Source organism: Hemitrygon akajei, chromosome 19 (assembly GCF_048418815.1).
Source record: "Hemitrygon akajei chromosome 19, sHemAka1.3, whole genome shotgun sequence".
NCBI lineage: Eukaryota > Metazoa > Chordata > Chondrichthyes > Myliobatiformes > Dasyatidae > Hemitrygon > Hemitrygon akajei.
This window is the reverse complement of record NC_133142.1, coordinates 1,210,861-1,341,363: the sequence shown is the minus strand read 5'-3', so window position 1 is coordinate 1,341,363 and position 130,503 is coordinate 1,210,861. Positions and strand designations below refer to the sequence as shown.

The 130,503-nt window shown below is 46.6% G+C and overlaps 2 protein-coding genes across 2 annotated transcripts; both read left to right on the top strand.

The window, feature by feature from the left end:
* Window positions 1-2,135: 2,135 nt before the first annotated feature.
* On the top strand, window positions 2,136-45,439 carry LOC140741687 (G-protein coupled receptor 22-like). Its single transcript, XM_073071965.1, is given in 5 exon segments — window positions 2,136-2,423; window positions 18,286-18,360; window positions 36,633-36,774; window positions 37,688-38,581; window positions 38,583-45,439. Coding segments are annotated over 2 exon segments (1,305 nt in total). The 5' UTR covers window positions 2,136-2,423; window positions 18,286-18,360; window positions 36,633-36,774; window positions 37,688-37,735; the 3' UTR covers window positions 39,042-45,439.
* Window positions 45,440-59,820: 14,381 nt separating this feature from the next.
* qars1 (glutaminyl-tRNA synthetase 1) lies at window positions 59,821-129,487 on the top strand. The gene is made up of 24 exons (XM_073071964.1): window positions 59,821-59,953; window positions 61,538-61,685; window positions 66,832-66,941; window positions 72,445-72,520; window positions 73,654-73,718; window positions 74,606-74,659; window positions 77,287-77,347; window positions 81,067-81,138; window positions 81,977-82,062; window positions 83,559-83,645; window positions 84,315-84,414; window positions 86,205-86,283; window positions 91,450-91,558; window positions 103,400-103,530; window positions 103,789-103,881; window positions 105,686-105,823; window positions 108,521-108,608; window positions 109,034-109,177; window positions 114,341-114,445; window positions 114,838-114,930; window positions 117,158-117,285; window positions 125,145-125,211; window positions 127,135-127,260; window positions 128,815-129,487. Exons 1-24 carry the CDS (start codon window positions 59,843-59,845, stop codon window positions 128,863-128,865), a joined length of 2,322 nt encoding a protein of 773 aa, XP_072928065.1. The 5' UTR covers window positions 59,821-59,842; the 3' UTR covers window positions 128,866-129,487.
* The last annotated feature ends 1,016 nt before the right edge of the window (window positions 129,488-130,503 follow it).

Genomic DNA, 130,503 nt, shown 5'->3' with positions numbered 1-130,503 from the left:
CGGTCGTTAACAGAAACAACACATATGTTTCGATGTACCTGTGATAAATCTGAATCTTAACCTATTAAATGGTTTAGAAAGAGGTACATTTCACAAAGTGGACGTGGAGAGGATATTTCCTACAGTGGGGGAATCTAAGACCAGAGGGCACAACCTCAGAATAGAGGGGTGTCCATTTAGAACAGAGATATGGAGGAATTTCATTAGCTAGAGGGTGGTGAACCTGGAGATTTCATTGCCACAGACAGCTGTGGAGGCCAAATCATTGGGTATATTTAAAGCAGAAGTTAATAGATTCTTGATTAGTCAGGGTGTCAAAGATTATTGGGAGAAGGCAGGAGAATGGGGTTGAGAGGAATAACAAACCAGCCATGATGGAATGGCAGATCAGACTCGATGGGCTGAATGGCCTGATTCTGCTCTAATGTCCTATGAATCTGAATATGGATCGTGTACATTGAGCCCAGAAGCAGCTGAAGCTATTAGCATTTCTCTACCCAGCTGAAAATTCAGCCTCATAGAATTGGCAAGGAGTCAGTGGGAAATCTCACTTGAAGCAGGGGTCCAGATGGCCACGAAGTTTTGGGAAGGTCCCAAAGCTGCACACAGACATACACACAGGTCACAAACAGGAAATGGAAAGTCATGGGAAAGGAGACCAGGTCAGCTGAGTGACACCGCAGAAGGTTCGGGAGGGACCAAGGAAGGCCGTGCAGAAGATGTGGTGACCAACTGCCTGCAGGGACTCACTACATAGCAGAATGTTATATACCCAAGCAGAGCATATTTAAAGCAGAGGTTGATACGGCCTTGATTAGTAAGGGTGCCAGGTTACAGGGAGAAGGAAGGAGAATGGTAGAGCAGACTCGATAGGCCAAAAGGCCTAATTCTGCTCCTACATCCTATGGTCCAAACCAACTGTTGAAGGAAGATGTGGCTGAGATTTCGGTAAATCTCTGGGATCTGGGAGAGTCCCAGAGGATGACACATCCTCTAACAAGATAGGACCATAACACTTAGCAGCAGAATTAGGACAAGGGACCCTAGTTGGGGTGAGTGTGTGTCTCAGAATGGGATGTATTGTGGGTGGGGGGTCCCAGTACAGGGTGTATTGTGGGTGGGGGGTCCCAGTCTGAGGTGTATTGTGGGTGGGGGGGTCCCAGTACAGGGTGTATTGTGGGTGGGGGTCCCAGTGCAGGGTCCATTGTGGGTGGGGGGGTCCCAGTGCAGGGTGTATTGTGGGTGTGTCCCAGTACAGGGTGTATTGTGGGTGGGGGTCCCAGTCTGAGGTGTATTGTGGGTGGGGGGTTCCCAGTACAGGGTGTATTGTGGGTGGGGGGTCCCAGTACAGGGTGTATTGTGGGTGGGGGGTCCCAGTCTGAGGTGTATTGTGGGTGGGGGGGGTTCCAGTACAGGGTGTATTGTGGGTGGGGGTCCCAGTCTGAGGTGTATTGTGGGTGGGGGGGGTCCCAGTACAGGGTGTATTGTGGGTGGGGGGTCCCAGTCTGAGGTGTATTGTGGGTGGGGGGTCCCAGAACAGGGTGTATTGTGGGTGGGGGTCCCAGTCTGAGGTGTATTGTGGGTGGGGGGTCCCAGTACGGGGTGTATTGTGAGTGGGGGTCCCAGTACAGGGTGTATTGTGGGTGAGGGGGTCCCAGTACGGGATGTATTGTGGGTGGGGGGGGGGTCCCAGTACAGGGTGTATTGTGGGTGGGGGGGGGTCCCAGTACGGGGTGTATTGTGGGTGGGGGGGTCCCAGTACGGGATGTATTGTGGGTGTGTGCCCCAGTACGGGGTGTATTGTGGGTGGGGGGGGGGTCCCAGTACGGGGTGTATTGTGGGTGGGGGGGTCCTAGTACGGGGTGTATTGTGGATGGGGGTCCCAGTACGGGGTGTATTGTGGGTGTGTGTCCCAGTACTGGGTGTATTGTGGGTGTGAGTCCCAGTCTGAGGTGTATTGTGTATTATAAGAGTGACCCCAGTACTTCCTCCCACTTGCACACAGTGTGTCTTCCCTCCCTCTCCTTACACACGCTCACTCACATAAACTCCCTTCCCTCCCCCACACTCACTGTCTCTTTCTCATGCACACATAGCCACCCTCCCACAACACACCGTATCTTCCTTCTCTCCTCTCTCTCCCCCACACACACACACCCGCCGCCCTCCCCTCCCACATACTCAGTGTTCTCCCCTTGCCACACACAGTTTTTCCCCGTCCTCCCCTCTCACACACACTCGGTCTCTCTTTCCCACACTGGCACAGAGTGGCGGTGGCTGTGCGGTAACAACGCCGAGGAAAGTGCTTTATCCCCCGGGACCGCTCCGCCTCCACCGCGCTGTTGCGGCCGGCGGTCGGGTCCAGCCTCCAGCTGCAGCGGGCGGGAGGCGGCAGGTCTGCGGAACCGACCGGCTGGACTGCGGTGAGTGCCGGAGGTGGTGGGGATGATTTGAACGAGACCCGTGCGCTGCCACGGCCGGGGCTCGGCGTCACAGCAAGGCAGCGCCGGTGGGGAAGGGGGACGGTTGTGGATGGGAGGTGGGAGAAACGACCTAGAACCGGCCGGGCCGCCCTTTCCCAGGAATCCGCAGCCTCCTACAGCGCAAAACGAGATTACTCGGCCCGTCGATGCCGTGCCAGCCCATCCAGTCTCCCCTATCCCGCTTCCCTGTTGAATCCGCTCTAGTGGGTCGAAGGACAACGAATTCCCTCGCTGAGGGAGCGCCGCACGATGCGAGTAACTTGTGTTGAGGCAACGGCGCAGGCTGCGGGGCATTACTGAAGAGCCGCGCCGTGGGAGGGGCAGTACTGAGGGGGCGTCGTGCTGTGTGATGGTCGGTACTGAGGGAGGGTCACACTGTGGGAGGGGTGGTACTGAGGGAGAGTCACACCGTGGGAGGGGTAGATGAAGTAGGGTGTTTGCTGTTGTACTGAGGGATTATCATGCACTCAAAGGGGTGGTGAGGGAGTTCTGCCTTTTCTAGTTTTGCAATGGGAATTGATTTCACAGACATCCCTAGGTCAGGGAAGGGCTGCACTTCAAAAGCGCCTTCCATGTCCCCTTCATCCCCTTGCAAACGTTTCCCAGCCAGTCAGGGAGTTTGTGAAGTCTTTGTTGCAGTGTGTACCCAGTTGGTTTTAGTCTGGTGAATAATAGTGTGTGTTAAACTGAGAGAGATTGAAATGTGTTTGTGTTTGGGAGGTGTCTACCTGAATCACGCCCAGGTGAGCAAGGTGAAGATTTTCCTTCTGTAGCAGTTGTAGTTTTCTGCTTCATTTCTGTAGCCCTGGAATATGGTGGGACTGTCTAGTCTCCCTGCCGAAGGAAGGGGATGGGTGCAGGGAAATGCTGGGAGGTTGGGATGTCAATGTGGACTGAATGTGTCTAACTCCATCGACCAATGAGCAGTGATTTCACTCAAGTAATCTTGCAGGACATAGAACAGTACAGGCCCTCCAACCCACAATGTTATGCTGACCTTTTAACCTACTCCAAGATCGATCGAATCCTTCCCTTCCACATAACACATCCTGTGTGGAATGAGCTTCCTGTAGAAGTAGTAGAGGCCAGTTCAGTTGTGTCATTTAAGGTAAAATTGGATAGGTATATGGACAGGAAAGGAGTGGAGGGTTATGGGCTGAGTGCGGGTAGGTGGGACTAGGTGAGATTAAGAGTTCGGCACGGACTAGGAGGGCCGGAATGGCCTGTTTCCGTGCTGTGATTGTTATATGGTTATAACCCTCCAAAAGGTGACATCCATCACTAAGGACCCCATCTCCCAAGACATGCCCGCTTTTCATTGTTACCATCAAGGAGAAGGTACAGATGCCTGAAGGCACACACTCAATGATTCAGGAACAGCTTCTTCCCTTCTGCCATCCAATTTCTGAATGGACATTGAACCCATGAACACTACTTCACTACTTTTATTTGCACTACTTGTTTAATTTAACTATTTAATATAAATAAATGAATTTAATAGAGTGTAATTCACAGTTTTTATTATGTGTTGTAATATACTGCTGCTGCAAAAGCAAGAAATGTCATGACCTATGCCGGTAATATTAAACCTGATTCTGATGTTTCTATCATCCACATCTAACTAAGAGTTTTTTTTTTAACTGTCCCTAATGTATCTGCCCTGGTAGAATGTTCCACACACCCACCACTCTACGTAAAGAACTTACCACTGACATCCCCCTCTACTTTCTTCCAATCACTTTAACATTTTGTCACCTTTGTATTGGCCATTTCTGCCCTGGGAAATGTCTCTGGCTGTCCACTCGATATGTGCCTCTTATCCTCCTGTACACCTCTATCGAGTCACCTCTCATCCTCCTCCACTGCAAAGAGAAAAGCCCGAGCTCACTCAGCCTTTGCTCATTAGACATGCTCTCTAATCCGGGCAGCATCCTGGTAAATGTTAAATCAGGACGGCCTGATTCTGTGCTGTACAAATCCCTGGTGAATGTTTCCCTGATGGTCTGCCTAAAACCAAACATCACAGGTTCAGAACCAAGGCTGGGCTGTCCAAGACAGAGATGAGGAGACGGTGAGTAGGTGGGTGGGAATGTCATCCCGTCGGGCAAAGGTTAGAAGGTTTCTGGATGTTAATGAAATCAGGATGAGGGTGTTTGATGTAGAGCAACGGGCTGAGACAGAACAGGGAAAGTGGTCATTACAACCTCTGTTGCTGTGCCTATGTCTCTGTGCAGGAGTGTGTGCTGTGAGAGAGGGATGGCAGTGTGTGTGGGGCTGTGTGTATGTGGGAAGACCATACAGAACAGAAACTGTGTGTGTGGGGGGGGGGGGTTACAGAGGGTGTGTATGTGAGAGGGTCGTACAGAAGGTGCCTGTGTGGGGGGTGTTACAGAGGGTGTGTATATCTGTGTGAATGTGGGAGGGCCGTACAGAACAGAATTTGTGTGAGTGTGTGTGTGCGCGCGCGTATAGAGGGGGGTTTACAGAGGGTGTGTATGTGAGAGGGTCGTACAGAAGGTGCCTGTGTGGGGGGTGTTACAGAGGGTGTGTATGTCTGTGTGAATGTGGGAGGGCCGTAAAGAGGGTGTGTGTGTGTGTGTGTGTGTGTGTGTGTGTGTGTGTGTGTGTGTGTGTGTGTGTGTGTGTGTGTGTGTGTGTGTGTGTGTGTGTGTGTGTGTGTGCGCGCACCAGGTTTGTACAAGGCTATGTGTCAAACTGTCTGTACCAGCTGAAGGTGACAGCTCTCTGAACTAAAGCCACTTCCGCTCCACCCACCCGATTCCGGTTCTCTCCCAACAAACTCCATCTGACCTGTTCCTTAACCCCTGCACTGGGAACTGCCTTTCTCCCAGTGTGTGAATGTGGAGCTATTTGTCCCCTGGAGGGGCAGTTAGTGGTGATACTAACTCACCATTCACCCCCCTCACTCCCCACTCCACCCCAGGGACGGCTCACTCCAGGTGTGAGTCCAACAGGGACAGTCAGGCTGATGTCCTGGATTTTCTGGGCCACCAGTGAAGCATGTCAGGGTAACGGTCAGGGGGTGGGGGAGGGAGGTGGGCACTTGGCTGGTATATTGGAGGGTTAAAGGAGAAGGAACTTTGATACAGGGACAGGGGCAGGGGTTGGGTGAGGTCGAGTAGGAGGGTCTCAGCCTGAAAGGTGGAATGTGTGAGGGGGAAGGGAATGATTTGAGAAGCAGTATTTAGTAAGGAGACAGAAATATCAAACTTCTCCCTCTGTTTCCCCCCACTTTGTTTCTCTTATACCTCTGGCCCTATACCCCTTCTGTTTCCTCTCCACTGCCCTCACAACCTATCCCCCTCTGGTTCCCCACCTCCTTCCCTTTCTCCCATGGTCCACTCTCCTCTCCTATCATTTTACTTCAGCCCTTGACCTCTTTCACCTACCACCTACCCCCCTCCACCCACCCACCTTCTCATGTCTAACATTTCCATGTCTGCCAAGGTTGAAAGTTTGAGTAGTGTCAAGTTCACAGAAACTGAGATGAGACAGGACCAGATAGATGTGTGTTTTAATGGAGGTTTGTAAAGTGATGGGCCCTACATCACAGAATTGGTCTGGTCCAGAAATGAGCTGCCAGTGGAAGTGGTGGATGAGGGTTTGGTTAAACATTGAAGAGAAGTTTGGGTAAGTATGTGGGTGGGAGGGGTGTGGAGGGCAGTGGTCCAGGTGCAGGTTGAATAACAGTTTGGCATAGCCTAGATGGACTGAATGGCCTGTTTCTGTAGTGCAGAACTCTATAACAATAGAGGGACATAGACCAAATGTGGGGAAATGAACAAATTTAGACAGACATTTTATTTTATATTTGTTTATTTAGAGACAGCACAGAACAGTCCCTCTGACACACCAAGCCACACAGCCCAGCAATCCACCTACTTAACACTAGCCTAATCACTGGTGGGCTCCCTCCCTCAAGAATACATGTAGCTTCAGCCTCAGCCTCAGCCGACCCCATTCTGCATCAACAGTTTAGCTGGTGGAGACCAAATACAACATTTCCATGTCGGCCGAGGTTGAAACTACTAACCCACACTTCATTGGACTGTGCAAGGAAACCAGCATACATGCGGGAAAATGCACAAACTGGGCTGAAAAATGGCAGGTGGGATATAATGCACACGAGTGTGAGGTGTTGCACTTTGGGAGGACAAACCAGGGTAGGATTCGTACAGTGAGTCTTAGAGCACCGAGGAGTGTGGTGGAACAGGGGGATCCATAACACAAATCCATAATTCTTTGACAATGACATCATAGATAGAGAGCAGAAAGAAAGCTTTTGGCACATTGGCCTTTATAAATCAATGCATTGAGTACAGGAGATGGGATGTTATGTAGTAAGGCCTCATTTGGAGTATTGTGTCCAATGCTGGTCACCTACAAGAAAAAATATCAAAAAGATTGAAAGAGGTCAGCAAAATTATGGAATGAAATCAGCGAAATGAAGAAAAACTTCACACAGAGAGTGGTGAATCTGTGGAATTCTCTGCCACAGGAAACAGTTGAGCCCGGTTCATTGGCTATATTTAAGAGGAAGTTAGATATGGCCCTTGTGGCTAAAGGGATCAGGGGGTATGGAGAGAAAGCAGGTACAGGGTTCGGAGTTGGATGATCAGCCATGATCATACTGAATGGCGGTACAGGCTTGAAGGGCCGAATGGCCTACTCCTGCGCCTATTTTCTATGTTTCTATGAAAATTTACAAGGATGTTATTGGGCTGGGAGGACATGAGTTATAGGGAAAGGTTGAAGAGGTCAGGACTTTAATCCCTAGAGTGAAGGGAAATGGGGAGATTTAATAGAGGTATATAAAAATTATGACGCAAATAGATTGAGTAAATGGAAGTGGGCTTTGTCCGTTGAGGTTGGGTGAGACTCAAACTGGAGATAGTGGTTTAAGGGTGAAAGGTGAAATGGTTAGGGGAACATGAGGGAGCACTTCTTCACTCAGAGGGTGTTGAGAGTGTGGAAAGCAGTGCCAGTGGAGGTGGTGGGTGCAGGTTCTATTTCAACACTGAAGAGAAGTTTGGATAAGCCAGAGAGTGGTGAATCTGTGGAATGCTGTGCCACCAACTGCGTTGGAGGCCAAGTCTATGGGTATATTCAGGGCAGAAGTTGATCGTTTAGAACATAGAATAGTACAGCACAGTACAGGCCCTTCAGCCCACAATGTTGTGCTGACCCTTAAACCCTGCCTCCCATATATCCCACCACCTTAAATTCCTCCATATACCTGTTTAGTAGTCTCTTAAATTTCACTAGTGTATCTGCCTCCACCACTGACTCAGGCAGTGCATTCCACGCACCAACCACTCTCTGAGTAAAAAACCTTCCTCTAATATCCCCCTTGAACTTCCCTCCCCTTACCTTAAAGCCATGTCCTCTTGTATTGAGCAGTGGTGCCCTGGGGAAGAGGCGCTGGCTGTCCACTCTGTCTATTCCTCTTAATATCTTGTACACCTCTATCATGTCTCCTCTCATCCTCCTCCTCTCCAAAGAGTAAAGCCCTAGCTCCCTTAATCTCTGATCATAATCCATACTCTCTAAACCAGGCAGCATCCTGGTAAATCTCCTCTGTACCCTTTCCAATGCTTCCACATCCTTCCTACAGTGAGGCGACCAGAACTGGACACAGTACTCCAAGTGTGGCCTAACTAGAGTTTTATAGAGCTGCATCATTACCTCTTAAACTCTGTCCCTTGACTTATGAAAGCTAACACCCAACGAGCTTTGTTAACTGTCCTATCTACCTGTGAGGCAACTTTCAGGGATCTGTGGACATGTACCCCCAGATCCCTCTGCTCCTTCACACTACCAAGTATCCTGCCATTTACTTTGTACTCTGCCTTGGAGTTTATCCTTCCAAAGTGTACCACCTCACACTTCTCCGGGTTGAACTCCATCTGCCACTTCTCAGCCCACTTCTGCATCCTATCAATGTCTCTCTGCAACCTTTGACAATCCTCTACACAACACCACCAACCTTTGTGTCATCTGCAAACTTGCCAACCCACCCTTCAAGCCCCACATCCAGGTCATTAATTAAAGTCACGAAAAGTAGGGGTCCCAGAACTGATCTTTGTGGGACACCACTAGTCACAACCCTCCAATATGAATGTACTCCCTCCACCACGACCCTCTGCCTTCTGCAGGCAAGCCAATTCTGAATCCACCTGGCCAAACTTCCCTGGATCCTATGCCTTCTGACTTTCTGAATAAGCCTACCATGTGGAACCTTGTCAAATGCCTTACTAAACTCCATGTAAATCACATCCACTGCACTACCCTCATCTATATGCCTGGTCACCTCCTCAAAAAACTCTAACAGGCTTGTTAGACATGATCTGCCCTTCACAAAGCCATGCTGACTGTCCCTGATCAGACCATGATTCTCTAAATGCCCATAAATCCTATCTCTAAGAATCTTTTCCAACAGCTTTCCCACCACAGACATAAGGCTCACTGGACTATAAATACCCGGACTATCCCTACTACCTTTTTTGAACAAGGGGACAACATTTGCCTCCCTCCAATCTACCGGTACCATTCCTGTGGACAACGAGGACATAAAGATCCTAGCCAGAGGTTCAGCAATCTCTTCTCTCACCTCGTGGAGCAGCCTGGGGAATATTCCGTCAGGCCCTGGGGACTTATCCGTCCTAATGTATTTTAACAACTCCAACACCTCCTCTCCCTTAATATCAACATGCTCCAGAACATCAACCTCACTCATATTGTCCTCACCGTCATCAAGTTCCCTCTCAGTGGTGAATACCGAAGAGAAGTATTCATTGAGGACCTCGCTCACTTCCACAGCCTCCAGGCACATCTTCCCACTTTATTTCTAATTGGTCCTACCTTTACTCCTGTCATCCTTTTGGTCTTCACATAATTGAAGAATACCTTTGGGTTTTCCTTTACCCTATTTGCCAAGGCCTTCTCATGCCCCCTTCTTGCTCTCCTCAGCCCCTTCTTAAGTTCCTTTCTTGCTACCCTATATTCCTCAATAGCCCCATCTGATCCTTGCTTCCTAAACCTCATGTATGCTGCCTTCTTCCACCTGACTAGATTTTCCATCTCACTTGTCACCCATGGTTCCTTCACCCTACCATTCTTTATCTTCTCCACTGGGACAAATTTATCCCTAACATCCTGCAAGAGATCCCTAAACATCGACCACATGTCCATAGTACATTTCCCTACAAAAACATCATCCCAATTCACACCTGCAAGTTCTAGCCTTATAGCCTCATAATTTGCCCTTCCCCAATTAAAAATGTTCCTGTCCTCTCTGATTCTATCCTTTTCCATGATAATGTTAAAGGCCAGGGAGCAGTGGTCACTGTCCCCCAGATGCTCACCCACTGAGAGATCTGTGACCTGACCCAGTTCGTTACCTAATATTAGATCTAGTATAGTATTCCCCCTAGTCGGCCTGTCAACATACTGTGACAGGAATCCATCCTGGACACATTTAACAAACTCTGCCCCGTCTAAACCATTGGAACTAATCAGGTGCCAATCAATATTAGGGAAGTTAAAGTCACCCATGATATCAACCCTGTTATTTTTGCACCTTTCCAAAATCTGCCTCCCAATCTGCTCCTCGGTATCTCTGCTGCTACCAGGGGGCCTATAGAATACCCCCAGTAGAGTAACTGCTCCCTTCCTGTTCCTGACTTCCACCCGTACTGACTCAAAAGAGGATCCTGCTACAGCTACCTTTCTGTAGCTGTAATAGTATCCCTGACCAGTAATGACACCCTCCTACCCCTTTTCCCCCCTCTCTATGCCTTTTAAAGCACTGAAATACAGGAATATTGAGAATCCATTCCTGCCCTGGTGCCAACCAAGTCTCTGTAATGGCCACTACATCATAATTCCATGTATGTATCCAAACTCATCACCTTTGTTCCTGATGCTTCTTGCATTGCCCTTCTACCTTACTACCTTTACACCCTTTATTCTGCTTCTCTTTCCTCAAAGCCTCTTTATATGTTAGATCTGGCTTTACTCCATGCACTATACTTGTAGTTCTCGCATGATCTTTATCCTCCTCCACCTCACTATCTGCTCTAACACTCTGGTTCCCCTCCCCCTGCAAATCTAGTTTAAACCCCCCCCCCCCCCCGCCCCCAGAGCAGAACTAGCAAACCTTCCTGCAAGGATGTTAGTCCCCCTCCAGTTTAGGTGCAACCCATCCCGTCGGAACAGGTCCCACCTTCCCTGGAACAAGGCCCAATTGTCCAGAAACATGAAGCCCTCCTTCCTGCACCAACTTCTTAGCCATGTATTTAGCTGCATTATCTTCCTATTTCTAGCCTCACTAGCACGTGGCACGGGTAGCAATCCTGAGATTGCAACCCTGGAGGTCCTGTCCTTCAACTTTGCACCTAACTCCCTAAACTCTCTTTACAGGATCTCCTCCTTCTTCCTATCCACGTCATTGGCCCCTACGTGGGCCACGACATCTGGCTGCTCACCCTCCCTCTTGAGAATACTGAGAACTTGATCCGAGATATTGCAGACCCTGGCACCAGGGAGGCAACAGACCATCCAAGATTTTCAATCTCTCCCACAGAACCTCTTATCTGTCCTCCTAACTATTGAATCCCCTATCACTACTGCTCTCCTCTTTTCCCTCCTTCCCTTCTGAGCTGAGGGTCCAGTCTCGGTGCCAGAGATGTGACCACTGCAACTTGCCCCTGGTAGGTCGTCCCCACCAATAGTATCCAAAATGATATACTTATTGTTGATGGGAACGGCCACAGGGGTGCTCTGCTCTTCCTGTCTATTCCCCTTCCCTCTCCTGACAGTCACCCAGCTACCTGCCTCCTGACCTCCTGACTTTTAGGGGTGACTATCTCCCTGAAACTCCTGTCTATTTCTGTCTCTGTCTCCCGAATGATTGGAACTTCATCCAGCTCCAGTTCCCTAACTCAGTTTGTCAGGAGCTGCAGTTGGATGCACCTTTTACAGGTGTAGCCATCAGGGACAATTGTTCTCGCCCTGACTTCCCACATCCTGCATACAGAGCACTCAACTGCCCTAACTGCTGCCTCCATTACCTTCTTCTCAGTTAATTAGATTAGTTAAAGGAGCTTACCCGGCCTTACCTGACTGGGAGCAAGTTCATCCTCAGCCTCTGCTCGCCAAATCCTTCCTACTCTGTGTCACACTACTCCGTCGCCCACTCTGTTAATCTGCTCGCTTTTTAAACTCTCCCGCTGTCTCAGAGACTGACCTTCACGCACTTGCGCAGTTGTGCCCCGTTCAAACTGCCAAATAAATGACGTTTCCTGATCGGTCAGGGATCAAAGGATGTAACAGGAAGGCAGGTGTATGGAGTTCAGTGGGATCTTATGGTACAAGTATGGGAGGGGGTATAAGACCATAAGATAAATGAGCAGAATTAGGCCATTTGGCCAGTTGAGTCTTCTCTGATATTACATCACGAATGATCAATTTTTCCTCTCAGCCCCAATCTCCTGCCTTCTCCCCGTATCCCTTCATACCCAGACCAATCAAGAATCTGTCAACCTCTGCCTTAAATATACATAAAGACTTGGCCTCCACAGCTGCCTGTGTCAACAAATTCCACAGATTCACTACTCTCCACCTAAAGAAATTCCTCCTCATCTACGTTCTAAAAGGACGTGACTCTTTTTTGAACTGTGTCCTTTGGTCTTAAACTCTTCCACAATAGGAAGCATTCTCTCCACATCCACTCTGTCGAGGCCTTTCACCATTCAATGGGTTTCAATGAGGTCGCCCTTCATTCTTCTGAATTCCAGTAAATACAAGCCCACAGCCGTCAAACGCCTTTCATATGACAAGCCATTCAACCCTGTAATCATTTTCGTGAACTTTCTTTGAACCCTCTCCAGTTTCATCACATCCTTTCTAAGATAAGGGGACCAGATCTGTTCACAATTCTCCAAGTGAGGCCTCACCAGTGCTTTATAAAGTCTCAACATTACATCCTTGCTTTTATATTCTAGTCCTCTTGAAATGAATGCTAACATTGCAATTACCTTCCTCACCACAGACTCAGCCTGCAAGTTAACTTTCAGGGAATCTTGCACGAGGACTCTCCAAGTCCCTTTGCACCTCAGTTTTTTGTATTTTCTCTCCATTCAGAAAATAGTCAACCCTTTTGTTTCTTCTCCCAAAATGCATGACCATAAACTTCCCAACTCTATTCCACCTGCCACTTCTTTGCCCATCTTCCTAATCTGTCTGTCCTTCTGTAGCCTCCCTATATCCTCAAACCTATCTGCCCCTCCACCTATCTTCATATCACTTTGCAACAAAACCATCAATACCATTATCCAAATCATTAACATGTAACATAAAAAGAATTGGTCCCCAACACAGACCCCAGTTGAACACCATTAGTCACCAGCAGCCAACCAGAAAAGGTCCCTTTATTCCCGCTCTTTGCCTCCTGCCAATCAGCCACTGCTTTATCCATGCTAGAAACTTCCCTGTAATACCATGGGCTCATAGCTTGTTAAGCAGCCTCATGTGTGGCACCTTGTCAAAGACCTTCTGAAAATCCAAATACACATCAATTGATTCTCCTTTGTCTCTCCTGCTTGTTATTTCCTCAAAGAATTTTTGATTGGAGAAAGGCTAACTTTGAGGAGATGCGCAGGGATTTAGAGAGAGTGGATTGGGTCAAGTTGTTTTATGGGAAGGATGTAATAGAGAAATGGAGGTCATTTAAGGGTGAAATTATGAGGGTACAGAATCTTTATGTTCCTGTTTGGTTGAAAGGAAAGGTTAAAGGTTTGAAAGCGCCATGGTTTTCAAGGGATATTAGAAACTTGGTTCGAAAAAAGAGGGATGTCTACAATAGATATAGGCAGCATGGAGTAAAGGAATTGCTCGAGGAATATAAAGAATGTAAAAGGAAACTTAAGAAAGAGATTAGAAAAGCTAAAAGAAGTTTGGTTTGGCAAATAAGGTGGAAGTAAATCCGAAAGGCTTCTACAGTTATATTAAAAGCAAGAGGATAGTGAGGGATAAAATTGGTCCCTTAGAGAATCAGGGTGGTCAGCTATGTGTGGAGCCGAGGGAGATGGGAGAGATTTTGAACGATTTCTTCTCTTCGGTATTCACTAAGGAGAAGGATATTGAATGGTGTAAGGTGTGGGAAACAAGTAAGGAAGTTATGGAACCTATGACAATTAAAGAGGTGGAAGTACTGGCGCTTTTAAGAAATTTAAAAGTGGATAAATCTCTGGGTCCTGACAGGATATTCCCCAGGACCTTGAGGGAAGTTTGTGTAGAGATAGCAGGAGCTCTGACGGAGATCTTTCAGATGTCATTAGAAACGGGGATTGTGCCGGAGGATTGGCGTATTGCTCATGTGGTTCCATTGTTTAAAAAGGGTTCTAGAAGTAAGCCTGGCAATTATAGACCTGTCAGTTTGACATCAGTGGTGGGTAAATTAATGGAAAGTATTCTTAGAGATAGTATTTATAATTATCTGGATAGACAGGATCTGATTAGGAGTAGCCAGCATGGATTTGTGCGTGGAAGGTCATGTTTGACAAACCTTATTGAATTTTTTGAAGTAGTTACGAGGAATGTTGACGAGGGTAAGGCAGTGGATGTAGTCTATATGGACTTCAGCAAGGCCTTTGACAAAGTTCCACATGGAAGGTTAGTTAAGAAGGTTCAGTCGTTAGGTATTAATGCTGGAGTAATAAAATGGATTCAACAGTGGCTAGATGGGAGATGCCAGAGAGTAGTGGTGGATAATTGTTTATCGGGATGGAGGCCGGTGACTAGCGGGGTGCCTCAGGGATCTGTTTTGGGCCCAATGTTGTTTGTAATATACATAAATGATCTGGATGATGGGGTGGTAAATTGGATTAGTAAGTATGCCGATGATACTAAGGTAGGAGGTGTTGTGGATAATGAGGTGGGTTTTCAAAGCTTGTAGGGAGATTTATGCCGGTTAGAAGAATGGGCTGAATGTTGGCAGATGGAGTTTAATGCTGAGAAGTGTGAGGTTCTACATTTTGGCAGGAATAATCCAAATAGAACATACAGGGTAAATGGTAGGGCATTGAGGAATGCAGTGGAACAGAGAGATCTAGGAATAACAGTGCATAGTTCCCTGAAGGTGGAGTCTCATGTAGATAGGGTGGTGAAGAAGGCTTTTGGAATGCTGGCCTTTATAAATCAGAGCATTGAGTACAGAAGTTGGGATGTAATGTTAAAATTGTACAAGGCATTGGTAAGGCCAAATTTGGAATATTGTGTACAGTTCTGGTCACCGAATTATAGGAAAGATATCAATAAATTAGAGAGAGTGCAGAGACGATTTACTAGGATGTTACCTGGGTTTCAGCACTTAAGTTACAGAGAAAGGTTGAACAAGTTAGGTCTCTATTCATTGGAGCGTAGAAGGTTGAGGGGGGATTTGATCGAGGTATTTAAAATTTTGAGAGGGATAGATAGAGTTGACGTGAATAGGCTGTTTCCATTGAGAGTAGGGGAGATTCAAACGAGAGGACATAATTTGAGAGCTAGGGGGCAAAAGTTTAAAGGAAACACGAGGGGGTATTTCTTTACTCAGAGAGTGATAGCTGTGTGGAATGAGCTTCCTGTAGAAGTAGTAGAGGCCAGTTCAGTTGTGTCATTTAAGGTAAAATTGGATAGGTATATGGACAGGAAAGGAGTGGAGGGTAATGGGCTGAGTGCGGGTAGGTGGGACTAGGTGAGATTAAGAGTTCGGCACGGACTAGGAGGGCCGGAATGGCCTGTTTCTGTGCTGTGATTGTTATATGGTTATATGAATTCCAGCAGATCTGTCAAGCAAGATTTTCCCTTGAGGAAACCATGCTAACTACAGCCTATTTTATCATATGCCTCCAAGTACCCTGAAACCTCATCCTTAATAATCGACTCCAACATCTTCCCAATCACTGAGATCAGACTATCTGGCCTATAATTTCCTTTCTTCTGCTTCTCTCCCTTCTTGAAGAGTGGAGAAACATTTGCAATTTTCTTGTCTTCCAGAACCATTCCAAAATCTAGTGATTCTTGAAAGATCATTACTAATGCCTCCACAACCTCTTCAGCCGTCTCTTTCAGAACTCTAGGACGCACATTATCTGGTCCAGGAGACTTATCTACCTTCAGACTTTTCAGTCTCCCAATAACTTTCTCCTTAGAAATGGTGAATTCACACACTTCATGACCCCTGACATCTGGAACTTCTACCATACTGTCATTGTCTTCCACAGTGAAAAGTGATGCTAAATACTTACTCAGTTCATCCGCTATTTCCTTGTCCCCCATTACTACCTCTCCAGCATAATTTTTCAGTGGTCCAATATCCACTCTTGCCTCTCTTTTACTCCTTATGTATCTGAAGAAACTTACTTTCATATTCCATCTTTACGTTAATGACTTCTGTATTTGCCTTCTGGTGGCACTTGAAAGCTTCCCAATCCTCTAGCTTCCCACTTCTATTTGCTCCATTGTATGCCCTCTCTTTGGCTTTTATGTTGGCTTTGATTTCTCTTGTTAGCCATGTTGTGACATCTTTCCTTTAAAATATTTCTTCTTCTTTGGGATGTATATATCCTGTGCCTTCCGAATTGGTTCCAGAAATTCCAGCCATTGCTGTCCTGCCATCATCCCTGCCAGTGTTCCCTTCCAATCAATTCTGGCCAGTTCCTCTCATGCCTCTGTAATTCCCTTTACTCCATTGTACTACTGATATATTTGACTTCAGTTTCTCTTTCTCAAATTTCAGGGTGAATTCAATCATACTATGATGACTTTCACCTAAGCATTCTTTTACCTTAAGCTCTCTAATCATTTCTGGATCATTGCACAGTACCCAGTTCAGAATAGCTGATCCTCTAATGGGCTTAACCATGAGCTGCTCTAAAATGCCCTGTTGCACTCACTCTAGAAACTCACCCTCATGGAATCCAACACTAACCTGATTTTCCCCAATCTACCCTCATGTTGAAATCCTCCATGACTATTGTAACATTGTCCTTTTGACATGCATTTTCTATCTCCCATTGTAACTTGTAGACCACATCCTTACTCCTGTTTAGGGGGTCTGTAAATAACCTTCATCAGGATATTTTACACTTGCAGTTCCTTAGCTCGGTCCATAATGATTCAACAGCTTCCAAACCTCCGTCACCTCTTTCTCACGTATTGATTTTATTTTTTTACCAAATGAGCAAAGCCACCTCCTCTGCCTTCCTACCTGTCCTTTTGATACAATGTGTATCCTTTGAACATTAAGCTCCCAGCTCTAATCTTCTTTCAGCCATGTTTCAGTGATGCCTACAACATCATACCTGCCAATCTGTAACTGTGCTGCAAGTTCATCGATCTTATTCCATACACCGCACGCATCCAAATACAACACCTTCAGTCCTGTATTCACTCTTTACGTTGGAACTCATCCTGTTTACTGTAATTTTACCCCATCATCAGCCTGTCCTTGCTATGAGTCTCAGTACATACTGCCTCTGTTTGTAAACCAGTGAGCTCACCCTCAGTACCATAACTCCGGTTCCCATCTCCCTGCCAAATTAGTTTAAGCCCTCCTGAACAATTCTAGCAAGCCTGCCCACAAGGATATTGGACCCCTCGGGTTCAGGTGTAACCTGTCCCTTTTGTACAGGTCATACCTTCCCCAGAAGAGATCCCAATGATCTGTAAATCTGCCCCCTGTACCAGTTCCTCAGCCACACATTCCGCTGTCAAATCATTCTATTCCTACCCTCTCCGGCCCTGTATCTCTGCCCCAGCTATTGGAGGCCTATCTCCCGAACACCTTCTTCATCTGCCTCTACTGCCTCCTTCAGGGTACCTTGGACTTGGTCACCAAGCTCTCTCTGTACTTCACTATTCCCATGGACCCTACCATTCCATGTGAATAGCGAGCCATAATTGGTCTTACCGCAGTGCATCACCCGGAAGACTCCAGATTAAATTCCACCTGTCTTACCCAGCAATCACTATTGTCTCCATTTGATTTTCAGAGGGATCCTGGTGTTGTACACAAGCCTTTGGGAGCCAATATATAGTCGCAGCAGGCAATGAGGGATACTGGCCTCTATTTGCAGGAAGTTTGAACCACTGAAGACTTTTTGCTTCAATAAAACAGGCCAGTTGTGATTACACCTAGAGTATTATGCATATTAATAGAAACAAGAGATTCTGTAGATGCTGGAAATCCAGAGTAACACACACAAAATGCCGGAGGAATTCAACAGGTCAGGCAGCATCTATGGAGGGGAATAAACAGTTGATGTTTCAGGTAAAGAACCATTATCAGGAGTGGAGAGGAAGGGGACAGAAGCCAGAATTAGAAGATGGGAAGGAAAGGAGTACAGGTTGGCAGGTGATAGGTGAGGGGGAAGGTGGGCAGGTGGAATGAAGTAAGGAGATGGGAGCTGATAGGTGGGAAAGGTAAAGGGCTGGAGAAGAAAGGGTCTGACAAGAGAGGAGAGTGGATCATGGGAAAAGGGGAAGAAGGAGAGGCACTGGAGGAGGTGATGGACAGGTACCTATCCAAAATCAAACTCATATCTATGACTTCTGTTGGCAACTCGTTCCACGTTCTCACTACCCTGAGTGGAGAAGTTATTGCTCAGGTCCCCTCCTGAACAGTCCCGAGGTAACCAGCAATATGGCTTTGCTGGTGATGCAGAAAGCTGGTTTGGACTATGTCTGGCTCAAGATGTTCTTGGAGTTCTGCTGTGACCTGTCTCTTTCCTCCCCCCAGGGTTTGGGCATCCAACGCCCTCCGTCCTTATGCCCAGTGTCACTGAAGAGGCAAGATCCTCCTCTTCTGCTGAAGGTCAGTTTCTATGTGGTTCTGATCACTGATACCCACTTCACCCTGCCACCAGCCGCAGGCACCCTGTAAATGCTGGCTTACAGTGGGAACGGGGGCTAGTTACTCCCACTGAGAGGGGTTGGGGGGGAGCCGCAGCAATATTACAACACAGAGCAAGTGAGCTCAGATGCTGCTGTTCAGGGGTTGGGCAGCCCCTCAATGATGAGTCAGCTGAGGCAGGGAGTGTGGAACATAGGAGGGGAGGTTGTTTGAAGTGGGGGAGGGGGAGCACAAGACAAAGGGGAAGGTGGGACGCAGGACGAAGGAGAGAGGGGTTGTTTGAGTTGGGGGGAGGGAGTGCATGGGATGGAGGAGGGAGAGGGAGTGTGGGATGGAATAGGAGTTATTTGAGGTGGGGAGGGGGAGTGTGGGACAGAGGAGGGAGGTTAGTGTGAGATTTAGGAGGGAGGGGGAGTGTGGGACAAAGGAAGAGTTGTTTGAGGAGGAGAGAGTGTGTGTTTGTGCTGTTGGGAACAGACAGGAAACCTATGGAACGTGCCTATGCCTGTTTGGGGGTTTTGGCGCTGTGCATGTTGCTGCCTTGCACCCTTGGTCTGTTCCAGCTGCTTGGATCGTGCTGTGCAGTCATACAGCTGTTTGCAGCTGGACGTGGCAGATCCAGGAAGGGGTGGGGGGGCTGCTCCTCTCTCTCTGGATGTAACTGAGGGAGAGTTAGCTGGCCTACAGTTCCCAGAGTGAATCTGTAAGGAGAGAGTTATTGATCACAGCGGGTGGCCGTCTCAGCCCCTCCCCGCCCTCCAGCAGGGTAAGATTCTATCAACAGGCAAGGTGCGTGATGTCAGTGTAAGCACCGTCCTCTCACCCCCATCCCCTCCCTCAGCAGAATATGGATGAACCTCTGGGCTCAGTGGGATTAACTCCCACCTCACAGTAGCCAGTCGTGTCTCCTTACAGGCAGTGGGGGGAATTGAACCCAGGTTGCGGAAGACAGAGAATCCTGAATAAGCAGAGAGCTGGCACAAGCAGGTAGGACCAAGTGGCAGCCGCCCTGTGGTTGGTGACCAGCCAGTCAGCAGCGTGAGGCTCCTCAATCTTCTGAATGAGTCCAGGGTCCATAACCCACCGACCATCATTCAAATCGAGTAATTAACTGTACTGTGGAGAACAGTAGGGCTCTACAACGAGTAGTCAAAATTGCCCAGTGCATCACCAGTATCAGCCTCTGCCATCGAGGGCTTTCAGTATTCCCAGAAAGGTGCAGAAAAGTGCCAGTAACATCCTGAAGGTTCCCACCCACCATGCTCATGGATTGTCTGTCCCACTGCCTTTGGGGGGGGGGGGGGGGGGAGACTACGTAACAGGCACACCAAGACCACCAGACTCAAAAACAGTTATGTTCCCCAAGTGGTGAGGCTGATCAACACCTCCACACCCCCAACCACCACTACTTTATCATTTCCTTCAGTCACCTTGTGTATAGACACAACTGTGCCTCGTGTCACTTTATGAACATGCAATCAGTCTATGTGTATAAGCTATCTTATGTATTTATACTTACTGTGTTTTTTTTAATTCTTATTTTGTTCTTTATCTTATTGTGGGTTTTTTTGTGCTGAATTGAACCCGAAGAAACAATTATTTTGTTTCCGTTTACACTTGTCTACTGGATATAAGAGTAAACTATCTTGAATCATGAGATAGACTTCAACTCAGATTATTGGCTAGGTGAAGAAGGTGGAATTGGTGGCTGGTGGTAAATTCCAGCCCCCACCCCCCATTTGTATAGTTCAGGACAATGCCAGTAAGTCACTGGTTGTCCAAACCCATCCTGGGAGAGTGTAAAGGAAACCGAGCCCACCCTGGGAGTGTAACAGGAAACCGAGCCCACCCTGGGAGTGTAACAGGAAACCGAACCCACCCTGGGAGAGTGTAACAGGAAACCGAACCCACCCTGGGAGAGTGTAACAGGAAACCGAACCCACCCTGGGAGTGTAACAGAAAACCGAACCCATGCTGGGAGCGTAACAGGAAACCGAACCCACCTGGGAGAGTGTAACAGGAAACCGAACCCACCCTGGGAGAGTGTAGCTGGAAACCGAACCCACCCTGGGAGTGTAACAGGAAACCGAACCCACCCTGGGAGAGTGTAACAGGAAACCGAACCCATCCTGGGAGTGTAAGAGGAAACCGAACCCACCCTGGGAGAGTGTAGCTGGAAACCGAACCCACCCTGGGAGTGTAACAGGAAACCGAACCCACCCTGGGAGAGTGTAGCTGGAAACCGAACCCAACCCTGGGAGAGTGTAACAGGAAACCGAACCCATCCTGGGAGAGTGTAACAGGAAACTGAACCCACCCTGGGAGTGTAACAGGAAACCGAACCCACCCTAGGAGAGTGTAGCTGGAAACCAAACCCACCCTGGGAGAGTGTAACAGGAAACCGAACCCACCCTGAGAGTGTAACAGGAAACCGAACCCACCCTGGGAGAGCGTAACAGGAAACCGAGCCCACCCTGGGAGAGTGTAACAGGAAACCGAACCCACCCTGGGAGAGTGTAGCTGGAAACCGAACCCACCCTGGGAGTGTAACAGGAAACCAAACCCACCCTGGGAGAATGTAGCTGGAAACCGAACCCACCCTGGGAGTGTAACAGGAAACCGAACCCACCCTGGGAGAGTGTAGCTGGAAACCGAACCCACCCTGGGAGTGTAACAGGAAACCGAACCCACCCTGGGAGAGTGTAACAGGAAACCGAACCCACCCTGGGAGAATAACAGGAAACCGAACCCACCCTGGGAGAGTGTAGCAGGAAACCGAACCCACCCTGGGAGTGTAACAGGAAACCAAACCCATCCTGGGAGAGTGTAGCTGGAAACCGAACCCACCCTGGGAGTGTAACAGGAAACCGAACCCACCCTAGGAGTGTAACAGGAAACCGAACCCACCCTGGGAGAGTGTAGCTGGAAACCGAACCCACCCTGGGAGTGTAACAGGAAACCGAACCCACCCTGGGAGAGTGTAACAGGAAACCGAACCCATGCTGGGAGAGTGTAGCTGGAAACCGAACCCACCCTGGGAGAATGTAACAGGAAACCGAACCCACCCTGGGAGAGTGTAACAGGAAACCGAACCCACCCTGGGAGTGTAACAGGAAACCGAACCCACCCTGGGAGAGTGTAACAGGAAACCGAACCCACCCTGGGAGAGTGTAGCTGGAAACCGAACCCACCCTGGGAGTGTAACAGGAAACCGAACCCACCCTTGGAGAGTGTAGCTGGAAACCGAACCCACCCTGGGAGTGTAACAGGAAACCGAACCCACCCTGGGAGAGTGTAGCTGGAAACCGAACCCACCCTGGGAGTGTAACAGGAAACCGAACCCACCCTGGGAGAGTGTAACAGGAAACCGAACCCACCCTGGGAGAGTAACAGGAAACCGAACCCACCCTGGGAGTGTGTAGCAGGAAACCGAACCCACCCTGGGAGAGTGTAGCAGGAAACCGAACCCACCCTGGGAGTGTAACAGGAAACCGAACCCACCCTGGGAGAGTGTAACAGGAAACCGAACCCACCCTGGGAGAGTGTAGCAGGAAACCGAACCCACCCTGGGAGTGTAACAGGAAACCGAACCCACCCTGGGAGAGTGTAACAGGAAACCGAACCCACCCTGGGAGCGTAACAGGAAACCGAACCCACCCTGGGAGCGTAACAGGAAACCGAACCCACCCTGGGAGAGTGTAACAGGAAACCGAACACACCCTGGGAGAGTAACAGGAAACCGAACCCACCCTGGGAGTGTGTAGCAGGAAACCGAACCCACCCTGGGAGAGTGTAGCAGGAAACCGAACCCACCCTGGGAGTGTAACAGGAAACCGAACCCACCCTGGGAGAGTGTAGCTGGAAACCGAACCCACCCCTGGGAGAGTGTAACAGGAAACCGAACCCACCCTGGGAGAGTGTAACAGGAAACCGAACCCACCCTGGGAGCGTAACAGGAAACCGAACCCACCCTGGGAGCGTAACAGGAAACCGAACCCACCCTGGGAGAGTGTAACAGGAAACCGAACCCACCCTGGGAGAGTAACAGGAAACCGAACCCACCCTGGGAGTGTGTAGCAGGAAACCGAACCCACCCTGGGAGAGTGTAGCAGGAAACCGAACCCACCCTGGGAGTGTAACAGGAAACCGAACCCACCCTGGGAGAGTGTAACAGGAAACCGAACCCACCCTGGGAGCGTAACAGGAAACCGAACCCACCCTGGGAGCGTAACAGGAAACCGAACCCACCCTGGGAGAGTGTAACAGGAAACCGAACCCACCCTGGGAGAGTAACAGGAAACCGAACCCACCCTGGGAGTGTGTAGCAGGAAACCGAACCCACCCTGGGAGAGTGTAGCAGGAAACCGAACCCACCCTGGGAGTGTAACAGGAAACCGAACCCACCCTGGGAGAGTGTAACAGGAAACCGAACCCACCCTGGGAGAGTGTAGCAGGAAACCGAACCCACCCTGGGAGTGTAACAGGAAACCGAACCCACCCTGGGAGAGTGTAACAGGAAACCGAACCCACCCTGGGAGCGTAACAGGAAACCGAACCCACCCTGGGAGCGTAACAGGAAACCGAACCCACCCTGGGAGAGTGTAACAGGAAACCGAACACACCCTGGGAGAGTAACAGGAAACCGAACCCACCCTGGGAGTGTGTAGCAGGAAACCGAACCCACCCTGGGAGAGTGTAGCAGGAAACCGAACCCACCCTGGGAGTGTAACAGGAAACCGAACCCACCCTGGGAGAGTGTAGCTGGAAACCGAACCCACCCCTGGGAGAGTGTAACAGGAAACCGAACCCATCCTGGGAGAGTGTAACAGGAAACTGAACCCACCCTGGGAGTGTAACAGGAAACCGAACCCACCCTAGGAGAGTGTAGCTGGAAACCAAACCCACCCTGGGAGAGTGTAACAGGAAACCGAACCCACCCTGAGAGTGTAACAGGAAACCGAACCCACCCTGGGAGAGCGTAACAGGAAACCGAGCCCACCCTGGGAGAGTGTAACAGGAAACCGAACCCACCCTGGGAGAGTGTAGCTGGAAACCGAACCCACCCTGGGAGTGTAACAGGAAACCAAACCCACCCTGGGAGAATGTAGCTGGAAACCGAACCCACCCTGGGAGTGTAACAGGAAACCGAACCCACCCTGGGAGAGTGTAGCTGGAAACCGAACCCACCCTGGGAGTGTAACAGGAAACCGAACCCACCCTGGGAGAGTGTAACAGGAAACCGAACCCACCCTGGGAGAATAACAGGAAACCGAACCCACCCTGGGAGAGTGTAGCAGGAAACCGAACCCACCCTGGGAGTGTAACAGGAAACCAAACCCATCCTGGGAGAGTGTAGCTGGAAACCGAACCCACCCTGGGAGTGTAACAGGAAACCGAACCCACCCTAGGAGTGTAACAGGAAACCGAACCCACCCTGGGAGAGTGTAGCTGGAAACCGAACCCACCCTGGGAGTGTAACAGGAAACCGAACCCACCCTGGGAGAGTGTAACAGGAAACCGAACCCATGCTGGGAGAGTGTAGCTGGAAACCGAACCCACCCTGGGAGAGTGTAACAGGAAACCGAACCCACCCTGGGAGAGTGTAACAGGAAACCGAACCCACCCTGGGAGTGTAACAGGAAACCGAACCCACCCTGGGAGAGTGTAACAGGAAACCGAACCCACCCTGGGAGAGTGTAGCTGGAAACCGAACCCACCCTGGGAGTGTAACAGGAAACCGAACCCACCCTTGGAGAGTGTAGCTGGAAACCGAACCCACCCTGGGAGTGTAACAGGAAACCGAACCCACCCTGGGAGAGTGTAGCTGGAAACCGAACCCACCCTGGGAGTGTAACAGGAAACCGAACCCACCCTGGGAGAGTGTAACAGGAAACCGAACCCACCCTGGGAGAGTAACAGGAAACCGAACCCACCCTGGGAGTGTGTAGCAGGAAACCGAACCCACCCTGGGAGAGTGTAGCAGGAAACCGAACCCACCCTGGGAGTGTAACAGGAAACCGAACCCACCCTGGGAGAGTGTAACAGGAAACCGAAACCACCCTGGGAGAGTAACAGGAAACCGAACCCACCCTGGGAGTGTGTAGCAGGAAACCGAACCCACCCTGGGAGAGTGTAGCAGGAAACCGAACCCACCCTGGGAGTGTAACAGGAAACCGAACCCACCCTGGGAGAGTGTAACAGGAAACCGAACCCACCCTGGGAGAGTAACAGGAAACCGAACCCACCCTGGGAGTGTGTAGCAGGAAACCGAACCCACCCTGGGAGAGTGTAGCAGGAAACCGAACCCACCCTGGGAGTGTAACAGGAAACCGAACCCACCCTGGGAGAGTGTAACAGGAAACCGAACCCACCCTGGGAGAGTGTAGCAGGAAACCGAACCCACCCTGGGAGTGTAACAGGAAACCGAACCCACCCTGGGAGAGTGTAACAGGAAACCGAACCCACCCTGGGAGAGTGTAACAGGAAACCGAACCCACCCTGGGAGAGTAACAGGAAACCGAACCCACCCTGGGAGTGTGTAGCAGGAAACCGAACCCACCCTGGGAGAGTGTAGCAGGAAACCGAACCCACCCTGGGAGTGTAACAGGAAACCGAACCCACCCTGGGAGAGTGTAGCTGGAAACCGAACCCACCCCTGGGAGAGTGTAACAGGAAACCGAACCCATCCTGGGAGAGTGTAACAGGAAACTGAACCCACCCTGGGAGTGTAACAGGAAACCGAACCCACCCTAGGAGAGTGTAGCTGGAAACCAAACCCACCCTGGGAGAGTGTAACAGGAAACCGAACCCACCCTGAGAGTGTAACAGGAAACCGAACCCACCCTGGGAGAGCGTAACAGGAAACCGAGCCCACCCTGGGAGAGTGTAACAGGAAACCGAACCCACCCTGGGAGAGTGTAGCTGGAAACCGAACCCACCCTGGGAGTGTAACAGGAAACCAAACCCACCCTGGGAGAATGTAGCTGGAAACCGAACCCACCCTGGGAGTGTAACAGGAAACCGAACCCACCCTGGGAGAGTGTAGCTGGAAACCGAACCCACCCTGGGAGTGTAACAGGAAACCGAACCCACCCTGGGAGAGTGTAACAGGAAACCGAACCCACCCTGGGAGAATAACAGGAAACCGAACCCACCCTGGGAGAGTGTAGCAGGAAACCGAACCCACCCTGGGAGTGTAACAGGAAACCAAACCCATCCTGGGAGAGTGTAGCTGGAAACCGAACCCACCCTGGGAGTGTAACAGGAAACCGAACCCACCCTAGGAGTGTAACAGGAAACCGAACCCACCCTGGGAGAGTGTAGCTGGAAACCGAACCCACCCTGGGAGTGTAACAGGAAACCGAACCCACCCTGGGAGAGTGTAACAGGAAACCGAACCCATGCTGGGAGAGTGTAGCTGGAAACCGAACCCACCCTGGGAGTGTGTAACAGGAAACCGAACCCACCCTGGGAGAGTGTAACAGGAAACCGAACCCACCCTGGGAGTGTAACAGGAAACCGAACCCACCCTGGGAGAGTGTAACAGGAAACCGAACCCACCCTGGGAGAGTGTAGCTGGAAACCGAACCCACCCTGGGAGTGTAACAGGAAACCGAACCCACCCTTGGAGAGTGTAGCTGGAAACCGAACCCACCCTGGGAGTGTAACAGGAAACCGAACCCACCCTGGGAGAGTGTAGCTGGAAACCGAACCCACCCTGGGAGTGTAACAGGAAACCGAACCCACCCTGGGAGAGTGTAACAGGAAACCGAACCCACCCTGGGAGAGTAACAGGAAACCGAACCCACCCTGGGAGTGTGTAGCAGGAAACCGAACCCACCCTGGGAGAGTGTAGCAGGAAACCGAACCCACCCTGGGAGTGTAACAGGAAACCGAACCCACCCTGGGAGAGTGTAACAGGAAACCGAACCCACCCTGGGAGAGTGTAGCAGGAAACCGAACCCACCCTGGGAGTGTAACAGGAAACCGAACCCACCCTGGGAGAGTGTAACAGGAAACCGAACCCACCCTGGGAGCGTAACAGGAAACCGAACCCACCCTGGGAGCGTAACAGGAAACCGAACCCACCCTGGGAGAGTGTAACAGGAAACCGAACCCACCCTGGGAGAGTAACAGGAAACCGAACCCACCCTGGGAGTGTGTAGCAGGAAACCGAACCCACCCTGGGAGAGTGTAGCAGGAAACCGAACCCACCCTGGGAGTGTAACAGGAAACCGAACCCACCCTGGGAGAGTGTAACAGGAAACCGAACCCACCCTGGGAGCGTAACAGGAAACCGAACCCACCCTGGGAGCGTAACAGGAAACCGAACCCACCCTGGGAGAGTGTAACAGGAAACCGAACCCACCCTGGGAGAGTAACAGGAAACCGAACCCACCCTGGGAGTGTGTAGCAGGAAACCGAACCCACCCTGGGAGAGTGTAGCAGGAAACCGAACCCACCCTGGGAGTGTAACAGGAAACCGAACCCACCCTGGGAGAGTGTAACAGGAAACCGAACCCACCCTGGGAGAGTGTAGCAGGAAACCGAACCCACCCTGGGAGTGTAACAGGAAACCGAACCCACCCTGGGAGAGTGTAACAGGAAACCGAACCCACCCTGGGAGCGTAACAGGAAACCGAACCCACCCTGGGAGCGTAACAGGAAACCGAACCCACCCTGGGAGAGTAACAGGAAACCGAACCCACCCTGGGAGAGTGTAGCTGGAAACCGAACCCACCCTGGGAGAGTGTAGCTGGAAACCGAACCCACCCTGGGAGAGTGTAACAGGAAACCGAACCCACCCTGGGAGAGTGTAGCAGGAAACCGAACCCACCCTGGGAGAGCGTAACAGGAAACCGAACCCACCCTGGGAGAGCGTAACAGGAAACCGAACCCACCCTGGGAGAGCGTAGCTGGAAACCGAACCCACCCTGGGAGAGTGTAACAGGAAACCGAACCCACCCTGGGAGTGTAACAGGAAACCGAACCCACCCTGGGAGAGTGTAACAGGAAACCGAACCCACCCTGGGAGAGTGTAGCTGGAAACCGAACCCACCCTGGGAGTGTAACAGTTAACCGAACCCACCCTGGGAGAGTGTAGCAGGAAACCGAACCCACCCTGGGAGAGTGTAGCAGGAAACCGAGCCCACCCTGGGAGAGTGTAACAGAACAGGAAACCACAAAGTCAGCTGGCTTTACATTTGTTGTTGGAAAACTTTCAAAACTGTTATAAAAGTAACCAGGTAAAGTCAACATGGCTTTGTCAAAGGAAAGTCATGTTTGAGCAATTTATAGGAAGGCACAAGGGTAAGGGACCTGGTGGGTTTCTGGACTTGGGATTAGAGAAGGTACTTGCTAAGTTGCAGAAAATGAAACTTTGTCGTTTATGAGGTGATTTTGTTGAGAGATACAGAACAGTAATACATCCTTCTGGCCCAGTTACACCCATGTGACCAATTCACCTACTAACCCTGTGTGCTCGGAATGTGGGGGGAACCGGAGTACCTGGAAGGAATCCATGTGGTCAAAGGGAGAACAATCAAACTCTTACAGACGGCAGCGGGAATTGAACCTGGGTCACTGACAATTTAGTAGTGTTATGCTAACTGCTTGGCTACCGTGCTGTACTAGTGTCAGTAGGGGGAGTGTAACAGGCAGGAAATGGGGTAGATGGGGTACACTCACTTTCATCGGTCTAAAACTGAACAGCTGCCCCAATGTTCATCACTCTAGCATCCAGTCACATCCCTGCCAAATGCCTTGAGGGTACACAGAGTGTGGGGATCTGAGCCAATTCCATCTCCAAGGGGATAGGCGCCTGATACACTGGTCACCACATCAGTGCGGAGGGACCAGGAGAAGTTGCTGCTGAGGAATCTCAGCTGGCAATCATCTCTCCAGGGCTAAGGGCGAGGTTGTGTTCACCACACATCTTCCTGAAGTCAACAGTCAGCTCTTTCATAGAACATACAGCACAGTACAGGCCCTTTAGCCCATTATGTGGTTCTGATGTTTTAACGTAATGTAAGATCAATCTAACCCTTCCCTCCTACACAGCCTCCATTTTACTGTCATCCATGTGCCTGTCTAAGAGTCTCTTAAATGTCCCTAATGTATCTGCCTCTACACCAGCCCAGCGGGATGTTCCACACACCCACCACTCTCTGTATAAAAACCTACCTCTGACATCCCCCGATACTTTCCTCCATTCACTTTAAGATTATGCCCCCCCCATGTGAACCGTTATTTTGCTGACATTAGGGGCTGCGTTAATGTTCTGACACCGTGACCACTGAGATTCTCTTAAAGGTCCCTAATGTATGTTAATGTATAAAGTGGAGGTTGATAGGTTCTTCATTAGTCAGGGAGTCAAAGGTTATAGGGAGAAGGAAGGAGAATGGGATTAGAGTCAGAGAGTCATAGAACTACTGCACAGAAACAGACATTCTTTTTTTTTAAATTTTTTATTAGTTTTTTTATACATTTTCTACATCGCTACAGATAAAAGAAACCCCAGATCGAAATGAAGAACATTCATACAGTGCAAAAATAAACATACAATAATAATATAATACAAAAGAAGATAATTGAGAAAGCACCCAAATTGAAGATATGTAAAATTAGTATCCTCCCCAAGCCCCGCAACAAAAAAGAACTCCAGACCAACCACAACACAATCTAGAGAGTATACATCAGGACATTCAAACCCCCAAAACTGTAAATACACTTAGCAACAGAAGATATTAATGCCTACTACCAACAAAAAAGGAGCTGAAAGCAAGGGACCAAAAAAAAATCTTAGTTAAGAGGAAGGTTATGAAAATACTCAATAAAAGGTCCCCAGACCTTATGGAACTTTGTATCCGAATTAAGAACTGAATAATGAATTTTTTCAAGGTCTAAGCAGGACATAATATCATTAAGCCATTGAGCATGCGTGGGCGGGGCAACATCTCTCCATCTAAGGAGGATTAAATGTCTAGCCAGGAGAGAAGCAAAAGATAATATTCGACACTTGGTCGAACTCAGACGTAAATCTGTCTCACCCAAAAAACCGAACAAAGCAATTAAAGGGTTAGGTTCTAGGTGGTGATTCAGAATACAAGATAACGTTATGAAGACATCTTTCCAAAATTTCTCCAAGCTAGGACAAAACCAGTACATATGAATGAGAGAGGCCTCGCCCCTTTTACATTTATCACAGAGAGGACTAATGTTAGGGTAAAATCGAGATAGTTTAGATTTAGACATATGGGCTCTATGAACAATCTTAAACTGTAAAAAGCAATGGTGAGCACAAAGAGAGGTTGAATTAACCGATTTGAGAATCGAATCCCAAGTCTCATCAGATAAGGAGATATTTAAATCATGCTCCCAAGCCATTCTAATTTTATCCACAGGGGCACGCCGTAAGGATGCTAATTTATCACGAATAAATGATATTAAACCTTTACCTAGTGGATTAATAGAAAGAAAGAAATCCATAACATTTTTCTCAGGCATTTCAGGAAGTTAGGAATTAAAGGATTAATAAAGTGTCTAATTTGGAGATATCTAAAAAAATAAGCATTGGGCAGATTGAACTTAGCAGAGAGCTATTGAAAAGATGCAAAGTGATTATCAATAAAAAGATCTTCAAAATGTCTAATGCCCTTCCTATACCAATCATAGAATGCTGAATCATACGTAGTAGGTAAAAAAAAAGGTGATTATGTAAGATAGGGCTAGAAAAGGAAAAACCATGGAAACCATAAAACTTCCTAAACTGAGACCATATATGCAAAGTGTGTCTAACAAGAGGATTAACAATTAATCTGGACAAACTACTAGGGAGTACAGAGCCTAGAAGTGCAGAGATAGATAAATCTTTAGCGGAACTCAACTCCATTGCCACCCAATTAGGGCACTCGGATTGGCCATGGAAAAAAGACCAAAAGGTAGCACAACGTATATTGGCTGCCCAATAATATAAATGAAAGTTAGGTAAAGCCATGCCACCCTCTTTTTTAGATTTTTGGAGATAAACTTTATTAATTCTAGAGTGCTTATTCTTCCACAGATATGACAAAATAATAGTCTAAGGAATCAAAAAAAGATTTAGGAATAAAAATTGGGATTGATTGAAATAAATATAAAAGTTTAGGGAGAACATACATTTTAACAACATTGATGCGACCTACCAAAGACATAGATAGAGGTGACCATTGTAACAGACTCTGTTTTATAGTATATGAAAGATTGGCAAAATTTTCACGTAAGAGATCTTTAAACTTCCTTGTGACTGTAATCCCAAGATAAGTAAATTGATTATGAACTACTTTAAAAGGGAGATCACAAAATGTTAATTCTTGTGCTTCTTTATTAATTGGGAAAAGTTCGCTCTTATGTAAATTAAGTTTATAGGCAGAGAACTGGCTAAACTGATCAAGAAGAGAAAACATTGGAGGTAAGGATGGAGACGGATTTGAAAGGAAAAGTAATAAGTCATCAGCATAAAGAGAAACTCTATGCTCAACACCCCCTCTCCAAATCCCAGTCAATTCAGGACAATTTTGAAATGCTATCGCCAAAGGTTCTATAGCCAAATCAAAGAGAAAGGGACTTAAAGGGCATCCCTGACGAGTGCCACGTTTGAGGTTAAATAACTGGGATTTCTGAAAATTAGTCAAAACAGAGGCAGTAGGACACAAATACAGCAATTTGATCCAAGAGATAGAACTTTGACCGGTCAAATTTTTCTAAAACTGCAAAAAGGTAGTTCCACTCTATACAATCAAATGCTTTCTCCACATCGAGGGAAATAACACATTCAGGAATCCCAGTTGAAAGTGAATATAAAATGTTAAATAAACGCTGAATGTTGAAAAAAGGAAGACGATTTTTAATAAAACCACTTTGATCATCAGAAATAATAGAGGGGATAACAGTTTCTAATCTATAAGCCAAAACTTTGGCCAAGATTTTAACATCAACATTGAGCAAAGAAATCGGCCTATACGAGGAACACTCTGTTGGGTCTTTACCCTTTTTTAGAAACAGACATTCTGAGGTCTCTCTGTGCCCCACTGTTCATCATGTAAGAGCTACGCTGGTTTGTCTATCTGTGACGCCACTTTCAAAGGATGATGTATCTGTATTCCCGGATCCCTCAGTTCTACCACACTCCTCAATGCCCTACCGTTCACTGTGTAAGACCTACCCTGGTTGGTCCTCCAAAGCGCAACACCTCACACTTGCCTGTGTTAAACTCCATTTGCCATTTTCCAGCTGGTCCAGATCCTGCTACAAGCTGTGATAGTCTCCTCGCTGTCCATAACACCCCCAACCTCGGTGAGATCAGCAAATTTGCTGATCCACTTTCAGAGGAATAATGATGGCAGAGTAATCGATGGGCTGAATAGCCTAATTCTGTTCCTCTGTCTCATGGTCTTATAATGTAGGTGCCTTTGTGCCGGGGTTTATTCTGAGGGGCTTAACGGGAGATTTACCATCACGGTCCTGAGCACAGCAGAAGCCACTGAACTCAGTGTTAAATGGCTGACATTGAAACGCTGGTTAGAGGCAACGCTGGTGCAGATGGTGTGAAACCGATGCCCTCTGTCTCCTTGACTCGGGGATGCTGATGAGCATTAGCAGGTTCCTGATGCAGATACTGGTCTCTTCTCGGCAGGCCAGGGGAATTAAAGCCAGAAGATCAAAGTGCCCGCTTGGCAGCCACTTATCTTCAGGAAACGCGACTTTCCAGGAACCTCATTAAAAGATGTAATAATTCTTTGTGAAGCTCTTGTGTGAGCTGGCAGGCAGCCAGCATGAGAATCAATCCTCTCTGCTCATTAAATCACAACCTCCAGCCTGAAACAGTCACAACTAATTGTGCGCCTCTATTAGACCATTCAGTCCATCGTCTTCTCCACACTTCCATCATGGCTAACCCCCTGTAAATACTGACACGCTCCCCTGGGACCCCCTGTAAATACCGACACACTCCCCCGGGACCCCCTGTAAATACTGACACGCTCCCCTGGGACCCCCTGTAAATACCGACACACTCCCCGGGACCCCCTGTAAATACCGACACACTCCCCGGGACCCCCTGTAAATAGTGACACACTCCCCCGGGACCCCCTGTAAATACCGACACACTCCCCCGGGACCCCCTGTAAATACCGACACACTCCCCGGGACCCCCTGTAAATAGTGACACACTCCCCCGGGACCCCCTGTAAATACCGACACACTCCCCGGGACCCCCTGTGAATACTGACACACTCCCCCGGGACCCCCTGTGAATACCGACACACTCCCCGGGACCCCCTGTAAATACCGACACACTCCCCCGGGACCCCCTGTAAATACCGACACACTCCCCGGGACCCCCTGTAAATACCGACACACTCCCCCGGGACCCCCTGTAAATAGTGACACACTCCCCCGGGACCCCCTGTAAATACCGACACACTCCCCCGGGACCCCCTGTAAATAGTGACACACTCCCCCGGGACCCCCTGTAAATACCGACACACTCCCCCGGGACCCCCTGTAAATACCGACACACTCCCCCGGGACCCCCTGTAAATAGTGACACACTCCCCCGGGACCCCCTGTAAATACCGACACACTCCCCGGTACCCCCTGTAAATACCGACACACTCCCCCGGGACCCCCTGTAAATACCGACACACTCCCCCGGGACCCCCTGTAAATAGTGACACACTCCCCCGGGACCCCCTGTAAATACCGACACACTCCCCCGGGACCCCCTGTAAATACCGACACACTCCCCGGTACCCCCTGTAAATACCGACACACTCCCCCGGGACCCCCTGTAAATACCGACACACTCCCCCGGGACCCCCTGTAAATAGTGACACACTCCCCCGGGACCCCCTGTAAATACCGACACACTCCCCCGGGACCCCCTGTAAATACCGACACACTCCCCCGGGACCCCCTGTAAATACCGACACACTCCCCCGGGACCCCCTGTAAATAGTGACACACTCCCCCGGGACCCCCTGTAAATTCCGACACACTCCCCGGTACCCCCTGTAAATACCGACACACTCCCCCGGGACCCCCTGTAAATACCGACACACTCCCCCGGGACCCCCTGTAAATAGTGACACACTCCCCCGGGACCCCCTGTAAATACTGACACACTCCCCCGGGACCCCCTGTAAATACCGACACACTCCCCGGGACCCCCTGTAAATACTGACACACTCCCCGGTACCCCCTGTAAATACTGACACACTCCCCGGGAACCCCTTTAAATACTGACACACTCCCTGGGACCCCCTGTAAATAGTGACACACTCCCCCGGGACCCCCTGTAAATACCGACACACTCCCCGGTACCCCCTGTAAATACCGACACACTCCCCCGGGACCCCCTGTAAATACCGACACACTCCCCCGGGACCCCCTGTAAATAGTGACACACTCCCCCGGGACCCCCTGTAAATACTGACACACTCCCCCGGGACCCCCTGTAAATACCGACACACTCCCCGGGACCCCCTGTAAATACTGACACACTCCCCGGTACCCCCTGTAAATACTGACACACTCCCCGGGAACCCCTTTAAATACTGACACACTCCCTGGGACCCCCTGTAAATAGTGACACACACCCCCGGGACCCCCTGTAAATAGTGACACACTCCCCGGGACCCCCTGTAAATAGTGACACACTCCCCGGGACCCCCTGTAAATACCGACACACTCCCCGGGACCCCCTGTAAATACCGACACACTCCCCCGGGACCCCCTGTAAATAGTGACACACTCCCCCGGGACCCCCTGTAAATACCGACACACTCCCCCGGGACCCCCTGTAAATACCGACACACTCCCCGGTACCCCCTGTAAATACTGACACACTCCCCGGGAACCCCTTTAAATACTGACACACTCCCCGGGACCCCCTGTAAATAGTGACACACACCCCCGGGACCCCCTGTAAATAGTGACACACTCCCTGGGACCCCCTGTAAATAGTGACACACTCCCCCGGGACCCCCTGTAAATACCGACACACTTCCCGGGACCCCCTGTAAATACCGACACACTCCCCCGGGACCCCCTGCAAATAGTGACACACTCCCCCGGGACCCCCTGTAAATACCGACACACTCCCCCGGGACCCCCTGTAAATACCGACACACTCCCCAGGACCCCCTGTAAATAGTGACACACACCCCTCGGACATCCCTCACACAATATGGAGACCAAAATTGTACAGAATATTCAATATGTGGCCTCACAAACGCATAATACAGCTTAAGGAGAACGTCCCTCCACTGAACACGTTATATAGCCCAACGATCTATTAGCATTCCTATTCTAGGTGTGAAAAGTCTACCAAGATACCCAAATCCCTCTCATATAGCACTTTTTCTAACTCAAGACCCCCTACTGTATAGTTACAGCTAATATTTCTACTCCCCATATGTAATATTTTACATTTACTTCCATTAAATTTTATCTGCCATTTATCTAACACACACAAAATGCTGGTGGAACACAGCAGGCCAGGCAGCATCTATAAGGAGAAGCACTGTCAACGTTTCGGGCTGAGACCCTTCGTCTCGGCCCAAAATGTCGACAGTGCTTCTCCTATAGATGATGCCTGGCCTGCTGTGTTCCACCAGCATTTTGTGTGTGTTGCTTGAATTTGCAGCATCTGCAGATTTCCTCGTGTCTGCCATTTATCTGCCCACATCTGGATTTTGCTTAGATCTAACTGTACTGATTCTACTGCCCGAATGTTATCAGACAATCCCCCTAATTTTGTGTCATCGGCAAACTTTACTAGTTTATTTGTTTTGTGCTTATCCAAATCATTAATGTAAATTGAAAACAGCAGTGGCCCCAAAACTGATCCCCACATCGAGGTGTAGAAGCTGTCCGTGAGAGGATAGAATAGGGGAGATCTGAGAGAGGGGTAGAAGCTGTCCGTGAGAGGATAGAATAGGGGAGATCTGAGAGAGGGGTAGAAGCTGTCCGTGAGAGGACAGAATAGGGGAGATCTAAGAGAGGGGTAGAAGCTGTCTGTGAGAGGACAGAATAGGAGAGATCTGAGAGAGGGGTAGAAGCTGTCTGTGAGAGGACAGAATAGGGGAGATCTGAGAGAGGGGTAGAAGCTGTCTGTGAGAGGACAGAATAGGAGAGATCTGAGAGAGGGGTAGAAGCTGTCTGTGAGAGGACAGAATAGGGGAGATCTGAGAGAGGGGTAGAAGCTGTCCATGACAGGACAGAATAGGAGAGATCTGAGAGAGGGGTAGAAGCTGTCTGTGAGAGGACAGAATAGGAGAGATCTGAGAGAGGGGTAGAAGCTGTCCATGACAGGACAGAATAGGAGAGATCTGAGAGAGGGGTAGAAGCTGTCTGTGAGAGGACAGAATAGGAGAGATCTGAGAGAGGGGTAGAAGCTGTCCGTGAGAGGACAGAATAGGGGAGATCTGAGAGAGGGGTAGAAGCTGTCCATGACAGGACAGCATATGAGAGGTCTGAGAGAGGGGAAGAAACTGTCCGTGAGCTTCTGGTACACGCCCTCAGGGTCTTGTATCTTCTGCAGGATTGGAGAGGAAAGAAGAGAGAATGCCCGGGTGGAGTTTATGTATGCTGGCTGCTTTCTTGTCACCATGTCAGTGGAGTGGAGACTGGTCTGCATGTGCTGGACCGAGCTGTGCTCGCGGGCAGAGCAGATGCTATATCAGGCTGTGATGCTTCCAGCCAGACAACAGGCCCCACATGAGAGACTGGTGTGGAAGGTAAGGATCCCAGTGAAGCTGGCCATCTGAAACCAGCTCCTGATGGCACACTGGAGCGGTCCTGTGGAAGATCTGGCACCCTGATCCAGACCAACCAAGAGAGGAACCAGGTGTAGCACGGACTCTCACCAAGATGCTGTCCTGTCCTTTTGTGGTGAAGATGCCAAACTAGGGAAGTATGAGTGATGGCTAGTCACTCTCACACTGCCTCTTAGGCCTGGATAGACGGTGCGATACGGTTAGTGCAGAAGCTGGGAGATTCGGTCGCATCTGGACACCACAAAATGCTGAAAGGACTCAGCAGGGGAATAAATAGTTAACGCTTCAGGCCAACAGAGGTCTCAAATGCACATCCTCAGACGGTGTTTTTCATTGACAGAAACAACTCATTTCACTCTATATTTCTATGTTTTGTTGTACATATAATAAATAAAATTAATCTTTATCTTTGAACAGAAAGCTGTCCACGGGGCTGACATCCGCTTGTCTCCAATGTACCGGTGCTGGAGCACTGGACACTATGAGAGCCGTGGCCAGAGTACACCACCCAACTCTGCTGCCCAGGAGTACTGCTGTGTGTCCACAAGAGAGGGCACAGGTAGGTACAGACTCCGAGGGACACTGTTCCACAGCTGTCTCCCAAACCCCAGCAAATCCTCCCCTCTCCACTGTCCCTTCCCCATAACACCCTCTCTCCATCCCCTAATCTTCTCTTCATCTCCATTACCCTTAACCCCGTCCACTCCATTCCCCAATTCCCCTCTGTCTCCCATCCCCATCCCCCTCCCTCTTCCTCCTTTTCCTCTGTCTCCCATCTCCTAACCTCCTTCCAGTCCACATCCCCATCTCCTTATCCCCTTCCAGTCCACATCCCCATCTCCTTATCCCCTTCTGGTCCACATCCCCATCTCCTTATCCCCTTCTGGTCCACATCCCCATCTCCGTATCCCCTTCCAGTCCACATTCCCATCTCCTAACCTCCTTCCAGTCCACATCCCCATCTCCTTATCCCCTTCTGGTCCACATCCCCATCTCCTTATCCCCTTCCAGTCCACATCCCCATCTCCTAACCTCCTTCCAGTCCACATCCCCATCTCCTTATCCCCTTCTGGTCCACATCCCCATCTCCTTATCCCCTTCCGGTCCACATCCCCATCTCCTTATCCCCTTCTGGTCCACATCCCCATCTCCTTATCCCCTTCCGGTCCACATCCCCATCTCCTTATCCCCTTCTGGTCCACATCCCCATCTCCTTATCCCCTTCCGGTCCACATCCCCATCTCCTTATCCCCTTCTGGTCCACATCCCCATCTCCTTATCCCCTTCCGGTCCACATCCCCATCTCCTTATCCCCTTCTGGTCCACATCCCCATCTCCTTATCCCCTTCTGGTCCACATCCCCACCTCTCCAATCTCCCCCTCCCCTCCCCTGTCCCCCCCGCCGCACGGATAGCTGAGGAGGGGTTGCAATCCATGTGCACGTGGTCACGGTGTGATTGTGTTTGTTCTAGGTACCGTGAGGGTGTTTGCCATTCCCGGGACTATGCTGAGAGGCCAGGATGGACACAGCCATGGAATTGGATAATTTCCAGACAGTGCCCGAGGCCATGGACAAGTCATCCGTAAAGCAGGGCTGGTATGTCTCCTACCCAGTCAGCTTCCAGGTGTCGCTGACCAGCTTTCTGACGCTGGAGATTGTGCTGGCATTCGGCAGCAACCTGACGGTGCTGGTCCTGTACTGTGTGCAGAGCGGCTTGGTAGACTCGGTCAGTAATGTGGTGACCATGAACCTGCATGTGCTGGACCTCATCATCTGCCTGGTGTGTGTCCCCCTGACCGTCACCGTGGTGCTGACCCCGCTCGACGGTGATGTGGCACTCCTATGTTGTTTCCACGAGGCATGTGTCACCTTTGCCAGCGTGGCCACTGCCGTCAACGTGCTGGTGATCAGCCTGGACAGGTACGACATCTCGGTGCGGCCAGCCAACAGGCTGCTGACGCCCGGCCGGGCGGTGCTTCTGCTGGCCGCCGTCTGGCTCCTCTCGCTGCTGGTCTTTTTCACGCCCTTTGTCGAGGCCGAGTTCTTCAGGGCTCCGCTGCAGAGCCCCGCCTGGCAGAACCGGAGCCTGCTGTGCATCGGCACCGGAGAGTACCGGCGCCGGCCTGCCGTCTACGGCCATCTCTTCCTGCAGATCCCCTGCTTCTGCTTGGCTGCTGCGGGCATGCTGGCTGCCTACTCCCGCATTCTAAAGGCACTCGACATCCGCGTCGGCAACCACTTCGGCCGCGGGCAGAAGCACAAGAGTAGGAGGCGGCGGCGGCGAAAGAGGAAGGGCACGGGGGCAGGGGCGGCCTCGCTCGGCACTCAGTACGAGAGCAGGAGGCCGGCCCCTGCCGCGGGAGGACCACCCCCCCCCACTGGGCGTCCACGCCTCAGTGTCAGTGATCATCGCACTGCGGCGGGCAGTCAGGCGGCACCGCGACCGACGGCAGAGGCAGAGGCGGGTGTTCCGGATGTCACTCATCACCGTCTGCACCTTCCTGCTGTGCTGGGCTCCTGTCTCCGTGGTGAACGTGCTGCTGCTGAGTCTGGGGCCCAGTGACCGGCTGATCCGTCTGCGCCTCTGCGGCCTAGCGCTCGCCTACGCCACCACTGTCTTCCACCCACTGCTGTATGCCTTTGCCCGACACAAGTTCCGTCAGGTCCTCAAGAGCAAGGTGAAGAAGCGGGTAGTGTCCGTGCTGCAAGTTGATCCTGCGCCCAGTGCCACCGTCATCCACAATTCCTGGGTGGAGACTGGCAAGGCTCAGCAGGCGGGGGCAGCTGGGGCTCGCTCCCAGCCCCTGGCCCACGTCCAGGCCTGATCCTCCACACCACAGCACAGGCCCACTTCAGTACTTGGCCCCAATCCCACCCTCAATCACTCCATTCCCCCAATCCCATCCTCAACCACTTCATTCCCCAATCCCATTCTCAATCACCCCCATTTCCCAATCCCATCCTCAATCACCCACATCCCCAATAACACCCTCAATTACCCCATTCCCCAATAACACCTTCAATCACCCCCATTCCTGCAATCCCACCCCACCCTCAATCACACCCATTCCTCTATCTCATCCTCAATTACCCCCATTCCCCAATTTCACTCTCAATCACCCCTTTCCTCCCTCAAACTCCCAATCCTACCTTCAATTCTCCTATTTTCGATCTCGCTCGCCCACCTTCCCCAAGCCCCTTCCTCGATCCCACCCTCAAATACCACCATCCTTCCCTCTTCCACCCTGTCCCAACCTCAAACACCAGCATTCCTCCATCTTCCCCAAACTCCACCCTTAATCTCACCTATTCTCAAACTTGCCCTCCCTTCTTCCATCTCCCCATCCCACCCTCATTCCCCCCTTTCCATCTCTTCCTCCCTCCCAGAACCAAAGGCACCAAGGTCCTACCCCTAGAGCACCCAGCAAGACCCTTCAGCACCGAAGCCCTGTCCCTACTCTTGACAGCACCCAGTGGAACACAGCAGTGCATAGGTTAAACCAGTCCCAGAACCATAGCCAGCAGAGGGGTCCACCAACAACCCCCTCACCTAGGCCCCACATCCCTCCCACCCTCACCTCTTTTGTACTGGAGGCTCCAAGCTGCCTCTGGAGAGAAGGTAAAGGCCAGTTTCAGTGCCAGTGTTGGGAGGCAGGAGCGGTGTCCCACCAGGAGATGGAGGTTACTGCAACATGCAAGCTGCCAGAAGAACCCAGTGCTCCACTGGATTCAAAACTCCAGGAGTTCATGCCGACACGGACTCAACTGGACAGACAGATACTGTGCCCCAGACCAGATCAGAAGCTGGGTATCCTGTGGGTTGTGACTCATCTCCTGACACACCGGGCTCTTTGCACCACCTAGCAGGCACAGGTCGGGAGTGTGATTGAACTCTTTCCACTGGCCTGGGTGAGCACAGCTCTCGAGAAGTTCAACACTGTCCAGAACAAAGAACCCGCTGGATCTGCCCTGCCCACCTCACGAAACAGACACCCTGTCCCTCCAGTACTGGCACACTGAGGCTGCAGAATTCACTCCTCCCAGAACAGTGACTCTACCTCCAAGAACAAAGGCAGTGGGTGCAGAGAGACACCACCACCCTGGCTTGGAAATGTCTCGCTGTTCCTTCCCTGTCATTGGGTCTAAACCCTGAACTCCCTCCCCACCAGCACCGTGGTGAACACCTTCACCAGAAGGACTGCAAAGAGCACCTCAGCCCCTCCTTTTCGAGGGCAATTAGGGGTGGGGGCAATAAACACTGACTGACTAACAGGAGGAGTTTTATTCTTTCAGAACCTTATAAACCCTCGGAGTGCAGAGGTAGGGCCGACTAGTGTGTCAGCAGGGAGGTGGTGCCTAGTGTCAGTGAGGAGATGGACCCACAGTGCAGTGATAGGGCCCTCAGATCACAGAGTGTGGAGGGGGGGTCAACAAATGAGTCAGTGTGGTGAAAGGACAGAGCACGAGGTGGGACCCTCAGAAGGTAGAGGGGGACCTTCAGAGCACAGAGCATTGTAGTGGGGTCAACAAATGAGTCAACCTGGACATGGGACCCTCAGAGCACGGAGCACGGAGTTGGGACCCTCAGAGGGCGGAGGTGGACCCTCAGAGCACAGAGCACGGAGTTGGGACCCTCAGAGGGCGGAGGTGGACCCTCAGAGCACAGAGCATGGAGTTGGGACCCTCAGAGGGTGGAGGTGGACCCTCAGAGCACAGAGCACGGAGGTGGACCCTCAGAGCGCAGAGCACGGAGTTGGGACCCTCAGAGGGTGGAGGTGGACCCTCAGAGCACGGAGGTGGACCCTCAGAGGGCGGAGGTGGACCCTCAGAGCACGGAGTTGGGACCCTCAGAGGGCGGAGGTGGAACCTCAGAGCACAGAGCACGGAGTTGGGACCCTCAGAGGGTGGAGGTGGACCCTCAGAGCACAGAGCACGGAGTTGGGACCCTCAGAGGGCAGAGGTGGGACCTTCCAAGCATGGAGGCAGCTTCTACTGACTGCAAAGCTGGGAAGTTTGGTGAATTGGGCAAGAGGTTTTGGAAAATGTGGAGGGTTAAATTAAGAAAATACAATTATGAAACTAAAGCTGAGACTAAAAGAATACCGGCAGGAGTGGTTCAGTCCAAGTAAGAAATGACTAGTTTTCAAATACAGACAGAAAGAGCTCCTTCAGCCCAAATCATGCATGCTGATTTTTGTCCGTCTACACACAAATTCCATTTATACATGTTAAGACCTTGTCCTTTTGTATTTTGCCTACTTAATTGTTGTCTAATGTCTCCGAAACATGGTGATTGTTGACATTTCATAGAACCAGGCCCTTCATCCTAACAGCTGACATCAACTCTCCATGATCTACCCCGTTCACCGTTGTTTGGCCCATACCTCTCAATTCCTGTCCAAATGCCTCTTAGAGCATTGAACAGACAGTACCAGCCCTCTGGTCCATGATGTTGTGCCAGCCTGTAAGATCAACCTAATCCTTCCCTCCCACAGTGCTCTCCATTTTTCTATCATCCATGTGGCTTTCTGAATCTGCCTCTACCCCTGCCCTTGGCAGTGTGACCTGTACCCCCACCTCCCTCTTTCAAAAAAACCTACCTCTGACATCTCTTCCCACCCCCACCCCTCTACTTTCCTCCAATCACCTTTAAATGATGCCCTTTAACATTAGATATTTCCACCCTGAGATAAAAGCTCTGACTGTCCCCTCAAGCCGTACCTCATCATCTTGTGCTCAATCAAATTGTAATTTTATGCCCCTGTATCTCTTCCTCTGACAATAGTAATTGAGTAGAAATACAAGGACCCAAAAATTTCTGTTCTTGTATTTCCACATAATTAAATCTTAAATGAGATGTATCATATTTCTATACAATTTAATTGTATTTCTACTCAACTAACTAAGTAATTTTTTGAAATACAGAGCAGAACAGGCCCTTACTGACCTTCAAGCTGCATTGCCAGCAATCCTAATCAGGGGCAATTTGCAATTACTCATTAACTGGTACGTCTTTGGACTGTGGGAGGAAACTGGAGCACCTGGAGGAAACCCGCATGGTCACGGGGAGAACGTACAAACTCCTTATAGGCAGTGGTGGGAATTGAACCCAGGTTGCTGGTACCACAAAGCGTTTTGCTTACCACTACACTACCGTGCCATCCGAAAAATGAATAAAATTGTATTAAAAGTATTAAATGAGATACTTAAAATAGGCAAATGGTTGATAGAAAATGGAGACTATATAGGAGAGAAATGTTATATTGATCTTGAAGTAGATTATAAGGTTGGCACAATATTGTGGGCCGAATGGCTTGTGCTATGTCCTATCTCTTTCTGAAGGAGAGCCTGTGCTGGTTCCGAGGTCCCTGGAAGCACACACCCCCTCACGCTCCCTTTGCATCACCACTCCTCTGGAGCTGGAAGAGTATTGGTTATGTTACAGTTCAATGATGGTGTGTTTCTGGGGTCAGAGCCAGGAGGGTAGGTGCAGTTGGAAACAGAGCCAACAATGATCAATTCACAGCAGTTTCTGGGAGAGTTGATGTCAGCTGTTGATGTAGGGTGAACTCCAGTGTACAGTTCCTGTACCCTTGAGCCATTTTTCTGGTCTCCAGTTCAGATTGAGGTCACTGTTGGTCAGACTTCAGAAATCCTCCCCATCTCCCAGCAGCAGAAAGTATCTCGCATGAAGAGATCATCAGTTCAGCCAGGTTGAAATTCAGGAGAAAGGTGTCCGACAGAGGAGGAGGAGGGTTCAAAGGTCATCACCACCTTTCCCCAGTTAATAAAATCAACAGAAGGTAGATACTGGAAAACAGAAATAAACCCAGTGAGTGTTTGACAGGTACATCAGGGCAGGCAGCATCTGGAGGCAAGGGTAGGGAGGTGGAGTCCTGGTGAATGGTGGTGGGGGCGGACAGGAACTGGGACCTTGTTGAGTGAGAGAGAGGGGCCTCATTGTGAGGAGAGTGAGTGGGTGAGAGGGTCCTGGTATCTTGGTGAGTGGGTTGCGAGCAAATGACCAGCAGAGAAGCAGTTGCCAGGTTGCAGGTTACTGGGGGAATATGGTCGCACAAGGGTTTCGGAGGGTGAGAGCCCTCGGATGAGTCTGTGGGGGAGTGAGAAACCACTGGGGGGAGACTGTAGGGACGTGAGAGTCCCCTGAGTGACTATGGGGGGTGTGAGAATCCCCGGGGGAAGGAAACTGTGGGGGAGTGAGAAATCCCCGGGGGAAGGAAACTGTGGGGGAGTGAGAAATCCCCGGGGGGAGTAGACTGTGGGGGAGTGAAAATTCCCGGGGTGACTATGGGGTGTGAGTATCCCCGGGGGGTGAGACTGGGGTGGAGTGAGAAACCCCGGGGTGACTGTGGGGTGTGAGTATCCCTGGGGGAAGGAAACTGTGGGGGAGTGAGAAATCCCCGGGGGGAGACTGTGGGGTGTGAGAATCTGTCGGGATGTGAGTATTCCCGCGGGAGACTGTAGGGACGTGAGAATCCCCGGAGGAAGGAAACTGGGGGAGTGAGAAATCCCCGGGGGGTGAGACTGGGGTGGAGTGAGAAACCCCGGGGTGACTGTGGGGTGTGAGTATCCCTGGGGGAAGGAAACTGTGGGGTAACTGTGGAGTATCCCTGGGGGAAGGAAACTGTGGGGGCGTGAGAATCCCCGGGAGGGTGACTGGGATGTGAGAATCCCCGGGGGAAGGAAACTGGGGTGGAGTGAGAAACCCCGGGGTGACTGTGGGGTGTGAAAATTCCCAGGGTGACTGTGGGGTGTGAGTATCCCCGGGGGGTGAGACTGGGGTGGAGTGAGAATCCCCGGGGGGAGTAGATTGTGGGGTGTGAGTATCCCCGGGGGGTGAGACTGGGGTGGAGTGAGAATCCCCGGGAGGAGTAGACTGTGGGGGAGTGAAAATTCCCGGGGTGACTGTGGGGTGTGAGTAGACTGTGGGGGAGTGAAAATTCCCGGGGAGACTGGGGTGGAGTGTGAATCCTGGGGGTAACTGTGACTGTGGGATTGTCTATCATCTCGATGGAGATTGTACAGAGTCCTGCTGCCACCTGCTGGAGACCGGGGGAACTGTAATGCTATCTGAACAGTACACGGAGTTTCACAGGTCAGCAAGTGATCGGAGTCCGTCTGGCTAACGGGACGTGGTAGTTGGGTAACACTTGTATTTAAGAACACAAAAAGAAAAAAAAATAGGCAAAGATTGAGCGGATGGACGGAGACTTTTTCCTAGGATGGAAAAACTAATACGAAGGGTAATATTTTAAGGTGTTTGGGGCAAAGTATCGGGGTGGAGGTCATTTTTTTTTGCATAGAAAGTGGTGTGTGTGTGTGGAATGCCCTTCCAGGGGTGATGGTAGAGGCAGATACATTAAGGAATATACGAAACTCTTAAGATAGACACATGGATGATAGCATAATGGACTATGTGGGAGGGAAGGACAAGATTTATCTTTGAGTTGTTACGCCCGTGGCCCCCTCCTTTTTGAGAATGGCAGGATCGCTATTGATTCGAGTCAGGAGACCCAGGAAATGAGAGAAAGACATGCAGAATCCACAAAGAGTTTGGAATGTGTCCTGGCCTCCGAAAGGTGGAACCATTGATAACGGCTATTGTCTCTTGGAGACGGACTTGTGTATTGAATCCTGTACGATGCATCGAAGCCCCCAGGCAATGAACCGAAGGGGGGGGGGGGGTTGGTGGAGGGATTGCATCATCCCACCCTGATTGCCATCTGAGACCCTGTGAGTCAGGATAAAAGAGGGTCTGAGGAACAGCCCCTTCAGATGCACCAGAAGAAATGCTAGAACTCCTTTAACAGCGAAAGCCGGTGGAACCAGCTCACGTGCGTCCTTTTCCATTTGCCCCAGAATCGGTGGGTCTTGCCACGGAAGCACGGCTTTAGCTAACCTCGAAGGGGAAATCAGTCCCCCAACGACTCTTGAAGGATTGACATCATAAAAGGAATGGGCAAGTTAAACCTCCGTCTTTCTCTCCAACCAAAGGCTGCAGCCTACAGCTTGACTGAACTAAAGTGACTTTTATATTTCCATCGGACAATACATTATCCCCTAGACAACGATAGAGCTATTTCTTATTGATTATTATTATACCCGCGCTTTTAGATTTAGTATTGATGACGTATATTATCTGTGTGTTTGCATTGATATTATTTTTGTGTATTTTTATCAATAAATACTGTTAAAAATAGTACCATCAGACTTCAACGGACCTCTCTATCTTTGCTGGTAAGTGACCCAGTTACGGGGTACATAACAGAGTAGGTTAAGAGATCGGAACAGCATCGTGTGCCCAAAGGCCTGCAATGTGCTCTACTGTTCTATGTAAAATTATTGTGGTGAAGTTGGATAGCGAAGTGAGGAAGGAGTTGTACACACTGCTGAGATCACATCTACCTTCCTTGTGTGGTGGTGATTCCCTAACTTAAGGTGAGACGTTAATATATTGGAAAATGTTCAGAGATTTACTGGGTTGGTACCCTGTAGAGGGTGGGTTTTCTTGTATGCAAAATGACTGAAGTGGCCAGGCTTGTATCCACTGGAAGGTGAGAGGGGACAGTTAAAGCAAGTCAGATCCTGAGGGGTTCTGATGGGCTGGACGTGGAAACGGTTCCTCCAGTGGGAGAATCCAAATCAGGACACTATAAAATGAGGGATGCTCATATGAGCCCGATGATTTCTCTTGTGAGTCTTCAAAAAAGAGCAGTGGAAACAGATTGAATATTTTAAAGAGAAGCCTGCCAGAGGGTCTCAAGGGGCCGAATGGCCTCAGTCCTACTCACTTCTTCTCAGGGACTTCCCAGAAATGGCATTGAATTAGAAATGTGTGTGTGTGTGAGAGAGGGGGTACGTGTGAGTGAGTGTGTGTGTGTGTGTGTGTGTAAGAGAGAGTGTGTGTGAGAGAGGGGGTACGTGTGAGTGTGTGTGTGTGTGTGTATGTGAGAGAGGGGGTACGTGTGTGTGAGTGTGTGTGTGTGAGCTTGTATGTGAGAGAGGGGGTACGTGTGAGTGAGTGAGTGTGTGAGAGGGGGTACGTGTGAGTGAGTGTGTGTGTGTGTGTGTGTAAGAGAGAGTGTGTGTGAGAGAGGGGGTACGTGTGAGTGTGTGTGTGTGTGTGTGTGTGTGTATGTGAGAGAGGGGGTACGTGTGTGTGAGTGTGTGTGTGTGAGCTTGTATGTGAGAGAGGGGGTACGTGTGAGTGAGTGAGTGTGTGAGAGGGGGTACGTGTGAGTGAGTGTGTGTGTGTGTGTGTGAGAGCTTGTATGTGAGAGAGGGGGTACGTGTGAGTGAGTGTGTGTGTGTGTGTGAGCTTGTATGTGAGAGAGGGGGTACGTGTGAGTGTGTGTGTGTGTGAGCTTGTATGTGAGAGAGGGGGTACGTGTGAGTGAGTGTGTGTGTGTGTGAGAGAGAGAGACAGACAGACATACTTTATTGATCCTGAGGGAAATTGGGTTTCGTTACAGCCACACCAACTAAGAATAGTGAAGAAATATAGCAATATAAAACCATAAATAATTAAATAATAATAAGTTAATCATGCCAAGTGGAAATAAGTCCAGGACCAGCCTATTGGCTCAGAGTGTCTAACACTCAGAGGGAGGAGATGTAAAGTTTGATGGCCACAGGCAGGAATGACTTCCTATGACGCTCAGTGTTACATCTCGGTGGAATGAGTCTCTGGCTGAATGTACTCCTGTGCCTAACCAGTACATAATGGAGTGGATGGGAGACATTGTCCAAGATTGCATGCCACTTGGACAGCATCCTCTTTTCAGACACCACCATCAGAGAGTCCAGTTCCACCCCCACAACATCACTGGCCTTACGAATGAGTTTGTTGATTCTGTTGGTGTCTGCTACCCTCAGCCTGCTGCCCCAGCACACAACAGCAAACATGATAGCACTGGCCACCACAGACTCATAGAACATCCTCAGCATCATCCAGCTGATGTTAAAGGACCTCAGTCTCCTCAGGAAATAGAGACGGCTCTGAGAGAGAGTGTGTGTGTGTGAGTGAGAGAGCGAGTGTGTGAGAGTGAGAGAATGAATATGTGTGAGAGTGTATGTGAGAATCTGTGTGTGAGAGAGAGGGACAGTGTGTGAGAGAGAAAGTGTGTGTGTGAGAATGAGAGTATGTGTGAGAGTGAAAGTGTATGTGTGCGTGGGTGAGAGTGTGTGTGTGAGCTTGTGTGTGAGAACCTGTGTGTGTGTGTCTGTGTGCTATCCGGTATCTGCAGCAGTTTGTATGGAGAACTTCTGTAAGTGTGTATGAGAGGTGGGGGGGGGGGGGGGGAGAGAGAGAAAACGCCCATGTGTTCACAACTGTGTAGGCGAATGTCTGCAAACAGGAGCCTATGTATTTCTCTCTCTGGGGCTGCAGAGTTCCAGCTCCCTCTGCTGACACACGCCAAATGGCTGAGTTTCTGCCAAAAACCGAGGTGCTGAGGGAAAGTCACACTGTGGAGGGGCAGTTACACTGTGGAGGGGCATACTGAGAGAGGCTCATGCTGTTGGAGCACTCTCTCCTAACGCTGAAAACTTGCTGCAAAAGGCCTCCAGGAGGGTTGGCAGTGTGGAGAATCATCTCAGATAACAATTTCCTTCCCTGGACGGGTCAGTTTGGCGAAGTTTGCACTCTGTCTCTCAGCACTCAACTGTGGGTGCAAATGGTGGATTTTGCCAAAAATTCAAGTCTGACATTGTTGGGAGCAGGGACGTTTGTAACAGTGGAAACCCATCCCGTTCGGAGTGCCTATCCCAGGGTGAAGAGGGTTTGGGAGCAGGGACGTTTGTAACAATGGAAACCCATCCCGTTCGGAGTGCCTATCCCAGGGTGACAGGGTGAAGAGGGTTTGGGAGCAGGGACGTTTGTAACAGTGGAAACCCATCCCGTTCGGATTGCCTATCCCAGGGTGACAGGGTGAAGAGGGTTTGGGAGCAGGGACGTTTGTAACAGTGGAAACCCATCCCGTTCGGAGTGCCTATTCCAGGGTGAAGAGGGTTTGGGAGCAGGGACGTTTGTAACAGTGGAAACCCATCCCGTTCGGAGTGCCTATCCCAGGGTGAAGAGGGTTTGGGAGCAGGGACGTTTGTAACAGCGGAAACCCATCCCGTTCGGAGTGCCAATCCCAGGGTGACAGGGTGAAGAGGGTTTGGGAGCAGGGACGTTTGTAACAGTGGAAACCCATCCCGTTCGGAGTGCCTATTCCAGGGTGAAGAGGGTTTGGGAGCAGGGACGTTTGTAACAGCGGAAACCCATCCCGTTCGGAGTGCCTATCCCAGGGTGACAGGGTGAAGAGGGTTTGGGAGCAGGGACATTTGTAACAGTGGAAACCCATCCCGTTCGGAGTGCCTATCCCAGGGTGACAGGGTGAAGAGGGTTTGGGAGCAGGGACGTTTGTAACAGTGGAAACCCATCCCGTTCGGAGTGCCTATCCCAGGGTGAAGAGGGTTTGGGAGCAGGGACGTTTGTAACAGCGGAAACCCATCCCGTTCGGAGTGCCTATCCCAGGGTGACAGGGTGAAGAGGGTTTGGGAGCAGGGACGTTTGTAACAGTGGAAACCCATCCCGTTCGGAGTGCCTATCCCAGGGTGAAGAGGGTTTGGGAGCAGGGACGTTTGTAACAGCGGATGCCCATCCCGTTCGGAGTGCCTGTCCCAGGGTGACAGGGTGAAGAGGGTTCGGGACTTTGGAACCACCAGAGGAACAGAGGTCCGGCCCGGGAAAAGCGTTCATTGTTCGCCGCTGCACAGACGGTTCTGAGGTTTTTAACACAACACGGACTTCCCTGCCTGTCCTCACCTTTTCTCCCTCCCGTCTCTGAACGGTTCCTTTTTGGCTGTTGCTGGTGTTCCGCTGGGTGTAGACTGTGTAATATCCAGCGGTGGTGTTGAACTTTGGAATTTGACTGCGGGGTCGGGAGTTCCAGCTCACCAAGATGACCACCCGCTCAAATCCCTGACTTTAAAGAACACTGTACAGTGTACTGTGCCTACTTCAGTCGGTAGGAATGCTGACTAAAGGCCACGGCGGAGACTGTTGGAGGCCGTGAGGGCATCGTTGTGTCAGCGGTATTGAACGGGGAAACTCTGTTTTATCTGAAGTCACCGCGGGGTGAGTCAGGGGTTGAGGGTGGGGAGGGTTTTTATGCAGGTGGCATCTCCTGACCACGCGTCCTCTGGGCTGGTGAGCAGAGGGGCCGTGTGGGGAGGCAGCTTTGCCTTCAGCCGAGACTGTGCACTCAGAGCACAGGAAGGGCAAAGCCCCATCGAACAGACCTACTCTCCAGCTGTGGGTACAGGGTCACCAGTGGGGTTGGTTCCCCAGATTGTTGCCTCAGTTGAGGCCAATTGTCCTGCTGAGGAGCGTCTCGTCCACGAGGGGAATCGGAACAACCCGGAATCGCCGTCCCGCACAGCTAATCAGAGCGAGTGTGTCCCATGGGCTGAGGAGGGAGGGGACTCTCCTGGCGCAGATTCCAGGGAGGGTGACAGGGATGTGGAGATGGGTACGGCCCAGCAGGCTTGTATCCTGGCTGTGGGAGGGATTCTGGATCGCGAGGTGACAGGACCCCCTCTCTCTGGTCCTTTCTCAGAGAGGATGTGTTGTCATTGGAGAGAGTCCAGAGGAGGTTCATGAGGATGATTCCAGGAATGAAAGGATTGGCATATGAGGAACATTTGGCAGCTTTGGGCCTGTACTCAGTGGAATTTATAAGACTGTGTAGGGATTTTATTGAAACCTACTGAACGTTGAAAGGACTGGATAAAGTGGATATGCAGAGGGTGTTTCCTCTGGTGGGGGTATCCAGAACTAGAGAGCACAGCCTGAAAATTGAGGGGCGACCCTTTAGAACAGAAGAAAGGAGGATTTTTTTAGCCAGAGAGTGGTGAATCTGTGGAATGCTCTGCCATAGACTGCAGTGTAGGCCAAGTCTGTGACTATATTTATACTGGAAGTTGACAGATTCCTGATTGGTCGGGGCAGCTGTATGGGGTTAAATGGAATTCAGGATCAGCCATGATGAAATAGTGGAGTGGACTCGATGGACTGAATGGCTTAACTCTGCTCCTATGTCTTATGGTGGTGGGGTTGGGAGAGAGCCCATGATGGGACCTCCCATTGGGGCCATGGTTTGGAGTGAGGTGGTTACGTCGGGTGGAGATGAGGACTGCTTGGAGAGTGACAAGACCGTGGGACATGGTGAGGTGGAAGAAGGGGACTCTTTCGAAGCTGAGACGGCAGACTTCCTCGACCCCAGCACCGAGTCACAGCCCCTTCTCTCGGCAGTTCGTGAGGCACTACTGAAGGAAACTTTTCGAGGCCCAGTTGGCCACGAATCGCTGGTCGGGCTTGGGAGGGGCTGTTCAGTCTCTACATGTGACCCTCCAAAAGAAGGGGAGGGGAGCTGAGGTGACCCGTAAGGATCGGTGTCAGTCCCAGTCTCCTGGAGTCCCTGGAGAAGCATTACAGGGCGAAGACGGGAGGGGGCTCGAAGGAGAGCTCTGCTCCTTCTCCTGGGGCTCTGGTGAGGGGTTTCAGTAAGATGTGTCATGAAACTAAGTGGCACAACCCTTATTGTCAGTGGCGGTCGGGCGGCTCTCCGCTAATTCCATCATCTCTCTGCCCTCCGGGACAGGGGATACGCGGTGAGCTTCCTGAAGGAAACCCGCTCCGTTCCAGGAGACGAATCCCCCGGCTCCTGGAATGGCGGGGGAGGGAGGTGGGGTCCACATGAGCCACCTCAGCTCCACTTCCAGCAGGGTGGCCATCTTGTTGGCCTCTTTTCTCCAGCCTGAGATATTGTAGGTTCGGGAAATGGTGCCGGGCCGCCTGCTTCACCTCGCCGTGCGTCAGGCTGGCTCACTGGTGCATGTTGTCAATGTGTACGCCCCTGAGCCCGGCCCGATACCTTCGTGCCTGTTCCGAGAGGAGTCTGCGTTGCTGGGGTCCGTGGATCGTAACCAGTGCGTTATCCCGGGGGGGGGGGGGGGGGTGATTTCAACTGCACCCTCGAGGGGAGGGATCACACTGGTTCCCAGAGTGGTCGAGCATCGGTAAGAAAAGAAAGTTCAGGGCGTTGACTGTGTCCACCGACTCGGTCGACGTCTGTTGGAACCTTCAGCCTGACCTCTGCGCTTTCTCAGGGAGGGACGGAGGGGGCGGAGGCTCGTGGATCGACCAACTCTACATCTCCAGGGCGCACACTCCCGGGTGTCGGCCGCCTCCACGTGGCCAGTCGTGTGCCCCACCTGGTGTGGACAGAGCTAAATGTGCTGCTCGCACAGGTGGGGTCCACGTACTGGCATTTCAACAACCGACTGCTGGAGGGCGGCCATTTCCGGGATCGTTCTGGCTGTTCTGAAAGTTGTGGCAGAAACAATAGGAGAGTTTCCCCTCCCTGAGGCTCCAATTGGACGTGGGCATGGCTCATATCTGACTGTCGTGCCAGGAATACGCTCATGGGTCAACCATGCAGCGGATGTCTGGTATTGATCGGCTTGACAAGGAACTGATTGACCCGGAGTCCCAGCTAGGACTGACCGATGACTTCCTCTGGGATGAGAACCAGAGGAAGAAGGAGGCGCTGAGGTACCTGCGGCTCAAGAGGTCCCGAGGCGCATATGTGAGGTCGCGGGTCTGGACCACGCCTCGCCCTTCTCCTACTCTCTCGAGAAGTGGAGGGGTGTGTGCAGGCAGCTCGTGGAGCTGCTGACAGAGGAAGCCTCCTCAGTCACGGATCCGCCGAGAATTATTGTGGAAGTTTCCTTTCATGAGGCTCTATTCTCGCTGGACCCGTGCAGTGAGGATTCATACAGTCACAATGGAGACAGAGGGGGGTTTCCGGAAGCGCTGGGCCCCCAGGGAATTGAATATTTTATAGGCAGTAATAACCATATTTTAATTTGAATTTATTCACTGTCTGGTAAATACTTAATGTTTGTACTTGTGTAATTCTTGTGTAAATAAACCTATAGTTCTGTTTTTAAAAAGTGTGTGGGGGGGGGGGGTACATCACACTCCATCCCAGGTAACATCCTGGTGAAGAAAGAAGAGATTGCAGATGTTGGAACCTGGAGCTGAGGGGTGAGACAGCATCTGTGGAGGGAACTGGACTGCCAACACTTTGGGTTGGGACCCTTCACAGAGATACAGCGTGGACACAAGACCTCTGTTTTACCATGTACACACCCAGGATAATTAGCCACCTTCTCTAATGGTATTTACCAACACTTGCTCTGTAGCCTCCTAGACTTGGTGCTGTTGGTTTTCACCAAGCTGCAACAGTCTCTGAAGGCAATGCCTTCCACATTGCCACTACCCTCTAGGTAAAGGGAAACTTCCTCCGGTCATCCTGCCAGAGGGAAATGATTTTACACAAAGGCTCTACCAGAACCTCACTGACCCAGCTAGGAAGGGATGTATCCCATGAACTTCCTTCATCACCTTATCTACATCCTGCCACCTTGGGGATCAATCCAAAATCCCTCTGTGGCTCAGTGCTCCTGGCGTCCTAAGCTCATTACATGTCCTAATCACAGTACAGGCTCTTTGGCCAATCTAGACCATGCTGAACTAGTATTCTGCCTAGTCCCATCAATCTACATCTGGACCAAAGGCTTCAATACCCCTCCCATCCATGTACCTATCCAAACTTCTCTTAAATTGAACCTGCATTCCACCAGCCCTCTGCACTCTCACCACCCCCCCCCCCCCCTTCTGCACTCTCACCCCTCTGAGTGAAGAAGTTCCCCCTCAGGTATCCTGTAAATATTTCATCTTTCACCCTTAACTTATGACCTCCAGTTCTAGTCTCACCCCACCTCAAAGGAAAAAGTCCACTTGCATTTACTCTATAGATAGCTCTCAGAATTTTGTATACCTCTATCAAATATACCTTCATTCTCCTTGACCTTTCCCTATCCCACTGGTTTTTAAGTCCCAGCAATGTCTTTGTAAATTTTCTCTGCATTTTAAAAAAATCTTATTGATATCTTTCCTGTAGGTTACTGACCAGAACTACACACAATACTCCAAATTGAGCCTCAGCAAAGTCAAGCATCCAGGCTCTGGGATAAACTTTATTCACCATGTATATTTACATACAATAGGAATTTGCCATGGCTTATACAATTCCTACATAACCGCTGCACTCAATTGTCACGATGTGCACTGGCAATGTCAGATCCCAAGTGCAGAGAAAAGACAAACCCCAACGTAGAGAGGACAACCAGAGTTTCTTCATAAAAATTCCAGCAGAACATTGGTGAGCGCCACCGCAAGACATAACATTCTTAAAACTAGGACCCTGCGATTAGTGCTTCTCGGGGGCTCCACTTAAATAATACAAGTGACACAGAACCCCAACCCTATCAAAATAAACTTAACAAATTTAAACAGAAAGCATCAGGAAACCACATTACAAAGAGTGGGTCACTCAAGAAAAAAAACCACAAGGAACTCTGAATGATTAACAAATCTCATTTAACAACAATGAACCATTTCAGTTGATCTACAAAACTTTGGAGTCCAAGGCTCTCTGGCTCTCTGCACAGGCCAAAGAACTGGAGCACATCAAGGCACACTGCCACAAGAAAGCAGCATCCATCATCAAAGACTCCATTGTATCTGCTCTCAGGATGAGGCTTTTCATTCCAGAATGAAGGAGATGTTCTCCTTCTTCAAAGAAAGGGGCTTCCCTTCCTCCACCATCAATGCTGCCCTCAACTGCCCTCTTCCATTTCACGCATGTCTGCCAGCACCCAACCAGGGATAGGATTCCTCATCCTCACCTACCACCCTATCAGCCTCCATGTCTGCCATCTTCAATGGGATCCCACCACCAAGCTGATCTTTCCCTTCCCCCACTGCTTTCCACAGGGATCACTCCTTATGAGACTCCCTTGTCCATTTGTCCCTCCCCACTGATCTCCCTCCTGGTACTTACTCTTGCAAACGGACCAAGTGCTACACCTGCCCCTAACATCCTCTCACCACCAGTCAGGGCTCCAAACAGTGCTTCCAGGTAATGTACACTTCACCTGTGAGTCTGTTAGGGTCATATACTGTGTTCAGTGTTCCCGGTGTGGCCTCTTGTATATCAGAGAGACCCAACATAAATTGGGTCCTGGAGTCAAAAGTGGTCGGGACTAAGGTAAGCAGCTGGTAAAATAACATGGAGGCAATCAGCTGATTTTTAACCAAGTCCCTTCCCTGCTATGAGATTGTATGAAGGAGGCCTGACCAACATCCCAGATGGGCAAAGATCTTTGTCTCCTGGCCAGGCCTCCTCTGTCCAGCTCAGGCAGACCTTCAAGTAGAGGTGGCGCATGGTGCTCCACCCAAACGGCCTCAACCCTTCCAGTAGGGAGTCCACCTGCCACTGACCCACCAAGAGGCCCGCACTCTTCTTCCAGTTGACCCTTGCAGAGGATGCAGCCGAGAAGATCTGCTGGCAGTCTCACATCCTCTGCGAGTCAACCGGGTTGGTGACCTTGAGGAGGACATCATCGGTGTAAGCCAAAGGACAGCCTCCATTAACCTCTAATGGAGAAGGGACAGGAATGGCTCACCCAAACCAAGTACAAATGTCCCAAAATGGGGCACCCCTGATGTACCCCCCTCCCAAAGCACAAGGGCATTGTCAAAGACACAGCAACCTTAACAAGTCACTCCACAGTAGTGTACAACAGTTGAACACTGTTTGCAGCCCAAGCCCAAATGCTTGCAGAACCCCAAAAACCACTTGAGCCAGCACGGAGCCCAGATGACTGGTCATTGTCCAGACAAAGATTTTGTACTCTGTACTGAGGAGCAATACTGAGTGCCAATTCCACAGGCAACGGAGATCCCCCTTCTTTGGCAGTGAGAGCATGACTGTTCTGCGCCAAGAGAGGGGCATCTCACCCGTCGCTATGCTCGCCCCCAGTACCCCTGCGTAACCAGTCCCTAGGATATCCCAGAAGACCCAGAGAAGTTCAACGGTCAGCCCATCTAGCCCCCGGGACGAGGCACTGGCCAGCTCCACCAGAGACAGTGGTGCATCGAGCCATCCTGCACCCCCAGGGCTGACCCTCGGCTAATCCTCCCACAGAGCCCTGTGTGCATCCTCACTGCATGGGTCGGACACGAAGAGAGCCTCGTAAAAGGAATGGATGCCCTCAATAATTCTCGCTGAATCTGTGATGGAGGAGCCATCCTCTGCCAGTAACTCCACGAGCTGCCTACGGACACCCCTCCCTTCTCAAGAGGACTGGTCTAGATCCTGTAGCAGCTGGACCCATGACTTCACATAAGCGCCTCGGGACCTCTTGAGTTGCAAGGGCCTCAGTGCTTCCTTCCTCCTCTGGTTCTCATCCCAAGGCAGTGGATCCAGTCAATCAAGTGCGGGTTTACTGCAAGAAGCTCACCGTATATCCATCCCTGAGATGTTGGAATCTGCAGAGAACTCTACCCCTCCCCCTACATTGCAACCATTGATGTTAAGACCAGCTATACTAAGCTTCATGAAGCACCTTACTTTGACCCCTCACCAGAGCCCGAAGAAGAAGAGCAGAGCTCTCTCTTGGGCCCTCACCTTTACAACCCTTCTATAGGGACTCCAGAAGTCTCAAACTGACACCTCTCCTTGTGGGTCACTTCAGCTCCCTTCCCCTTCTGTTGAAGGATAGTGCAGATAGATGGATTGACCCTTTGCATATCTGACCAGTGGTCAGCTGAGCCTTAAACAGTTTCCTGCAGTAGTCCTTCATGAACTGACAGTTCTCCTCCACAGGGAAGAGCTTTGACTTGGTGCTGGAGTGGACGAAGTCTACTTTGAAAGAGTCCTCCTCTTCCCCCTCACCACATCCCATGCCTTCTTTGCCTTCCAGGCTGTCATCGTCTGCACCCACTATGACCACCTCACTCGTCAGTGGGACAGATATTACCCCATCCTCAGAATCAGGAACAGAGGGATCTAGAATCCCTCCAGAAGCCAGGTCCTGAGGCACGGCAGGGCAGGGTACCATGCACTCTGAAACTCAGCCCACTAACCCTCCTGGAGTTTAGGCAGTGGACACGAGCCAGCTGGTCCATGCCCTCCTCCACATCCTCCTCAAAATCAGAACTGGGAGAATCCTCTCCTGCCGTTGTTACAGATTGCAGCTATGCTGAGGCACATTGGCCTCCATTTCAGCGGCGTCCTCAGTCTTCCATACCATTTCCTCTCTCCCCCAGCTTCCCCAGGCTCTTGCTGGATCTCAGGAGCTACGGGACCCTCTGGGCTCGGTTCCACAGCAACAACCTGCTCCTTCTCTGGGAAGAAGCCTGCAGATGCTTATATCTTCTTTTACACCGTCCTGCCTCCACCTGAACCCACCCCTCACCATCACCCGGTCCGTGTCCAACTACAACTTCCGCAGCTAATGGCATGGGAGGGTGACAGGGGAAAGGCAGTGGGGGGGAAGACCCAATGGAGGCAGACTTGGCCACCCAATGGTTCAGGCAATTCTTCTGAATATGCCCAGTCTCTTTACAAACGTGGCAGCTCGGATGACCAGTAGACCACGGGACAGTATAATATTCCCTCAAAATAAACCTGAAGCTGCCCCTGGGCATCCCCACCCCGCTCCAGCTGCATCAGCAGACGGTGCTGGAATGAGAATAGGTGCTCATAACCCCGGGGAGGTCCCCTGTACCATATTGGGGTTATTTCTGAACGCACTTTGCGATGCAGCGCAGATTGGGGAATAGGGCCTCATCAGGGAGGTGGAGGTGGACATCTGAGAGGATGACCGACTGCACGGGGCCCAGGACCGGCTCCACCTGCATAAAAACCCTCCCCACCCTCAAACCCTGACTCACCCCGCGGTGACTTCAGATAAAACAGAGTTTCCCCGTTCAATACCGCTGACACAACGATGCCCTCACGGCCTCCAACAGTCTCCGCCGTGGCCTTTAGTCAGCATTCCTACCGACTGAAGTAGGCACAGTACACTGTACAGTGTTCTTTAAAGTCAGGGATTTGAACGGGTGGTCATCTTGGTGAGCTGGAACTCCCGACCCCGCAGTCCCCACTGTACAACCTCGGCAGGAACATCTTGGAGCTGAAACCTGCCATGACGCAGTTCAAATTCCAAAGTTCAACACCACCGCTGGGATATTACACAGTCTACATCCAGCGGAACACCAGCGAACAGCCAAAAAGGAACCGTTCAGAGACGAGACAGTAACTATCCACTAGCCACACCCACTGCTTAGTGCTGATAGACACTTTAGTGTTCTCGCACAGGTGTAAAAAAAACTCTGAACTAAACACCAAGCATAAACCAGTCAGTGAGGCGGTCCCAGTAAGATTAACCGTTTACTGTTCACTCTTCCACATTAACGTATGGTGAAAACTGTTGATAAAACAATACAAAATATATACAGTATTTGTTTCCTTCTTGGCATCACATTTACATCATAAATACTTGCAAAAGTAAAACTACAACAACTATATTACATTAAAGTGCAACATACAGTCAGAATCTACCTACGCCATCGACTGGCTTTAAATACATCAACACAAACTATCTGCAACTCTTTAAATAACAAAGAACATAAACTTTATCAACCGTCATTACTTTTAACAGAATCAGCGTTAACATTTTTACTTCAACATATTGATTATCTCATAAACTTACGGCGTTGCTTCTCTGATGTTTCTAGTGCGTAGAAAGAAAAACTTTTCTCGCGCTGATCCTGCACACATAAGCCCCCCTCCTACCCGTTTCTCCAAACTGGTATTTTCCCACAAGACGCGGCGAAACCGGGTGTGACGTCATCGCATGCGGCGATATATCACAGACAATGAATTTACTTTAAACAACCTTAACTTTAACTAGAAAACGATTACAAACAAATTACTAAAGCGAAAATATAATAAACTAAACAAATGCCTTAAAGGCAACACAGACACGGAATGAAAACTTCACCAAACACAATCCTTCAGGCAAATACCCTCTTTCAGTCTGCTGCTGAGATGATATTCCACACTCCCAAAGTCTTCTGGCAGTCCCCAAAACTATTCTTTGGCAATTTTGTCACACATTTTCCACAACAGGAAAGCTTCAACAGTGTGATTTCCCCCTCAGTTCTGCCGCTCCTACAGCGTGACTCTCCCTCAGAAAAACCCTTCCCTCAGAGTGACTCTCCATCAGTAATACCCATCTCACAGAGCAACTCTCCCTCAGTACCACCCGTCCCACAGTGTGGCTCTCCCTCAGTACCACCCCCTCCCACAGTGTGACTCTCCCTCGGTACCATCCACCTGGTGTGACCCTCCCTCTGTACCACCCCTCCCACTGTGTGACTCTCCCTCGGTACCAGCCCTCTCACAATGTGACCCTCCCTCAGTATCATCCACCTGGTGTGACCCTCCTTCTGTACCGCCCCTCCCACTGTGTGACTCTCCCTCGGTACCAGCCCTCTCACAGTGTGACCCTCCCTCGGTACCACCCCTCCCACAGTGTGACCTCCCTCAGCACCACTCCTCCCACAGTGTGACCCTCCCTCAGCACCACCCCTCCCACAGTGTGACCTCCCTCGGCACCACTCCTCCCACACTGTGACTCTCCCTCGGTACCACCCCTCCCACAGTGTGAGTCTTCCTCGGTACCATCTCTCCCACAGTGTGACCCTCCCTCAGTCCCACCCCTCTCACAGTGTGACCCTCCCTCAGTACCACCCCTCCCACAGTGTGACCCTCCCTCAGTACCATCCACCTGGTGTGACCCTCCCTCTGTACCGCCCCTCCCACTGTGTGACTCTCCCTCGGTACCAGCCCTCTCACAGTGTGACCCTCCCTCAATACCACCCCTCCTACAGTGTGACCCTCCCTCTGTACCGCCCCTCCCACTGTGTGACTCTCCCTCGGTACCAGCCCTCTCACAGTGTGACCCTCCCTCGGTACCACCCCTCCCACAGTGTGACCCTCCCTCGATACCATCCACCTGGTGTGACCCTCCCTCTGTACCGCCCCTCCCACTGTGTGACTCTCCCTCGGTACCAGCCCTCCAACAGTGTGACCCTCCCTCAGTACCACCCCTCCCACAGTGTGACCTCCCTCAGCACCACCCCTCCCACAGTGTGACCCTCCCTCAGTACCACCCCTCCCACAGTGTGACCTCCCTCAGCACCACTCCTCCCACACTGTGTCTCTCCCTCGGTACCACCCTCTCACAATGTGACCTCCCTCAGTGCCACCCCTCCCAGTGTGACCTCCCTCAGTGCCACCCCTCCCAGTGTAACCTCCCTCAGTGCCACCCCTCCCACAGTGTGAACCTCCCTCAGTGCCACCCCTCCCACAGTGTGAACCTCCCTCAATACTACTCCTCCCTCCGTCACTTGGCTGATGCAATACTGCTATTTATTGAGTTGTTCAAGCGAGAGCGGAGAAGCCCCCCGTCTGTCCAATCATTTCCGCCTTCGAGGCGGCATCTTCTATTGACCGTTGGATATCCTTTGTGATTGGTTGTGCGCTTCCCTTAGTGACTGCTGATTGGATTAGGGAATCTGCACGCTGGGAGTATCAGGTGCTGTGATTGGTTGACAGCTATATGTCCAGAACCGGGCATGATGGCGGAGCTCGGTCTGTTTCTGCGGATCGGTCTGAGTGAGCAGAAGGCGCGGGAGACTCTGCGGAACGAGGCGCTGAGTGCTACCCTCACACAGGCTGTGCAGCAAGTAAGGCCAGCTCCGGGGTCCGTATCCCGGACGTGAGCCCAGCCGTCTCCGGCACTGCGCTTGACCGAAGGATGGGGACAGAGGGGCCTGGCCGGGAGGCAATGTGTGCGTGGGTTGGGGCTATGGGGGGTGTGGGAAAATTTGGGTTATGAGGGGGTGGGTGGCTTTGGGGTTGTGGGGGAATGGTGGGAGAGCTTGGATTATTGGGGGGAGTGGTGGCTGAGCCTGGCTGGGATGTGCTGGGGTCGGTTAGGAAAATGGGGGGTGGCGTGTGTAGTGTGGTGTGTTTATGTCTCTGTCATATTTAAGATTTCTGGAACAATCTGATGTTCCCTGTTTTTCAAGGTGGCAACCATAATTCCAGTGCCAAAGAAGGCAACAATATCCTGCCTATATGCCCTGGGATTTCACATGATTGGGTGACCTCACCTAGTTCCTTAATATCACTTCCTGAACAAGAAGGTTCAGCAGCGCCTTTACTGTGTACTACAGGAGCACCATGAGAGCATCCTGACAAGTCCATCTCCATTTGGTATGGGAGTAGTTGAGCATCAGACTGGAAGTCCCTACAAAGGACTGCAAGAACAGCTGAGAGGATCATAGGGCTTCACTATCATTCTTTGGGGACATTTCTCAGGAGCGCTGCATATGTAGGACCCTTGATATTATTAAGTATCCCACTCACCCACTGGCACCTACCAGCCTTCTGCTTCCCAACTTCTTTATAGGGCCCCTGCCCCCCCCCCCCTTCAGTACTGACGAAGGGTCTCGGCCTGAAACGTTGACTGCTCGTTTCCACGGATGCTGCCTGACCTACTGAGTTCCTCCAGTGTGTTGTATGTGCCACTCATCCATCAGCATCCTCTTTGACTTTCTACCATCAGGCAGGAGGTTACAATGCATGAAAACAGGAACGGTCAGGATGGGAAACATTAAAGCATTTTGGTTTGTTATTCGTCTATAGATTTTATCTTTGCCTTCCTAAGTTATGAGTTATGTGTTTTACACTCTGGTTTGAAGAAACATTGCCTTGTTTCTATCTATCTATATATATATATATATATATATATATATATATATAAAATATACATGTATGTAGTTCATTGACAATAAACTTCACTTGTCACTTGACCCGGACTAGTCCGGGTGTGTGGAGTGGCCCTGGGCTGGCGTGAGGGTGTAGAGTATTTTTGTAGGGCTAGGGAGAGTTGGGGGTGGATGGGTGAAAGAAATGAGGTGTGTGGTGAGGGGTGGAAGCGGCGCAGGATGGGCATGGGATACAGCTGGGAGATGAGGATACCATGAGGGGGCAAGGGGCTGTGCAGTATTGCTACAGTAAGGGCAGGGTGGGGGCAGACCGGAGGGAGGTGTGGGTGTGTTGGAGAGAGGGTTATCTAAGGCAGTGATTACCTCCACTGCTGCCCTTGAAGCTATCTGGAGGTTTACATCCCCGGGCTGGCACAATGGCTTGATGTAAGATACAATTAAAAGGACTACCGAAATGATCAGAGTATGTTGTAGGCAAAGGCAAAAGTAATCATCAACCCTTTCCAGCTTGTCACATCTCCCTCTGGTCCTCATCAGGCAGAAGCGATCCTGGGCTGTGCTCCAGACAAGGTAACGGGTACACTGCTGTATAACGCTGCTACTCGGCTGAAGGACCAGCAGCACCTGGCATTCCTCATCAAGTACATCGCAAACAAAGGGTTAAGCTCTGACTTACAGCTTAGTGGTAAGTGCTGGCCAATCAACGGGTTGAATCAGAGAATTACAACAGTGTGACATGCTCCAAACCATTTGAGCAACTTGTGACATTTCATAGAATATAGACCATTACAGCACTGTTCTGGCCCTTTGGCCCACAAGGTTATCCTGGCCTTTTAAACTACTGTAAGTTCAATTTAATCCTTGCCTTTTGTATAATGAATGACATCAGACTCCATTTTTTTATTATTCATGTACCTATCCAAACTAACTGGGGTCTGCAAGTGAGGAAATAGACAATCTAATTGCACAAGGAGTTATTGAGGCTGGGCTCTTGAAGTTTATTGATTAGTTTTGAGGATGATGGTAGTGAATGCAGAGCTGTACTTGATAAAGATCATCTTGATATATGCATCTTTGCTGTCCAGTTGTTCCAGGATTGAGTGAAGAGCCAATAAGGTGGCATCTGCTGTGGACCTGTTGCTTCGGTGTAAGTGAAGTCTGTTTAAAGCAGGTGATTACCTCAGACTGCCAAAATGAGAGGTTAAAGAAATCAGCAAACACTCCAGCCAGTTGATCAGCATTAGTACTTGGCCAGATACCCTATCTGGACCTAATGCTTTTCGTGTGTTAACCCTCCTAAAGGATGCTCGCACGTTGGTCTCAGATTGAAATCACAGGATTTTCTGGGGCTGTGGGAGTTGGTGTTGGTTCCTCCATATTTTGATGGTCAAAGCAAGCATTGAGCTCATCAGGAAGCAAAGCCCTGTTGTTGCCCATGTTGCTTTATCAGAGTATGTAGGGTAATGTAATGGGTGACAGATGATATACAACAATCTCTCATTTCCTGTCAATACTGCAATTTTGTCGTCGGGTTCTCCATTTTGTTCTCCACGATTGCATACTTGCTAACAAGATGCTGGGCAGATTGAGCCTCATCCTTCTATATTTCAGCATGGCTTGTAGTTCCCCCTCCCGCTCCGCCCTGCCTTCCTTTGACCATGTCGATGAACCTTCGTCCGCTTAAGGGTGCTGTGCTTGCTTGAGAGCCAAGTCCTCTGAGTCTTTCAGATCATGGAATATGTAATCCATTAAAATAATTTCTTAAGTGTATTGCATTGCTTAGAGGGAAACTACAGGCTGCAGATTTCAGCGAGACTAATTCAGAAGAGGCATACTTTCAAGTTCTGTTCGTAATCCACAGAATGTTGTCGTGTTCACCAGCACCATCTTGATACCTTTGTTAGTTGTGTTCCCAGCTAGTGTGATGTCATCAGCTGCTCCAGCAGCCTTGCTCTCATTTACATAAATTGTAAAATGATGGAGGCACATCTGGTCCCTGTGACTCACCACTGTTTGCATCTTGCCAACCAAAAAGGCATCAGTTTATGCCTACTGTCCATGCCACATGAGTTTTTTAAAATATTGACCACCCAATAGTAACAGGGACATCGAGGAGCAGATAGGGAGTTAGATTCTGGAAAGGAATAACGATAACAGGAATGTTGTGATGGGAGATTTTAATTTCCCAAATATTGATTGGCATCTTCCTAGAGCAAGGGGTTTAGACGGGGAAGAGTTTGTTAGATGTGTTCAGGAAGGTTTCTTGACACAATATGTAGATAAGCCTATAACAGGAGAGGCTGTACTTGATCTGGTATTGGGAAATGAACCTGGTCAGGTGTCAGGTCTCTCAGTGGGAGAACATTTTGGAGATGGTGATCACAATTCTATCTCCTTTACCATAGCATTGGAGAGGGATAGGAACAGACAAGTTAGGGAAATGTTTAATTGGAGTAAGGGGAAATATGAGGCTATCAGGCAGAAACTTGGAAACATAAATTAGGAACAGATGTTCTCGGGGAAATGTATGGAAGAAATGTGGCAAATGTTCAGGGGATATTTGTGTGGAGGTCTGCATAGGTACGTTCCAATGAGACAGGAAAAGGATGGTAGGGTACAGGAACCATGGTGTACAAAGGCTGTTGTAAATCTAGTCACGAAGAAAAAAGCTTATGAAAGGTTCAAAAAACAAGCTAATGATAGAGATCTAGAAGATTATAAGGCTAGCAGGAAGGAGCTTATGAATGAAATTAGGAGAGCCAGAAGGGGTCATGAGAGGCCTTGGCAGACAGGATGAAGGAAAACCCCAAGGCATTCTACAAGTATGTAAAGAACAAGAAGATAAGATGTGAGAGAATAAGAGTAGTCAAGTGTGACAGTGGAAAAGTGTTTATGGAACCGGAGGAAATAGAGGAGGCACTTAATGAATACTTTGCTTTAGTATTCACTACGGAAAAGGATCTTGGTGATTGTAGGGATGACTTGCAGTGGACTGAAAAGCTTGAGCATGTAGATATTAAGGAAGAGGATGTGCTGGAGCTTTTGGAATGCATCATGTTGGATAATTCACTGGTACTGAATGAGATGTACCTCAGGCTACTGTGGGAGGCGAGGGAGGAGATTGTTGAGCCTCTGGCGATGATCTTTGCATCATCAATGAGGACGGGAGAGATTCCAGAGGATTGGAGGGCTGTGGATATTGTTCTCTTATTCAAGAAAGGGAGTAGAGATAGCCCAGGAAATTATAGACCAGTGAGTCCTACATCAGTGGTTGGCAAGTTGATGGAGAAGATCCTGAGAGGCAGGATTTATGAACATTTGGAGAGGCATTATATAATTAGGAATAGTCAGTATGGCTTTGTCAAAGGCAGGTCATGCCTTACGAACCATTGATGAAGGTAGAGCCGTAGATGTAGTGTGTATGGATTTCAGCAAAGCATTTGATAAGGTATCCCATGCAAGGCTTATTGAGAAAGTAAGGAGGCATGGGATCTGAGGGGACATTGCTTTGTGGATCCAGAACTGACTTGCCCACAGAAGGCAAGGAGTGGTTGTAAATGGGTCATATTCTGCATGGAGGCCGGTGGTGTGTCTCACAGATCTGTTCTGGGATCCTTACTCTTTGTGATTTTTATAAATGATCTGGATGAGGAAGTGGAGGGATGGGTTAGTAAATTTGCTGATGACAAAGGTTGGGGTGTTGTGGATAGTGTGGAGGGTTATCAGAGGTTACAACAGGACATTGATAGGATGCAAAACTGGGCTGAGAACTGGCAGATGGAGTTCAACCCAGATAAGTGTGAGGTGGTTCATTTTGGTAGGTCAAATATGATGGCAGAATATAGTATTAATGGTAGAACTTGGCAGTTTGGAGGATCAGAGGGATCTTGGGAGTCCATAGGACACTTAAAGCTGCTACGCAGGTTGACTCTGTGGTTAAGAAGGCATACGGTGCATTGGCCTTCATTAACCATGGGGTTGAGTTTAGGAGCCGAGAGGTAATGTTGCAGCTATATAGGACCCTGGTCAGACCCCGCTTGAAGTACTGTGCTCAATTCTGATCACCTCACTACAGGAAGGACATGGAAACTGTAGAAAGAGTGTAGAGGAGGTTTACAAGGATGTTGCCTGGATTGGGGAGCATGCCTTATTAGAATACGTTGAGTGAACTTGGCCTTTTCTCATTGGAGCGATGGAGGATGAGAGGTGACCTGATAGAGGTGTACAAGATGATGAGAGGCATTGATCGTGTGAATAGTCGGAGGCTTCTCCCCAGGGCTGAAATGGTTAGCATGGGAGGACATAGTTTTAAGGTGCTTAGAAGTGGGTACAGAGGAGATGTCAGGGGTAAGTTTTTTGCAGAGTGGTGAGTGAGTGGAATGGGCTGCCAGCAAAGGTGGTGGAGGCGGAAACAACAGGGTCTTTTAAGAGACTCCTGAATAGCTACTTGGAGCTTAGAAAAATAGAGAACTATGGGTAAAGCCTAGGTAGTTCTAAGATAGGAACATGTTCAGCACAGCTTTGTGGGCCGAAGGGCCTGTATTGTGCTGTAGGTTTTCTATGTTTCAATGACCTATGATGTCATACTTTATACCTTCTGGAAATCTAGTATGTTCCATCCACTGGTTGCTCTGGTTAAAATTTGAAAATCAAAGCCAGCACGTCAACTTTTAAGGCTGTGTAATGAAGTCCATTAGGATCTAGGTTCTTGTCAACCCGTAACTGACAACTTGCTCAGTTGCATTGTCTTGGTGACTGTGATTTTCCTGAATTCTCTCCTTCCACTTCCAGATTTAAAAATGTCTGTCGTTACTTAGTGTCCCTGGTGAATAGGACTTTCAATTTTCAGTAGGTTTCAGTGAAATCCCTCCCCCAACCCCACCCCCAAATCTTCTGTCCAGTGAGTATAGGCCCAGAGCCATTAAACACACCTAATACATTAAACCATTTTTATTCCTGGAATCATTCTCATGAACTTCTTCTGGACCCTCTACAATGCCAGCACGTCCTTCAGAAGAATAATAAATCAGCCAGTCGAAGGAGCAGAAATAAGATATGGCTTAAGTCTTATAATGAAGTCTATTAGGATCCATGTTCTTGTTGTTGTACAACTCTGACATCTTGCTCCATCTCACTATCTAGATGTATGTAATTTTCCTCAGTGCACCCCTTACAATTCCAGGTTTACAGAGAATTTTTTGAATGTTACTAACAGACTCTATATGAACAAAGAGAAAATACTGAAAACTCTCAGCAGGTCAGTGGAAAGAAAAGCAGTTAATGTTTCTGATAAAAGTTGTTTGAGTTGAAATGTTAATTGTGTTGCTTTTTCTAATGACTGTTTTCAACACTTTTTATTTCAGATTTCTGGGATCTGCAGTTTTTTTGATTTTCTTTTCAGAATAAATTATAACCATTACAAACAAAGGAAAGTCTGCAGATACTGGAAATCCAAGCAACACAGACAAAATGCTGGAGGCATTCAGCCTGCCCTGCTGAATTATACCCATTAGTTCATTTACTGTACATCTGGTTTTCCATTATTCATTCCCAAGACTTATTTTCTACTAACTAATTTCACAATTATCAATCATGCCTGGTCTTTTGAGCTCCTCCAGCTCTCTGCTCACTTATTTTTTTAGCCTGTGATTCCAGAACATGTTTGTTTTCCTGCTCCTTGCAAGAGTTATTTTTAAGCTGCATCCACTGCCCATTTTGTCTTCCCTCATTCCTGAGGCATAATGCCCAAGTATCCTGTTGATTCATTCTCACTAACCTCTCTCCATCCAGAAATTTCGAATTAATTAGATGTGCAATCTTTCTTCAATTAGCTGCTGTGGAATATATCAAAAACCACCGGCTGGATTCAATTGACAGCACAGACTTTGAAAGAGAATGTGGCATCGGAGTGGTGGTATCACCCGAACAGATCGAGGAGGCGGTAAGTACAGAGTAGTTAGAACATTATGTTGTGGTTGTATAAGACATTAGTGCGGCACAGTTGGATTACTGAGTTCAATTTTGGACGCCCTGCTAGAGGAAAGGTGTCATTAAACTGCAAAGACTGCGAAGATTTATAAGAATAATACCAGGACTTGTATGGAGATTAGGCAGGTTAGGACTCTATTCCTTAGAATGTAGTCTGAGGCATGGTCTTAGAGGTGTATAAAATCATTTGCGGCAAAGGTAGAGTGAAAGAACTTTTTTTCCTGGTGCAAGACTACTTCCACTAAGATGGTGGCACGCTCAGATCTCTCTGGGTACAACCAAAGATGCAGTTATTCGTCCTTTACATCTTTTTCACAATCACAAGACACTGCAGGATATTAAGAATGTCATAAACTTGGATTTCCAGAAGGTGTTCGATAAGGTGCCGCACAAGTGACTAATAAATAAGACATAGATGCATGGAATAGGAGCAAGTGTATTGGCATGGTTAGTGGATTAGTTAACCAATAGAAAGCAGAGAGTTGGTATAAATGGGTGTTTCTCCAGTTGGTAGTCTGTGGTAAGTTGGGTACCGCAGGGGTCGGTGCTGGGCCCACAGCTGTTTACCATTTACGTTGATGATTTGGAAGAGGGGACTGAGTGTAGCATAGCAAAATTTGCTGATGACACTGAACTAATTGGAAAAGCAAATTGTACAGAGGACGTGAAGAGTCTGCAGAGGGATATAGATAGGTTGAAGGCTGATTTATACTTCTGCGTAGGCTCTACGCCATTGTGAGCATTTATACTTGTGGGTTGGTGTGTCTGCGTCGCTCTGCAATTCACAACTAAAACGCTAGTTGGCGGTGGGGTTTCTATGCCACTCTTGAGTTTCTTCATGTTGAGTTTCTTTGTGTACTTCAAACAATGGTGACTGAAACTGAGCGCATCATGTTGGAGTTGGAGCTAATAAATGTTGAACGACAGTTACTCTTGTTGAAATTACTGCAACGCAGAAAAGAGAGAAGACGTCGGAGGAGATGGTGTGTACGACTACTGAAAGGATTGAGGCAGAAGGAGGGTGAATTTTCTGTGCTTCTCTGGCCACTGAGAGACATGGACAAGGAAATGCATTTCAAATATTTTTGGATGTCGGCAGGTAGATTTGATGATTTGGCTCATTGTCTCCAATGCGGAGAAGAAGCAACCTAAATGTGTAGGAGGAAATACGATACTACCAAGCAGACCAATCACAGTTGTTGCAGTCTGCATCGCCACAACGTGTAGTCACATTTTTGGGGAGGTGCGCGTCAGGCTATGGTGTAGGGTACGTGGCTACGCCGTACCTATGACATAGATTCGACGCAGAAGTATAAATTGGCCTTAAGTGAGTGGGCCAAGGTCTGGCAGATGGAATAGAACTTTGGTAAATGTGAGATCATTCATTTTGGAAGGAATAATAGAAGAGCAGATTATTATTTAAATGGTGAAAGATTGCAGCATGATGTTGTGCAGAGGGACTTGGGAGTGCTTGTTCATGAATTGCAGAAAGTTGTCTTGCAGATACAACAGGTTGTTAAGAAGGCAAAGGGAATGTTGGCCTTCATTACTAGAGGGATTGAATTTAAGAGCAGGGAGGTCACGCTGCAACTGTACAGGGTACTGGTGAGGCTGCACCTGGAGTACTGTGTGCAGTTCTGGTCTCTGTACTAGAGAAGGATATACTGGCTTTGGAGGCAGTGTGGAGGAAGTTCACCAGGTTGATTCCAGGGATAAAGGGGTTAACCTATGAGGAGAGATTGAGTCACCTGGACCTATACTGTGGAGTTCAGAGGGGGAATGAGAGGGGATCTTATAGAAACATTCAAAATTTTGAAAGGCATAGATAAGATAGAGGTAGAAAATTTGTTTCCATTGGTAGGTGAGACTAGAACTGGAGGACATTGCCTCAAGATTCAGGAGAGAAGATTTAGGACAGAGATGAGGAGAAACTGTTTTTCCCAGAGAGTGGTGAATCTGTGGAATTCTCTGCCCAGGGAAGCAATTCAGGCTTCCTCACTAAATATATTTAAGAAACAGGTTTTTACATAGTAAGGGAATTAAGGGTTATGGGGAAAAGGCAGGTAAATGGAGCTGAGTTTATGGACAGATCAACCATGATCTTACTGAATGGCGGGGCAGGCTCGATGGGCCGGATGGCCTACTCCTGCTCCTATTTCTTATGTAACAACACTAGGGACTGCAGGGCTACCCCATCAGTGAGACGCTGGATAGCGGAGGAGCGGTACTTGTGGTATGCCATGTTACAGCCTGCTTCAGCCATGCAGGGAAGATGGCATCAGAGTTGGTACATGAAGGAAGGTGTGATCTATTGGACAGGTAGAATGTTTCTGTTGTGATTGCAAGACCCTATTGGACATTAGTAAAGTAGAGAACTGTGACTGTGATTCATTGGCAAGACCAGCGGAGGAGCTGTGTGGCCTTTGTGGCATGGACTAGGCACTGATTTGTGGCCGGCAAGGAAGGAGATGCTGGAGCTGGTTGTGTGTTGCTGGGCTGGAGGCTAGCCCCTCTTGCTGGTGCTGCTCTCCAGTGTTTGCTTGATGGTAGACAAACTGGATTGCCTGCATATGGGTCCACAGCTGCACTGCCCAATTACGAGGAACTGCTGTGGGCTGTTCTTGCAGAAATGTGATTCCAGGACAAATTCCATGCACCATCGATGTACAGGCAAGGGCACTCAGGCTTGGTTATTTTTTAATTTTTTGTTTGTATCTGTTTTTCTGCGATTAGAATGCGTACAATGTATAACTGTTGGTTGTAGTTTGCACCTTGGCTCCAAAGGAATATTTTTTTGTTTGGCTGTATTTGTGTATATGGTTGAATGACAAATAAATTTGAACTTTGGAAAACTAGAGGACAAGTTTAAGGTGAGAGGGAAAGATGTAAAAGGGAATGAAAGGTACCTTCATACAGGATGGTGGGTAGCTATGTGGAACAAGCTGCTAGAGGAGGTGGGCACAATAAAAATAAGACCCTTTGGCAGGTACGTGGATAGAAAAGGTTTAGAGGGCTTGGGCCAAGCACAGGTCAATGTCCAATGAAGTGGACACGTGATTAGGAAAGAGGAGTTAGAATGCACAGTAATTATGGGAAAGATTGAAGGGAAGAAAGCAAGAGGAAGGCAAAGATAAATGATGGAGACAGCAGCCAGAGAACTGGAAATGAATACCAATGAATTGATCCACTTGACCCGAAACAGGAGTGTGTGGGCCATGACAGTCAAAGTTCAAACTGGGCATGGCACCTGATGATGGTGACTGGTCAATGGGATCAGCTTAGTTGAGAATCTTGGGTCAGCATGTATTACTATTGACACACAATTCCTTCTCCCACTCCCAGTCGCCATTGGTCCCACATTCTCGTCACTCTTTTGTAAAGAAATTCCTTGAATTCTCTGTTGGTTTTCTTAATGACTCTCTTGTGTGAATGCCTGTGATTCAGCTCTCCATGTGTAAGCCATCTGTGTTGACTCCATCGCCCCTCATTCTTTTCTCTCAAATGATCAGGCCTGTCCACCCTTTCCCATATCATCCTTATAAATCTTTGCACCGCTTCACTATCTCTGAATCGTGGTGACCAGAACTGTGTGTAATATTCAAAGAGTAATGAAGTTTCAGTGCAAGTTTAATGTGAAGTTTCAATTTTGTAAAATAGTTTCTACCCTTTTGTTTCACATCCTTTGATCCTCTTTCCCTTTCCTTTGTTCTCTGAATTTTCTCCTAATTTCATTGTATTCACTCTTGTTTTTTGTGGTCTGTGTATATAGTATATGCCTCTGTTGCTTCTCTTGTCTTTGCTCATCGTTTCATAGCAGAGGTTCCCAACCTGGGGGCTTGGGACCCCTCAGTTAACAGTAGGTGTCAATGGCATTAAGGTTGGGAACTTCTGCCTTATTGCTTCATTTGTCCTTTTAGCAGAAGCTTTTCCACACTGAAACATTTCCCATTCAATTTCTGCAGCATTGTTTGTCAATATTATTGCTTTTCTTTTTTCCCAAGTTCGACTCTCAGCCCCCTCATTGGCTTTTCTATAATTTATCAACTTAGTTTTCCTGCAGTCACTCTGAAGCATAATGTGATCGCTACTGTCGGTGTGTTTCTCTGCTCTTCCTTCAGTAATCCAGCACTGGCAATCAGGGTTAAGTTTCACTGCAGTCCATAAGGAGTTTTAAGTTCTCCCTGGGACCGCATGGGTTTTCTCCAGGTGCTCCAGATTTGCTTGGGGGCAGCCTGCAAGGTGCCACTACACTTTCTGGCACCAATACAACATCTCCACAGTGTTCAGCAGAACAACATGAGCAGCAGCAACAGAACTAAAGGGAATAACAGCACAACAAGTCGCTTTCCCCTCCTTCCCCCACCCCTCCCCCCAATCCCCTGTGCATACAGACAGGCTGCCACAGGACCTCTAGTCCTTGGCTCCTTCAGACTCAGACATTAGACCTCCAATCTCTGGTCCCTGACCCAGACTCTCTTGACCTTCAGGCCTCTTCCTTCAGACTCGCTGAGCTTGGGACTGTGCCTGTTAGTGTGAACTCTTATCTCTATCCACCCAGATTCAGTTTATTGATAATTGAATGCTTGTTTTCCATTTCTATTCTGTTATCACTAAACTGCACTCTGCAATAGCTTCTCAGTCCGGCTCCTCCCACTGTAGCTAGGAGACATTTTGACAGGCACTTGAATAGGCACAAATGGGATTAGTGTAGATGAGCAAGAGGATTGGCATGAACATGGTGGGCAGAAGGGCCAACAAGGGCCTGTGCTGTGTGACTATATTGTGAGCACCGTGTAGAGCTGTGTCCTGTGAGGCCAAAGGTTGCCAAGTGGTTATTTTTGGCTGTATCGACTCCATCTACAATGACAAAATGGCACGGCCTTCAATATGTCACTGTTGTACATTACCTTTGAATATGATTAAAAATCCCAAAGTGAGCCACAGAAATATTAAGCACTAAGGCGTTGCTGGAGTAATAAGTCAGAAAAAAAATAGGAGTCCTTTCTAGTGAAAGGGGAAGGTAAGAAGATGGTGATTCGGTGAAACTGGAAGTGAAAGTGATGACTTGTCTCAATTCTGACGGCTAAAGGTCCTGCTGTTCTAGCCCTAACCCTTTTGAAAATGCTTAACACCACCAAATTCAGACAGGATAAAGAGAACCCTGAGGGAAAAGTGGAAAAATCTAGAAATGCTTAGCAGGTCAAGCAGCATGTGTGGAGAGAGAAAAATGCACTTTTTTAAATGGTTAAATGTTGAAGGTGCATTGTGGAAACTCCGGGTGCCTGCAGGTTTATTGTGATGCTCTCTGTAGTTGCATCTTTTTAAAGAACTGTAAATTATGAAATACTAAGCAGGAATGTTGGCAATATTTTTCAGAGCTTTCAGTTTTGAGAGTACAGTTGAAATGACCTGCCTTTAATTCATATTTGCTAACATTGTCCTTGTGTCCACCCTAGGTTGAAGCAGCAGTCAGCAAGTATAAGAACCAGATTATGTTGGAGCGTTACCGTTTTAACATGGGCCTGCTGATGGGTGAGTGTTAACCATGTGAGTTACCACTCTGCCCACTCATCTTTCTGTGGTTTTCATCTTGCCTCTGGTTTCGATGCCAGCTTCCCATGTCAGGAGTCTGCCAGTTTGCCTTGGGAAGAGTGGAATGCGGGTTCTTGATCTTCAATGGTGGATGTTAACGGGGCATTTCAGAATCCTAAAGGGAACAGGCAGAAGAATGGCATAAAGACTAGGATTGGATCAGTTGAGGTTCCATTGGAGGGGCTGTATGTCCAACTCCTGCCAATTCTTGCCATCTTATCATCCAGCAGTTTGCACCCAATAATCAGGTTGTCAGTTCAAATTGTGCTAAATTTGAATATAATAAAAGATCGATCTCAGAGACCAGGGATTTGTCATTAATAATTCCACTGTATTACTGGTCTTCCTTGGAGAAGGTAGGCTGCCTTTCTTTCCAAGTTCCCACTTTCCCACATCACTGTTGTTAATCTCTGACGTGGCCAAACAAAAATCCTTCATTAAAATCAACTACTCTCTGACACCTCTTGGACTACCATGGGACAGGAAGGTTTCGCATTCCCAGGGGTGATAAAGGAAAGGCGCAAGGACCTTGTTCCATGGAACGTAGGGGAATGAAAGGAGATTTGATCGAGGTATACAAAATTGATGGGGTAAAACAGGGTAAATGCAAGCAGATTTTGTTCCCACTGAGGTTGTGTAAGACTAGAGCTAAAGGTTCCAGGTTAAGGGTAAACTATTTAAGGGGAACCTAAGGAGGAACTTCTTACTCGGAGGTTGGTGAGTGTGGAATGGAAGTGAGGGATGTGAGTTTGATTGCAACATTTGAGATGTGTGGATAGGTACGTGGATGGGAGGGGTGTGGAGTGCTATGGTCCTGGTGTGGGTCAATGAGACTAGGCAGGACAACAGTCTATATAGGCCATTAAGAAGCAGGGGAGTGGAGGCAAAGGTAACACAGGCACAATGGACTGAACGGCCTTCGCTGTGAGATTCATTGTTTCTAAAAGCAGAGAAGGCAGGTTCTTCCGCTGTCAAGGGATTGGTGAACACTTGGCTTATGAAGAGGAGTTAATATTGGGGCTTTGTAATGTCACAGCTGAAAATGGAACCTGTGTGACTATTGTCCCCGCTAGGTGATGTGAGGAGTAAGCTGAAGTGGGCCGATGGGAAGATTGTCAAGAACGAAGTGGATTTACAGGCAAGTGTAACCCTGAGTTCTTTCAGCTGCTCACTGGGTGCTCAGACAGGCCCTTGGCTCAACACCACAGTGCACAGCTTCTTTTGTGGGATCACCCAGTGGGCAATATGAACCATTTCTCAGGCCACTCATGTGAAACATAAATATGAGATTCAGCAACTGCTGGAAATCCAGAGCAACACTCACAAAATGATGGAGGAATTCAGCAGGTCAGGCAGCGACTACAGAGAAGAATAAGCAGTAGATGTTTCGAGCCAAGACCCTTCATCAGGACTCAACTGTGTTCCTCCAGCAGTTAATCATATAAAGCATGGTTTATGATCATCACTTGTGAATATGGAGAACTAAATGCCTGGTTTCTGTTCAGCTTACTGCCAAGCAACAAGCCAATATGGTCTCCTTGTTTGAGAAGCAGGGAGTTATGTGTTTGGCAACCCTTTACAGCCCCCTTTCTTTCTGGAAACTTAAACTGTCTGGGTTTTCATCCAAATTGTATCTGTTGTTCTCAAATATTCACTGATTTCCAAATTTTTATTAAAACTGAAGCTACCAATGGGTAATATTGATGTGATGTGTTGCCTTGGATCTGGGAACCATTTTGAAAGGGCGGGCTTTATTTTTAATGTTGCCCCTGCATTACTGTCTCAGGGCCATGGTCAGTGACTGTATGCCCTGCCACGGTCTTGGGGCTGTGGTGTGTGACTGTTTTCCTATTTAATTGGGACCCCACCCATAGGAAATGTACAGTTACGGGTGAATGTGCTATTAAAAGATAAGTAAACTTCATGACTCTGGTGTAATTTCAGGAACTTTTCAGAAACAAGGCATTCATAGTGACTGAGTAGACTGTATGCTCCTAACTTTCAATGCTTCCCTTCTCCCCACAGGTTCTAAATTTACTTGGTCCAAAGACTGAAGCTGACCTAGAAAAGAAGGCTAAGGTATTCATTAAATCTACTCATAGTTTGATGGTTTTAATGTGCTTACTGTGAATGCAGACACTTCAGAGCAGGAGTTCATAACCCTTTTCATGCCATGGACCCCTGCCGTTTACCAAGGGGTCTGTGTGGCCCCCACATTGGGAAGCCCTCCTTTAAGACATAGAACATTAAATCACAGAGCAGGCACTTTGGCTCATGATGTGGTTGTGATGACCTTTAAACTTACTCTAATATCAACCTAACCCTTCCCTCCCACACAGCCTTTCATTTTTCTTTCACCCAGATCTCTCTACAAGTTGCTCAAATGTCTCTCATGTATATCCCTCCACCAGGGCATTCCATGCACCCACCACTCTGTATTTTATTTTTTTTTAAATAGTACCTCTGGCATCCCCCAATACTTCCCTACAATCACTTTAAAATTATGCCTCCTAGAATTAGCCATTTCTGCCCTGGGGAAAATGTCTTTGGCTGTTCATCAATGTTTCTCTCATCATTTTGCTTTGAGAGAGCTGTTAATATAGCTGCCCTGCTTCAGTTGCACTGGAGTGCATCCTGCTAAGCAGAGGGGTTCTTGAGTGGTGAGAGACCCCAGGTCTCCTGTGCATCTGCACTGCTTTATAATTCATGGTAGCAATGAAGTATATTTGCATGGTAGCAATGAGAAGAGGGCATGTCCTGAATGTTGGGGGACCTTAACGATGGATGCTGCCTTTTTTTTTGAGGCATCACCTTTGGAAGGTGTCCTGGATGATGGGGAGCTGAGTGCCCATGATAGATACTTGTTATTTTCTTCAACGTGCCTGTTATACTCTCCAGAGTTACCATAGTTGCCATCTACCGCACCAGTGATTACTTGTTCTTCAGTGCAAAATGAATGCCAAGTAGCGTGTATCCTGAGTTTAAATTTATATTATTCTCACTACCCCTATCAGGATGTCAGAGGTCAGTGTTTTTCACAGTAAGTTGGGGGGAGGCCGTGAATTGAGCTACCGGGGTTGGTGGTAAAGGCAAATAAATTCGGGAATGTTTAAGAGATGCTTAGATGGGCACATGGATGATTGAAAAATGGAGGGCTAGTGGGAGGTAAAGGTTAGATTGATCTTGGAATAGGCTAAAATGTCAGCACAACATCGTAGGCTGAAGGGCCTGTACTGTGCTATAATGTTCTTATTCCCTGGTACAGCTGTTCCTATCACTTTGAATACCATCCTGGAGGAATGTACCACTGACGAAGTGTGACTTCCAGGCATGTTTGAATTTGACAAACTTAGAAAGATTTCCCTACTGCTACTGCCTGCTAGATGCCAATGAGATTGTAAACCCGATTCTGCCCTCTGGGAGGGGCAGTGCTAAGGAAGACTCATGTTACAGGATGGGCATTATGTGGCAGTGAGATTGTGGGCATGATTCTGACCTCCATGAAGAGTAAACTTTTAAGTGTAACTCTCGCTTCAGCTAACAGCTTAATATAGGGGGAGATAGCCCCCCGGCCCGGCCAAACTTAAGAAATCTCGTTTGTGTGGATGCTGCACGATGTGTCCCCTGTTACAAATCAGTACCCTGAAAGAACAAACAGTACACAATATGTGATTAAACGATTAAGCTTTATAATTCTTACTTTGACTATATGGTTAGTAAAGAAACGAGGGAAAAAAAGGGCCCAATCTTATTAAACAGTCTGTTGAACAATGTTGGAGCTCACTGATAAGTCGATCATTCACCATTGACCTCCTCCAATCATTGCTGCCCTTCAGACCCTCAAAGTCCACCCCATCCGGTGGTCTACCAACTCTCTCCATTTGCGTCTTCTCTCCTCATCTCTCCCCGGCAAAAAGACCACAAAAATCTCTCTTCCAGCTCACAAGAAAGAACAACAGCATTCCAAACCCCGTTATCTCTAGTCATAACCCAAACATTGCTGCTAGAGAGAAACCATTACATTATCAGTGAAATCTTACAGCATGTTACATAAAAATGTTTGCAAATGTCTGAGTGTTTTAAGGTCAACAGTGCACACAGCTGCCAGTGTGCACACACCAAGATCTACAGACATAATGAACAAATTATTTGATTTACTGATGTTGGCTCCTGGAAACAATCCAGGGATCTTTGTCTACCAGGGAACTATAATAGCCAGTACTGACTGTGTCATTTTAAAGACTGCCTAGTGTTGCGGGAGGAGCAGTATTGTGGTATGTGGATGGGTGCCTGCCTGTCTTGGTCATATCACAGAAACAGGCCCTTCAGTCCATCTAGTCTGTGCTGAACTGTTTTTCTACCTAGAACCAATGACTTGCACCTGTATTGTAGTCCTCCACACCCCTCCCATTTATGTGCTTGTCCAAGCTTCTCTTAATGTTGTACTCAAGCTCGCCTACTTGCATTTAATCTATCTATAATCCCCCCCCCCCACCTCATAATTCTGTATACCTTTATGGGCAGTGTTCACTGCTTTCAGTATCCCCTTTTCCCTGAGTGTACATGGGCTAGTTCTTGGGTTTCCCAGGCAAGTAACTGCGTGTAATTAGTAACCCTCAGTGAATGTGCCTCTGCCAGTTCCAGTCACTGGCATGTACCAGCAGCTATGGAGTCCCACTGAGCAGGGTTTCATTCTTTCCTTACAGGCTCCGAAGGAGAAGGCACCACGAATCACCGCTCAGGACAAGGACGCAGTATCAAACAACAGTGAGTTATAAATAATCACATAGGCAAAAAGAATGGTCATTACTTGGGCCACTAATAGAAGTGGGGGTCATTGTGATTGGACTGACCTGGTGGTGTGGGGGAGATGGGGGCAGCCTGCTTAAAGTGCTGGAGAACTAGGTTGTTTCAGCATGCCTTAACTTTGGTGAATGCAGTGCAGTGTGTCACTGGAATAAATTATAAAACATTTTGTCACTTGGACTTGCCAAGTTTTCAAGCTTTCAGTCTATTGGACCTCGTGCTGAATCAGCTTTAACTCCAACTTCCTCTCAAGTTCCCAGTAGTGTTTGAAACAAACAAATATGGTTATTAAAGGACATCCCAGGGTTATGACAGAGTGAAGGTCTTACTGCATACAAGAACACAGGATCCTGTACAAAGACATGAGATTCTGCAGGTGCTGGAAATATAGAACAACACACACAAAACACTGGAGGAACTCAGAAGGTCAGGCAGCATCTATGATGGGAGATGGACAGTTGACTTTCTCAGTTGGAAACTGTCCATCTCCCTCTGTAGTTGGTGTCTCACCTTTCATCCCAGGAATTAAACTACTTAATCTCTTCAGGCTTCTTCCAAAGCTAGAATATCCTTAAATAAAAGAGTCAAAACTGTGCACAGTACTCTTGTCATGAGCTTTCCAACACTCAGTACATGTGTAACAATGCTGTTTGTAAACTCCCAACTCACTTGCAGTAAAGATAAATTGCTGTTTGCCCTCTGATCCATTTGGGGCACTTGCCAACTTGTCTATAGCTTTCCACGCACAAGAACATCGAGATTCAAAGTACATGTATGTCACCATATATAACCATGAGATTCACTTTCTGTACTGATTTTAACACACCCTCCCTTTAATCTTCTTGTTGATGTCTCTTGCCAAATCGTACAACCTCACATTACCCACTCTCTCAACCCATTTCCTGTTGCAGTCAGAATGTCCTCCTCACAACATACCTTTCACGATGTTGTGCGGAGCTAACTAAATTAGTAATCAAATCCCCAGCTAAACTTGTTCCTTCTGCCTTTGCAATGTCCACGTCATTCTATTCCCTGCACAGTTTTACATGAGCTTCTGTCATATCTGCCTCCAATACCATCCCAGGCACCCACTCTATGTAACAAAAATCTCCTTTAAACTTGCCACTCTCCTGTTAATGCATAAGAAGAATAATGTGAGCTGCCTTAATAACTATTACCCAGTAGAACTCACAGTGATGAAATGCTTTGAGAGGTTGGTCATGACCAGACTGAACTCCTGCCTCAGAAAGGACCTGGATCCATTGCAATTTGCCCTTGGCCATGATAGGTCAGCGGCAGACGCAATCTCAATGGCTCTCCACACGGCTTTAGACCACCTGGACAACACAAACACCTATGTTAGGATGTTGTTCATCGACTATAGCTCAGCATTTAACACAATCATTCCCACAATCCTGATTGAGTAGTTACAGAACCTGGTGCTCTGTACCTCCCTCTACAATTGGATCCTCAACTTCCTAACTGGAAGACCACAATCTGTGTGGATTGGTGATATCTCCTTGCTGACAATAACACTGGTGCACCTCGAGTGTGTGCTTAGCCCACTGCTCTACTCTCTCTATACCCATGACCGTGTGGCTAGGCATAGTTCAAATGCCATCTAGAAATTTGCTGATGATACAGCCATTGTTGGCGGAATCTCAGATGGTGACAAGGGAATGCAGGAGCAAGATATGCTGACTAGTGGAATAGTGCCACAGCAACAACCTGGTGCTCAACATAAGTAAAACGAAAGAGTTGATTGTGAACTTCAGGTAGGATAAGATGAAGGAACACATACTAATCCTCAGAGAGGGATCAGAACTGGAGAGAGTGAGCAGTTTCAGGTTCCTGGTGTCAAGATCTCTGAGGATCTAGCCTGATCCCAACATATTGATGTAGTTATAAAGAAGGCAAGACAGCGGCTATACTTCATTAGGAGTTTGAAGAGATTTGGCATGTCAACAACTACACTCAAAAACTACTATAGATGTACCGTGGAGAGCAATACCCAGAGCCTGGACTGACACCTTACTGCCCTATTGTCCTGTTTATTATTTATTGTAATGCCTGCACTGTTTTGTGCACTTTATGCAGTCCTGGGTAGGTCTGTAGTCTAGTCTTTTTCTGTGTTGTTTTTTTATGTTGTTCAGTCTAGTTTTTGTACTGTGTCATGTAACACCATGGTCCTGAAAAAAACATTGTCTCATTTTTACTATGTACTGTACCAGTAGTTATAGTCGAAATGACAATAAAAGTGACGACTACTACTACTGTTTTGACAGACTGGTATGGAGGGGCTACTACACAGGACTGAAAGAAGCTGCAGAGGGTTGTAAATTTAGTTGGCTCTGTCTTGGGTACTAGCCTACAAAGTACCCAGGACATCTTCAAGGAGCGGTGTCTCAAAAAGGCAGTGTCCCTTATTAAGGACCTCCAGCACCTAAGGCATGCCCTTTTCTCACTGTTACCATCAGGTAGGAGGTACAGAAGCCTGAAGGCGCACACTCAGTGATTCAGGAACAGCTTCTTCCCCTCTGTCATCGATTCCTAAATGGACATTGAACCCTTGAACACTACCTCACTTTTTAAAAATATTTCTGTTTTTTTGCATAATTTTTAATCTATTCAATATATGTATACTGTAATTTATTATTTTTTTCTTTTATATTGTATTATCTATTGCATTGAACTGCTGCTGCTAAGTTAACAAATTTCATGACACATACTGGTGATAATAAATCTGATTCTGATAAATACATGCCTTCTGGTATTAGACATTTCCAACCCTGGGTAAAAGATGCAGCCCGTGTACTCTCTGTGTCTCATAATCTTAGAAACCTCTATCAGATCTCCCCTCAGCCAATGCACTCCAGACAAATCCCTTCAGACTTTCCAAGATCATCTTATAACGGGGCAACCAGAACTGTATACAATACTCCTGATGTGACCTAACTAGAGTTTTATGAAACTGCAACATAACTTCCTGACTCTTGAACTCATTTCCTTGAGTAATAAAGGCAAGAATGCCAAATGCCACCTTAACCATCTTGTCAACCTGTGTGGCCACTTTCAGGGAGTTATGTTCATGGAGCCAAGATCTGTACTTTGGTGGAGGGGCTGCCTGTTGGAGCTGTGGTGAACCTGGCTTGTGCGGTGGGAGGGAGTGGTGGAATATGTACTCACTGTGGTGGGGGGGGGTACAATCCAGAGCTGCTTGGGAGGGGTGATCTGGGTGAATGGGTTGCAGTCTGGATCTGTGGAGAACCAGGCTTGTGGGGCGATGTGGAGAATCTGTACATGCTCGGTGGGGGGGTGGCAGAGGGTCCAGTCTGGAACAGATCAAGTGCCAGGCTTGGGGTGATGGGTGATCTGTACTTGGGTGGGTGCAGTGGAAATCCAGGCCCTGGGGGTGGTCTGTACTTGCACCAGTGGGTGGGGGTCCAGAGTGGTGCAAGCACCATGCTGAGGTGTAATCAGTGAGATCTCACACGCGGTGAAAGCCTGGGGCACTTTCTGTTCAGAGTTTCAGGAGAGGAAATCACTCGAGCAAGGGGTAAGAAAGTACAGTACTGAGGTCCAGCGGCAGGTGGGTGTGTTTATGGTACCGCACAGCTGCGATTCTAAGGTTTCACATTGCTAAACAGGAGTTTGAAGGTTTTGCATTCTGTTCTCCACAGACCAACTGAAGCCGCACTCTGCATCTGTACTGGAACAGTTACGTGGGGAGGCAATAAAGTTCCATCAGCCAGGTGAGTGTTCCCCTCCCCAGTGTCATCCATTGTCCACAGTGCACCCCCACCCCCACCACTAAACCCTGGAGTTGCTCAGTGTCCATCCACGCAAAGCCCAGGCACTCTGTTCAGGGGCGGTTGTACTGTGGCTTCCACAGTGCAGGGCAGAGTGGAGTAGGAAATTCGGGGGGTGGGGATCCCAGGAAGATAGAGTTGGGCTAAGTGGAGACTGATTCAGAGGGGTATGAGGGAGCCCTGTTGTGTACGAAGTGTCCAGAGGAGTTGAAGGGCTGGGTCACGTGCTGGGAGATTTCATTAATGGAAATGGTGTCCACTATTCAGTGAGAGATGAACTGAATGGCCTGTTTCCATGCTCAGCATCTCTGACTGTTTAATTCCCTGCTTTCTACAAAGGGGCATTCTCCAGGTGGTTCCATTCTGACACCGGACATAATGCTCTGATGGTGAGTAGTCACAGTTTACTTAGGCCAGTCATTCCCACCTTGTTCTCACCAAAGGGCAGAGCAGTGGGATTTGTGTGAGATTGATGCAGAGCTGTGGGGAGAAGAGTAGGGCTGTGGAATTAGTGTGGGATTGATTTGTGGGGAGAGTGGACAGTGGGATTAGTGTGGGACAAGGACAGGGCTGTGTGGCTGGTTTGGGTGAACATGGAATTTAGATACTGAAGACACTGGACTCTCACTGTACGTCAGTCCTGGTTGTGTGTTTATTGCCAGTTTATAGGTGTCTGGAAACCTGATACTTTCCATCAAGAGTGACCTGAGACAGGTGTTGCTGTTACTGCTGACACTTCATGCTATGCAATGTCACAATTAATTTTCTTTCTTCACTGAAGGTGAAAATTATAAGACGGAAGGTTATGTTGTTACACCCAACACTATGAAGCTCTTACAGAAACACCTGGAGGTTACCGGAGGTCAGGTAAGGTGGTTTCTGACACACTAACCACACCCCCTCCCCCACACTTCCTCGAGACTGTTGTTTAAGACTTATCTCTCTGGCCCTGGCTGTCCTAATGTAATGTGTGATGAGATGTTGTGTCCCTTTATTGCAAGAATCGGTTTCACATGGCAGGACTCACTCCCCATTGATGGTTTTCTAACACTACTATCATGAGCGCACCTACATGGAGTGCTATCGCAGGAAAGCAGCATCTGTCGTCAAGCACCTCCACCACGCAAGCTATGCTCGTGTCCCATTAAGGACATTGGATTAAAGCTCATCAAAGACTTGTTTTTAAAGTTTGATTAAACAGGGAAGTGGGAGCTGAGATGGTTTGGGTTTGTGACCTCCTGCTGTGCTGAAATGATGCCACAGAAATGCCTTGTAATGATGGGTCTTCCTGGGAAGGAAGAGAGAACGGGCCACTCTTGGAGTATCGTCAGCAGTTTTTGGGTCATTCTGCTAAGAACAGATGTGCTGGCATTGGAGAGGGTTTAGAGAGGTTGATGAAAATGATTCCAGGAATGAAAGGGTTAACATGTGAAGAGCATTTGATGGTCCTGGGCCTGTACTAGCTGGAGTTTAGAAAAAGGATGGGGGAGATTTCATTGAAACCTATTGAATACTGAAAGGTCTAGATAGCGGATGTGGAGGGAATATTTCCTTTGGTGGCTGAGTCTCAGACCAGGGGGCTCACGCTCAGAATACAAAGTCTCTTTAAAACAGATGAAGATAAATTTATTTAGCCAGAGGGTGGTAAATCTATGGAATTTATTGCTATAGAAGACTGTGGAAGCTAAGTCATTGTTTATATTTAAAGCTGATGTTGATAGGTTCTTGATTAGTTGGGGTACCAAAGATTAAGGGGAGGAGGCAGGAGAATGGGATTCAGATAGATAATGAATCAGCTGTCATGGAATAGTGGAGCAGACTCGATGGGCTAAATGGCTTAATTCTGCTCCTAAGTCTTATTGTCTAGTGGGAGTCCATTGTCATGCCAGCGCCCTGGTGGTGTACACTGTGCGAGAGTGGGCTGGAGAAAGGCCAGGAGGCCATAACTGCATGTTCTGTCCTGAAGATTGTTGCTAATGTTGGCATCTGTCCCAGTGTAGGGTTTGGGTATTTCAGCTGGGGTCTGAGTTGTGTGTGAAGTGGTGGGCACTTGGAGTGAGCTGTGTTGTGGACAGTGGGCGTACAGTGCTACTTAACCTTTGATTACCCCTTGAACCTATATCTGGTCTCTGATTGGTCCCTAATGTCCATGCGATTGTGAAGTTGGTCATGCCTATATCTGATGTACTGGTACAATGAGAGGCTGGATCTGGCCATGTTTTCCCAGGTGCTCTTCATGCCTGTCCATCACGGGCCCCAATCCAACACTGTTTCAGATGTTAGGGTTGGTTGTCTGAAAGGAGTTAAATGAAGCTCAAACACTTTAAGACCTTCACACTCATCCCTATGTTGCTTTCTTCAAGGTGCGGACGCGGTTTCCCCCAGAGCCTAATGGGATTCTCCATATCGGCCATGCTAAGGCCATCAACTTCAACTTTGGTTATGCCAGGGTGAGTGTTTCTGTGTTTAGCTCCGTGTGTCCTGCCTGACTCTCTGTCCTCATTCCTTACTGCATGTCCATTAAGCCACCCTCTACAGAGCTCTGTGGTGGAGGGGCTCCACATACCATCCTCGCACCCCATTCACAGAATGTGCGATGTCAAAAAGAAATCGTCACTCGTTTTATTAAAATCCTTCCTAAATGTTTGGGTATCTGTAACGAGTGGTAGATGTAAATTAATGACTGGTACTGAACCCGGTGTTGCACAGTGACAGACCTGTCCCCACCAGTACCGTGTCCCGGTGTTATACACTGACAGACCCGACCCCACCAGTACCGTGCCCCGGTGTTATACAGTGACAGACCCGTCCCCACCGGTACCGTGCCCCGGTGTTATACAGTGACAGGCTGGTCCCCACTGGTACTGTACTTCCCTCCCCCCCCCCCCCCCCCCCCCAATGTTGTACAATGACTGACGTGATCCCATCGGTGTGGTATCCCAGTACTGTATCTGTCGCAGACTTGCTGCATTTATAGCTCTCCTGTCGGCATTGTGAAGAACTGCTGTCACCTTTTGACCTTGTGCATCTTGCTGCCTCTTTCCCACAGTATCCGTATACTTGTATGTCAGGTTGAGGTGCTGTCCGCTGTTACTGATTAGGGTAAATGTTGATTGCAGGCAAACAATGGGATCTGCTTTCTTCGGTACGACGACACAAACCCTGAGAAAGAAGAGGAAAAGTATTTCCGAGGCATCAGGGAGATGGTGGAATGGCTCGGTATGTTTGGTGATGAGCTGTGTCAGGCAGATGGGTGCTGTTTGTTCACTGGTGTATGATTTCAAACAGATTTGATTGTAAGTCATTTCTCGGACAATATGTTGGTGGGAACAGATTGGCAATCCCAAGCAGTTCCAGTGATCTGGATTGGTCTGCTCCCAAATTCCTGCTGATGCCAGTTGTTGAGCTCGATCTCCTGAACCTGGCACCATGACCAGTGTTTCTGCTGTGCTTCTGCATTCCTTCCCCCTCCCCCACCTCACCCCACCAAAGTCAGAGTTATGTAGCCCCAAAACAAGCCTTTTGGCCCAGCTCATCTATGCTGACCAAGATGCCTAACTCAGTTAGTCCCACTTGCCTGCAATTGCCTCATATGCCTGTAAACCTTTTCCATCTATGGAGTAAGTGTATCCATCGCTACCTCTTCAACTAGTTCCATATACCCACCACCCTCTGTGTGGACAAAGTTTAAAAGGTCAGCTGTTAAATCTTTACCCTTGCACCTTAAACCTCTGACCTCTAGTTTGACACCCTAAACTGGGGAAAAGTCTGACCACCCACCCATCTATGCCCTTCATTATGTTATAACCCTCTATAAGGTCACCTCCACAACAGAACCCCCCCCCCCCCCCCAATCTCCTGTGCTTTAAGGAAAACAATCAGTCTCTTGTCATTACTAAAGCCCATTGGTCTCAGTAACATCCTCATGAACCTGTTGCTTTCTGATGGTGACTGAAATCATGCTCAGCAGCCCACTGTGCTATCACTGAGCTCTTGCAAGATAACATCCCAACTCTTGTTTCCAGAGACTTTTTCTCAGGGCAGAAATGGCTAATACAAGAGGTGGAGGTATAATTTAAAAATGATTGGAGGGAAGTATAGGGGGGATATCAGGGACTAGTTTTTTTTATGCAGAGTGGTGGGTGCGTGGAATGCCCTGCCAGGGGTTGTGGTAGAGATAGAAATGTTAGGGACATTTAAGAACCTCTTGGATAGGCACATGGATGTATAAGGGAAGGGTTAGATTGATCTTGGAGTAGGTTAAAAAGCTGGAGGAACAACATAGGCTGAAGGGCCTGTACAGTGTTGTAATGTTCCATGTTCTTGGGCTCAGTTCAATGACTGATCATGTAAAGTATTCCAGATGCCATTTTCACCATTCTGCCTGTCTATGTAATCACTTTCAGGGAACTGTGTACTTGTTTCAAAGGAGCTGATGCTCTGAGGAACAGCTACCCACCTTCCACAGTGGTACTAAACTTTTACATTGAACCAGGGTTGGTTATGCCCAGCACACCTTCCGTGGCAAGGCTAGGAGACCTCACAATCATCACTCTCTGTGGACATTGCCAGCTCCATCAAAAATCAGCCCCTGCCCTATGACACACAAAAAAGTTGGGCTCTCTTACCCTGCTGTTCATTGCTGTCCTGACTGACAGACTGTGGAGGAAGGGTCTCCTTAATGTTCCCTTAAGCGAACTGATCCCATCCCTTGTTAAATTTTCAGGCAATGCTTCAGAGTTCAGATACTGGGTTTGGTCTGAACCGTACTGTCTCTGAATAGACAGTCCTAAGTGCCTTGCTCTCTTTCCCCAGAGGGGACAAGAAGTCACTACCTGACACAATAAGTAGGAATGTGGTCACAATCACTGCAGTGTGAGATCTGCTGTCTGGGTGTTTTCCTTTTGGATTGAAAGAGGGATTGAATGTGAAGAGTACAGTTGTGATACTTAGTTTGTGGTACTTACACATGGTACTGAACCTCCTCTAACCATCTCATCTTCCTCAAGGTTACACGCCATACGAGATCACCCATGCATCTGACTATTTTGACCAACTGTACGACTGGGCAGTGGAATTAATTAAAAGGTGGGTGCACAGAATATACAGCGCAGGAGCAGGCCATTCATCTCTTCTACTTTGAGCCAGTGTTTCTCCATTGCCCAATGACTAAGGGCCACTTTCATTGCCCCACCCCCCCCCCATACCCCTGTTCCTTTCTCCATTGTGTTTATTAAGTTTCACTTCCCAAGAGAGTGTTCTGCCTTCTGCGCATGGACTAAACAAAGTTTCACCAGGATCTTCTGTTGGAATTCTGTATTTCCATTCTGTGAGTTCTGCTACTTTTGGTCTTCAGCACACATAGAAATATCTATCTTGTCCATTGTAGTTTATTCTGGGCATTATTGGCCAGGCCAGCAGTTGTAGTCTCCCTTTATGCCCTCGAAATACACTTCCAATCTGATGCCTGCAAACGGAACTAAGGATTACTATAGGAGGGGAGTAAAAATCAGCTATAGTCTGAAGTCACATGTAGACCAGATGAAGTGAGGGAAGACCAGACGGGTGAGGGGATAATGTAGACTGGACAGTGAGGATGGCAGGTTTCACTGTCAAGAGAGATTCTTTGTGTCACGTGCATTGAAACATGTAGTGAGATCTGTTTGTGTTAACAACACAGTCCAAGGAACATGCTGGGAGCAGCCAGCAAGTGTTGCAATGCTTCCGGTGCCAACACTATGTCTACAACTTGTTTGCCCTAACCTGAACATGTTTGGAATGTGGTAGGAGACCAGAGTATCCAGCCATGGAGAGAGCATTGACTCCTTACAGACAGTGGTGGGAATTAAACCCTGATTCTGGCGCTGTCTTACTGTACAGTTGCAAGAAAGTTTGAGCACTTTGCACTCATAAAATGTGGTCTGCTCCTCATTTAAGTCAAAATAATAGACAAATACAATCTGCCTAAACTAACAAAGACCATAAGATATAGGAGCAGAAGTAAGCCATTCGGCCCATCGATTCTGCTCCACCATTCAATCATGGGCTGATCCAATTCTTTCGGTGATTCCCACTCCCCTGCCTTCTCCCCATATCCTTTGATGCCCTGGTTAATCAAGACCCTATCTATCTCTGCCTTAAATGTACCCAATGACTTGGCCTCCACAGCTGCTGGTGGCAACAAATTCCACAGATTTACCACCCTCTGAATAAAGTAATTTCTCCGCATCTCTGTTCTAAATGGACGTTCCTCAATCCTGAAGGTGTGCCCTCTTGTCCTAGACTCTCCTACCGTAGGAAATAACTTTGCCATATCTAATCTGTTCAGGCCTTTTAACATTTGGAACGTTTCTATGAGATCCTCCCTCATTCTCCTGAACGCTAGAGAGTACAGCCCAAGAGCTGCCAGATGTTCCTCATATGGCAACCCTTTCATTCCTGGAATCATTCTCGTGGATCTTCTCTGAACCCTCTCCAATGTCAGTATATCCTTTCTAAAATAAGGAACCCAACACTGCAAATAATACTCGAAGTGTGGTCTCATGAGTGCCTTATAAAGCCTCAACATTACATCCCGGCTCTTGTATTCTATACCTCTAGAAATGAATGCCAACATTGCATTTGCCTTCTTCACCACCGACTCAACCTAGAGGTTAACATTTAGGGTATCCTGCACGAGGATTCCCAAGTCCCTTTCCATCTCTGCATTTTGAATTCTCTCCCCATCTAAATAATAGTCTGCCCGTCTATTTCTTCCACCAAAGTGCATGACCATAACTTTCCAACATTGTATTTTATTTACCACTTCTTTGCCCATTCTTTCTGCAGGCTCTGTTTCCTCAACAACACCTGCTCCTCCATCTATTTTTGTCTCATCAGCAAATCCATTAACCCCATAGTCCAAATCATTGACATGCATCGTGAAAAGCAGTGGTCACAACACTGACCCCTGTGGAACTCCACTGGTAACCGGCAGCCAGAATAGGATCCCTTTATTCCCACTCTGTTTTCTGCCGATCAGCCAATGCTGCACCCACGCTAGTAACTCCCTGTAATTCCATGGGCTCTTATCTTGCTAAGCAGCCTCATGTGTGGCCTTGTCAAAAGCATTCTGAAAATCCAAGTACACCACATCCACTGAATGTCCTTTGTCTACCCTGCTTGTAATTTCCACAAAAAAATTGAGGAAATTACAAGAAGGGCAGTCAGGCAGGATTTCCCTTACAGGAAGCCATGCTGGCCTTTGCAAATCTTGTCATTTGCCTCTAGGTATTCCATAATCTCATCCCTAACAATCGATTCCAACAACTTCCCAACCACTGATGTCAGGCTAACAGGTCTATAGTTTCCTTTCTGCTGCCTCCTACCCTTCTTAAATAGCAGAGTAACATTTACAATTTTTCAGTCATCCGGTACAATGCCAAAATCTATCGATTCTTAAAAGATCATTGTTAATGCCTCCACAATCTCTCCAGCTACTTCCTTCAGAACCCAAGGGTGCAGGAGATTTATCCACCCTCAGACCATTAAACTTCCTGAGCACCTCCCAGTCATAATTTTCACTGCAAATACTTCACTTCCCTGACACTCTTGAATGTCCAGTATACTGCAGATGTTTTCTATTGTGAAGACTGATGCAAAATATACATTCAGTTCCTCTGCCATCTGTGTCTCTATTTACAATATCTCCAGTGTCATTTTCTACTGGTCCTATATCTACCCTCAACTCTTTTTTACCCTTTATATACTTAAAAAAGCTTTTAGTACCTTCTTTGATATTAGTCACCAGCTTCCTTTCATAATTCATCTTTTCCTTCCTAATGACCTTCTGCAAGTTTTTAAAAGCTTCCCAATCCTCTATCTTCCTACTAGCTTTGGCTTCCTTGTATGCCCTCTCTTTTGCTTTTACTTTGGCTCTGATTTCACTTGTCAGCCACAGTAGTATCCTTCTTCCATTTGAAAATTCTTCTTATTTGGAATATATCTTTCTTGCACTTCCCTCATTTTTCACAGAAACTCTAGCCATTGCTGCTCTGCTGTCCTTCCTGCTGGTGTCCCTTTCCAATCAACCTTGGCCGGTTCCCCTCTCATGCCATTGTAATTTCCTTTATTCCACTGAAATACTGACACATTGGAATTTAGTTTTTCCTTCTCAAATTTCAAAGTGAACTCGATCATATCCCTAAAGGTTCCTTAGCCTTAAGCTCTCTTATCACCTCTGGACCGTTGCACAACATCCAATCCAGCAGAGCCGATCCCCTAGTGGGCTCAACAACAAGCTGGCCTGGTTTTCCCAATCCACTTCCACGTTAAAATCCCTAATGATTATCATGACATTGCCCTTCTGACATGCCTTTTCTATCTCTTGCTGTAATTTGTAATCCACATCCTGGCTGCTGTTTGGAGGCCTGTAAACAACTGCCATTGGGGTTCTTTTATCCTTGCCATTTCTTAACTCAACCCATAAAATTGTTTCTTCTTGTCAGTGCTGAGTAGATCATTTAAGCAATCACAGTCTGGGTTCAAAAAAAATGTGAACCTCTGGGGTAATGCCTTCTCAAAAGCTAGTTGGAGACAGGTATTGCAATCAATGTGATTAGATTTGAGGTCTGAGTTGTATAAGTGCCCTGCCCTTTAAAGAAGCTACAAAGTCAGATTGCTGACAAAGCTTACTATTCTCAAGAAAGATCTGTTTATGTGCAACATGTCTCAATCAAAACAACTTTCAGAGGACCTTAGAAGATTTGTAGAGATGCATGAAACTGGAAAGGCTACAAAAACATTTCTAACGACCCTAATGTTCATCAGTCCACAGTAAGAAATTGCCTACAAATGGAAAAAAATTCCATACTATTTCAAGTCTCTCTAAGAGTGGACATCCTGCAAAGATCACATCAAGAGCACTATGTGTAATGCTGAAGGAGATGAAAAAGAACCCAAGGGTAACAGCAAAATTCCTGCAGAAAACTCTAGAATTTGTTAAAGCACTTGTTCATGTGTCCACTATAAGAAAAAGCACTGAACAAGAACGGTGTTTGTGGAAGGATGCCATGGAGGAAACCATTGCTTTCCCAAAAAAAAGTTGCTACACTTCTCAAGTTTACAAAAGACCACCTGGATATTCTACAATGCTTCTAGGAGAATGTTATGTGGACAGTTAAGACAGAAGTTGAACTTTTGGCAGAAATTCACACTGCTATGTTTGGAGGGAAAAGGGCATTGTACACCAACACCAAAAGCTCACCCTAATTGAAGTATGGTGGAAGGAGCATCATGGCTTGGAGCTGTTTTGCTGCCTCGGGGCCTGGATAGCTTGCAATTGTTGAGGAAACAATGAATTCAAAATCGTATCAAGACATTTTACAGGAGAATGTCAAGATAGAGGTCTGTCACCTGAAACTTAATAGAAGTTGGATGATGCAACAAGACAATGATCTAAAACACCAGTAAATCAACAACAGAATGGTTTTAAAATAAGAAAGTTGGTGTTTTGCAATGGCCGAGTTGGAGTCCAGACCTTAACCCAATTAAGATACTGTGGCATGACCTGAAGAGATCTGTTCATGCAAGGCATCCTAGAAATATTAATGAAACAGCTTTGTATGGAGGAATGGTCTAAAAATCCTTGTAATTGTGTAAGTCTGATCAGCATCTACAGGAAGTGTTTGGTGGAGGTTATTGCTGCTAAAGGAGGTTCTACTAGTTATTAAATACAATGGTTCGCATACTATTTCCCCTGGACTGTGATTGATTAAATAATGGGTTAAATAAAGATGTGAAAAGTATAATTGTTTGTGTGTTATTAGTTTAGGCGGATTGTGTTTGTCTATTATTGTGATTTGGAAAACAAACCACACTTTATGAGTAATTACAGCAAAAAAACCAGGTAACTGCAAAGAGTTCAAACCTTTTTTTTTCTTGCAGCTGTATGTCATAGAGAAAGACAGCAGGGAAACAGGCTGACCACCAGCTACCTGTCCATACTAATCCCACTCTTTATTCTTATTAACATTCGATTTCTCATCTACATACTGGGAGCAGTTAACCCTCCATGTACATGTCTAGGAGGGAACTGAAGCACCCAGGAGAAACTGAGAATGGGTAAACTCCACAGATAGTGCTGAAGGTCAGGATTGCATTGTACCGGGGTGTCAGGCACTGAGGAAGTAGCTCTATCTACAGCTCTTGAATGTGGTAAAATTCTGCACCATACCTTGAACTTAACGTTTTCTCTCTGTTTCCACTACCATGCAGGAACATGGCATATGCCTGTCACCAGAAAGTGGATGAGATTAAAGGACACAATCCTCCCCCTTCTCCGTGGAGGGATCGGCCAATTGAGGAGTCCCTCCTCCTGTTCGAGGTAGGTGGTGGCAACAGCATAGTCCCCAATGTCTGCTGGCAGAACCCACCAGAGCTCCAACTGGAGCCTTGTTGGAAATCATTTGGGCAAATCCGTCCACGCCTTACTATTATTAATCTTGTACCCATATTAATCATGTGGATGAAGGTGGGAGGGTGGGGGACCTGTGGATTGGGCTGGAGGAAACAGGTTGGATAGAGTCGGAGTGGTAGGTTTCCGGTGACATCATCGTCGAGAATGGCAGCTTAAGTCACTAGCTCCTCCGGAAAAACATGTATTACGCCCTGTTAACCTGTCAAATATAATATATTTCGAAAAATATTTGAACTGAAAAGAGGGGCAAGAATGGGGAAAAGAAATGGAAATTAAAAAAACGACACTGCGGAGCCTGCGTCGGAGAGGAATGCAGTGAGTGGCTCTCCTACCCGACCGCGTGCTAGTGAGGCGGACGCTGGGCCTCGTTCAGGTGAAGCGGTGAATATCTTCAAAATCCTGAAAGAAATAATGGAGGTCCAGAAAGATATGAAGCAGCAGCTCCGTGATATCAAGGCAGAGCTTGCCAGTGTTAATCAAAAAATAGCGGTGGCAGAGACTCGAATTGAGAAGGTGGAAGATCATGTTCAAAATGTGGAACGGATACTGAGCAAGACAATAAAAATATTAAATCACCAAGAAGGTAAACTGCTTGACCTGGAGGGAAGATCACTAGAAAAATATCAGAATCTACAACGTTCCCGAAGGAGCGGAGGGCTCGTCTATGACGGAGTTTGTCAGAAAATTACTGCAGGACGCGCTGGATCTTCCCCCGGCTATGAAGCTGGAAGTCGAAAGAGCCCACCGTGCGTTAGTCCCAGAAGCTACCCAGGATAGAAAGCCACGCTCAATAATAATTAAATTCCTTTGGTACAGCACCAAGGCGGAGATTCTGCGAAGGGCCTGGAGTAAAAGAGTGTTTTTAGAGGATAAATTAATATATTTCGACCAAGATTACCCCCCCCCCCCCCCCCCCGGCGGTCCTTCAGAAACGCAAAGAATACTCTGAAGTAAAGCGAATACTGAAGCAAAATAAGATTAGATTTCAAACTCCGTACCCTGCTAAACTTCGAGTGTTTTATGACAATGGGACATGGTTGTACCAGACAGTGGAAGAGGCGACTACAGACATGAAGGCCAGAGGGTTGCCCGTCAGCATGACCAAAACGAGGGAAAGCCTGGCTGAGGAATTATCCTGCTCCACTTGGGAAATAATGCGAGAATCGAGAAGGCAGGAGACGGGAGGAGGCTGAGAGAAATATATCTGGAAGAGACCGGGAGTTTCCCAAAGACAGTCCTCAACCCCTTCAGAAGAGCCATAAGGTTTGGCTAACTTTAAAAATGTTGAGAAGCTAAACAGAAGCAAAAGTACATGGTGATATACCTATCTTGAGAAATACTTATTATAATGTGGATTTTATATTACTTAGTTGTTGTTCTTTATTCGCTCACTTACTCCTTTTTCCCCACCAAAATGAGAATATATATATGTGTGTGCATATATGTGTATATATATATGTGTGTGCATATATGTGTATATATATATGTGTGTGCATATATGTGTATATATATATGTGTGTGTGTGTGTATATATGTGTGTGTGTGTGTGTGTGTATATATATATATATATATATATATATATATATGAGGAGTACATAGGGAAATCTTTTCTGTGTAATGGATTTGTTCACTGACTTTTATGAATACTGCAATACCTCAACTCACAAGTAGGAGGGGTTATCCCCCACAGCTAGACATTTCCTCTAGCTCATCGCAGGGTCATCTACTAGTGACCTCAGCCTTGGAATCACACGTTCGTTGCCATTTTTGTTATTATTTGCGTTTCTTGGTTCTTATTTGTTCAGGGAGTAGATCGATTTAAGTTTTATTCTAATTTCAATGATACATTGACAGATAAATACAGATGGCTAAGGACAAAGTAAAATTCATTTCTTTTAATGTAAATGGGCTATTAAATCCAATCAAATGTAAGAGAATTTTATCCAAAATGAAAAAAGAACAAGCCCATGTAGTATATTTACAGGAAACTCATTTAAGTGATAATGAGCATAAAATACTAAAGAGAATGGGCTTCACTAATCTGTTTTTCTCCTCATATAAATCAGGACACAGGAGAGGAGTTGCTATTCTTATCTCAAGTAAGCTAAATTTTGAAAAAGTATTCGAAATGGGAGATAAAGAGGGCAGATATATTCTGGTAAAGGGAAATATAGACGGCAATTCAGTTACTCTATTGAATATATACGCACCCCGGAAAGTGATATTGGTTTCTTTCAGAAAATTACTGATATTATGGTATCGGAAACAGAAGGTCTCCTGATATGTGGGGGAGACTTAAATTTACAATTACAACCAAACTTAGACTCTTCCAATAGAAAAACCTATGGAACAAAATCTTAACATAAGAAAGTTAATACACTTTTTGAGGATGTTGGTTTAATTGATATATGGAGGGACCTTTTCCCTGACAGAAGGGATTACACTCATTATTCTGCTCCACATTCTGTATATACAAGAATAGACTATTTCATAACATTTGGAAAAGACAAAGACAAAATAAACCTGTGGAATTGGGACAATAGATGTAAGTGACCATATACCTATATATTTACCTGTTGATTTTGACCTACAACCAAAGAATACTATTTGGAAACTAAATTCAAGTCTACTCAATGATCTGTACTTTAAGGAACAAATTAAAAAATAAATTGGTCTCTACTTAGAATTTAATGATAATGGAGAGGTTTCACCTCCCATTTTATGGGATACTCTGAAGGCGGTCTTAAGAGGGAAAATTATAGTGATATCTTCAAATAAGGAATAAAACATTAGAGGAATTACAAAATAGGCTGAAGGAACTAGAGAAAAAACACAAATTGAATTTGGCACAGGATACATTAGGGAAAATTAAAAGAATTAGGAATGAAATAAATAGTTTGGCTACGTAAGAAATCAGGAAAAACTTAATGTTTCTGAAACAGAGACATTATGAAAGTGGATCGAAATCTATGAAAATACTGGCGTGGAAACTGAAAAAAAAAAGATAGCAGAAAATACAGTTCATAGAATTAGGGACCCAAGAACAAAAATGATAAAAAAAAATAATAAGCTAAGTGAAATTCAAGAAGCTTTTTATTTATTTATTTAAATTTTAGAAATTACAAGGAATAAATGTAATAATAAAATAGTAAGAAAAATAATATTGACCCTCCCCCCTCCCCTTAACCCTCCCCCCCCTTAACCCTTATCTAAAGAAAGAAAGAAGAGAAAGATTGCCTGGATATCGGAGGACCCCCACATGCTCCATGGAGTTCAAAATAGTTTTGATATTTATTTTTACTTTCCCCCAATTACTATAATTTTATCTTCAAAGGACCTGTGTATTTAATCCTATCTTTTGTAAGTATGGGAGCCAAATTTTCCAAAATATATCATATTCATTTCTTAGATTATATGTACTTTTTTCAAATGGAATACAACTATGTATTTCATTATTCTAGTGATCCATAGTTAAATATAAATCAGATTTCCAACTAACTGCGATAACTTTTTTGGCTACTGCCAATGCAATTTTTATAAATTTTTTCTGATACTTGTTCAATTTAAGTTTCGGTATTGTCCCTTCAATGTCTCCTAATAAAAATAATAGTGGACTATGTGGGAGTTGTACTCCAATAATTTGTTCCAATAAAAGTCTTAAATTTATCCAAAATGGTTGAATTTTAAAACAGGACCAGGTAGAATGTAAAAAAGTACCAATTTCTTGATTACATCGAAAACATTGGTCAGACATATTTAAATTAAATCTATTTATTTTCTGTGGTGTTATATATAATTGATGTAAAAAATTATATTGTATTAATCTAAGTCAAACATTTATTGTATTTCTTATACTATCAAAACATAATCTTGACCAGTTTTTTCCATCAATTTTAACATTCAGATTCCCATTTTTGTCATGATTTATGAGTTCCTAACTTAATTGTTTGTTTTTGAATCAAGTTATACATACAAGATGTAAATTTTTTAATTTTTCCTTTCTGAATTAATATTTCTACTTCACTGGGTTTTGGCATCAACATTGTTTGTCCCAGCTTTTCTCGTAAATAGGCTTTTAATTGAAAATAACAGAAAAGAGTGTTATTTGATATTTTATATTTATTTTTTAATTGATCAAACGACATCAATATACCTCCTTCAAAACAATCACCTATATATTTAATCCCCTTTTGGAACCAATTATGGTAAAAGGAATAAGCCTATTTTGAATTAAAGTTCTTTTTGCTAATAAAGATTTCTTTATCTCATCGTCCATATTTACCTTATTCCATAAATCAATCATGTGTCTTAATATAGGAGATTTTTTTTTTCCCGTATCCATTTGGATTCCCATTTATATATAAAATCCTCTGGTATATTTTCTCCTATCTTATCTAATTCTATTTTAATCCATGCCGATTTTTCTTCATCAAAAAAAGACACAATAAATCTAAGTTGATTTGCTTTATAATAATTCTTAAAATTTGGAAGTTGTAACCCCCCCCTAAATCAAATTTACATGTCAATTTTTCCAATTGTTCCAATTGAAAAAAGTTCCAATTGAAAAAAATTCCAATTTTTCCTTTCCAAAGAAATTTCCTTACATATTTATTCAGTTCTTGAAAAAACTTCTGAGGTAATTGTATTGATAAATTTTGAAATAAATATTGCAATCTAGGAAATATATTCATTTTAACAGCATTAACTCTACCTATTAATGTTATTGGTAACATCATCCATTTATCAAGATCCTCTTTTATTTTTTTTAATAATGGCAAATAGTTTTGTTTATATAAATTTTTTACATCGTTATCAACTCTAATACCTAAATATTTTATCCCATTCATTGACCATCAAAATTGAATTGCTAATCGACATTGATTATAATTTCCTTTGGTGAGGGGCAAAATTTCACTTTTATCCCAATTTACTTTATAACCTGATACTTTCCCATATTCTTCCAATCTAAAAGATAATCTTTGCAAGGATTGCAATGGGTTTGTTAAATAAATCAAAACATCATCAGCAAATAAGTTAATCTTATATTCTTCTTGATTAACTCTAAAGCCCCCAATATCTGGATCTGTTCTAATTAGTTCTGCTAATGGTTCTATTGCCAATACAAATAAAGCAGGTGATAAAGGGCAGCCTTGTCTAGTTGACCTCGTTAAGCAAAATGGTGTTGAAATTTGACCATTTGTAACTACTTTAGCTTGAGGATTAGTATTTAAAGTTTTAATCCATTGTATAAAAGATTTTCCTAACTCATATTTTTCCAATACCTTAAATAAAAAATCCCATTCCAATCTATCAAATGCTTTTTCTGCATCCAAAGCAACTGCCACACTCATTTCCTCTCTTTTTTGTGCCAAATGAATTATACTAAGTAACCGAGTTATATTATCCATTGATTGTCTATTTTTAATATAACCTGTTTGATCCATATGTATTAATTTTGGTAAATATTTAGATATTCTATTAGATAAAATTTTTGCTAGTATTTTATAATCTGTATTCAACAAAGAAATAGGCCTATATGATGTTGGTTTTAAAGGGTCTATCTTTTTTTGGCAATACAGTTATGATCGCTGTTAAAAAAGATTGTGGAAGTTTATGCATTCTTTCCATTTGGTGTATTAATTCCATAAAAGGAGGAATTAATAAATCTTTAAATTTTTTATAAAACTCAGGAGGAAAACCATCTTCTCCTGGGGATTTATTACTCTGAAGTGATCCTAAAGCTTCTTCAACCTCTTTTAATGTAAAGGGCATATCTAATCCTTTTTGTTCTTCCAAATTTAATTTTGGAAGGGTTATTTGTGATAAAAGTTTATCTATCTCGGCAATCTTATTTTGTGATTCTGATTGATATAGTTCAGTGTAAAAAATTTTAAAAGTTTCATTAATTTCTAAAGGCTTATAAGTAACCTTATTTACACTTGTTCTAATTGCATTTATTGTTTTAGAAACCTGTTCTGTTTTCAACTGCCAAGCAAGAATTTTATGCGATCTTTCACCTAATTCATAATATTTCTGTTTAGTTCTCATAATTACTTTCTCTGTACAATATGTCTGAAGTGTATTATATTGTAGTTTTTTATTAACAAGTTGGCTTCGTTTTTCTTCTGTCATATATCTTTGAGATTCTTTTTCTAACTTTGATATCTTTTCCCAATTGATCTATTTCTGCTGCGTATTCCTTTTTAATTTTAGATGTATAACATAATCTGACCCCTTAAATATGCTTTCATCGCTTCCCATAATACAATTTTATCCTCAACTGAATGTAGATTTGTATCCAAAAAAAATTGAATTTGTTTTTTCATAAAATCACAAAAATCTTGACGTTTTAATAGAGTTGAATTAAATCTCCATCTGTAATTCAATTCCTCCTTATCCATCATTATCATGGGGGAATGATCTGACAATATTCTTGCTTTATATTCCACACTTTTCACTCTATCTTGAATATTTTTTGATAATAAAAAATAATCAATCCTTGAGTAAGTTTTATGTCTGTTTGAGTAAAATGAATAATCTCTTTCTCTTGGATTAATTCTTCTCCATATATCAATAAAGTTTAAATCTTTCATTAATGATAAAGTTAGTTTTGTTATTTTTGATTTTATAGCTCCTTTAGTTGATCTACCCAAAACTGGATCTAAACAAAAATTAAAATCTCCACCTATTAATATTTTATCATGTGTGTCAGCCAAGTTCAAAAAAACTTCTTGTATGAATTTTGCATCATTTTCATTTGGTGCATAAATGTTCATAAAAGTCCATAATTCTGAAAAGATTTGACAATGTATAATCACATATCTCCCCCCCCCCCAGAATCAATTATTACATTTTGTATTTTAATTGGTAAAAATTTATTAGCCAAAATTGCAACTCCTCTCGATTTTGAATTAAATGAAGCTGCAATGACATTTCCAACCCAATCTCTCTTTAATTTCTTGTTTTCTATTTCGGTTAAATGTGTTTCTTGTAAAAAAAAGCGCGCTATATCTCCTTTCATTTTCTTAATATATGTTAAAACTCTTTTTCTTTTCACAGGTCCATTAATTCCATTAACATTAAAACTTTAAAAATTAAGTAAATTAATCATTTATAATAGTACCTTGGGAATTCTTTAAAATTCTCCATGTTGCTATGAGTTTCTCCCCAATCATCCAGGCAAAGAAGAAGAAAAATAGAAGAAAGATAACTAATATATAAGAAAAAAAAACCAAAATACCCCCACACTAATGTTGCGAATAAAAAGAACACAACATTACCCCCCCCCCCCCCCCCATTTTTCGGGTCATGGCAATCGCTATGATTGTACACGCGAAACTCGCAGCTATCGATCAGGAGCTCCTCCAGCTCCCCCGCAAAAAAAAAGAAGAAAATATATTAATAAAGAAAAAAATAATTAATGTCTCTACTCCCAATTATTACTCCTCGACCATTTTTTTTTCTCTTATAATTGTCCATCAAGTCCAACCTTGTTCCAGTTTTCATCATTAGTCCATTCCATTTCTATAATTCTTTAGTCCTCTTCACGGACATCAGGTAGTTCTTGTACAAATTTCTCCACTTTCCGGTAATCAACGAAGAATCTTCTTTCTCCATTATCCAGGAAAATTATCAATTTTGCTGGATAGCTCAATAAAAATTTATAGCCCTTTTCCCATAAAGATTATTTCACTGGATTAAATTCCTTCCGCCTCTTCAACAGATCGTAGCTTATGTCTGGATAAAAAAAAACTCTTTTCCCTTCTATTATCAATGGCCCTTTTCTCTTTTTAGCACCTTGAGTAGCTGCCTTCAAGATCATTTCTTTATCTTGGTACCTTAAACATTTTATCAAAATTTTTGATCTTGGATTTTGATCTTGTTGCGATCTTGGTCTTAAAGCTCTGTGTGCTCTTTCAATTTCAATTACTTGACTTCCTTCTTCCATTTCCAAAATTTTCGGAATCCATTCTTGAAAGAATTTTATTGGATTTTCCCCCTCTGTACCTTCCATAAGACCAACAATTTTAATATTATTTCATCTGCTAAAGTTCTCAAGTGCATCCATTTTTCCCAACATCCGTTTTCTTTCTGTTGTCCAGGCAAGGTTATCATATTCTACCTTATCTATTCTTTCCGTGTTTTCTTCTATTTTTACTTCCATCTCTTTGACTTTATTATCCATCTTCTTTTGTTTTTCCACCACATTATCAAGTGTATTTTGCATCCTTCTTATATCTGTTCTTCTAACTTTAAATTCATTCGTCATATCTGTTTTTATAACTTTTAATTCATTCGTTATATACATCAGGATATCTTTTATGTCTCCTTTAATCTCTTCTTTCTTTTCCTCTTCTTCTTCCTCTGAACTTCCCAAAGAGTCTGTTTCTACTTCCGATCCACTTCCAATTTCACTCCCAGCCTTAGTTGAGGTTTGTAGTTTTGTTAATATCTGTTCATGCATACCTTCGCGCATGCGTTGTTCTTGCCGTTTCTTCTTAGAGACCGCCGACATTGCTGCAACTTCTTTTCCCGCATCACCAAAAATGCCATGTACTTCATCAGGAGGAGATCCAACTTGAGTCGGAGGCTTCGCCGAGGCGGCTAGGCCTTTTTCCCCGCCGATTTGCGCCGTCTTCGAAGTAGTAGCTTTCTTTTGTTTCAGTTTAGGAGCCATATCAAAAGATAATCCTGAGTTGTTTATAGTTAGTTTCTAATAGATATTTAATAACTCTTCTTCATTTAAACCCTATTTCATTACTTTTTGCGAGGGAGCTAGAATCCCAACGACCCTACGTCATCACGTGACGCCCCCCATTCAAGAAGCTTTCGAAGTGTTTTACAAAACTCTATATTCCAAAGTTCCAGGGGGAAGCATAACCCAAATTGACACCACCTTGAATTCTCTAGAGTTACCCACTTTAAGCGAAGAACAAAATAGAACAATGACTACTGACATAACTGAAGTTGAATTAAAAGCTGCAATTAGTAGGCTTAAATTAAGGAAGTCACCAGGGTCAGATGGGTATACGACAGAGTGGTACAAAGAATTTAAAAATGAGTTAATTCCTGTTTTACTCCCCACACTGAACTGGGCTCTAAAAAAGGCACAAATGCCTCCCAGTTGGAAGGAAGCGATAATCTCAGCTATACCGAAAGAAGGCAAGGATAAAATGGAATGTGGGTCATTTAGACCAATATCCATTCTTAATGTAAATTATAGGTTATTTAACTCCATCATGGCCAAACGATTAGAGGAGTTTCTACCCATACTGATACGTAATGATCAGACAGGTTTTATACGACAACGCCAGACTTGACAATATACGAAGGACATTTCATATTATGGATCATATACAAAAAAAATAAAATCGAAGCAATAGTGATAGCGTGGACACTGAAAAAGCATTTGATTTGGTTAATTGGAATTTTCTTTACAGAGTTTTACATAGATTTGGTTTCCAAGACACAATTATTAAAACTCTACAGACACTATATGACAATCCTACTGCTAGGATTAAAATCAATGGATATTTATCAAATAGTCTTACCCTAGAAAGGGGCACGAGACAGGGTTGTGCATGGTCACCACTATTTTTCGCGTTATATCTGGAACCATTAGCTCAATACATCAGACAAAATGAAGATATCGGTAATTACTATTAAAGGGACAGCATAAATTGGCTTATTATGCGGATGACATTTTGATCTATCTAGGGCAACCAACATACTCTTTACCTAAATTCTTGCAATTCTTTGAACAATATGGTCAATTATCAGGATACAAGATCAACATAGATAAAACCCAATTACTTTCATATTACTATAGCCCACCAAGAGAAATTGAAAGTCGATATCCCTGGGCATGGCACACAGAGTCTTTCAAATATTTGGGCATCATTATGCCAAAAGATTTGGCAAAATTATCAGAATGTAATTATCAGCCTTTATATAAAAAAATTAAGGAAGATGTGGCAAGATGGAACCTGATTCCTTTTTTCAGTCTCAGTTCAAGGATTGAGTCTATTAAAATGAATATACTGCCCAGACTGTTTGTTATATCTCTTTCAGACCCTACCAATAGACATTAATCAAAATTAATTCAATGAATGGAACAAGATGTTATCAAGATATATTTGGCAGGGTAAAAGGCCTAGAGTTCATCTCAAAACTTTGCAATTAACAAAGGAAAAGGGGGAATGGGGCCTACCTTCTCTTAGAGATTATTATTTTGCAGCACAGTTGAGAGCTGTGATATGTTGGTGTAACCCATCATATGACGCTCAATGGAAAAACTTTGAGGAGTGGGTACTTCCCATCCCCATATAAACAATTTTGGCTGATAACAACCTGCAAAGGTACATAAATGCTATTGATAACCCATGGGTGAAATTGACTCTTAAAATATGGAAAACTACAAAAAAAGAATAATCTAGAGGGAGATATTGCAATTCTTAAATGGCATGCATATGACTTGGATTTTACACCAAATAAATTGGATGCTAGATTTAAGGACTAGACAGCTAAAGGAATAACAGTTCTTTGCAACATAATGAAAGAAGGAACACTGTTCGGTTTTGAAATGCTTAAAAAGAAACACATTAGAAAAACAAGATTTTTATCAGTATTTACAGATGTGACAATATGTTAATAAGACACTTAAAAATGTAAACAATGCAAATACATGCTTGATAGAGCTCTTTAGAAAAGCATATAATTCAGATAATGGTAGTAGAATCATTTCAAGCATGCATAAGGGGTTGTCAAATCTTAAAACACATTCATGGTCCATAAAACACATACATTAAAACAAAATGGGAGAAGGAAGGAGGGTTAATTATATCTGAGGAAGAATGGACAATAATATGGAGGTATCAATGGAAGTGTACCAGTTCACAGAAATGGAGGGAGTTTGGATGGAAAAACTTGTTAAGATATTTTATTACACCCTCTCAGAAATCCCATTATGATAGTAAGCTCCCTGTTTGCTGGAGAAATTGTGGAAATCAAAATGCAAATCATTATCATATTTTTTGGGACTGCCCTGTTGTCAAAAACTATTGGAGGGGGATACACAATGCCCTACAAGACATCTTTAAATGTGAAATACCCTTAGAGAGTAAGACCATATATTTTGGATATAAACCTCAAGAATAGTTGAAAAGAGATAAATATTTAATGAATATACTGTTGGTGGCTGGTAAAAAGACTCTTACTAGGAAATGGTTATCACAGAAGAGCCCAACTTTAAATGCATGGATGGAAATTACAATGGACATTTACAAACTGGAGAGGATAACAGCATCTGTTAACCATAAGCTGGAACAATTTGATTCATACTTGGAAAAATGGTTTAACTACATAATGCCTCATAGGCCTGATTTTATTCTCACAAATCAATGAATCTGTTGTAAAAAAAAATCACTCCCTACTTGTACATAGTTCTTTCTTTCCACTCTGTTCTATGTGTATACCTCAGATAAATACTTTGTGGAGATTTGTGATATATATGATTTTATGATATATATGTACAATGTCTGAAATACATCTTATGGAAATGTTTGATGACGATGAACTTCAATAAAAGATAAATAAATTACAAAAAAAAAAGAGTTGGAGTGGTAGGGGGAACTGCGGGTTGGGTTGGAGCATAAGTCATAGCTGGTGGTCATTCTCGACCACAGATTATTGAGGATTGCACATTGCAAGTGCTCATGAGTCAGTGAGCTTCCTTCATCTGCCCCACAGAAAATGCGGAAGGGAATGTTTGCAGAAGGAGAGGTGACCCTTCGCATGAAGCTGATTATGGAGGATGGAAAAATGGATCCTGTGGCTTACAGGATAAAATACACCCCTCACCATCGAACTGCCGATAAATGGTAAGCTGCTGTCTGAGCTCACTCTCTCCAAATTAGTCACTGCCCACGCAGCTCCCCTGCTGTTACTCTCCCAACCCTGCCTCAGCTCACTGACCCTGGCTCCCAAACCCCTTACTGCTTTCTACCTCAGCCCTTTGTCTCTCGTCTCTTTCCCCCACTGACCCCAGCCTGCCCCCTTCACTGTCACCCTTTCCCAGCCCCCGCTACAGTGCTTGGTGTTTTTCGGGTTCTCACTGCCTGTTTGTGTGTCCTTTGAAGGTGCATCTACCCAACGTATGACTACACTCATTGTTTGTGCGACTCTATTGAACACATCACGCACTCGCTCTGCACCAAGGAATTCCAGGCCCGGTGAGCTCTACCTAGTGTTTCTTCATCTCTTGGGATTCGTAGTTGTTGGCAAGGCAGTTAGTAATGGGGGAGCATTAACTACAGTCATTACTAACAGAGGCCTGAGTGGTTTGGTAAAAGAGCTTTACAAGGAAGGACACTGTAGCACTGCATGTTTGTAGAGCTGAATGACTAGATAACTACATGTAATGTGGTAGTATCCCATTTTTAAAGGGCAAATGAGGCTGCGGGGCAATAGGGTTAGTTCAGGATTGAGTTAGGAAGATCCATGTCTCTTTGTGACAGCCTACTTTGTTCTGACAAAACTCTTAAAAATATGGAGTTAACCCCAATGGAAAAGTCTGGAGCTGAAATCCTTAAGGCAGTCCTACATTACTGACTGGCAACTCCTGTGATATATCTGGTGCCAAGCGTATGTCTGCCATTCATTTGGATTCATCAGCTTTGTGGAGAGGAGCTTGCTACATTGTAAACAGCTTGCTCTCTATATCATACTGGCTGGGCTTGTGTATCACGTAGACAGCTGGGACACAACATCCATGGTCGACCCTGATAAGCTTCCTCCTCGCATAGCCAGTGTTGGTTATTCCTCACATATCCCTTGTCATTGTGCAAAGAAACCTGTGGCATGTTGAAAAGTCAGGTGAGCAATAGTTTTTGTTGGATTGTAAATCATGGCCTTGCTTTGGGGGCTTTTGTTTTTGCTTACATGGTGGGTGGTGAACATTGATGCTTCCTGCTGCAGTAAGTGGGGAGAGGTGGAGGTTTGATGCTTGTGCACGGGAGGGGTAAAGGGGTACACGGGGTGCTAACGTTTTTCTGTCATTTATTCTTCTGTTTTCATTAATGTCTGTATTTCAGGTGGTATACTGTTTTCATTCTGATATTAAATAGAACCACTGAAAATGGCTTGCTCAATTGCATTATAGAAAGCAAGGACTGAAAACGGTCTTCCAGTCACATTGTATTGTGATTGCTGACACTGAGTTCATTTTGGCTTCAATTTGCTGTTCTCCTGGGTATAGCCGTAGTATCAAGTTGGTATCTGATGCCCAAATACTTATTAAAAGTAGGCTGTCATCATAAAATTAAGGCAATGAGGTACCTTTTTCAAGTTGCTGCTCTAGGGAGATTTCCATGTAGAAGTTGGTACTTCATTGCCTTAATTTTACAAGAATGATCTCAGGAATGGCTCTAGGCCTGTATTTGATGGATTTCATAAAGACGAGGGGAGAATTTCATTGAACCTTCCATATCATGAAAATATCTGAATAGTGGATGTGGGGAGAATGTGTCCGTTAGAGTCTAGCACCAGAGGACAGTCTCAGAGTAGAAGGATGTCTCTTTAGAATCGCGATGAGGAGGAATTTCTCAACTGCAGGATGGTGAATCTACAGAATTTATTGCCACGGACATTTTTGTTAAAACCGACATTAATAGGTTTTTGATTGGAAAAGGGCTGAAGAATTATGGGAAGAGGATAGGAGAATGCGGTTGGAAAAAAAATCAGCCATGACAGAATGGTCTCAATAGGCTGAATGGCTTAAATCTTCTATATCTTATAGCCTATTGTTAATTTGCAAAGGACTGTTTTCAAATGATGATTACAACAGATTATGCAAGTATTACTGCAAATTTAGAGTAACACATAATTTTCTAGCGTTTTGTGTGTTGTAAAGTCTTTGGGACATTCTTGGGTTATTGACAGATGACCTCTGAGCAACCCTGTAGACAGAGGGGAAGAACAACTGGGGGATAGTATGTGAGAGAGGGGTTATGAAGTTTGATACGTTGTTTCTGACAGGCGGTCATCCTACTACTGGCTGTGTAACGCTCTGGATGTCTACTGCCCTGTGCAGTGGGAATACGGTCGACTGAACCTGCACTATACAGTGGTGTCAAAAAGGAAGATCATCAAACTGGTGGAGAAAGGGGCAGTGAGGTAACATTCTGTTCTTCATTCAGAGCGTTTGTTAACTCAGTAACATCCATGGCCAGTCCATATATGAGGTAATGGCCTCCTTTCAATTGGTGTTCGGTGACTTGCTAATTAACTCAGTAACATACACAACTAATAAAAAGGAAAATTAATCCAAGTTTATTATCATTAAAATACGTCGTGAAATTTGCTTTGCAACAACAGTACAGTGCAAGAATTACAATAAGATAAAAAACGTGTGTATATATGCAGAATTAAGTAGTTAAAAGGAGAGCAAAAATAGCGAGGTCATGGGTTCCTGGTCCTTTCAGAAACCTGATCCGTTGAAGTTTTTAATGCAATAAAACATATCTTTTTGGTTAAATTGATCAAAATCAGATTGATTGTGAGCTCCATTTAGTAATCTGTTGCCACATTGTGAATCCTGCACCCAGAGCTCCTACAGCCAGCTCTCAGAAGCAGTCTGGTTAATTCAGGGCCTGAAGCCTCCATACAGAGTGCAGACACTCGGGCTTCATGCCACTGAGTAATCCTGGGGTTTGGATGCATGTACTGTACACTTTGGGACTAATAGTAAGGGCAGATGAGAAACTGTGATCCATTCCAGAGTAAAGATCTCTCAACCTTCATGGTGCAGACGGGGGGGGTGGAGTGGTTGTGTGTGTGTGCGTATGCCTCCGCCCCCTCCACCCCCCCCCCACCCCCAAAGGCTAAAGACAGCATGGTTTCCTTGAGGGAAAATCTTATTGACACATCTGTTGAAATTCTTTGGGGGGGGGGAACAGGCAGGATAGACCAAGGAGAGTCAATGGATGTTGTCTACTTGGATTTTCAGAAGACATTTGACAAGGTGCCACAAATGAGGCTGCTTAATGAGATAAGAGACCATGATTCTACAGGAAAGATTTTAGCATGGATAGAAGATTGGCTAACTGGCAGAAGGCGCGTATCGAAATAAAGGGGGCTTTTTCTAGTTGGCTGCAGTGAATAGTGGTGATCCATGGGGGTCTGTGTTGGAAGCACTTCTTTTTACGTTATGTTAATGATTTGGATAATGAGTTGAAGGCTTTTTGACCATGTTAGCGGATGATACAAAGTTGGGTGGAGGGGCAGGTAGGGTTGAGAAAGCAGGAAGTCTGGAGAAGTGGCAGCTGGATAATAGTAGCAGCGAAGCATATTGTCATGCATTTTAGTAGAAGGAATAAAGGTGTGGACAATTTTCTAAATAGGGAGAACATTCAAAAACCCTTGGAACAAAGGGTCTTGGGAGTCATTGTGCAGGATTACCTAAAGATTAACTTGCAGATTGAGTCCGTGGTAAGGAAGGCAAATCTATTTTGAGAGGGCTAGAATACAAAAGCAAGGATGTAGTGATGAGGCTTTATAGGACATTGGTCAGACTGTATTTGGAGAACTGTTAGCAGGGTTAGCTGTTAACTAAGAAAGGATGTGCTGGCATTGGAGAGGATCCAGAGGAGGTCCACAATAATGATTCCAGGAATGAAAGAGTTAATGTATTAGGAGTGTTTGATGCCTCTGGACCTGTACTCACTGAGGTTTAGAAGAATGAGCAGGATCTCATTGAAACCTATTAAATATTGAAAGGCCTAGATAGTGGATGTAGAAAGGATGTTCTCAGAATAGAGGGACATCCATTTAGAATAGATGAGGAACTTCTTTAGCCAGATGGTGAACCTGGAGCTTATTGCCATAGGCGGCTGTGGAGGCCAAGTCATTGGGTACATTTAAGGTGGAGGTTGATAAGTTTTTAATTAATCAGAGCATCAACCGTTATGGGGAGAAGACAGGAGAATGGAGTTAAGAGGGATAATAAATCAGCCATCGTAAAATGGTGGAGCAGAATCAATGGGCTGAATTGCCTGTCTTATGGTTGATTGAAAAATTGTAAAACGCCTCCATAGGGTGTGGATTCAAAGTGGGGAGGGAGAGTTCCGGTTGCATTCTGAACCTCGAGGCCCAGTATAGGGCCACCCACCCAAAGGCTCATCCTTCCTAACTGTCCTACCCGTGGAAGAGTCTGTGTGTCCCACGGTGTCCTCGCAGAGATCTCGGCACCCTGGATGGTTTGCAGTGCTAAGGCAGGGTTTCTCCAGTTATTTACGAGGGTGACTATAGCTGTCTGACAGCTTCCTTACAGTAATTCAGGGATCTTGTCACCCACTTCGCATACTTTAGTCCGGGGGTGGGTGGGGGGCAGGTCTTGTAGGTTGAGGGTGGAGAGGAGGAGAAGATGGGGATAGGTAGAGTAGTGGCAAGTGATGTGCACTGGCTTGTGTTGGATTGGAGACATTTCCTCTGAGTGGAGGGGTTACCCATAGGGAAAGCATTCCACCCACAGTGGAAAGTTGGGAGATCGCACTATGGGTGATGTGCAGTGGTTTTCATGCCTGGGTGTGGTGTGTGGGAGGGCTCCCACTAGGGGTGTTCTGTTGTGAGTGGAGTTAACCTGGATGGGCAGTTTTCTACAGGATGGGATTTCTTTCCCCCCCACCCCACCCCAATGGAGCATTCTGTTGAGGGATCCCCTGTGGGTGATGTATGGGGATCTCCATCACTAGGGGTATTGGGGTAATTCCCAGGTGATGTCCTGTGTGTGGGGGAGGGGTGAAATACCCTGTGGGTAGGGCAGGAGGTTCCCTTGGGGGCATCCTATCATCTGTGTACTTTGTTCATCTGTAGGGACTGGGATGATCCCCGCCTCTTTACACTGACTGCTCTGCGAAGGAGAGGCTTCCCCTCAGAGGCCATCAACAACTTCTGTGCTAAGGTAGGCCATTCAAGAGAGAGTTGAGAAGCAATCCTCTTAGCCACTGGGCAGTGAATGTCAGGAACCCTCTGCCAGGAGCCACAGTCTGTTCCAGGCAGAGATCATTTATTGCAGCGACGGGGAGCTGGGGTAAAAACTGACCGTGGTCACAGTAAGTGCAGAGCACTCAAGGGCTGCAGTGGCCAGAAACCCCCCCGTGTCCTTCCTAATCTGTCAGGCGCAATGGCTTCTGAAGGATTCTACAGCCATGAGTAGCGCTCATCCATCAGCCCAGCTCTGACGTAATGCCCCCTGCACAATTATTGTCACACACTACCTCACACTCTGCACCTTGCAACAACTCACCCCTGTGTGTGTATTATACACACACAACACCTCACCCTCTCAGACACACAGGTTAACTGCTTCCTCTGTCCCTGCCACAGGTTGGTGTGACGGTTGCACAGACGACGATGGCGCCTCACCTCCTGGAGTCGTGTGTTCGAGATGTGCTCAATGACACTGCTCCTCGGGCCATGGCTATCCTCGAGCCACTGAAAGTCTCCATAACCAACTTCCCATGTGACCAGGTAACTTCCAACCCCAACCCCACCCCTCCCCCTCACTCACTGTGCTGCTGCTCCCAGCACTGAGTTCAAAGTCACAGCAGCCTCCTTGGTAACAGTCAGGGTGGTTGGTGTTCCAGGTGGTGGGGGAGTGCCAGTACTGACGTGTAACTGCCGAGGAAAAGTACTGAGCAAATGCAGCGTGTTTATGGGCAGCACTAGGGGAGTACCTCCAAATACTGTAACACGGGTGTCTGGCTGACCGCCTCTCTCCACAGTTGCAGACACCCTCCCAATCCCATGTCACAGTGTATTTCTGCGTGTCTGCTTTACAGCACCAGAGACCTAGCTTCAATCTTGGCACTGTCTGTGTAGAGTTTGCACATTTACTTGTGATTGTGTTGGTTGGTAGCTACTATAAATGGCTCCTGGGCTGTAGGTGGGTGATGGGAGAATCCACTGGGAGTCGATCAAGTGAGAACATGTGAATGTGATTGATAGTACAGACTCAGTGGGTCAATGGGCCTGTCTCTGTGTTGTATCACTTAAAACTCCACCTAATCCTTCTGCCAATTTGTTTAAATCAATCTCCCCTGTATTTTGCTCACTGCAATGGGGATTAAGGTATTAAATCTGAACCCTTTTATGTCTTCCCTCAACCTCTTCTGTTACAGAGGAAGCACTCCTAGTTCATCCTTATAGTTGTGGCAACATGCTGTAGCCTAACAGTTATAACATAACTTGCTGCTTATACATTCTGTGTCAGTTAATAAAGGAAAGTATACAGTATCTTTTCCAAACAGCCCAGTGATCATTCCTGCCACGTGTACAGATAGGTTTGTAGTAGCATAGTTTAAGAAAAAGACATTAGAAGGATATAGATAGCTGAAGGAAGTGGATAAAGGTCTGTCAAATGGAGTTTAGTGAGGAGAAAATGTGAAATTGTCTAATTTGGTACTAATGATGAACAAAGCCATTTGTCTGAATGGTGAGAGATTGCAGAGTTCTGGGACACAAGGGTCTGGACATCTTGGTAATATTCATGAAAGGCTTACATTCAGGTTCACATAGAAATGCCACCAATTTCACCTGTTGAAAACAATGCATGGGGAAGTTCTGTTTCAGCTAGAGAGCACATTCAGGATAGCACAACTTTACCGAACATTGGGGTCTTCACGAAGCAACTGTGCACTGGAAGAAGTTGAAAATTTACTAAAGTGATGTTAGGAATGGGGAAGGATGGGAGACCCTGGGCTTGTATCCTCTCAAGTTAGAGGAGTCAGAGGGACATAGAACATGAAGGTATAGGATCTTCAGCCCTCAGTGTTGTTTAGACCTTAAAATTTACTCTAAGATCATTCTAATCCTCTCTCTACACTATACTCCATTTTTTTTCTCTATTATCCATGTGCCTATCTGAGAGTCTCTTAAATGTCCCTAACATATCTGCCTGTTACCACCCTTGGCAAGGTATTCCACACACCCACCATTCTGTATAAATGCTAAAAAAATTGGCTCTGATATTTCCCACTCGCTGCCCCCACCAACCTTCTTCCAATCTCCTTAAAATTATGCCCTTTGTATTAGCCATTTCCACCCTGAGAAGAAGTTTTTGTCCACTTGATATATCAAGTCAAGTCAACTTTTATTGTCATTTCGACCATAACTGCTGGTACAGTGCATATTAAAAATGAGACAACGTTTTTCAGGACCATGGTGTTACATGACACAGTACAAAAAACTAGACTGAACTATGTAATAAAAAAACACAGAGAAAGCTACACTAGACTACAGACCTACACTGGACTGCATAAAGTGCACAAAAACAGTGCAGGCATTACAATAAATAATAAAAAGGACAGTAGGGCAAGGTGTCAGTCCAGGCTTCGGGTATTGAGGAGTCTGATAGCTTGGGGGAAGAAACTGTTACATAGTCTGGTCGTAAGAGCCCGAATGCTTCGGAGCCTTTGCCCAGACGGCAGGAGGGAGAAGAGATTGCATGAGAGGTGAGTGAGGTTATTCATAATGCTGTTAGCTTTGCGGATGCAGCGTGTAGTGTAAATGTCCGTGATAGCGGGAAGAGAGACCCCGATGATCTTCTCAGCTGACCTCACTATCCGCTGCAGGGTCTTGCAATCTGAGATGGTACAATTTCCGAATCAGGCAGTGATGCAGTTGCTCAGGATGCTCTCAATACAACCCTGTAGAATGTGATGAGGATGGGGGGGTGGGAGATGGACTTTCCTCAGCCTTCGCAAAAAGTAGAGACGCTGCTGGTCTTTCTTTGCTGTGGAGCTGGTGTTGAGGGACCAGGTGAGATTCTCCGCCAGGTGAACACCAAGAAATTTGGTGCCTCGAAATATATGCCTCGAGTGTATGGGAAAATTAAAACTTAAAGCTCTGAAAGGGATGTATGTAGAGATGTTTACTACTGTGGAGGATTCTGGAACAAGGGGTTTAATTTTTTTTAAAAGGGCTTGCCTATTTAAGAGGGTTGTAGAGCAATACAGCACAGACATGGGCACTTCGGTCTAACAAGTCCATGCCAACTGCTGTACCCACCAGCTGGTCCCAATTCCCTGCAGTTGGCCCATATCCTTCCTACCCCTGCATGTATTTGCCCAAATGCTGCTTAAATGATACTATTGTTCCCACCTCAACCACTTCCTCTGGCAGTTCGTTCCATATACTCCCCTCCTCTGTGTGGAAAAAGTTGCCCCTCAGGCCCTTTTAAATCTCTTCCCTTTCACCCTAACCTACACCCCCTAGTTTTGGTTTCCCCCAACCTGGGGAAAAGACTGTTACCATCCACTTTGTCTGTCTCTCAGAATTTTAAACATTTCTGTAAGTTCACCTCTCATTCTCCTATGTTTCAAGGAATAAGGACCCAGCCTGACCTCTTCCTGTAACTGGTCCTGTGGTCCTGGCAACATCCTCAAATCTTTTCTGCACTCTTTCCAGTGTAACCTTTCCTATAACATGGTGATCAAAACTCTACACAGTACTCAAGGTACAGCCTCACTAACAGCTTATGCAACTGCAGCACAATGTTCTAATTCCCATGCTCAGGCCCACTGATGAAGGCCAGTACGCCAGATGCCTTTCCACTACCCTTTCTGCCTGTGTCACTGCTTTCAACAAACTATGCACCTACACTCCTTGGTCCCTCTGTTCCATTACTCCCTACGCTGGTTTTACTTTTGAAAATACATCACCTCACACTTATCTATATTGAAATCCATTGCCACTCCTTAGCCCACTTCCCTAACTGATTAAGGTTCCCCTGTAATCTACAATAACCACTATCAACAAAACCTGCTAATTGTATGTCTTTCACAAACCGCATGCATTACAATTAAATCATTTATATAAATAATGAGTAATAAGGGTCCCAGCACCACCAACTGTGGCATTAGTCAGCGGCCTCTGATTGCAAAGCAGCCTTCAACAGCCGCAGTTCCTTCTGGCTGGTTCTTGCCAGGGAGAAAGATATCACTCACTGACACAGATAACTAACGATTAATGTCTGCAGACCCACCGGCGTGTTCCCTGTGTGAGAAGGTGGTTTCATCTACGGACAGTGCAGGAATGTACCCACTGTGGTTTGCAGTGTGTGTGAAATTGGGAATTAACCTGGGGAAGTGGGTGTGTTCTATTCACACAAAACACTGGAGAACCTGGCATGTCAGGCAGTATCTATGGAAATGAACTGTCAACACTTCAGGCCGAAACCCTTCTTCAGGACTTCAGAGGGAAGAAGCCAGAATAAGCTAGAAGGTGATTGGTGTAGTCAGGTGGGTGGAAAGGTTGGTGGGGGGGGGGGGGAATGAAATAAGCTGGGAGCTGATTGGTGAAGTCAGGTGGGTAGAGGGGGCAGGAGGATGAAATAAGCTGGGAGCTGATTGGTAGAGAAGATAAAGTACTGGAAAAGGAGGAATCTGACAGAAGAAAAGAGTGGACCATGGGAGAAAGTATTTCCAGGTAATGCAACACTTGACCTACAGATTTGTTGGGATTGTCTACTATATCCAGTGCTCCTAATACAACCTCTAAATTAGTGACACCGACTTAGATTGGGGACCACTTTGCCGAGCACCTTTGCTCCATTCGCAACAAGTGGTGGCCAACCATTTTAATTCCAATTCTGATGTGTTGGTCCATGGCTGCCTTTACTGCCACAACAAGACCACTCTCAGATTGAAAGAGCAGCACCTCATATTCTGTCTGGGTAGCCACCAATTTCTGGTAATTTCTCTTCTCACCCTCACTTCCATTCCCCATTCTGCCCCCCCCCCCTTGCCTCTGCACACCTACTTGGCATCTCCCTCCTCCTTTCCTTTCATGTAGTCACTTTCCTCTCTGATCAGATTCCTACTTTGCCAGTTCTTTGCCTTTTCCACCCTTTACTTCCTAATTCCTCCCCCCCACCCACCTGGTCTCACCTACCACCTTCTAGTTTGTCTTCCTTCCCTTCTCCTCCCCCCCTCCCACCCACCTGGTCTCACCTACCACCTTCTAGTTTGTCTTCCTTCCCTTCTCCCCCCCCCCCCCCCCCACCTTATTCTGGCTTCCTCCTTCCTTTTCAGTCCAGGTGAAGGGTCTTGGCCCAAAACATCGCCTTGTTATTCCCCTCTATAGATGCTGCCTGAACTGCTGAGTTCCTCCAGCATTTTGTGTATGTTGCTCTGGATTTCTAGCACCTGCAGAATCTCTTGTGCCAATCATTTAAACTACTCTAAGATCAATCTAACCCTTCCCTCTCACATAGCCCATTTTTCTGTCACTCATGTGCCTTTCTACAAGTGTCTTAAATGTCCCTAATGTATCTGCCTCAACCACTGCCCTTGGTAGGACATTCCATACACCCACCACTTTTTTTTTTAAGAAAGCTTTCTTGTGACATCTGCCTTATATTTTAATCACCTTAAAGCTATGTGCCCTTGAATTTCCACCCTGGGAAAAAGTTGGCTGTCCACTCAATCTCTGCCTCTTGTACAACTTAATCAAGTCACCTGCCATCTTCCTTTGCTTCAGAGAGAAGAGCCCTAGCTCACTCAACCTTTTGATGCCATGGTGTTGGCTAAGAGGTCCCAATGCCTGGATAAGATTTCAGTGGACAGAGTATGAAGGGAAGGTGCTGATGAATATAATGCCTCCTCTCCTGATAAAGCTGTCTGTTATCCTCAGCCTCTGGAAGTCTCCGTTCCAAATTTCCCAGCAGATGAAAGCAAAGGATTCCATGTGGTACCGATCACCTCCACAATCTACATTGAACAGTCGGACTTCCGGGAGGTGAGTCTCTCTTTTCCAAGCCTGGTGTGGAGAAATGGATCACATAGTCAGTCATAGGAGTGGGCTTCTGGCATAGAATTAATACTGGGTTTGGAATAATTCTGCTCCTTTGTCTTACGGTTTTAAGGGACCAATCATGGGATTAGGATCCAGCTGTATTTAGGACCAGATTGAGATCGGGATTGATACTTAGTTCAGAATCAGATTTGGACTGGGCATTAGTTGCTTGGGACTGTGTGGTTTTGGGATCCATCTGGGCATTACTAGGTGATTGACACTGGGACTGAGATCAGAGACAGGGTGGGCCATCACCAGTATGATTTTCACATGAACTGCTGGATTTTATACTCTGCTGGATCCACTGATGCTGATATACACTGGTCTGAGTGCAGGTGATGGAGAAGGGTTACAAGCGTTTGACTCCCGACCAGCCCGTTGGACTCCGGCATGCTGGCTATGTCATCTTGGTCCAGAGTGTCATAAAGGTGAGTCTCATCAACACCACCAACAACTAACTGAAGTCAGAGTTCCTAATTAGGAGCAAAGTCCTCATGAGACCTTGGTCCTCTTCTGGCTCTCACAGGAGCAGAAACTATTACACTGCAGGATCCTGCTCCCCTCTTCAGTACTACAAGTGGTCCTCTGTCTTGTCGTGGAGGAGGTGTGAGGTGGTAGACTAGGCTCACTGCCAGTTTCCAGTGCTGTCCCATACCCTTGATTCCTTTAATATTCACAGCCCACTTTTGATGAAGCCCCCTCTCATAGAGAATTCCCAACTCTGGGGTGAGGAAACTCCCCCTCCATCTCAGCCCTATTTAGCTGACCCCTTAATTACGTAACTGTGGCCCTTCATTCAGCAGAGCCACAGGCTCCCTGTGTCCTGGCTGGCTAACCTGCTGAAGCTTGTGTTTAATTCTAAACTTCAGGGAATATATCCCAGATTCCTCAATCATATACCACATGCACACCGTCCCAGAACCAGGCTGGTAAGCACTGTACCTCCTTGTACAAGAAGAGCCAGACTTCAGGAGTGGTCTGACCAAAGTCCTGACAACTTCAATTATGCATCTTGGCTCCCATACTCCAACATTGTCACAGAAACCAGCAAACTCCTGTCTTCCTTAATCACCTTCTGAAGTTGTTTTTCAGTGATTTGTGTATGAGACCATACCCTCCCCATGTCCCTTTTGAGTATCACCTCTACACAATCTCTCAACAGTTATAAATACTGTAGTTTTTTGTACTGTATTTTGTGCAGGAGTATTGATTACTTCTCACTTTCCCCACATCTCATTGCGTTTGCTGCTGCCCACAATGGCATGACATGCATTTTCTACAATGCCCTCATTCTCTTAGTGTTCAGAATGCTTTGAACTTGTCCATAAACTTCTGATAATCCTAGGACTTGATACCCTGAGAACACTGTCCCATTTCTAGACTTTCTGACCTAAGGAATCAATCCTAAATATTTTTTCCTAAGAATCTTGTACATCTTATGAGTTGCTTTGTATTCTGCTAAACTCCATGTAGTGGAGCAGTCTTTCTGAGTCCCTTCTCACTGTGCAAAGCCTTTGTGTCAATGTAGCTATGAACCTGCCTTTTCAACACAACTCCTACTCAGGGTAGAGGAATGAGCTGCCTATGTGGAGATGCATATTGACTTCAGGTGATGTGTGTGTCTCCATCCACTCATCATCGTTAACTCTACAGTTAGCACAGTTTCATCATTCAGCTCCCTGGTCAAGCTTACTTCACCAGACCTCGTGTAGGAGAACCATATCTCCTGCAACAACAAAAAAGCTCAGCAGAGGATGGATTTGTGGCAGTTGGTAAGATTCAGTTCTCCCCAGTACATCCTGGTGTAATTCTACACAGTGAGCAACCTCACATCAGTCATTCCTGTCTGGTTTGGTGCAGCATCCTCCCACGATATTCAAAAACCACAGTGAACTGTCAGGTCAGCAGAAAAGGTCATTGTCTGCAGCCTACCATCACTGCAGGACTTGTATGTGTCCAGGACAAAGAAATGGGCAGGAAAAATCATTGTGAACACCACCCACCCTGCAAATTAACTTTTCCAGAAGCTCCCTTCTGGAAAGTGCTACAAGGCTGTGAATCTGTAGAATATGTCGCCATGGGAGGCAAATATTGGGTATATTTAAGCAGAGGGTGATAGATTCTTGATTATTCAGTGTGTGAAGGGATACAGGGAGAGGCAGGAGATTGAGGCTGAGAATTAAAATGGATCAGCCATGATGAAATGGCAGAGCAGATACGATAGGCCAAATGGCCTAATTCTGCTCCTGTATCTTATGGTCTTATGATCTAGGATTATTAAAACAAAAACTTCATACCATCTCCCCCACCCCCCCAGGTAATTAATCTGATCAACCATTCTAGTTAGCCCTACCCCCATCTGTTTCCCCATCACTGCGTTATATAATTCATGCTGGCATTTGTGTACTTTGGCACATTTTATTCCATATCTGTATTTCCAACTTTATTTTCATATAATTCTTTATTCTGTGTAATTGTTAATTTTTTTTGTTCCATATTACACCCTGACCAACACACCACAGCAAATTCCTAATCCATGTGAATGTTTATGGTGAATAAAGTTGATCCTTGACCCTTTCTATGTAAATTCAACACACAAAACTACCTGAGGAATCTGATGAAATGGGAATGTTCCTTGCATTTTTCACTCTCCAGGATAGCAATGGAAAGGTGATTGAATTGGAGGCAACTTGTAAGAAGTCTGACTCCGTGGAGAAACCAAAGGCTTTTATTCACTGGGTGTCCAATCCTCTGACGTGTGAACTGCGGCTCTATGAGACACTGTAAGTCATGCTAGGGTTGGGGCGGAGGTGAGGGGTGGTGAGGCTGTCTGTGCCCAGCTGGTGTTCTGACTGATGCTGGCCCTCGAGGGACAACATGGGAAACTGGCTGGTGAGGTACAATAGCAGAAGAGTGGGCTATGTCCAACTAAATCCACACTTGCCTCCCTTCATCTTCCTGCCCCTCCCACCAAACAGCCATAGATCTGGGAGTGTAGAGGCAGTCCTGGGGATGGAGGGTCACTTCCCTTCAGGTTCAGTGTGCTCTGAACTGAATTGCAGGTTTCCCCACAGATGAGACAGGAGGTGGGGTGATATGAGACAGCCTCTGCTGTCTAAACAAGGCTTCCACCATCTGTCCATGCTGCTGAATCTCATCCTATGTCCACTTTCACCAAGAGGTGGTTCAATAGTATGGGAAATGGTTCTCAAAGACCATGTCAAAGTCAAGTTTATTGTCATAGGCACATGTAAAGTTCAAAGTAAATTTATTATCAAAGTACATATGTCACCATATATAACTGAAATTCATTTTCTTGCGGGCATTCACAATAAATACGAAGGAACAGTAAAATCAGTGCAAGACCGTACACAGCAGGGCAGACAACTGAAGTACAAAACACAAACTGCAAATACAGAAGGGGGAAGAAACAATCATAAATGAGCAGGACATGAGATGGAATTCTTGAAAATCGTGGAGGTCCTTGATGATGAATGCTGCCCTTGTGACACAGGCAATGAAAACCTTACCTGCAGCAACATTCACAAGAAAAACACACTCAGTGGCCACTTTATTAGCTACAGAAGTGGAACCCAGTGTGATGATCTGCTGTTGTAGTCCATCCATTTTAAGGTTCAACGTGCTGTGCTTTCAGAGCTGCTGTCTGGCCATTCTCCTCTGACCTCTCTGAACAAGGTATTTTCACCCACTGAACTGCCACTCACTGGATGTTTTTCACACTGTTCTCTGAACTATAGAGACTTGTGCGTGAAAACACCAGATCAGCTTCTGAGTAACTGAACCAACCCGTTTGGCACCAACAATCATTCCATGGTCCAAGTTACTTGGGTCACATTTCTTCCCCATTCTGATATTTGGTCTGAATAACAACTGAAGCTCTTGACTGTATCTGCATACTTTTATGAATGGAGTTTCTACCACAGGACTGACTGATTAGATATTTGCATTAACCAGCAGGTGTACAAGTGTACCAAATAAAGTGGCCACTGAGTACAGTACATAAATTACAGTGGTGCAAGAAAGTTTGTGAACCCTATAGAATGTTCTCTATTTCTGCATAAATATGACCTAAAATGTGATCTGAACCCAATTAAATAAAAAAAATGAAATCATTATACTTTATTTATTGAGGAAAATTATCTAATACTACTTGCATTTTTGGTAAAAGTATGTGGATCTTTGCTTTCAGTAACTGGTGTGTTCCCTTGTACAGCAATAACGTCAACCAACCATCTCCAGGAGATCAGTCTGCACATCGTCTTGGAGGAATTTTATGCTATTCCTCCTTACAAAAGTGCTTCAACTCTGGGGTGTTGGTGGGCTTCCTTGCATGAACTGCTTGCTTCAGGTCCTTCCACAATATTTCTATAGGATTAAGATCAGGACTTTGACTCGACCATTCCAAAGCACAAATTTTCTTCTTTTTAAACCATTGTTGTTGATTTACATTTGTGTTTCAGATCATTGTTTTGTTGCATTATTCAACTTCTATTAAGCTTCAGGTGATGGACTGCTACCCTGACATTCTCCTGTAAAATGTCTTGATACAATTTTGAATTTGTTGTTCCCTCAACAATTGCAAGCTGTCCAGGCCCTAAAGCAGCCCCAAACCACAATCCTCCTTCCACCATGCTTCAGTTAGGGTGAGCTTTTGGTGTTGGTGTACAGTGCCCTTTCCCCTCCAAACATAGCAGTGTGCATTTCTGCCAAAAGAACATAGTATAGTACAGCACATTACAGGCCCTTTGGCCCACAATGTTGTGCTGACCCTCAAACCCTGCCTCACATATAATCCCCCCACCTTAAATTCCTCCATATACCTGTCTAGTAGTCTCTTAAACTTCACTAGTGTGTCTGTCTTCACCACTGACTCAGGCAGTGCATTCCACACACCAACCACTCTCTGAGTGAAAAACCTTCCTCTAATATCCCCCTTGAACTTCCCTCCCCTTACCTTAAAGCCATGTCCTCTTGTACTGAGCAGTGTTGCCCTGGGGAAGAGGCGCTGGCTGTCCACTCTGAAATATTCCTCTTAATATCTTGTACACCTCTATCATGTCTCCTCTCATCCTCCTCCTCTCCAAAGAGTAAAGCCCTAGCTCCTTTAATCCCTGATCATAATCCATACTCTCTAAACCAGGCAGCATCCTGGTAAATCTCCTCTGTACCCTTTCCAATGCTTCCACATCCTTCCTATAGTGAAGCAACCAGAACTGGACACAGTACTCCAAGTGTGGCCTAACTAGAGTTTTATAGAGCTGCATCATTACATCACGTCTCTTAAACTCTATCCCTCGACTTATGAAAGCTAACACCCCATAAGCTTTCTTAACTACCCTATCTACTTGTGAGGCAACTTTCAGGGATCTGTGGACATGTACCCCCAGATCCCTCTGCTCCTCCACACTACCAAGTATCCTGCCATTTACTTTGTACTCTGCCTTGGAGTTTGTCCTTCCAAGGTGTACCACCTCACACTTCTCCGAGTTGAACTCCATCTGCCACTGCTCAGCCCACTTCTGCATCCTATCAATATCTCTCTGCAATCTTCGACAATCCTCTACACTATCTACAACACCACCAACCTTTGTGTCATCTGCAAACTTGCCAACCCACCCTTCTACCCCCACATCCAGGTCGTTAATAAAAATCACGAAAAGTAGAGGTCCCAGAACAGATCCTTGTGGGACACCACTAGTCACAACCCTCCAATACGAATGTACTCCCTCTACCACGACCCTCTGCCTTCTGCAGGCAAGCCAATTCCGAATCCACCTGGCCAAACTTCCCTGGATCCATGCCTTCTGACTTTCTGAATAAGCCTACCATGTGGAACCTTGTCAAACGCCTTACTAAAATCCATGTAGATCACATCCACTGCACTACCCTCATCTACATGCCTGGTCACCTCCTCAAAGAACTCAATCAGGCTTGTTAGGCACGATCTGCCCTTCACAAAGCCATGCTGACTGTCCCTGATCAGACCATAATTCTCTAAATGCCCGTAGATCCTATCTCTAAGAATCTTTTCCAACAGCTTTCCCACCACAGACGTAAGGCTCAGTGGCCTATAATTACCCAGACTATCCCTACTACCTTTTTTGAACAATCGCCTCCCTCCAATCCTCCGGTACTATTCCTGTGGACAACGACGACATAAAGATCCTAGCCAGAGGCTTAGCAATCTCTTCCCTTGCCTCGTGGAGTAGCCTGGGAAATATTCCGTCAGGCCCTGGGGACTTATCCGTCCTAATGTATTTTAACAACTCCAACACCTCCTCTCCCTTAATATCAACATGCTCCAGAACATCAACCTCACTCATATTGTCCTCTCCGTCATCAAGTCCCCTCTCATTGGTGAATACCAAAGAGAAGTATTCATTGAGGACCTCGCTCACTTCCACAGCCTCCAGGCACATCTTCCCACTTTATCTCTAATCGGTCCTACCTTTACTCCTGTCATCCTTTTGTTCTTCACATAATTGAAGAATGCCTTGGGGTTTTCCTTTACCCTATTTGCCAAGGCCTTCTTATGCCCCCTTCTTGCTCTTCTCAGCCCCTTCTTAAGCTCCTTTCTTGCTACCTTATATTCCTCAATAGACCTATCTGATCCTTGCTTCCTAAACCTCATGTATGCTGCCTTCTTCCACCTGACTAGATTTTCCACTTCACTTGTCACCCATGGTTCCTTCATCCTACCATTCTTTATCTTCCTCACCGGGACAAATTTATCCCTAACATCCTGCAAAAAATCCTTAAACATCGACCACATGTCCATAGTACATTTCCCTGTGAAAACATCCCAATTCACACCAGCAAGTTCTAGCCTTATAACCTCGTAATTTGCCCTTCCCCAATTAAAAATTTTCCTGTCCTCTCTGATTCTGTCCTTTTCCATGATAATGCTAAAGGCCAGGGAGCAGTGATCACTGTCCCCCAGATGCTCACCCACTGACAGATCTGTGATCTGACCCGGTTCATTACCTAATACTAGATCTAGTATGGCATTCCCTCTGGTCGGCCTGTCAACATACTGTGACAGGAATCCATCCTGGACACACTTAACAAACTCTGCCCCATCTAAACCCTTGGAACTAATCAAGTGCCAATCAATATTAGGAAAGTTAAAGTCACCCATGATAACAACCCTGTTATTTTTGCACCTTTCCAAAATCTGCCTCCCAATCTGCTCCTCGGTATCTCTGCTGCTACCAGGGAGCCTATAGAATACCCCCAGTAGAGTAACTTCTCCCTTCCTGTTCCTGACTTCTACCCATACTGACTCAAAAGAGGATCCTGCTACATTACCCACCCTTTCTGCAGCTGTAATAGTATCCCTGACTAGTAATGCCACCCCTCCTCCCCTTCCCTGCCCGCCCCCATCCCTTTTAAAGCACTGAAATCCAGGAATATTGAGAATCCATTCCTGCCCTGGTGCTAGCCAAGTCTCCGTAATGGCTACTACATCATAATTCCATGTATGTATCCAAACTCTCAGTTCATCACCTTTGTTCCTGATGCTTCTTGCATTGAAGTACACACACTTTAGCCCTTCTACCTTATTACCTTTACACCCTTTATTCTGCTTTTTCATCAAAGCCTCTCTATATGTTACATCTGGCGTTACTCCATGCACTTTTTTCACTGCTCTATCGCTCTGGGTCTCATCCCCCTTGCAAATTCGTTTAAACCCTCCCGAACCATGCTAGCAAACCTATCTGCAAGGATATTGCTCCCCCCTCGAGTTCAGGTGCAACCCATCCAATCTGTACAGGTCCCACCTTCCCCAGAAGAGATCCCAATGATCCAAAAATCTAAAACCCTGCGCCTTGCACCAACTCCTCAGCCACGCATTCAACTGCCATCTCCTCCAATTCTTACCATCACTATCACGTAGCACTGGCAGCAATCCTGAGAACGCCACCCTTGAGGTCCTGTTCTTCAGCCTTCTGCCTAGTTCCCGAAACTCACACTTCAGGACCTCATCCCTCTTCCTACCTATGTTGTTGGTACCAACATGTATCACGACTTCTGGTTGCTTTCCCTCTCGTAACCGGTCATGCACCCAGTCAGAGACATCCCGGACCCTGGCACCCGGGAGGCAACAAACCATGCGGGTGTCCTTCTCATGTCCACAAAATCTCCTGTCTGCTCCCCTGGCTATAGAGTCTCCAATGATGACAGCTCTCCTCTTCTCCGTCCCATCCTTCTGCACCACAGGGTCAGACTCAAGTGTCAGACGCCCTGCCACCATGGCTCACATCTGATCGGTCGTCCTCGCCAACAGCATCCAGGACGGTAAACTTATTATTCAGGGGAATGGCTACAGGGGAGCTCTGCACTACTTGTCTATTCTCCTTCGCTTTCCCCCCTTGGACTGTCACCCAACGACCTGCTCCCTGTAGCTCTCATCTATGACTGCCTCATTCTCCCTTATAGTCGAAGGTCATCCAGCTGCTGCTCCAGATTCCTCACACGGTCTTCCAGATCGCCCAGCCGCAAGCACTTCTGGTAGATGTGACTCTGCGGGAGAGGGGAGTTTCCCCAAGACTGCCACATCTCACAGGAGAGGCACAACACCGTCTCAGGAGGCATTGTAAAGACTAACTGGGAACAAACTCATCCTCCGCCTCTTCTCGTTGAAGCCTCTCGAGTCAAAGCCTCAAATCTCCACTCCTTCAATGGCCCACTCACTCCCTGGCCACTTTCAAAAGGTTCAACTTTTGTCTCATCTGTCCACAGAGCATTGTCCCAGAAGGTTGTAGAACATCCAGGTGGTCTTTTACAAACTTGAGAAGTGCAGCAGTGTTTTTTTTTGGGAGAGCAGTGGTTTCCTCTGTGGTGTCCTCCCATGAACACCATTGATTTTTCTTATAGTGGACATATGAACAGAGACTTTAGCAAGTTCTAGAAATATCTGCAGGTCTTTTGCTGTTACCCTTGGGTTCTTTTCACCTCCTTCAGCATTGCACATTGCGCTCTTGGTGTGATCTTTGCAGGATGCCCACTCCTAGGGAGAGTAGCAACAATACTGAGCTTACTCCATTTGTAGATAATTTCTTACTGTGGACTGATGAACACTTAGGGCTTTAGAAATGCTTTTGTATCCTTTTCCATAGAACCATAGAACATTACAGCACAGAAACAGGCCTTTTGGCCCTTCTTGGCTGTGCCGAACCATTTTTTTGACTAGTCCCACTGACCTGCACCTGGACCATATCCCTCCATACACCTCTCATCCATATACCTGTTCAAGTTTTTCTTAAATGTTAAAAGTGAGCCCTCATTTACCACTTCATCTGGCGGCTCATTCCACACTCCCGCCACTCTCTGTGTGAAGAAGCCTCCCCCCTCAGTCAATGTTCCCTTTCAACTTTTCCCCCTTCACCCTTAACCCATGTCCCCTGGGTTTTTTCCTCCCCTGGCCTCAGTGGAAAAAGCCTGCTTGCATTCATTCTATCTATACCCATCATAATTCTATACACCTCTATCAAATCTCCCCTCATTCTTCTACGCTCCAGGGAGTAAAGTCTAATCTATTCAACCTTTCTCTGTAACTCAGTTTCTCAAGTCCCGGCAACATCCTTGTAAACCTTCTCTGCACTCTTTCCACCGTATTAATGTCCTTCCTGTAATTCAGTGACCAAAACTGCACACAAATTCCAACTTCATGCATCTCTACAATTCTTCTAAGGTCTTCTGAAAGTGTTTTGATGGAAACGTGGTACATGTGAACAGATCTTTCTTGAGAAGGCTCCATCGGTAACCTGACTTACTGTGTTTTTTTTAATATAGGGCAGGGCACCTCTATAACCCACATTTCCAATATCATCGCATTGATTGCAACACCTGACTCCAGATAGCTTTTGTAAAAAGCTTTACCCCAGAGGTTCACATACTTTTTCCAACAAGTGCATGTAATATTGGATCATTTCTCAATAAATAAATAAATAATCAAGTATGATGTTTTTCTGTTATTTATGTAATTGGGTTCTCTTTATCAAGTTTTAGGATTTGCGTGAAGATCTGATCACATTTTAGGTCATATTTATGCAGAAATTGAAAATCCTACGGGTTCACAAACTTTCTAGCACCACTGTATACTAAAAATTTTACAGAAGCACCAATTACAACAAAAAATGGTGAAGTTAGTGCAAAGTGATTAATATAGTGCTAGTTTTGCTAAACTGAGCTAGAGATTACTCTTTTCGTAGTTTGTTCAAGAACCAAGTGGTTGAAAAGTAGTTGTTCTGGAAACTTCCATGGCGTTGCTGTGAAGCATTATAGTTGGAGGTTGGAGGTTGGAGTTATACAGTGGGTCAGGTAACTGTACCTACACCCAATGGTGTGTTAACCACAGGAACCTACTCATTTAGTAGGTTTTAGGTGGTTTCCTGAGGGTGGCTGATTTGCAAAGGGAGGGTTTCTCAGGATGGGGTCAGTTCTGAGAGGATTTCTCAGAGTGGAGGTTTTGGAGGGTTTCTTGATCTGCGCAGCTTTGGGAAGATTTGTTGGTGTGAGAGTTCTTGGAGGGTTTCTCAGAGTTTAGGAGGATTTTTCAGGTTGGGGGTCTGAGGGTTTTGGTGGGGTTGATACCTTAACCAGATGTCTCATTTTGCAGATTCCTCCATAAATGTCCTGAGGACGCAAGTGAGGTGCCCGGTGGCTTCCTGTCAGACATTAACCCAGTGAGTATTGCACCTGAAACATGAGGACTATGCCCTGATCACTGAGAGAGGGGTGGGGGTTAGCATTTCCAGGAATGAATCCATCTCCACAGGCTGAAGAGTGGCTGATATTTTGCAGGTGTGACTGAGGAAGGAGTCTGCTGCCCCTCTCTCTGGAGGAGTGAGTCACACAAGTTGTACCAGTTAATGTGGCAGCACTGCACACAGGAAGATCCCATGAGCTGCTTTGTGACAAATGACCATTTAAGAAGTCCTTTGAGACTTGTCTGTGTGACACGTGTCCAAGTGGTTAAGACATTCGGCTAGCGATTGGAAGGTCGTGAGTTCGAGCCCCAGCTAAAGCAGCGTGTTGTGTCCTTGAGCAAGGCACTTAACCACACATTGCTCCAGTCCACCCAGAAAAAATGCTGGGGGTTAACCTCGCGATAGACTGGCGTCCTATTTGGGGGGGGGAGTCTCGTACTCTCAGTCGCTATACACCACAGAAACTGGCATAAGCACCGGCCCGATGAGCCACAAAGGCTCGGGACAGACTTTATCTTTAACTGTGTGACCCTGCCCCCAGCATACCAAATACAGTTGTTGATTCAGTGGACACAAGGCATGTCACTGTCATCCAGGACATGTAAATGTTCCCAACCGAAAGGTGCCTGTGCTCAGTCTCAGAACATAACCCACTTGAGACATTTCTTTCCCAGTCAAAGAAGATATGGTGACACGGTAGCATGGCAGTTAACATGACGCTATTACAACTTGGAGTGTCGGAGTTCAATTCCAGTGTCCTCTTGTAAGGAATTTGTATGACCTTCAATGAATGTATGCGTTTCCTCTGGATGCTCTAATTTCCTCCAATATTTCAAAGATGTACCAGTTTGTAGGTTAATTAGTCACTGTAAATTGCCCTGTGATTGGTCTTGGGTTATAGGTGGTTTGGCTCGCTGGTTCTGTGATATATCTTGAAATCGAAATAAGATTTTAAAATGTGAGGGGCAAGTCTTTTACAGAGTGCTGGGTCCCTTGAATGTGCTGCCTGGAGTGGTGCTGTAGGCAGATCTGATAGAGGCTCTTAGATAGGCACATGGTTGTGCAGAGAGTGAGGAATATGGGCCTTGTGCAGGCAAAAAGGATTCATTTAGTTCTATCCTGGTGAGCCTCTACTGCACCCTCTCCAAGGTCTTATCTGTCCTGTAATTAGGAGACCAGAACTGCACTCAGAAGTGGCCTAACCAAAGTTTTGTCCAGCTACACTGTGACTTCCCAACTTTTATACTCAAAGCCCAAACTGACGTATGTGTGCCTCCACCACCCTGTTTCCTTGTGTTGCCCCTTTCAGGGAGATGTGGACTTGCACCCCAAGATCCCTTTGTACATCAGTGCTCCTGAGGGTCTTGCCACTTTCCTCTTGCATTCGACAACCTGAAGTGCAACACCTGACATTTGTCCAAAATAAACTCTTATTGGCCATTTCTCTGCACACACTTCCAGCTGCTCCATATTCTGCTGAATCCCTTGTCAACCTCCACAACTCTGCGAATTTTTGTCTTCTGCAATCTTGCAAATCAACCAACCAAGATTTGCACTGCAAACAGCAGCGGTCCCATCACTGATCCCATTACTGTGCCCTACGCAAAACCACAGCTCATACACCTGCAGCAGCCCCACCATTATTCCCTGCATAGCACCACAGACGAGCAGCAGCCCCATTGCTGCTCACAGATCTGCAGTCAGAAGGATCCCAAGTATAGCCTTCACCACCTGTGTTCCTGTGCCGCAAAATAGGACCCCATCATTCCTTGTGTGAGTCTCCTCCCCAAACAACAGCTTGTACTTGGCCGGATTAAGTCCCACCTGATATTGCTTTGCCTAGTTTATGAAGTGTGCCTCTCATTATTCAATATGACAATGTTCTTCACCTCTTCCCAGAACTCCTTGCAGGAGATCCCCAATGCGTTGGTAGATGTTTCGGTGAAAAATGCCAATGCGTTTGATAAGTTCCAGTTTGAGCGTGTTGGTTACTTCTCTGTGGATCCGGACAGCACTGAGCAGAAGGTGAGTGCAGTGATGATCCCACTGTGCTGTGTATTTGTGTATTGGTGAGGGGTGTTGATAGTGGGTGCACCACCCACACCAAATCACCCTTGTTATCACATTCCAATCCCTCCACCCCCACACTGTGCTCTGAGGAGGAGCTGTGAACCATTCGGATTAATTTGCTTATCGTTAAATCAAAAGCTACAGTTATGACAAACACACTTATAGGTGTGCTGGGGACAGCCTGCAAATGTTGTCATACATTCTGGTACCAACACTGAATGCCCACAGTGCTTGGCAGAACAACACAAACAACATCAAAACAAACCACCTTTTCTCTGTCTCTCTGTTTCTCTCCCACCCCTAGGACAGGTCACCTCTGTGCCTCCAATTTACCCACTCACTCTCTCTCAGCCCCAGGACAGATTATCTCTGGTTGCCGATCTGGACTCACAGATACAGAGCCTCAGTTTAGCAACTCAGCAGCCACAGAGCTGTAATGCTGAATTCAGGCGGGGTCTCTCCAACCTGGAGGAGATGGCCATCAGCTCTCATCCACGAGGCTTGACATCTATTCACTGGTCTCTACCACAGGGCACTTCAACCTGGACTGAGGCACCTGCCTTACACTCTTACTGAGCCAATCTCTTAACTCCCTTCATCTGTCCCCTACATCCTAATCTGTCCTCTAACTCCCTCTGCTGTCCCCAAAACCATCCCTACAAACCTTTCTTTTTTAAATATGTCTGAGCCTTGAATCTAGACATCGCAGCTTGGAGCCATTTTGACCAGAAGTAAAAATCTTCCCTAAAGGGCTAGGTCAGGCTAAACAGGAACCCCCTACCTTTCTTAGCCTGACCCCTCCTCACACCCAGTAAGTCGTTGTTCTGGCACCTTCTCTGCCTTCCATTTGATGCATTCTGGGTCTGGTCGCCACCAGTAATGCCAGCATTTATCGCTCATCCCTAATTCCCCCCACCCCCCCCCCAGAGGAAAATGCTCCCATGGTGCTAGTGGGGAAGGGATTTCAGAGATCAGATCAGACCCTGTAATGGTGAAGGAATGGTGGGAGAGATGGTGGGTTTGGAAGGAGATGTTGGAACTGGGAGAGTTGCTGCAGGAGGGTTTATAGTGGGTGCATACTGCTCCAGTGGTGAAGGAGTGCCATGGTAACCCTTCACTTGCATACAGCATGGTAGCGTAGCAGTTCATGTAACACTTTACAGAGCCAGTGACACAGGTTCAATTCCTGCCACTGTCTGTAAGGAGTTTGTACATCCTCATCTTGACCGTGTGGGTTTTTCCCAGTTTCTCCCACGTTCTAAAAACGTATACAGGTTAGGGTTAGTAAATTGTAGGCGTGCTATATCGGCACTGGAAGCATGGCAACCCTTGCAGACTGCCCCCATCACATTCCTCAGACGGTGTTGGTTGTTGTTGCAAACAACACATTGCATTGTATGCTTCAATGTACACTTGACAACTAAAGCCTCTTTGTTCATCCACACCATGCTGAGTTAGGCAGGCTGTTCCCTAATATTGGTGCCAGAGTTTCTTGCTTTTCCTCTGCAGTTGGTGTTCAACAGAACTGTGACGCTGAAGGAGGATCCTGGAAAGATGTGAGCTGAGCTGAGCTGTGCCGACCCACACCCACACCTACACCACGCTGCAGCTTCTGACCAAAGGAGATTCTGTTGCTTCTTGCCCCTTGAATCATCACAGTAATAAACTTGACATGAGACTGCAGGAGATCAGCTGAGGCAGCAAAGAATTTCCCTGCAGTCCTCTGTACGCCATCTACACTCTTTTGACTTGGAGCCCTCCAATTGATCGATTGATCTGGGTAACTGTCCAGAGGATCAAGCAGCAGGAAGAGGGACCCTCACAGTGACCAGCTGTGCCTCAGGAAGCTGGGGTGGAGGGGAGAGGGTGCAAGGGGACCTGCTATACGGGGAGGAGGAGTGTTTTATGATCTCGAATGGGAAGAAGCTGGTGTGGGTGAGATGGGCCATGTCAGAGGTCATCCAGCTCTAGTGTGGAAACACCACGGTAACCTGCTAACTGATTTGCACTCCTGTTCCCAGCTCAGCCCATCCCTTCCCCCCCCCCCCCACCAAGTGACACCCCCTCCTTGGCTGTTGCCATGCCCCCCACCCTCTCTCCCACTACCACTGTTTAGCTCAAATTTCTTGCAACAGTTGATGTTTGATGTCTGGTTTGCAAAAATAAAGCAATGATTTTTGGAGCCCCTCTCTTGTCGTTGTGGAATTCCAGAGTTCCTATTTCCCAAAGTCACAGTTGCTGCACCTAATGCTGTGGGAGCCCCCTCCTCCACTGAACCGGCTCAATGCTGTGGGAGTACTCTCCCCCTACTTCACTGAACTGGCTCAATGCTGTGGGAGTACTCTCCCCCTACTTCACTGAACTGGCTCAATGCTGTGGGAGTACTCTCCCCCTACTTCACTGAACTGGCTCAATGCTGTGGGAGTACTCTCCCCCTCCTCCCCTGAACCGGCTCAATGCTGTGGGAGTACTCTCCCCCTACTTCACTGAACCGGCTCAATGCTGTGGGAGTACTCTCCCCCTCCTCCACTGAACCGGCTCAATGCTGTGGGAGTACTCTCCCCCTACTTCACTGAACTGGCTCAATGCTGTGGGGGTACTCTCCCCCTACTTCACTGAACTGGCTCAATGCTGTGGGAGTACTCTCCCCCTACTTCACTGAACCGGCTCAATGCTGTGGGGGTACTCTCCCCCTACTTCACTGAACTGGCTCAATGCTGTGGGAGTACTCTCCCCCTACTTCACTGAACCGGCTCAATGCTGTGGGAGTACTCTCCCCCTACTTCACTGAACTGGCTCAATGCTGTGGGAGTACTCTCCCCCTACTTCACTGAACCGGCTCAATGCTGTGGGAGTACTCTCCCCCTACTTCACTGAACTGGCTCAATGCTGTGGGAGTACTCTCCCCCTACTTCACTGAACCGGCTCAATGCTGTGGGAGTACTCTCCCCCTACTTCACTGAACTGGCTCAATGCTGTGGGAGTACTCCCCTCCCTCCCTCCCTCCCCACCAGAGAGGTTCAGTGGTTGTCATCATGCAATCAGTAGACAGCTTCAGAACAGGCCCCTGGTCTTGAAGTACACTAGAGTAACTTCCCTGCCCTGCTGTTGGTGTGCTTCTGCAGAAACCCAGCCTCAGGATTAGGGCAGCACAGTGGAGCAGCGCTTCAATCTCAACCTCCAGCACTCTCTGTGGAG

Bases quoted from the DNA above. Each gene is read 5' to 3' on its own strand.
- qars1 (XM_073071964.1), top strand. From the start codon at position 59,843: ATGATGGCGGAGCTCGGTCTGTTTCTGCGGATCGGTCTGAGTGAGCAG. The intron at 74,660-77,286 runs GTATTCATTAAA...CTTTCCTTACAG, and splicing joins ACCTAGAAAAGAAGGCTAAG to GCTCCGAAGGAGAAGGCACC. The intron at 108,609-109,033 runs GTAGGCCATTCA...TCCCTGCCACAG, and splicing joins TCAACAACTTCTGTGCTAAG to GTTGGTGTGACGGTTGCACA.